The 144179-nt window shown below is 38.9% G+C and overlaps 2 protein-coding genes across 5 annotated transcripts in view; one reads left to right on the plus strand and one right to left on the minus strand.

Annotated features, from left to right (window-relative positions):
- The first annotated feature begins 4272 nt into the window (after window positions 1–4272).
- Window positions 4273–121027, plus strand: ROS1 (ROS proto-oncogene 1, receptor tyrosine kinase). 2 transcript variants are annotated; one of them, XM_068551069.1, is made up of 44 exons: window positions 4273–4395; window positions 13920–13964; window positions 16065–16124; window positions 18194–18220; window positions 22911–22971; window positions 29245–29393; window positions 30069–30207; window positions 32900–33101; window positions 34053–34129; window positions 35565–35687; window positions 35853–36037; window positions 36781–36878; window positions 40007–40503; window positions 41893–42105; window positions 42859–42969; window positions 44105–44283; window positions 46143–46334; window positions 54901–55001; window positions 59723–59940; window positions 60262–60422; window positions 60804–60948; window positions 63485–63747; window positions 65696–65759; window positions 66074–66276; window positions 67828–68033; window positions 68907–69193; window positions 72808–72984; window positions 74371–74573; window positions 76107–76251; window positions 77411–77643; window positions 77731–77907; window positions 81791–81959; window positions 82693–82810; window positions 86078–86268; window positions 89958–90041; window positions 93050–93185; window positions 94420–94582; window positions 95791–95855; window positions 97094–97223; window positions 103271–103368; window positions 103590–103793; window positions 104829–104963; window positions 113136–113299; window positions 120665–121027. In XM_068551069.1, exons 1-44 carry the CDS (start codon window positions 4273–4275, stop codon window positions 120973–120975), a joined length of 7032 nt encoding a protein of 2343 aa, XP_068407170.1. In that variant the 3' UTR covers window positions 120976–121027. The 2 variants fall into 2 exon arrangements, with proteins under 2 accessions (XP_068407170.1, XP_068407171.1); XM_068551070.1 differs by having other exon boundaries at window positions 59726–59940.
- A 16642-nt stretch (window positions 121028–137669) lies between these two features.
- VGLL2 (vestigial like family member 2) overlaps window positions 137670–144179 on the minus strand; it is an 8265-nt gene continuing 1755 nt past the window's right edge. The window contains exons 3-5 of one of the 3 annotated variants that reach the window (XM_068551022.1): window positions 142634–142943; window positions 140038–140559; window positions 137670–138756 (exon numbers count right to left, since the gene is read on the minus strand). In XM_068551022.1, coding sequence (XP_068407123.1) covers window positions 138716–138756; window positions 140038–140559; window positions 142634–142943 — 873 coding nt within the window. In that variant the 3' untranslated portion in view covers window positions 137670–138715. Of the gene's footprint in view, window positions 138757–139583; window positions 140560–142633; window positions 142944–144179 lie in introns of those variants that run through there. The other 2 variants (XM_068551020.1, XM_068551021.1) reach the window with 2 other exon arrangements.

The raw sequence follows: 144179 nt of genomic DNA on the forward strand, positions 1-144179 counted from the left end.
GAAATGCACATGAAGAAACCTCTAAAGACTGTGATGAAAATAATGCACTCTTATTATAATGAATGTCTTGCAGATAAGAAACAGAAAGTTTTCTTCCTCCCTCCCTCCCTCCCTCCCTCTCTCTCTCCCCACCACTCAGAGAAAAATACTTTGGTACATTTGCATCCATTTTCTTTTTTTCGTTTTATTTTACAAAGTTGAGACCAGTCTTGTTGCAGGAAGGTGGACCCCTTCCAGGGCCCGAGAGTGGGCTCTTGTCTAACACTCGGAAATGAATTGTCTGAGGAGACACACATGTTGACAAAGCAAGAGGCTTTATTGGGAAGGGGAGCCCAGGTGGTGATCAGCAGGGTAAGGGAACCCAGGAGAACTGCTCTGCCACGTGGCTCGCAGTCTCGGGGTTTATGGTAATTGGGTTAGTTTCTGGGTTTTCTCTGGCCAATCACTCTGGCTCGGGGTCCTTTCTGGTGGCGTGCACATCGCTCAGCCAAGATGGAATCCAGCGAGGAGGATTCTGGGAGGTTGGTAGGACATATGGACTGGTGTCTCCTCTCTCCTTTTGACCTTTCCTAAATTCTTCCGGTTGATGGTGGCTTGTTAGTTCCACATTCCTTACCAGGACCTCCTATTGTAAGATAATTCATGCAGATGGTTACTATAGGGTCTGGCCAGGCCGGCGGTTTTAGTCAGTGGTTCCCCTGACAACATGGCCCTTCTCAAGCCTAATAGTGTAAAAGGTCCTTCTTTGGGGCTCCTTTTGATGATTGTAAAATTTTATTTCCCTGGAGTTATGTGGTGCTGATAGAGTGCAACTGAGTTTGAGGATATACATTGTATATTTTCAATAAATATAATTTCAAAACTCTGATGTATTTGATCACATCAAATCTATTCTGTTGCTAACCATCTGTATAGCTTATTCTAATGAAGCAGGATTAGAATAAAGGAATGTTTTAACAATTTCTCCTTTCACAGTGCCATCTCACTGATTCAATCTATGAACAAGGCAATTGTTTCAGAATGTGATCTCTTTTTTTTTTTTTTTTAATTTATTTATTATTTATTTTTGGTTGTGTTGGGTCTTCGTTTCTGTACGAGGGCTTTCTCTAGTTGCGGCAAGCGGGTGCCACTCTTCATCGCAATGCGCGGGCCTCTCACTATCGCGGCCTCTCTTGTAGCGGAGCACAGGCTCCAGACGCGCAGGCTCAGTAGTTGTGGTTCACGGGCCTAGTTGCTCCGCGGCATGTGGGATCTTCCCAGACCAGGGCTCGAACCTGTGTCCCCTGCATTGGCAGGCAGATTCTCAACCACTGCGCCACCAGGGAAGCCCAGAATGTGATCTCTTAGTTGCAAATTGATCCCATGGGAAAGTCGATTTATTCTAAGGGATTTTATAGGAGTTTAAGTCTTACTTGTTAGGATAAAATTTTTAATGCATGCACTAAAATTTTGTTCAAAGACATTTGGGGGAACTTGTTTGATGTGAACTCTTGCCATGTATTTAGAGTATCCTATTTTAACTTGAGATGAATTTGGAGGTTGTAAGTCTTACACTTTTAAATTTTCATGCAGGATATTTAAAAAATTATTATTTAAAAATTTATCTTTTGAAACTGTAATATGTACACATGGTACAAAACTCAGACATTACAAATGAATATTAACCCCTTGTCAGATATATGATTTGCAAATATTTTCTCTCATTGTGTAGGTTGCTTTTTCATTTTGTTGATGGGTTCCTTAGCTATGCAGAAACTTTTTAGTTTGACGTAGTTCGCCTTGTTTGTTTTTGCTTCTGTTGCCTTGTTTTTGGTGTCAAATCCTCCATTTACATTTGATTCAAATATCACTTCCAGTTTTATCACTTTTTGTTTCTTTGCTGCATTTTTATCTTTGTTGGCCAATTCCCTTTTTTCAATTATCCATTTTTCTAAACATCATTTTGTAAAATGTCATGTGGATTTACCACTGGAAGACAAGGAGGCAACACAACAACATGTTTTGCTGTCTGTGTAAGAACTGAATAACAGATGTGCAGTGAGTGGCCAATCACTGACAGACATTGAAAGAAGTGACATAATTGGTATCTGATTTTAATGTGCATCTGTTATATGCATCTGATTTGTGGACCGCAGAGATAGCAGAGAAGTTTGTATTTAATGCACAATAGTCACAGTAAACATATTTGAACTGTATTATTATTTAACTAAACTGTGGTAACTTAAAATTTCTGCACTTCAGAACCATCCCAACAATGATTGCCTATATGGTGGCAGATTTTATTTTCCGAAGGTGGTGCAATGAGCTCTTCCTCTTATATGTTCTTCTAGGACTTTGCTATTCTCACATCAAAAGGTAAAGTCTAATTCCCCTCTTCTTGAATCTAGGCAGTTTTGTGCCTCTCTGGTAATTAGTAAAATGGAGCAAAAGTAGCTGCATGATTTCTAAAGCTGAATCATGGAAGTCAATACAGCTTAACACTGGCACACTTTTACCAAAGCTCTAAGCCTCCATGTAAGCCATCCAATTGCCTGGAGACTATTATGTTGTGAAGGAGTCCAAATAAGTCTATTCGGAGAAATCACCTGGAGAAGATGTGTGAATTGGTTGATCCAGTATTATACTATTGAACTTTTAGGTTGTTTCAAGTCTTTTGCTAATATAATTAATTCTACAACAAATATCTTTGGACATACTCCATTTTTCACAAGTGCAAATCTATGTACCGGTTAGAGTCCCCAAACCAGAATAAGCACAAGTCTTGCTATTGTAAGGATACTTCTTTTTCACATCCCACCAAAGAGTTAGATCAAATGAGAGTAAAGAATGTATTTAGGTTTTCAAGGAAGTACTTAGTGGTCCACTTTGTTAGTGAAGTAAAAGTTACAAATATTATTTGTGCTAATCAGACAAAGGCACTGGTGGCACAGTGAAGAAGATAAATTTTGTTGGGGTGAGAAAATCCCTTAGGCAAGGCAGTTTATCCTCTGATTTAAAAATGCTTTTGTAGAAAGATGGCCATATCCTTTGACCAAGAAGTTGGATAGTTGCATATTCTTTAATCTACTTTCTTTAAAATGCAGAAAATGAACAAAGAGCAGGCAGGCAGTGGGGAATTTTTTCAAGAGAACAGGTTTTAGGGGTCAGTTCTGGAGTCAGTACCGTTCTTCTTTATGTTGTTCACCGATTTGGTTAGCATTTACTAAAAGATGTTCAGCTCAAAACAAACCCTCATGCGGGTGTTGCTCACAATGAGAACTTCATGACATTAAGAAAAGCTTAAGTTACATTAGTATAATTTATTTAAGAAGACAAGGAAGTTGATTTGGTACTTCAGATTGTCATAAGAAAGAACACCAACACGAAAATATCTAGCCTTAAAGAGTTAACCCTCAGCAATCTAAAAAGTAGCTATCCAGAATGACTCACTTCTGCACATCGCAAATTTCAAATTCTTTGTTTCAGGCTTAAACTTTATCTTGATGCTGGGTTCATTGAGATTTGTACAATATTTCCTTTTCAGGACAGCTACACTGGGACATATCTTAGGTTTCTGTGGTGGCTGGTTTCAGTTCTGTCTCAATAGACCTGATAAGGCTGTGTTTTAGTTAATATGTAGTGAAGTTCTGAAAGCGCTCTAACAAACTTCCTTGTCTTTAGCTAACCCTCAGAGTATTTGTCTATTAATTGCAGCTTTGTTTGCTTTTTCATTTTGAAATATGTATTTGGTTTCGAAGGGTTCTGTTTTCTCTCTCTGCTGCATCATTTGATTTGGGCGCTTCGGTTTTTTTTGATAATTCATTATTAGAATAGTATTACTGCTTGCTAAAGCATAGATGGTCAAAACCCAATTTCCTGCGTAGCTGAACAAACCTCAAAGAAGTGAAGTGGTGGAGGATCCACCGAGTCTGATCCCGTCTCAGACTGCACGTGTCACATGCTTGCTGAAATGCAATTTGCGTTCTCTACTTTGTTTACTTTCCATGTGAAGCGCTCTCCTAAGACCTAACCTTTACGCAGTGGGTGACTTTCTTTATGGGAGTAAAAGGAAGCTATGTTATGAAATAGCTGTTATGGGAACGATACAAGCTATCTAGGATTCAAAGGTCTAAACACTATTTTAAAAGGCAAAGATATTCCAACACATCAAAACAAACCCAAAAAATCCACCAGCCACTCTTTCAACTGAAGTGATGAAACCCAAAGAATTCAGATAGCTAAATGGAGAAAATGAGAAGAAAGTTCGTCTAAGAATCCGCCATTGGTGAAGTGATGAAGAACATTTACTGGCTTGTTCTGAAACTTGTCAATTTTGTGACTCTTGGCTGCATATGGATTTCTGTGGTACAGTGTACAATTTTAAACAGCTGCCTAAAGTCATGTGTAACTAACCTGGTAAGTTTTCCTGGTCTAATATTTGTCTTTGTAGAAATTAGAACATGTAGAATTCAGCTTGTTACAAATGCTTGAATTATTTTATCTTTATGAGAAGTTTTCTCATGAGAAGTTGGTAGCAAGGCAAGAAAGATTCTTTTTCCAAAATAAGTTAGGAACATTAGTCATTACAGAAGGTAGGGTAGAGCTACTTTATTTCTTTAAGTTATCTGTTCATAGATCTTTTTTTTTTTTGCGGGGGGGGGCATGGGTTTCGGGTAAAGGAGGCTTAAATAAAATCAATTTTGCACACCTTAAAAAATATCAGTTAAACTCATTTATTACAAAGTTATTTATATTTGTCTTGAAGCATGAAATAGGTTCGGCCACAGGGCAATGCCTTCTAATTGCAGACAGCAGTACTATTTATATTGTGGATGGATGATTGTATTGGGAGGTGGATGATGAGGGAAGCAGATGTAGGTGCCATAGAGAATATTTAATCTTACTATTAGTTATTATATATGTATATATTCTTTTATGTATTATATATTTATATATAACAAGTATTATTATTAAAAGACAGAATTGTTTGTAAATTCCTTTCTATCTGTGCATTTGTAATTCTTTTGGTGAGTTTTGCTGGACATTTATGATTTCCTTCTCATTTCTGGGTGTCATTCCTCCTATATATAGTGTTTCATATCTTTTCAGTTATTTTGACTTAGTTGTGCTTAAAACAGTCACTGAATCAACTTTAAAAACCAAATACATTCTAGCCAGGGAAAGATGCACTCTTCTTATCTAAAGACAAAGGAAATAGCGTGATAGCTTACATGTGACAATACTTATAGTCATACTTTTAAAACTAATAAAAGTACTAAATACAATATTCACTATTATGCTAAGGTATTGGAGATAGAGGTCTGTGGTAGAATAAAAAAGAAACATATTTGTGTTACACTCTTGGTTTAATTTAAACTATAGTTTAAAACACTACTTAGGCTTACTATGGTTAGTAGCACTTTTTAAAAAAAGTTTGGTATTTTATATAAATCTTTGCTGAAGACTTCACTGCTACGAATGTAGAATTGTGTGCTTTAGGTTTTTACAGTTGTAATCTAAATTTAAACATGGAAAAATGGGACTATTAAATGTTTTCTTTATTAAAAAATTAAAATTTTTTTCTCTGATTATAACAGTACATATTCATTGTAAAATATTTATAAGATAGAGAAGAGCTAGAGAAGAATAAAAGAAAAAATCCTATAATTCCACCACTATTAACCTATGATTGTATTTTCTTTCAGTGTTTTTCCTCAAATATGTATATAATTTTTCACACAGTTGTGTACCCAGCTTTTTCACTGAGCATTACATGGTGGGTTTTCCCCTATACCCTAAAGTTTTTATGGAAACAGGATCCTTAATATATTTAGAATATTCCATCATATGAATGTACCACTATAATTTGTTTATTAATTTCCCTACTATCAAAACTGATGTTGGTTGCTTCTATTATACTATTTATTTTATTTTTCAGCTAAGTTTAGTTTTGTCTTATTTTTGTGTGTGGGCTCCTTGATTTAAGGGTTTGGCAGGAGGAGTAGACAGTCTGTCCTTTGTCGAGTTACCTTCCGCTCACCACCTACAGAGAAAGGCACAGCTGATGCGGCAGTGGCAGAAGACCCAGTCTGCCAATCTGACAGTAATCATGTCCCCCATCTGGGCCTCCCACAAGGGGCTGGGGGGACAAAAGCTCGGTGCAAGAACAGTGAATGGAGCCATGGGTCAGACGAAAGATATGAAAAGTGCTCGAGTTTATTTCACTGTTTGAATTTTTTTCTGTGCTATCCTTTTTAGCCTGGATTTTTGCTATGAAGGTCATCTTTGATTTCACTGGGTGGTCCTTTTTTTTCTTTTTTTCTTTTAAATTAAATTTTTTTTTGCTTTATCATGCTGGGTATACAACATACTTCCTATAACTGCTAATTCATGTATTTCAACATTTCTAGAAAATTATTAGTCATCATTTCTCAAAAGGTTGTCTCTACTATATCCTTTTCTTGCCTTCTGAGACTCTAATTGGATGTATATTATATTATTCTCACTGGGTGGTTCTTGATATTGAGGCATCTTTGTCTTTTAAAAAGAAACAAAAGAGTCTTGTACAAAGGAATGTTAGAATTGCTGTCCCAAAATGCACAAATCAGGGTTCTATGCTTGAGCATGGGTTTTACATTAATGGAGGAATCTGTGTGTATTAGTTGAGTGTATTAACTGACCTAATATTTTAAAATTACATATGCCATGTGCTGCAGAGAACAAAAAATAATGTTCTTCAGAACACCAGTATTGTGAGATTCTTTATGAAAAAGAAACAAAAGAGATTCATGGTCAAATAATTTATGGAAATGCTTTTTGCCATACCCTCTTTTTGTAGATCCACAGGACACAACCGCATATTAATGGCTTTGTTTAATCACAATTTTCTGATCTTCTTTGGCAACAAAACTCTTTTTTTGAGTAGCAAATCCCAACAGCTGAGGAACTAGTGTTCAGAAGTGCTCTTTTACAAGTATCAACTCAATTCAAAAAAAGACTATTAGAAACTATAGGATTCAGAAGGTTGTCCTGTTTAAAAAAATGTACTAACATCAATACCTTTCTTGTATATCAATATATAACTGTATAACAAGATAATGGAACAAAACCATAATCCAAAAATTCCATAAAATATCCAGAAATTAGTACAATTTGTACTGGTACAGGAATAGACAAGCCAGTAAAACAGAATACACTCCAGAAACAATACCATGTACATAAGGGAGTGGGGAATATGATAAAGATGATACTTCAGACCAAAGTGGGGCCATCCATTTAGAATGAAAAATAACCCCTTCCTTCAGCAGGTGAAAGAATAAGTAAACTGCGGCAATCCAGGAAATGGAATATTATTCAAAGCTAAAAAGAAACGAGCTATCAAGCCATGAAAGACATGGAGGAGCCTTAAATGCGTATTACTAAGTGAAAGAAGCCAATCTGAAAAGGCTGCATACTGTATGATTCCAACTGTATGACATTCTGGAAAAGGCAAAACTATGGAGATACTGGAAAGATCAGGGGTTGAGAGGGATGGTGTTGGGCTAGGGGGAGATGAACAGGTAGAACACAGAGGATTGTTAGAGCAGTGAAAATACTCTGTATGGTTTTGATATCATAATGATGGATATATCTCATTATACTTTTGTCCAAACACCAAGAGTGAAGGTAAGGTAAAATGTGGACTTCGGGTGATTATGATTATGCAAACGTAGGTTCGTCCTTACTAAAAAATGTACTCTTCTGGTGAGTGGTGTTGATAATGGGGGAAGCTATGCATGTGTGGGGAAAAGGAGTTTATGGGAAATCTCTGTACCTTAATAATCTCAATTCTGCTGTAAACCTAAAGCTGCTTTAAAAAAATAAAGTAAAAAGTACAGTACTTCTTTCTTTAAAAGAAATTATTAATAAATTCAACTGCTTAGAAACTAACTATATGACAATAAACGGAAGACAATAAAAACAAAGCCAAAGAATGGAAAAAAGCTTTACATATGATAAACACAATTTTACCAACTCATATATATATATATATATATATATATATATATATATATATATATATATATGTATATATATATGTATATATATATGAGTATTTAAATTAAGTTTAGAACATGAAGACTTACTTTAAAAAAAGAAGAACTATGAATGGTTAAAAAACATGTGAAAAATGTTCAATCTCACAGCAACCATAGAGTTGCACAGAAAAAATGAATTATCAATTTTCTTCTATCAGATTGGCAGAGATAAAAAATTTTACAGTTGGCCAAGTTTGGATAAGCTGGGACTTTCATGTGCTGTTGGTTAGGATGTAAGTTGATAAATTTCCAGAAAACAGTGGGTTAATAAATGTCAAAATTAAAAGAGAAAATATACTTTTAACACTGAACATCAAGAAATTTATCTGAAGAGATTATTGCATAACTAACGATATGTCTGCAAAAGGCTGTTTATAGCAAATTTGCACATAATATTAGATTTCTAAGTGCCTGGCACTTATACTGTAGTATAATAATGAATATGTGATTTAATTGAATCTTCACAGAACTTTATTAATATTATCCTACTTATGTTTCAGATGAGAATACTAAGTTTAAACAGCATAGGTAACTTTCAAAAGATCCCATCAGGAGCAAATATCATATGTGGGATTAAAATACAGATCATTCTGCTCTGTTTCATTATTAGGGTAGGAAGTAAAGAATGAAATTAGTTCCGGCTGAGGCGGGCAAGATAGAAAAGCTTGTGCCAAGAAGTAGGTGTTGGGTTGAATTTTTAAGATCCGGGACTGGGATTGTGTCTTTCAAGCAGGTAATTGGAGCAGGTGGAACTAAGTTACACGACGAGGATCCTAACTCCAACGTGAGGAATTTGGTGCAGATTACAGGCGGCATCCATGCTTTGGTTAAGAGCACAGGCTCTGGAGGCAACTAGTGCTCTATTCAAATCCTAACTCTTGGACAATTTACAAAACTTCCCTGGGTCTCAGCTGCACAATGGAATTAACAATAGTACCTGTTGAATAGGGTTGTTGGGACGTTCAATAAGACAGTGTAAAACACCAAGAAGAGTGGCTGGAACGTGGGAATCACTCACTAATGTTAGCTGTGATAATGAGGAGGAAGGGGATGGAGAGGGAGTGGAGATCAGGAAAGGCTGTTGACAAATCTGCTTCATCAGAACCCCCTAGACCCAACTCAGGAAGCTACCTTGCCCAAGACCATTTATGGGCACGCCATTCAGCCTGTTAAATTTAATTTTGAGAGCTGCAGACAGAAGGACTTAATACTGTTACAATGTGACTTTATGGTCATCAAGAAACATCTGTTGTTTTATTGTTTAAAAACTACCCAGCATCCACCCTTTTGCTTTTATGAGCTAACCCTGATTTTTTTGAAGGGGTAGGAAAAAATTCAATTGCCAATTCACCATCTTACACTTGTCTGTGTATGGTTGTGTTTCAGTCGCACAAAGGGGAATCAAAGGCTTCATTTTGAACAAAATTATGAGAACAAAGAACTGTGAAGCATGTGGTTGCACAATTAACCTAAAAGATACAGTTCTTACTCTCTATGTACTTATTATCTAAAAACAAAAAAATATTAAGCCTTCTTCTCCTTTCCCTACAAATACAAGTGGTTAGGGAATGGAGATTAGAGGAATCTTTATTTACACATCAAATGAGAGGAAAAAAGTTAACATTTGTCCTTTGGTTCCTGTGTCTGATTACTTCTCAAGTAAACCCCCATGATGCTAGGTCACCGGATGATGTTTCCAAGAGACATGACTTCTGGACCATTCCTGAGTAGTAGGCCATGTTGAATTCATGGATTTATTCCTTCAGCTTATAGTTATTGAACACTCATTATCCCTCTGGCACCGTTCTAGATGCTGGAGAGAGTGGAGAGCAAAATGGATGGTGCTTACGTGGAAGGGAGAGAGAGGGCTCCACGAACTCAGTAATGGCCGCCTTTTCTCTTCCCTTTGAAAAGCACAGTCTATTTGGAAGGCCACAACAGACGTTTAAGCCACCTCCCAAGCCCCTTTAGATTTTCGATTGTCTCTTGGAACGTATCTTGCTGGTAGTGCTGGGTCAGCCCAGGACAGATGGCAGGCTCCTTGCTGAATTAATCACCTCTCCAATTCAATGGTTCAAATTCAGCAACTTCTAAGGGGAGGTTCTGGTCAGTACCAATTAGAGTTACTAAAAATATTCACTTACTTTTCCTCTGCCTATAATTCTAAGTCAATGAGTGAGGCAGGTTGACAATTAGATCATATCCATGTAAGGCTATTCAGGTGCATATCTGATTATCAGAGACTCAGCATTGCCATCCTTTGTAAGTCCTTCTGTTCATGAAGGACTCCACTCAAAAATGACCAGGGAGAGGATGGACAATTTATGGACTTTTCCCACCTTAGTTTCCATTTCTTTTATTTTCCTCCAGAGCAAAAAAGTTCTTAAAATTTGTGAAAATGTGAGAAATAAACAGAGTAATCTGTTGTTTTACTATATGCAAAATTCTGAATTTGTATTTTTCCTCTGTTCTTAATAAGACTGCTTTTAAAAAAGAAAAATGCCATGTGCCATCAGGCAGGGCTAGAAGGACTGATCCCCATTTTGACACATGGCAGCTGCTGCACTTGCTTGCACACATGTGTACATACACACTGCCTCTGTGTAAAGCCTAGAATGTGTCTGCAAATTGGGCTTTTAAAAATTAACATCAATCTCGTATCTATCTATGAGAGAAATGAGACTTTAGTTTTGGTTTATTTTAAGAAAAAAAAAACCACCCTGACTTCAATGAACTATTGGCAAAAAAAGATGATGCCATGACTGTGTGAATGAAGAGAGGATGGTCTTCAACTGAAATGCTGTTAAACTTGCACCACGCTTGACCTATTGGGCATTTGTGAACAATCTAGAAATTTCTGGGTTGTGACTGTACATTTAACTTGGTGATTCATGAGAAAGCCAGAGGGGAATCTAGTAACTCTTGATGACAATGGGTGGTTTTCTGTTTCATTTTACAGTAGCAGGCTCTAGTAGTCACCTACAGGTCGTTTCATTTGTGAGATCCAAGAGTAGAGCAGGAAGATTGATACGGATACTCAAAAGCTTAATACCAAACAATACTTATGGTCCTTATGTTTATGGGAAGCTCAAAAGGATGGAAAGAAAATCTTTAAAATTTTTTGAGAAGATTAGCATCCAGGTTATAGGGGTATGAGTAGAGAAGTCTTTTAAAGAGCAGCTCAGGGCTTCCCTGGTGGCTCAGCAGTTGAGAGTCTGCCTGCCAATGCAGGGGACACGGGTTCGAGCCCTGGTCTGGGAAGATCCCACATGCCGCGGAGCAATTAAGCCCGTGAGCCACAATTGCTGAGCCTGCGCGTCTGGAGCCTGTGCTCCGCAACAAGAGAGGCCGCGATAGTGCGAGGCCCGCGCACCGCGATGAAGAGTGGCCCCCGCTCGCCGCAACTAGAGAAAGCCCTCACACAGAAACGAAGACCCAACACAGCCATAAATAAATAAATAAATTAAATTAAAAAAAAAAAAAAAAGAGCAGCTCAGTTTTAGGCTCTGTGCTTTAAGTTTTCATGGCAGACTGATTGAAAATGTAGCACTGCTCTTTATTTAACTATGGATATTTGGCATTTTAAAGGACCTGGTGACAGAAGATTATTTTTTTTGTAAATATTGCCGCATTATATGTGAACACTTTGCTAAGTGGCTTATCATGAAATTTGCTGAATCTCTGAAAAAGCAACAGTTCAAAATGAGGTTTCGAGAATAATTCTGACCAGGATGTCTTTTGTTGGTGTGGCTGCTTTGATTAAAACCTTCTGTGAGGCAATGGTCCTTGCGTGATAGGCCCAGATGCAAATTAAGGTGACGACTGTATGTTGACCTACTAAACAAAAAGCACAACAGCTCTGTAACCATGAACTGATGTGGTTACATCCCTGCTTAGTGAAAATTGCACACCCAACCCCCTAATGCCCCGCCCCCGCCCCAAAGGGAAAAAAAAAACCTGTTTCAGCAGTGGCTTCTTTTAGGCATATGTAAATCCCTTCATGGAAAGTTACGAAACCCCGTTAATCCCACCTGTGAATGATTGTAGTATTTAACCCAGAGGTTAGTTCCTATAATGCTTATTTCACGAAAAGCCCCCCACCCCCATTTTTAGTGGTTAGTTTGTATAAAGCAAGCTCCAGACTGTAAGCCTGAAAAACCACAGTTTTCCCAAACAGGCAGGATTTCCAGCGAAATAGTGTGAAGGCGACAGGGTTAACAGTCTTAAAGTCATTATTCAGACAAACTGAAAGTCTCTAAGTATGATGGTATAGGCCACCATAACCTTGGAGTCCTTTGAATGAGTTTTTGCACATGACACATATAATTGTATACGTGATTAGCATGGTCATCAATCTGTTTCGGGTATGCATATCCTATATTTATGTTTTAAAGCCCCCAGTACCACCTTTGTCTCTGCATGAGACAATTTAAGTGAGTTGCTGGTAATCAGGACACTGTGGCATTCTCCGGGTCATGTGGTTGGCAATTTACTCAAGAAAATTTGAACACAATGTTTTTTTCATTACCCTTATTCTTTTTGAAACCGTAGTTTTATACAAAACTATTTCATCTGTCTTCTGGTGGTACAGTATTTACAACAGAATGGTTATATGTTAAATGGTTGACTTTTCAACCAACTCAAACACCTGGTTAGCATAAATCTTTTAATAGTAATGCCATTCCATTAACTCCTTCGTTACCAGAACTTCTGAAAATCCCTTTGCTAAAGAGTTGGAGCGTGACTGGCTATATAAACCCCAAATACTGCATAGCCATGAGAATTAAGACATACTGTTCATATTAGTACATGAGACTTTATAAGGAACAAAATCAAGTTGTTTCTTGGCTTTAGGTTATTAATCTCATGATCAAATAGTCTGTTTAGCTTATGACTTCATTTTCCCATTTCTGAATTTCATATCCAAGCTCACTAGTGATTTCTATATTGGAAGCAATTTCTTGGATGGAGGAAAATAGTTTTTCCCATTATCAAAAAAGAAAAGTCCAAAATAATAAATACAGAAACACAAGGAAGAGATACACCTTGAAAAATCTTGCCTAGGGAAATACCTACATTTTTACCTGTGTGTAATGAATGCAAATGTATACAGAGTTAGGTTGGAATATGAATGTATTTTTTGTATAGTCTGTTATATAATGTTAATTAAACGCAGTCAATGGTTGTTTCAGTCTCTTAAAAAAATAAGAAAGAAAAATGCAAACATAATTCATCTCTAATCCAGCAGTCCTTGATTAATTGACTAATTCACAGGCTTATTTAATACTATGTAGAACCTCTCCATTGTTCTTAACTACTCCTTTTGGCTACACCCCGACTCCCACCTTTATCACTTTTGCAGAGTCCTTAAGCATTACATCTTAGACAGGCATACTTCGTTTTACTGCACTCTGCATATATTGCAGTTTTTTGCAAATTGAAGATGTGTGGCAACCTTGTGTTGTCTGATGATGGTTAGCATTTTTTAGGAATAAAGTATTTTAAATTAAGGTATGCACATTATTTTTTTTAAACATAGCGCTATTGCACGTTTAATAGACTACTGTAGTGCAAACATAACTTTTATATGCACTGGGAAACCAAAAAATTTGTGTGATTCCATTTGTTTCGGTGGTCTGGAACTGAACTTGCGATATCTCCAAGGTATGCCTGTTAATTTGCACTGACAATTTGTCTAGTTTCATGACTGATTTAACAACTTTAAAACAGTTGGCTCCTTACTTTACAGTTAGAAAACACTGAGGAGGCAACACTACTCCAGGAAGCTTTAAAAAAAAGGTGTGGTAGTTATACTGAACACAAGATTGATAGGGGTGTTCACTCCTTCCTTCTTCATTTCAGGGTAGACAGCTTGATGTGAGCACACCATACAATCTGAGTGAACCGGTGAGTAATCGCTTCCACCGCCTGGGACTTTATAGTGTTTGCATTGATAAAAAAGGGACAATGGTCAGGTTTGATTACCATAGACTAATTCCTAAGTAAAAGCTCATTTATTTGTGCCTGATGGAGGAAGCTGGATGGAAAACAGCGAGAAGTCTGAATCACAGAGTATTCAAACATGAGTTCAGGAACAGTGTGTTGAAGTGGAAAGAGCACAGGACTAAGCCATGACCATGATTTTGATTCTACATTGCTGTGTGGCTTTGGGCAAATTCCTTAAAATTTCTGAGATGTAGTTAAAACTACTAAAGTATGTGTATTCTGAGAGGGTTGGATTAGATAGCCTCCGCTGGTGCTCCTAATAATTACATTTATGGTTTTATTACTATTCTGCACCTGTATCCATTTACTCAACAAGTGTTTAGGGGCTCCAAGTGTAAGTCTAAACCAGACATAGTGCTGGGTAGTAGAGACTTAAGAATGAGTAAAATAGGGTCTCTGTTTTAAAGGACTCTCAACCTTGTAGGAGAGACAGACACATGCATAAAACCACGGCCAGACAGCAATGCGAGAGTCAGATCAGCAGTGTGTGGGAGGAGCAAAGAGAATACACAAGAGGAAAAGCACTTGCTTGCCTGCATGGCCTGCATGGCTAAAACTAGAAAGATGGACTAGAGGGGAAAGGTACACCGGTCAGAGGGAGCCCTTTGTGCCAAGACACAGAGGTTTCAGAGAGCTTGACTGGTGCAGAAGAGGAGGATTTCAGCTTGCTTGGAGGACAGGGCGTGTGTGCAGAGATGGCAGGTAGAAGAGGTTGGCAAGCTAGGCAGGCCCACGTGGTGGAGAGCTGTGAGTACCATGTTGGTAATTTGGTTTCAGTGACACACAAAGTTTTAGGTAAGAGAAGGGTACGATTAGGTTTTGTTTTAAAAAGATCACTCCAAGTGTGGAAACAAGAGAGGTTCCTCATGAGGCTGTTGGCAAGCGGTGGCAGGCACAGAAAAGCAAGGGCAGTGAGTGAGCGAGGAACCCAGATAGAGTTCAGGTGACAAAGGAGTGAGTCAATAGGACTTGATTATGGATTGTCCATGGGGCAAGGGGATGGCAGAAAGAGAAGCCACCCTGGTTCCTGGCTCGGGCAGCTCAGAAGATTGAAGCATATTAATGGGAAACACAGGAGAGAGAGCAAATTAGAGGGTAGAAAGTGAGGAATCTGATGTTTCATTTGCTGAATTTGAGGTACTTGTAGGGACTTAAATGGAGATATCTAATGAGCAATTGGAAATCTGTGTCTGGAGCTCCGGAAGGAGTCTCAGCTGAGGTTCACATTTGGGGGTTATTGACACCTCGGAAGGTTGAAGCTGAGGTGGGGGATGAGTTCACTTGGAGAACTTGAAGAGTGAGAAGAGAAAAAGTTGAGGATAGGACACAAACACAGAAGGAGTAAGGAGAGGAAAAAAGAGATGGCAAAGCAGAAGGAACTGAGAAAAAGGTGGGCTCTAGGTGTCATCATGGCCTGTGGACGGAAAGGTCAACACAATCACAGGCACAGACAAACCAGGTAAGGGAAGGAGGAGCTGGCTGAATCTGTTCAGTAGGAGGCCAAGGCAGCTCTGCAAGCAGGTTTTCAGCGCAGCTAAGGGGTGAAAGCCAGCTAGTGGGCAGGTGACTTCCCAAACTGTCCACCTACTTAGGTTTTGATGGGCTGCCTTCCGTTTCAGTCCCCAGCTTTGCTTTTTGCTTGTTGTGTGAGGACACCCCATTGACCTATATAACATGCTTGATGCCATGCTGTCCTGGACTTAACCTGCTGCCAAGCACCCAATGGACAGTGCGTTCCCTGAAGGTCAGGTGCTCTCTGGGATCTAGGCCTGCCCACCCCAGGCTGGACTACACTCAGCAACCCTGAGCCACACCAAGCCCTGCCTGCCTGTAAATATGACAGCTCTGCTTAGAATTCCAAAGGTCCTGATCCTTGTGAGGCCACAGATTCCTTGGTAGATTTCTATTTCAGAAAAACTTCATGTCACTATTTGCACTTTCGGGTGACAAGAAAAAAATCATCCTTCTTCAATCATCATTGTCTCTTATTGTCTTTTGTAGTGCATCCAAGGATGTCATTTTTGGAACTCTGCAGATCAGGAAAACTGTACTTTAAAGTGTGTAAGTATTAATTATGTTTCTGTTTTGATACTAATGTTTCCCTTAAGAGAAACGTTCTCCAAGAGGATTCCCATTTCAGCTTCCATTGGCTTTCGATTAGTTTGTTTGACTCTAAAGCAAAAGTATGAGTAATACATAGTAATAGAAAAAATGAGATCAACATTATTAATGCAACTGGAGATGGAGGGAAGTTAATGCAAACCATGGAACCCAGAGATGACCAGTTGCTCCAAATTATAAAGGCCTTTTAGTAGAATGTTAGGTATTTGTTAAATTTCCTAGCCCTGTACTTCTCAAATTTTAATATGCAAATATCAGGGATCTTGCTAAAATGCAGATTCTGATTCAGTAGGTTTTGGGCAAGACCTGAAATTTTGCACTTGTAACAAGCTTCCAGGTGATGCAATGCTTGTTGTTTCCAGACCACACTTTGGATAACAGGGTCCTAGGTCATGTTCAGTTTCTCTTCAGGGAACATGGTAGCAATCTAATCCAGAGGGCACAAACACCTGGGTTTACTCCACTTTGTATAGGAAATACATCCCCAATACTTTATTTTTCATTTATCCTGGCTTTGCCAATTAGTGTGTGACTTTGTTAAGGTACTTCACCCTTGGTACTTTGCTTTCCTTATCGTTAAATGAGGATAATAATCGAATCTCCCTGCTAGGGATAGTGCCTGTTACACTATAATTACTCCAATCTCATGGCTAAGAATTTTGTAATTTAAAAATGGGTCGCGGACTTCCCTGGTGGCGCAAGTGATTAAGAATCCGCCTGCCAATGCAGGGGACACGGGTTCGAGCCCTGGTCCGGGAAGATTCCACGTGCCGCGAAGCAACTAAGCCCGTGTGCCAAAACTACCGAGTCTGCGCTCTAGAGCCCGCAAGCCACAACTACTGAGCCCACGCGCCACAACTACTGAAGCCTGTGTGCCTAGAGCCTGTGCTGTGCAAGAATAGAAGCCACTGCAATGAGAAGCCCGCGCACCACAACAAAGAGCAGCCCTCGCTCGCTCGCCGCAACTAGAGAAAGCCGGCGCGCAGCAACGAAGACCCAATGCAGCCAAAAATAAATAAATAAATTTATTTAAAAAAAAGAAAAAACGGGTCGCTTTATTCAGGTTGTTCAAGTCAGAGATTAAATCAGTTAGGATCATGATAACTTTAGGTAATATCATTTTCTATTAATGACTCAAATTATAGCATTGAGATTTAAATCCGTCATTAACATCTCCTTATGTACAGTCCTCATAGCTTTTCTTATATAGTGTGTCTTCACAGATCTCCGCTATGGGAGTCACTTAACGCCCACTCTCATGCTTGTGACTGTGTGCTTCATAGAATGGAATTTACCAAAAGATGGAGCAGGTGCTGTCTGCACTTGGGAATTATTACACACTCTAAAAACACTTTTCCTTCTCCTTGGTAGCACTCTGTCCAAATGTCAATTTAAATCATTATTTGTCTAGTTACGTGTTTAGTATCTTTTGCCGACATGTAAGACCATCAAGGCAGGATCCTCTCTGTCTTGTTCACACTGTGTCTCTTGCACTGAACACAGCGAGGGCTTGTAGCAGGTGCTCAGATCGCACTTGCTGAGTGAGTGAATGGGAAGTACCATTTGTTGCCAGTAACAGTCCAGGAAGCAGAGTGGACGCTGGAGTGGCCAGTCTGGGCAGAGGAACCCGCCGGCCTTTCCTAGCCAGAGCTGTTGGTGGTTTTCATTTCAGGTTCTGTCTCCCCGGGCACCTGCCAACACCCCTTCATTCTCTAACCTGGTCCGTGACAGATTACCTCTTAACTGACTGGGATTTTTTAGTAGACATCATGCATCCCTGTTTCTCCAATGATGCAAACAGCATTATTTTTATAGCTGTTTGTACAGCAGCCTTCCTGGATGGAAGGCCCATCTATGGGCTCCCTTGCTTCTGATATTTTTTTATTGATTATTTTGTCAGTGGTGGAGCAAGAAATTAATTTGGAAGAAATGCCTAGCTAAGTGTCATTAAAATTATTTACAACTTTAGAGATTTTCAATAATTTTACTTTCCTTTTCTTTCTATGCAGAATGATACCTATGCTGCTGTTTGTGAGGTGAGTGTCAGTCACTTACAAAAAACATGTCATTAAACCCCATGTCCTTCTCTCTTGTCCTTAAAAAGCTGTTAAAATAAGAATGAAGAAAACTGAGTCCTTCTTAATGCACAGAAATGTTCTTCCTGGGAGTGCTCTACTCTGGCTATAAAAATGACTGTATAATTCCATTTTGACATAAGTATTTGCTGTGCTTTATATATCTATGTGCATACATAAAATGCATAGATGTGTGTATGCACACACACACATTCATATATATACATGTATATTACTCTAATCTGGTTTGAAAGTTTCTGATTCCTGAAGCCTGGGTGGGAGAGGGTGGCAGGAAGAGGGGAAAAGGCACATGGAGGACTACCCTCATCTCTGCTGATTTCATTTCTTCCCCATAAAGCCTATGCGCTATCATTAATACAATGCATTAGAAGAGATCCCTTTACACAGGGAGGTCAGCTCCGTGCTTTGTGACAACCTAGAGGGCTGGGATAGGGAGGGTGGGAGGGAGACGCAAGAGGGAGGCGATATGGGGATATATGTATATGTATAGCTGATTCACTTTGTTATAAAGCAGAAACTAACACACCATTGTAAAGCAATTATACTCCAATAAAGATGTTAAAAAAAAAAAAAGAAGAGATCCCTTTAGTTACAATTTTCTTCCTTATTCAGCGAACTCTTTCAACAACAATTTGAAACACAGCTTTTTAAAATTTTAATTTTAATTAATTTACTTCCTGCTATGACAATAAGGGACCTTGTGCAGACTCTGGTGCCCAGGTCTCTTCTTATCAACGCCTCCCCGCCATCCCTGCCCCCAGTCTCCCTCCCCAAAGGAGCTCCCTCTCCTGTGCTTGACTTTCTTCTTCCTTCAGAAAGACCTTGGGATTTTGATCTTTTCCTACTCAATCTTCTTCAACTAAACTTCCCTGTCCTGGATTCCATACCCTTCAGAATTCATTTTAGTTTATTTGACAATAAGTATTTATGATGAAACTGCATTATTTCTCACTTTAACATCTATGCTGTATTCTATTTAAAATATCCTTGAAACCAGAGAACAGAACTATCCTATCTTGCCTGAGGACGAAACAGAGATTGTCATTCATTAGTAAAAGAGAAAAATTTCCTTTGAGTGGAAAATAAAGTAAAAACAAAAAAATAAATTGGAATATTTTCTCAATAGTCTGTGGCAACCCTGTACCTGAGTGATTTTTCCTTGGGAGTGGATGGTGATTGAGTTGGCTAAGAAGAGATAAAACAGAGAAGAAAATTTGCCCCGTATGTAAATAGATAAAGTTCTTTCCTGATTGAGATTTAAAAAAAAAAAAAAAAAGAAGACTGCCTGAGAACTCTCTTATGTGACCAAAATAAAAGCAGCCAAAAAAACAGTCCCTGGAGGATTGTGTTTAGAAGCCAGAGAGAGTTAAAGTGTCTCAAGCGTTGAAGCAGCCCAGGACTGGGTTTCTAATGTGGTAGTTCCCTGTTCATCAGTATGCTGCCCAGTTGTCTGTGCTTATGTAATGTACATCTTTTCTTTCTATTGTAACATATAATTATTCTATTCTTTTCTATTATATTTTGCTATTTTATACGTTAAATAATGTAGAACTGAACAGTAATACATGCTCAATAGAGGTGGAGGTAGAGATAATTAATTAATTAATTAATTTGGTTGCATCGGGTCTTAGTTGCAACATGTGGGATCTAGTTCCTTTGACTAGGGATCGAACGCGGTCCCCCTGCAATGGGAGCACATAGTCTTAGACACTGGACCACCAGGGAATCCCGAGAGAGATATTTTAAACTCAGCTGCTCACACTTTTGGGAAATCAAACTCCTCAACCATCAGTGTTTCAACCTAGGAAGCTTGGAATCTGCCCACATGTTCCTTGGAGGGAATAGTTTTACAAGTGGTAGCTTAGCAAAATATAACTTGGAAAATGATGTTAGCAAGTAAGGTGGCTTATCCCTGAAGAACACAAATTAGATTATCCTAATCTAAAAGGTTCTAAAAACCTTTTTATGGCTTCTCATTGCCATTTGAGAAAAAATACAGACTGCCAGTGTTTGCTGGCGCCCCTGCCTCATCTTGCCCCCTCTTCCTTGTTCTCTGTACTGGCCACACTGGCCTTTCCCTCTTCTCTGAGTATATGTGGCACATTCCTGCCTCAAGGTGTTTGCCCTTGCCCAGATTTTTGCAAGGCCAGCTCCTAATCACTCAGGTCTTGCCTTGAGGGCCACCTCTGCACGGTTCTTCCTGACTGCCCTCACTAAAGTTAGTCCCCTTCCTGTCTGGTCATGCCGTTTGCCTTTGACTTGTTTTATTTTCCTCATAGCGCTTTTCATATCTGAGCATATTTTATTTTTTAAGTTTGTTACTCCATTATTGTCTCTTCCCTTCTAAGAGAATGTGAATTCCATGAAGTCAGGGAACTTGCCTGTCTTATTCATTGCCATATCCTTAAAACCTAAAACAGTGTTTGGCATATAAAAGGTATCAATAAATATATTTTGATGAGTGAATGAATGATTTTTTAGGAGATGAAGCCACAATTGGTGTGGAGACCCTGCAGTAGAGGCATCCCAGGAGGATGGTGGGGCATGTCCTCCTTGCGCTACAGGAATAAGGAAAGGCACCGACAGCAGGTGTGCCAGTCTGGGAAACACAAGCATGGAGCCAGAGGGATGATGATTAAAATGGTCTTACTGCTATGAGAACAGAGACAGCAAACTGGTGCAGCCCCTGGGAAGTATGAACTTGGCTTCTGCAGTGGGAATGGCAGCTCAGTAGCCTGGAATATGCTGTATAAATGCCCCATCCAGGGGCTGTGAGCTCAGATTCTGTGAATTTCTTAAATCCGAATTCCTTTAGATTCTCTCCAGGCAACTTGAGCTTGAGAAACAGTGGATAATTTCATTTGAAGTCTAATGTTAGATTAGAGAGAGAGAGAGGAAAGCACAGAGAGAGAGAGAGAGAGAGAGAGAGAGAGAGAGAAGGAAATCCTAATCAATAGCTTTGCCTCCACTTGAGAAAACATTTAAACTCCTTGGAGTACAAACTTCTAGTTATAAGATTAACAGGTTCTGGGGATCTAATGTACAGCATGGTGATTACAGCTAATAACACTGTATTATGTACTTGAATGCTGCTAAAGAGCTGATCTTAAATGTTCTCATCACAAAAAAGAAATGGTAATTATATGATGGGTTGAAGGTGTTAGCTAATGCTTTGGTGGTAATCATTTATCTCAATAAAGCTGGAAAAAAATACAAGCTTCACCAAAGTAAACAAAATGAAACATTTAAACTCTTAGATAGGTCAGGACTAGCTACATTTCCAAATAAACATTATTCCATCTCCTTTCTTCTTCCTCAGTTTTCTTTCTTGAAAAGAAAATCCTATGTTAATGATAATTTTGCTCCCACTTGGTATATTTATTCTCTGCAGTTAATGAATGTGTTGAATGTATTTTACTGAAACCTGCAAAGAAGATGTGAAAAGTATACTAAACCCTTAAGTTAAATAATCCTGAGCCCAAACTGAAGTATTTAAATTAATCCTTAACTAAGCAAACCTAGGCTTATCAGGCTCCACTTCCTTTGAGTGCACAGATCAAACATGGGACAGCTAAGTATTTGCAAATTACAGCCCTTCTCTACCTGGATGTTCAGAGTAAATGCATTGTGTCATGGTTTCCACTATTATCATGAGAAACAATAGCATGTTGTCCTAGGTATTGTAGACTGAATGAGAGCAGGAAGATTGATCATGATTGTGTTGTAGTTTTATGATGTGTGCCTTTTCTCCAAGTTTCCCTCCCCATTAACTATTGTTAATGCACCTGTTAAAAGTTGCAGGAAATTTATCTCTCAGTCTTCAAAATGTTTTCTATGTTTTCTGTTAATGAGATAAACATGTTAATCATCATTAGGTTTTTGTAGACCTTAAAATTTAACGTTGGCATTAAGACAACCATTGAAATGTTCAGTTACTATAAAGTTTGTAGTCCATTTTTAATTTTTCAAGGAAGACATGGATATACAAAATAAATAGGCATAATTTTAGGCTAGAGCTTTAGGTTATTAACTCACTAAAGCTTTGACTAAGATGGCAAACATATAATTGCATTGTTGAGCTCAGTATTTTGTCACATTGTGGGGTGTCACCCATTAGAGGGTCATGAAATCAATTTACTGAATAAAGAGTCACAATAAAATGACATAGAATAGAACATATAAGATTGCATCACAGGTCAGTATTCCTTTTTGGGATGAAAATATTCTAAAATTAGATTGTAATGATGATTGTACAACTCTTTGAATATACTAAAAACCACTGAACTATGTGCTTTAAATGGGCAAATTTTATGGTTATGTAAAATATATTTCAATAAAACTATTAAAACGGGGAAAAAAATACCATTTCAAGAATCTTTTTTTCCCAACATGTATGTGTGTACTAAGTTGTTTTGTTAAATGTATTTTGGAATGTGGGACATGGTCAAAAAAGATCGAGAAGTGTTGTTCTAATCCCACTAGCAAATGGGAACTTAAGTATTACAGCTGAAATACTTGATATACAGGTATGCTTATATATCAGGCATTAATATTTCAAAATTTACTTGAAGCTTAGCAGCAAAAGCAGTACAAAGGCTGTTCTGACTGGCATGCTACCTGTCTTCCATAGCGAGAATCCTGTGAGGTCGGCTGCAGCAGCGGGGAAGGTGCATACGAAGAGGAAGTGCTAGGTAAGCAGATGCAACCAACTGTTATTGAAAGTAATTTACACTACTCCAGGGACCTGTGCTAATGTAGGGGTAATGAGCCACCTCTTAAAATATCTAGACTTCTATGTCTCAGTATGATCAATATATATATATATTATTGAATATATATATTTTTCGATAACTTCAAATGTGGAAGCCATTTTGACAAAGACTCAGCAAAACTCGTCTTTCAGAGCAAAATAGAGGAAACAGCACATGACATGTTTAGAACTTGAGATTTTTGCCCTCAGTTCAGTGGATGCAATTACTTCTGTCTTAACGAGAGAGACCAATGTGAATCCTGAGCAACTTGATGTCAGGAAATGCCACTGTTTTAATGAACTGAAAGTGTAGAAGTATTTTATTTAATGCACATTTCATTACTCAGCTAACAGTTATTCAGTTGAGTACCTACTATAGTTATGACTCCCTACAAGACATTGGGAAATTTGCACAATGTATAAAAGTTATGCTTCTAAGTGTTAAATTTTGAGTAAGTAGGGAACTTGGGTTTCCAGCTCCCTCTGACTTATTTCAGAGCAGGTTGGGTGTCTCTAAGTGACTTTGCCCAAGTGTGTTAATTCTCTAGTGGTTTCTGAAGGACCAATGCTTTGATAAATTATAGCCTATATGTTAGCAGCTAACTTTTCCAGAATTCCCCAGTGTTTCCTCCCACTAGGAGATAGACAGTTCCTTCCAGAACAAGAGATGATTGGTTCTTCCATAAGTTGTAGTCCTTGTTTCAGTGGCTTGCTCCTTGCTCTCAGTGGCTGATGGAAATTGGAAGGTGGATCTTGCCTTCCTATCCTGATTTGCTTCTGCCCTTTAATGTCCCACAAAAGACCCTCCCTGACATTTCTGTGGAGGGGTAGTGGTATTACATTTTTTACCTTCTGTGTAGTGGGAGTTAGTTGTGGATAAAATTTGTATTCTGTGGTTTCCAAACTGTGCACTGAGGTTCCCCAGGGCATCACATCTACCTCACAGGGAGGTGTGGGGCATTTTAAATATTGAGGGAAACACAAGGGTAGTCGATGTCTGTTGGACATCACAGGAACTACTAGCCAGAGGTAATTGATGGTATAAACAATGGATTGCACTACATTCCTTTCTATGCTATCATATCTTTACAATCCTGCTTTTTTGGTGGATAAAAAGCAAATACCATGAGGAATACAACGTGGAACAGGAAATAAGGATGGAGGTGTCCAGTCTGATTAGAATATTTGAGAAGTTGTGCAGTGCCCAACAGGCACACAGATCCGAGTAGTATGCAATTATTTTTATTTAGGGATGAAATAAATATATTATTTTGTCTTTCAATTTATGTGTTTTTTCCCCAAACATCTACTAAGTTGATAGGACACGCATACTCAAGTTATAATACTTAATAAATGGAACTGTTTAGGTGATTCTTTTGTTCTAGTGGGTCAGGAAAAAATTACTAAGATATTAAAGATGCCAGAACTGAGAGAGTTTGGGAAACTTTGATTTACATCCTTTTCTTATATTCTAAAATTATACTACCAACTTAATTATACAATTCTGTTAGCGTACAAGTGTAATCAGTGCTTTATTTTATATTTTTCATTTGCTTATCAATGTCTATGTACCACTAACTGAGATGTACTGAGTTTACATATATGGCATTTGTGCTTACAGACCTTATCTTTAGTTTGTTCTGATGAATCTTTTCACCCATGTACTTAAGACCCTGTTTGTCTTTAACACATCTGGTACTGGTCCATTTATCTGCGGATCTGCTACATTATTCTATTTTAGATACCCTCCATCCTCCCCTTTTCCACATGGTGGGGATGATAATAGCTAATAATATATTGAAATAAAAATAGCTATTATTTATTAGGCATTTATGAGTCAGGCACAGTTCTAAGTAATTTATAGGTTTTAGCTCTTTTTGTCCTCAGAGGTATAAACACTATTATCTTCCTCATTTTACAGATGAGAAAAATAAGGCACGAGTGTAAATACTTACTTGGGGCTGCATAGCCAGAGAGGGATGTAACTTGAATTTTAACCCAGTTATCTCGTTCCAGAGCCTATTCTTAGACACTCTGCTATATATTGAAAGTAGTATATAGCTCAGTTTAGCTTCTCTTTCTTTTTTATAATTTTATTTTTATAAATTTGTTCATTTATTTATCTATTTTTGGCTGCATTGGGTGTTTGTTGCTGCGCGTGGGCTTTCTTTAGTTGCGGCAAGCAGGGGCTACTCTTCCTTGCGGTGCGCATGTTTCTCATTGTGGTCGCTTCTCTTGTTGCAGAGTACGGACTCCAGGTGCACAGGCTTCAGCAGTTGTGGCACGCAGGCTCAGTAGTTGTGGCTCGCGGGCTCTAGAGCACAGGCTCAGTAGTTGTGGCGCAAGGGCTTAGTTGCTCCACAGCATGTGGGATCTTCCCGGACCAGGGCTTGAACCTGTGTCCCCTGAATTGGCAGGTGGATTCTTAACCACTGCGCCACCAGGGAAGTCCCTAGCTTCCTCTTTCTCATTTGGTTCACTCTTGTCTTGATATTTTAGAATAAACCTACCTCATCTCTGTTTTTCATATGCATCACCATGGCTTTGAAACATATGTCTGTATTTAGCTATGAAATTTACATTTACTTGTACTTATATAACTCTGGCCCCTTCTGCCCAGTTCTTAACTTACATCTTTTCTGATGTCTCCTGGTTCTTCTTCCTTGCTCTGCTGACCACTCCATCAGTGGACTCCTCTTCAAGGTATCCCACACCTATTCCAATCCCTGCTGTTAAGCATCTCACACTATAAAAAGGGAAAAATGGAACTGTGTTTTGCCTGTATAGTTATAGTATCCAAAAATGAACCCTAAATGGAATAAGCAGAGAAGGGTTGTGTTAAGCCACTCTGTAGGCTAAACTTTCAGATGACAGTGGCTTTATTTTTTCTGGGTCACAGAGTACTTTTGTAGTATGGACTTTAATTAGTTCAGATTCAGTATCTATAGTGATTGGAATTGTGTCAACTTTTCTCTTAACTGGAAAGAGGTCATGGGAGTTTGTATTTAATCATTTTAAGCTCCTTAAAAAATTTACCATCTTTTCTGAACCAGAGTAGTGATTCTTTTTCTATAAAAGAAAACTTATCCTCTAAGTTCAGGCAAAGATGCCTGCTTTTGCCACTTCTATATAGTACTGGATATCCTAGCCAGAGCAATCAGGCAAGAAAAAGGCATCCAAATTTGATGGATACAATAAAAGCCATCCAAATTTGAAAGGAGGAAGTAAAAATTCTCTTTGTTTGCAGATATTGTGATCTTATACGCAGAAAACCCTAAAGATACCACAAAATACCATGTTAGAACTAATAAACAAATTTGGCAAAATAGTAGGATACAAAATTAGCACTTGAAAATCAATTGCATTTCTATACACTAATAATGAACCACCTGAAAAGGAAATTAAGAAAACAATTTCATTTACAATAGCATCAAAAAGAATAAAAACACTTAGAAATTAACTTAACCAAGGGGTGAATGACTTGTAAAGTGAAAACTACAAAACATTTCTGAAACAAAGACAAATAAATGGAAAGTCATCCTTATTCATTGGTTGAAAGACTTGGTATATTGTCAAGATGTCAATATTACCAAAACAATCTACAGATTTAATGCAATCCATATCAAAATTCCAAAGATGTTTTTGCAGATCTTTTGCATGAGATGGAAAGACCCATCCTACAATTTATATGGAATCTCAAAGCACCCCAAATCCTGAAAAGAAGAACAAAGCTGGAGGATTCATACTTCCTGATTTCAAACTTACTACAAACCTACAGTAATCAAAATACTGTGGTACGGCATAAAGACAGACATATAGATCAGTGGACTAGAATAGAGAGTTCAGAAATAAATCCTTATATATATGGTCAAATGATTTTTGACAAGGGTGCCAAGACCATTCAATGGGGGAAAAGACAGTCTTTTCAGAAAATAGTCCTGAGAAAACTGAATATCAACATACAAAATAATTAAGTTGGATCCTTATAAAACATCATACACAAAAATTAACTCAAAGTGGGGACTTCCCTGGTGGCGCTGTGGTTAAGAATCTGCCTGCCGATGCAGGGGACACGGGTTCAAGCCCTGGTCCAGGAAGATCCCACATGCTGCGGAGCAACCAAGCCCATGCGCCACAACTACTGAGCCTGTGCTCTAGAACCCACGAGCCACAACTACTGAGCCTGCATGCCACAACTACTGAAGCCCCCGCGCCTAGAGCCTGTGCTCCACAACAAGAGAAGCCACCGCAGTGAGAAGCCCACGCACCACAACGAAGAGTAGCCCCCGCTCGCTGCAACTAAAGAAAGCCTGCGTGCAGCAACAAAGACCCAATGCAGCCCCCCCAAAAAATAAATAAATAACTCAAAATGGATCCATGATCTAAATGTAAGACCTGAAACTGTAAAAATCCTAGAAGAAAACATAGGGCAAAAGCTTCACAACATTGGATTTGGCAATGATTATTTGGATATGACACGAAAGGCATAGGTAACAAAAGAAAAAATAAACAAATTGAACTTCATGAAAATTTAAAAAATTTAAGCACACTGTCAACAGAGTAAAAAAGCAACCAATAGAATAGGAGAAAATATTTGCAAATCACATATCTGATAAGGGATTAATATCAAGAATATATAGAAAACTCCTAAAACTCAACAACAAAACCCCCAAACAATCCAATTAAAAAATGGGCAAAGGACTTAGACATTTCTACAGAGAAGATATACAAATGGCCAAAGAGCACATGAAAAGATGCTCAACATTACTAATCATTAGAGAAATGCAAATCAAACCTACAATGAAATACCGCTTCTAGGAAAAAAAAAAAAAAAAAGCATAAAGTCCCAGAAAAGTAAAAGTGTTGACGAGGATGTGGAGAAATTGGAATGCTGTGCACTGTTGATGGGGATGTAAAATGGTACAACTCCTGTGGAAAAAACCAAAATATTAAAGACAGAATTACTGCATGATCTAGCAATTCCACTTTGGGGTATATACTTGAAAGAATTGAAAGCAGGGTCTCAAAGAGATATTTATACACCCCTATTATACTCAAATATTGAATTCACAATAGCTAAAACATGGAAGCAGCCCAAATGTCCACTGACAGATGAATGGATAAGCAAAATGCAATGTACACATACAATGGGATATTATTCAGACTTAAAAAGGAAGGAAATTCTGACATATGCCACAGCATGAATAAATTTTGAGGACATTATGCTAAGTGAAATAAGCCAGTCACAAAAAGACAAATACTGTTTGATTCCACTTATATGAGGTATTTAGAGTACTTAAAATTATAGAGACAGAAAGTAGAATGGTGGTTGCCTAGGGAAGGGGGAGAGAGAGGGGGGAATGGGGAGTTATTATTTAATGGTTAGTTTCAGTTTTGCAAGGTGAAAAGAGTTCTAGAGATGGACGGTCGTGATGGTTGCACGAGAATATAAGTGTACTTAATACCACGGAACTGTACACTTAAAAATGGTTAAGATAGTAAATTTTATGCCATGTGTATTTTACCACAATAAAAAATTCTGACGAAAAAGCAAGCTAATGCATTAAATTAGTCACGATTTTGGAAAATAGAGAAAGTAAAGTAAAATAATTTCATCCCAGTGGTACATACCATTCAGAATTCTAACCCCTCACACAGTGCCTGGGAAGTAGCACCAATAACTGTGTGTACCAATTGTAATGTTGCTACTGTTTAAAAGTCATGAAATATTTCACAATAAAAAACAGCAGAATATACGATCCTTTGGAGTACAGACCACTACTTGCACGTATAAAAATAATGTGTTGACAAAATGGGCAACAACTGTAGACATATAGTGTAAAATTAAAATATATCTTGAGATACATGTCCTGGGGTAGTGGATGGTTCTGTTGCCCCAGACACACCCTTGGCACCCACCCTTCTAGCCTATGTAGAAGTGGTATCACAAGAGAAAACTGGACAGTCTCAGAACACTCCATGTTGCTTGCTTGTAAAAAAACTATCGTCAAAGATAAGTGCGTTCTATGGGGAAAAAAGCTGCCAGACCGACTGGCTGATTTAAAAAAATAAATCACTTGAATATGTGCATCAGTTATTGTTCAGGTGAATAACTGTGGCAAGAGGGTGCTGAGGGCACTAGATGAAGCAGGGACACTCTCTCCTGCTTTGACAGACAGGGGACATGGTGAATGAAACCTTGTTTTCTCCCCAGAAAATACAGACCTCCCCACTGCACCATTTGCTTCTTCCATTGGAAGCCACAGTGTGACATTACGATGGAAATCGGCCAACATCTCTGGAGTAAAATACATCATTCAGTGGAAATATGCACAACTGCCTGGAAGCTGGACTTACACTGAGGTATGAACTGCTGCCCATGTGCCTAAACAGAGACTTTTTCTTCAAATTATTAAAAGTGCCAAATTACTACATATAATTATAGGTGTAAAGACATTCTAGAGAAGATTCAAACGTAAAATGAGTGGTTGGATTAGATGAACTTTAATCTCTGCTACTCTTTATGCTAAACCTTTTATTTTTAAGGAAAATATATTATTGGACGTATATATTATTCCTTCAGCACAGCATCACATAACCAACTACTTATATCATTGGTCATTATCTGCCCATCCCATTGAAAATGATTCCAACTAGGGTGGAGGGCAGGGAGGTCATCCAGGACGGTCTCTTTTAGGAAATCAAAAGCATGTTCAGAGAAAAATAGTCCCAAGACACCAAGTATATTAACATGGAAAAGTAAAGTAAAGCCTTGAGGTAAATGCCATATAATTGAATCCATAATTTTGCAGTTTTGAAGAAGGAAAGAATTTTGGTGTGAATTATGCTGACTGACGTCGGGATAAGCTCTGCTTCTCAGCTCTGAGCTCCAGGCCTCCATTTCAACTGGTCTGGCAGGCCTTGGGTCACTCCATATCCAGAAGGCCATCCATCATCTACAAACGAATCTGTGCTCTTGAGTTACAATATACGGTGGCTGTTCCATAAATGCTGATTTTTGATCTCTTGTTGATTTAGGCCATGTCCAATCTCTCCTATGTGGTAGAGCCCTTGCATCCCTTCACTGAATATATTTTTCGAGTGGTTTGGATCTTCACAGCCCAGCTGCAACTGTATTCCCCTCCAAGTCCCAGTTATAGGACTCATCCTTATGGAGGTATGGCACGCACACGTTGCTTAAGAAATCAGGGATTATTCCAAAGCTTTGGTTAGTTCATTTTATTTTAAACAATGAAATAAATTTATTCCTTCATTAATAGACCCATCCAACAATGGAGTACCTAGCTAGGTGCCAAATAGTGTTCTAGGTGCTCACCATACTTCTGTGATCAAAACAAAAATACCCATTCTGGTGGAGAAGAAATACTCTAAGCAGTAAACCTAATAAATAAGGAAAGTATATTGTAAGTAGGAAGATACGGGATGCTATGGTAAGAGGAATATTTTGAGCAGGGTCTGTCCTTTAGAAATGGGGAGTGTATTAAAGAAGGTGGTCAGAATAAGTCTCATTAAGCAGTCAGGAATTATGGAAGGTTTTAAAGAAGAGGAGTAGTTGCTTGGAGTACTCCTTAAAAAGATAATTTTGGCCACTACACATGGAATGGATTGAAGGAATGAGAGAGACTGGAAAGTACAGAGGTAGTGAGACCAGCTGGGAGGTTATTATAATACTTTAACATTTGATTAGAGACGATTTTAAAAAACAGTACATATATTGGGGCATTTTCTGATTTCTTCTTTCAAAGATGTGACTTCCATACCAGGAAAAGGATTCAAGCCTAGAGCCTTTTAGGGAGGTGAATGCCTGGGGCAGACACTCAGGGAGAGTTGCCTGGTGCTCTCACCCTCAGAGTTAGCTGAGGGGACTTGGGAGGACTTATTCCAAGCCAGATGTTAGATGTCCCTACCCTTCGTTCTGGAGATTCAGCTGTGTGCAGAGACCCTCACTGTGAACTGGGCCTTGGACAGAAGCATAGCTAGACAGCTGATGAAGCTGGTTGGGGCATTTTCCCTCTTCCCTGATTAGTGCTCTCTTCTTGCTTATCAGATTTTAGGGTATGTGTGGCACCTCTGCTGATTATTCCCTTACCATCCTTAGGACCTCAGGTCAGACACTGGCCTAGGGTCATATTCGAAATGTTCCAGGTCCGAGTAGAATACGTGGATCCTTCTTCATTCAAAGCAATGCCTCATGTACTCCAATAGTGTTGGAACATTTTCCAGTGCTGGAGACATACCGTGGTCCAGGGCCCAAGTCTAGTCAAATCAAAATAATGAAGAAGGCAAATTTTGCTTTCCATTTCTGGGCCTTTCTCTGGATATGCAAGCCCACATACCCTCCAGGTGTTCCAGTCCTTGTACTGGGTGTCTTTCCTATGGATAGCATCTCATGCCTCAATTCTATCTCACTTTTTTTAGCCACATCAAAACTTACAGAGTTATCTGTTTCATGTTCCATCTCTTCATGATTCTTTTCTTTTTTAGCTATGGGAAATATATGATTTTTAGATCGTATGACTGCCTTTTAATTGGGGCCCTTATGAAGATAATTTCTTAATCAGGTGGAATGGTTACCTTGCCTAACCTGACCAGCCTTCTCAGGGACGATTTTTGTGGGGGAGATTTGGACAATAATCACAGTTCACCATGTGACATCTACGTGCTTGAAGTGGAGCAGATCATGTCTGTCTGGGCATTGACCCTAAAGAGTTAGTTTTTCTGACATTCTGATTCTGATTCACTGGGAGATGATTCCTACCTCGCTGTTCACCAGGGTGACTGAGTGCATGGAGCAGAGGAGTGACGTGATGGTATTTGTGTTTGCTAAAGCTCAGTCTGAGAGTTGGGGAGGAACTGTATCAGAGAAAGGCTGAGAGATCAATTAAAAAGCCTTTTTAAAACGCAGCCAACGTGAGGGCTGAACTGTCTCTTTTCTCCCCACTCTAAAGGGTCAGGGGTGACGCAGAGCACCTGCCAAAATTGTTCCAAGGCAGAGAGACTACTGAAGAGCAAAGTGGCATCGGTCTGTCTTTCTAGGGAAAGAGGAAATAAAAGGGTGTGGTTTCAGGGCGTGGGGGGTATGGAAAGCAGGTGGAGACATGGATGGAAGATAGGCTGTTAGATCTTTTGTTTTCCTTTCTGTTCTTTGTCACTTGGGTAGCTCCTAAAGTCTGTGGGTGAGTGCTTAATTAGCGAATGCATGCTCCTTTCATCCTTTGCAAGGGAAGGGATGTTGCTAAGGCACAGAAGGCCTGGATTCCAGGGGACCTTGGGAGCTGGGGGAGGAAAGTCCAGTCTGGGTCAGCAGAGCTGATGCCAGCAAAAGTGAAGCAGACTGTTCTAATTCAGGCTTATCTAAATCCCTATCTTTAGCTGGAACTAGTCCGGCCACAGCACTCTAGGGAGGGAATAGGCCCCAGGACTTACTTCTTTTAACTTGTGTTAATCATTGACTCCAGTTTATTACAGATTCTCTTCTCCTTCCTAACCTGGTTCCATCCCACGTCCCAACTTATTTAGGTCTCTGGAGATTTTTGACCACTTTTTTTCTAGAACATTATCCTATTTGCATACTTCCACATTTAATTTTATTGCATAAATTAGAAGTGAGGACAATAACATTTGAAAGAGTCCCTTAGGAAAGTAGCTAACTGGTATCATTTAGGGATCAAGAATTGCAGCTCATAGATATATTACTATCTTCTCTCTATCACTTCTTGTGAATATTAACAAAAATACTTCATTTATGCTGTTTTCAAAAGAACAACACTTTTTTTCCTATCCTATTTACATTTTTACATTTTTCACTGTATATTTTCTGCTCACGATGTCACCATTATCTCTTCCAGTTCCTGAAACTGCTCCTCTCATTAGAAATATTGAAAGCTCCAGTCCCGACACAGTGGAAATCAGCTGGGTTCCACCTCAATTCCCAGGTGGACCTATTTTGGGTTATAACTTAAGGCTGATTAGTAAAAATCAAAAGTTAGATTCAGGGACACAGAGAACCAGTTTCCAGTTTTACTCCACTCTACCAAATACCACCTACAGGTAAGAATTAAGTGGTGTAGGAAAAATGTAACCAGCATGCAAAGGGGAAAGGTGGGGGGCGGAGGGATAAATTAGGAATTTGGGATTGACATATTCACACGACTATATGTAAAATAGATAATCAACAAGGATCTACTGTATAGCACAGGGAACTCTACTCGATACTATGTACTAACCTATATGGGAAAAGAATCTGAAAAAGAATAGATATATGTATATGTATAACTAAGTTGCTTTGCTGTAGACCTGAATCTAACACAATATTATAAATCAACTATACTCCAATATAAAATTAAAAAATAGTAACCAGCATGGGTACAGGCATGATAATTATTTAAGAAATAGGGCTAAAAAATAGTTTAAATGTATTTTGAGAAGTCGCATTGGCTTTGTGCTGTTGGCTTAAGTTACTGTGGTTTTCCTCAAGTTTTTATGCTTATTAGATTACACCATCCTGAGCAAAAACCTTTGTAAGTATTTCTATTATATTCAGAGATAAATATAAATGTGGGCTAATAAATATGGGCTTATAAATATGGGCTAAAAAAGACATTATAAGCACCATAAATATCATTTCTCCATTTAATCCAACATGAAAAAAGGAGGTAAAATTCTGTTAATGGTATTTTTGTATTAACTGTTAAGGGGATTATTTTATTATTGTTAGCTTTTCCAGCATTTACTAAGACCTCTTTAAATTAGGGCATGAATGGGGGTCATGCAGATAGCAGAGTTCAGTTTTTGACCTCTGTGACCCCGAACTATTCTATGGGGAATGCAAACAAGGATGTGATTTATGGTCATTTTAGTGCTAAGCAGTGGCACCAAGTAACTAGATACATGCATTGCCACATCGTCCTTTAAATAGAAATGTTATTGCTCCTTCTATTTTTATCTTACGTTCACACCATGCCATGTAAAATACATCTCTCCAAATTGTTTTTGGAATAGGTTTTCTGTTGCAGCAGTAAATGAAGTTGGTGAGGGGCCAGAAGCAGAATCTAGTATTACCACTTCATCCCCAGCAGGTAGAGACTGGGGATACGCCTCCTGTTACACGGAACTGAGGGGGTGGCAAGGCTGGGTTCAGATCTTAGAGGTCCTGGGTCATCTGGTGCTCCCCAAGACCCTACTGTTCTGCCCAAATGGACACTGTCTTCTGAATACTTGGTAAGTTTTCAATTTTAAATGAGTCCCAGTATTTGACAAATAGGAGTAAGTTGTTTGATCAAAAGTTTCCACGTTGGAATTTAAAAATTTAAAAAAAATTAGGGATTAAAAAAATGGCTTCAAGCAAACCCTTGGTTTCAGTTAAAGTCACTAGTGATTATGACTCTCATTTACACACTTAGGGGATACATATATCGTTTCTGCCCTAACCTCCACCTTATATTATGTATTATCATTTAATACAGATCAGATATCTTTTTCTTCCAGTTTCCTTAAGGTTTTTAAATATATCTAAACTTAATAAGTTACATTTTACCATTCTGAATATTCAGTCTACCAAATTAGCTTCTGTTATTATTTTGCAAGTACCATTTTTTTTTTACTTCGGCAGTTTAACAATTGCCTTGAGAGATTGAATACTTTCTGCATGATGCCCACGTGAGCAAAATAATAAAAGAAAATGCTCTCTAAGAAGCACTGGAAATATTTTGGGGAAGCGAGTTAAAAGACTTTGGAATAACACACAAAGATTCAGAATTCTAGGAGTCTGCTCTCTGTTTTCATGGGAACCCCATTTCCTGACTTGACTGCCCCTTCCTCTAATCTGCACACGCCTATGCCAGTGGGTAGTGAATGTCATCTATCACCAGCCTTTAGTTTATTTTTTGGGGCTGTTACTACACTCTAGGAAAGGAGAGGTATTTTTGTTATGCAAGAAGCATCCAGAGGGCGAGTTAAATACAGAGCAGGCTTAAGGTTGTTGTTACCGTGATTATTGCATAACATTTATTAATTACACTAAAAGTGTTCATCAACGCACACTTCATCAGTCTCTAGTTTCATTACTACGGACCTTTCTCCTGCCTCAAAGGGAGATAATTAAAGACAAAACAGAGACAACCAAAGTTTGTCCATATGTGTGTGTTATGCAACAACCCGCTCCAGCCTGGGCTGGACCACCTCCACCAAGCAGTCAGATTTCTATGGTGGAGGATAATAAGCTGAGCTCCTATTTGGGCAAGCCTGTTGAGAACAGTGGTACCGCATGTGATGTTATTTTGAGGGCATTTAGGGGCACATACCCAGAAATCCTACTTGACTGACACTGTACTTCTCATCCCAATCACAGAATGTGATTTCAACCACAGTTGAAATACCCCAGTGCCTTCAGAGAAAATCTGACCAGCCTCTTTCATGTGCTAGTCCCCTTGTTTTGAAGGGTGGTATTGATCTTTTTTGTGTCAATGTGCATATGATTGGTCTGTCTGTCTAGAAACTATGTTGTTGTTTTAGTTCAAGAAGAGGAACAGTGGCTCTTTTTATCCAGGAAAACTTCTCTACGAAAGAGATCTTTAAAACATTTAGTAGATGAAGCACATTGCCTTCAGTCAGGGGCTACACACCGTAATATTACAGGTCAGTGTAATAGAGAAAAATGTTTCCTTAGTGTGAAAAGAAAGATCCAGGTTGACTTCAGTTTTAATCCCTTTATTAAGGATCAAAGAAATAAATTCTCTTTCATGGAAGTGTTTTGTCTGGTTGTTACCTAATAACACACATGTATTTGCATGGCTCTTCCAGGAATATCAGTTAATGTCCACCAGCAAGTTGTTTATTTCTCTGAAGGAACTCTCATATGGGTGAAGGGAGCTGCCAACATGTCTGATGTGTCTGACCTGAGAATTTTTTACAGTGGTTCAGGATTAATTTCTTCCATCTCCATAGACTGGCTTTATCAGAGAATGTATTTCATCATGGATCAACTGGTTAGTCTGAGAATTTAAAGTAAACAACTTGATATGGATACTCTAATGCATATCTTGGTATATTTACAAGTAAACATAATTCTTTCATTCAATAATTAGTCACTGAGTGTGTAAGTTTTAGACACTGGGTTAGCAACGAACCATAGATCTAGCCTATAGGAGGGTCTAGACTTTACCTAGTACTAGTCCTGACCTACCATTAAATCATCTTTATTGTAAGTTTTCAGAGCTACGAGTTTATACTAATGATAATTCATCTTCCATAAGACAGTGGTGGTACCTGAATTATCACTAGATAAAACTGCCAATCATGAGCAAAATCAGCTGCAAGCATTGTACATTGTATAATAACCATGGATAACTTCAGTAGGTCTCTGAAAATATTGTATTACCAAATCTTTGAGAAGACACAGTTTGCTGTGTTTCAAGTTTCCTTCTTTTAAAGGGACAGGCTGGTCACAATCACTATGGCTGGAAGCCCCTAAACTTGGAAACAGCTTAAATACTACTAAAAATAGTTGAGTGCCTCTGTAAGCCAGGAAAATACATACTTGTATTTCACGGATACCAACAGGATATAAACTCATTAGGATATAGGATATAACACTGTCTTTTAAGGGCTTTTTCATGTTTTCTAAAAGTGCTCTGTGACTAGTGAAATTCTAAACACAGAGCAGTTGCTCAAGAAATACTTGTTGGCCAAATTGAATAGACACTAATTCTACTGATGTACTCTTCTCTAGGTATGTGTCTGTGATTTAGAAAACTGCTCAAACATTGAGGAAGTTACTCCTCCCTCAATTATTGCACCTCAAAAAATTGTGGCTGATTCATACAATGGGTGAGTGTTGGCCTTGTAAATGTGAATTCTCTTCCTTTGGCAAGAATCTTGGGGAAACTTGCTTGCTAATAACATCCTAGTACCAGATGAGCCAATCTATGTATCTGATTTCACATTTAATTAAATCCAGGCAAAGTTTTTTCATTCTTATAGAGCCAAGAGGAGATTTCATTCAAACTTGATCCACAACTTCTCTAGGTAAGTAGTTTTTCCTTTCTCCTTCACAGTAAAACATGGGCTTATGGGAAAGACTTCTTGTCTGGGACTCCGGGGCCTGGGTCCTCGTCTTGGGTATGTCACTATTTTATGCATGACTCAGGGTCTTATTCCCTCTCAATGCTCCCCATGAGAAGCCCTTCCTGCCTCTCTTTCCTCTTTTCATTGCACCGTTTTCTCTTGCTGAGCAATTCAGTACCTGTTCATTTTTCTGGTCTGGTTCTCACATCTATCAGGAGGCTGGTTTAGAAAGAACACTGCTACCATCCACTTTAGGAAACAGAAATTGATAGCTAATAACAAGTTAAAATTTGCCATTACAAATCACTGTTTCCCCCTGCCACAAGTGAAATGGACACATTTTAGCTCAGTTGTGATGCTAAATTGTAGTAGGACTTCAAGAAAGTAACTTCGTGTCTATGACCTTTGCTTTATCCTTCCATACGGGGAAGACAATAATTCTCAGTTGGGGTATTTTGAGGATGAAATGGGGTATTCACTGTGAATGTATTACATGATCTCCACATGCTCAAATGTGAAGGATGAAAACATAGGAAGTTATTTTGGGGTTATTATTTCTTAAATATAATCAGATAATTACAGGTTAGTAACCAATAAGCAAGGCCAATGTTTGTAAGACTAAACATTTTTCTTTCTTGTAGGGATAAAGTTGTTTTCATTTTGAATGAAAAAAATATAGCCCATAACACTTTTTATCTTTCACGAATTGACTTTCTTGCTCATTATTGATTTAAAATCAAGATTGTCTATTCATATTCTTTCATAATTTACCAGATATTTATTTTAATGTTTTAAGCTTGAGTGAATTACTGAATTACAGGATTTTTCCTTTTTTTTTTTTTTTAAACCCTGTGATGTAGGACAAGTCCTTTGGACTCTTTGGATCTTATTTTCCTCATTTGTAAAAGTCTAAGATCTTATGAAATGAACTTTGTTGCTGGCAATTACACGAAATGACTCATTCTGAGGATAATGAACTTCACTCACTAAATCAGTCACTCAAAATACATCTCAAAGAGGTCTTTGGTGGCTCTTTATTCCATTAGGATAAAACTGATTTGTGCTTAGATTTTGAAATATGACTAGAAATTATAATAATAATTATTCAGTAATAGTTATCAGGCACTTAATATGTGCTTCTAAGTGCATTACTTCCAATAATTCATTTAATTCTTGTTCAGCCATATGGGGTAGTACTTTTATTAACCCAATTTTATAGATAGGAAAGCAAAGCACAAGTTGATTTATTTACTGCCCAAGACCATCCGCTGTTTTGCGCTGGAATCAGTATTTGACTTCTTGCTCCAGGGCCTGTCTTCTAATCATCTCCCTATACAGTGACAGAGTTTCTGTAAAAATCAAAACTTTTAGCAACCCTTTGTATGTAGTATTCCTGAAGAATTTCAGATAGATGAAATAGTTTATTCTTCTGATTAAAAAAGGTTACCATTATGCTGTTATCTTGCACCACTGAATTATTCACTCACTGAGTTTGTACTTATTATAAAACTCTTCCCTCTCCCCCATCCCTGCTGCTTCTCTATCTCACCTCCATCTTCCTCCCCCCACACCCAGGTCTCCTCACCTTTCTTCTCTTTTTCTTTCCCTTCCAAAGTGACAATGAGGGTTAAAGACCTGAGCTCTTCCCTGCTTCAGTAAAAGAATTGTAATCTTCTGAAATCCCTTCAAAGTCCCTTAACAATTTGAATTTGGGAAACAAAAGAGGAAGTTAAGAGCCAGGTTATTTCTGCTCTTTGCCTGCCACAATGTTCTCTTAAGAAAAAGAACATAGGTTCATATCTCAACATGAAGTTTACATCTCGGGATGTTATTCGGGCACAGGAGTCTCGAGCATGTTGGTAAAGATTTGGAATAGTCATCAAGGAGAATAAAAGCGGGACTGAACAGGACAAGGAAAATGATTTGACAGTAGTGATGAAAGGTTGGAATCCTGCCAACCCACGGCATGGGCTCTTGATAAGAAAGATTTACTAAGCAAAAATATATGTGTGTTAACGTCTTTCTCCATGATCACAAATTCTAGATTAGCTACATGCGAATTAATAGTTTTATGTTTTAAAACTGTATTTATAAATTTGATTTATCAATGAAATATTTTGGCAGTGTTTTCTCTTTCATTATTAAAAATCAACCTGTATCATTACCATGATATTTGGCTCCAAATTAGGTGTTTTATCAAAATTCTTCCACTGGCTCCTTTCTCCTGATTGTTGGGTGGTCCTTCCCAGCTGTTTTACTCAGTTGTGGGGTATTTCTTCATGATTTTGTAAAATGGTAGCCCTACCGTCTCACTCAATTGTGAATATTAAAAAAAAAAAGCTTAGTCTACTACAAATGCAGAGTAGTACTGCTAGATAACTGTAAAATAATAACCGTCCAGTTTAAAAAAATTGCTTAAATGTTTTTGCTTTCTTCCATTTTGTAATTCACAATGCATGGGAATGTTTATTGACAGAATTAGACTAAGAATTTGTGTATATTGGAGAAAAATGTTTCGTAATAAATAACATGTTCGGTCATGTAATTTTTATATAATATGCTTTCCTTTAAGAGTAGATTTCGTTAGAAAACCTTTAAAGACCCTTGCTGTTCTTAAATTCTGATTCCTTAAAAAGTCACATTTAATAATTAGGAGATTATGCATTATAAGGGAGGCTGACATTTTCCAGTGTTCCAACTTCTAACTTAAATGACTAGAGCATATCTTTAATAAATACCTTTACCAGTTTGCACCTTGGGAAACCCTGTACTTATCCACTCTGGAGATATCTGGTTCTGATTGCCCAACAGGATAAAACAATGGGCTGAGGCATTGTTACTCCTTCACCCTTGCACTGAATCACACCAGGCTTCTTTTGCTCCTGTGTCAGGTATGTCTTTTATCTCCTGAGAGATGGCATTTATAGAGTGGATCTCCCCGTGGCTTCTGGTCGGGACTCGGAAGTTGTGCGTATTGTGCAGAGTGGCACATTAAAGGACTTTGCAATCAAGCCACAGTCCAAGCGAATCATTTACTTCAATGACACCGCCCAAGTCTTCATGTCAACCTTTCTGGATGGCTCCGCGTCCCACCTTGTCCTACCTCATGTCCCCTTTACTGATGTGAAGAGCTTTGCTTGTGAAAACAACGACTTCCTGGTCACAGATGGCAAGGCTGTTTTCCAACAGGATTCTCTGTCTTTTAATGAGTTCATCGTGGGATGTGACCTGAGTCACATAGAAGAATTTGGGTTTGGCAACTTGGTCATCTTTGGCTTGTACACCCAACCACACCCGCTGCCGGGCTGCCCACAGCAGCTCTCAGTGCTGTTCGGCTCACACCAGGCCCTGATTCAATGGAAGCCCCCTGTGCTCGCCATTGGAGCCAGTGAGTGCCCTGTCCCCAGCCTGGAGACTGGCCTTGCCGGAAGGAGAGGAAAGCTTGAATGGCTTGACATGCGACTCAACTTTGAGGGCCCATATGTGATTATTTAGTCATCAACCCAAAGCGCTACTTAGTGCTCTCTCTCTCTCTTTCACACACACACACACACACACACACACACACACACACACACGTGTTTATACATTTGTTCTACATTTATCAGTTTTGCATTAAGAGACTCTCTATATTTCATCATATATGTCCCAACAGAACGGTTGGAGCATTTATTGAGCGTCTCCTTGGAGTCAGGCACTGACATTCTAGTCTGAGGGAATGCATTAGCCAGGGGGATGGAGCACTTGGGTTGAGATTATGTATCCAGGGAGATCTTGCATGAATTTGAGACTAAAACTCTCTGGACTTGAATTTTCATCTCTGGAGAGGCAGCATGTGTGGTGGGTATGCAGGTGGGCTCTGGAGCCAGCCTGCATGGATTCAAAGGCTGGTCTTGCCCTTTTTTAGCAGAATGACCTGGGCAAGTTACTTAACCACTTCATGCATGTTTCCACTACTGGAAATAAAAATATTAATTATATATTTCTATGGGATTGTCATACAGACCAAATTAAGATGCATAGGTAGAACACTTAGAACAGTGTCTAGCACAGCTTTTGGCAAATTTTTTCTATAAAGGAAGGACCAGATAGTAAATATTTTCAGCTTTGTGGGTCATATGGCTTCTGGCATAGCTACTCAACTCTGTCTTTGTGGTGTGTAAACAGCCATAGATAAAATGTAAATATGTAGCTGTGGCTGTGTTCCAGTACAACTTTATTTACAAAAACAGGCAGTGGGCCAGATGTGGCCTGTGGGCTGCCGTTTGCCAACCCCTGGTCCCCTAGAGTATCTAGCAAACATTGGCTATTTTTTACTTTAAGACTAAGTTAATTATGCCTGTTTGCTGTATATGTCAAAGATGGCTGAAAATGAATTAGCAAAAAAAAAATTCTTTTGTATTGTTTGGGCTTCTAGGAGGGAGATGCTCTACCAACACTGGGAATTATATTAGAGATTCATCATTAAGCATTTGTTTATTAGGAGCTTGTATAGAAAACCCCTCCGACAGTGCTATGCAGCCAATCATACAGCACTGACAGGGGAACAGTGGCTTCCGATTTGTTGGGCATGATGTCTCCTTTGATGGGACAAAATGAGTGGGTGGGATGACCACTGTCCTAGTCACGTCACCAAGTTAACCCTGGTGATTATGGGGCAACAGGCCCAATTATCCTTTCACTCAAGGTGAAGCTGTAGATAAATTTACTGACAGTCCTTTGTTTGCCCTTGCTGATGTCATCCTCGTCAGTAATATTGTTTAACTCTTCCAATTAGGCCCTTCCGCCTGGCAGAACTGGACTTACGAGGTGAAAGTATCAACCCAAGACTTTCCTGAAACCACTCACGTGTTCTCTAATATAAGTGGGACCATCCTTAATGTACACGACCTTCAGAGTGCTACGAAATACAAGGTTTTTGTGAGAGCAAGTTCTCCCAAGGGGCCAGGCCCTTGGTCAGAGCCCTCAGTGGGAACTACCCTGGTACCAGGTGAGAAGATATTCTTGATTTAGGGAGTGATTCTGACAAAAAGCCTTTCTCCCTATGTCCTTTAAAATTTCTCCCCTTCGATGTGGTAAAAAAATTAGAATGAGGGTGCGTTGACCCCTTGAGGATGTGTTTATTATCTGAGATTAGGAAAGCAAATGAAGCATTGTGTGATATTTATGTTCCTAACCTGCTATTTTAAACTATCCAAGATATTTTTTAACAAACAATATAATTCTCTTCTTCTTCATGGTTTTCTCCTTTCTCATGGTTTATTAAGCAGTAGCCCTCCTTGAACTCTGAAGGTCTTGGTGAGAGAAGCTGAGGGGCTGTAAATTATGTTGAATTCTATCCTCTTGGTTGAAAAAAAATGGAAAGATAACTGACCCATTTATACTACTGTTGTTATCACAATCGCTTCTGGGTGCTCTGAATAGGACCATGGCCACCAATAGCTAAAGCAAAAAAAAAAAAAAAAAAAAAAAAAATTCTGCCATGACCATGGCATTGCTATAGAGGAAACATCGCTACACATTTCTCTTCACATTCAATTACAACTATTTACACAAAAATCAGAAAGTATGTTTAATATGATAGATAATTCTTTTAAGCAGATACAATTACTCATATTATTCCAGAGTATTTTTCAAAATGCTGATTGACTTTATGAAGGAAATCTAAGGTATAAATGTGTACCTAAAAAAAGTGTGTTTTCTGTGATATTTCTTTCAATTTTTTTTTTAAAAAACCAAACAGCTGCAGAGCCACCATTTATCATGGCTGTGAAAGAAGATGGGCTTTGGAGTAAACCATTAAATAGCTTTGGCCCAGGAGAATTCCTATCCTCTGATATGGGAAATGTATCAGGTAAACACCAAGTCCCCTGTACACTTGGATGGCAGGTTTCTACTTGTAAGACTTCCTGAGATATTCAACCAATCAAAAGGATTGAGTATTTTAGTATTAGGTCAATAATGAAAGGAACAAATATTGACTGAACTATTCTGCCAGTGACACTATTAAGAAAATGTCTGTTCTCAAGGAGGAGGGCCATTTATTACTCCACAAAATGTAGTTATTTAATGACTTATGCCCATTTCAGGAAGGCTTTGATATACTTCTCACGTATTTTAATTTCTCAATGTTGTCTCACAGTAACAGCCTAACTTGTTCCATGAAGACAGCTATAGTTAAGTAATTTATTATGAGTTTGCTATCAGACTGGAGCACAGAACAGCTATGTGAAGTTCTAAATCAAGTATAAGAAAGAATTTCATGACAAAGAAGGTTAAGTGATGGCATCTTACTTTAATGGCATCTTCTATAATTTATTATTATTTATTTATTATTTAATGGCATCGTCTATAATTATCTAATTATTAGATCTCTTTGTTTGGCTATTAAAAGTACCACAGCATTTCTGACCAAAATGAGTTGGACTTAGGAGCCAGTGTGGTACTAATAGAAAGAATGATGCTTTGAAGTTGGCTTGAATCTGGGCTCCTCCTCTTTTCATCTGTGAGACCTCGGGCAGAATAGATAATTTCACGGAGTCTTGGGCTCGCCATGTCAAAAATGGGGATGGGGAGTTCCCTGGTGGCCTAACAGTTAGGGGTCTGGGCTTTCATTGCCATGGCCCAGCTTTAATCCCTGGTTGAGGAACTGAGATCTCGCAAGCCTCGCAGCACAGCCAAAAAAAAAAAAAAAAATCGGGATGATTTCTACTTCATAGCTTTGTTTTAAGAGTTGAGTGAAATAGGTAAAAGTATCCAAGACAATGTTTGGCAAAGAGGAGACACTCAATTACTATTAGTTCCTCTCTCTAGTTCCAAGGGTTAAGATTTTGGGATAATATCCTTGACAGATCCTTGAAGCTCTAGTGAGTATCTATGTTAGTATATGCTTTAATGTTATGTTGAGGTGCATGTATGATGTGTTGACTCGCCATGTTTACACTGGCATGTATGAAAAAATAACTGCTACCAATTCACTTTGTTTTGAGACATGGATTGGTATAACAACAGCCTCTACTACAGCGACATGAAAGGTGATGTCTATGTGTGGCTGCTGAATGGGACGGACATCTCAGAGAATTATCACATACCCAACATTGCAGGAGCAGGGGCTTTAGCTTTTGAGTGGCTGGGTCACTTTCTCTACTGGGCTGGAAAGACATACGTGGTAAGTACAAGCCTGGCATTCTGGATGCTCTCAAACAATGCCCACCCATTTCAGTGATTGGAATGTAATTTTCATGATTTTTTTCATACTTGTGTACCACCTATGCTAATATTTACTTAGTATTTGTCTCTAAGCCTACTCACTTTTTAATTAAAATGTATTTAGGTCTAAAGGAAATTTTATATCACTATGTGGTGTATCAGTCACATGTTTTCAATAATATCTTAAAATAAATATATTAAAATGTTCACCAGTGGGTTAGTGTCCTAGGGAAGATGGCACACTCCAAAGGCATGATTAAAAGAAACTAAGTGAGGGGACTATTTTCAAAGGTATCTACAGGGCTAAGGAAAATGAACAAAGGATGGTGAAGCATGCCCTGGGCTAGCAAGTGTGGGAGGATATTACTGCCACCAGGCATAAAGGGCAAGGGAAAGAATGGTGAGGGCTGTAGCTTTAGGAGAGTTGCTGACATGAAAACCAGCCACTGTCAAAATGTATGGTCTAGCAAGGACTGATACGGGGGTACATATGTACCCCCATCCCTCTTTTCTTCTGGCATCTGATCTTCTGCCAGTGCTTCCATTGGCTGAAACTCTCTGGAAGCCAGAGAACAATGGAGCTAGGTTGATGTAGTCCATTGATATCAGGCTCAGGGGGCACAGAGGAGGGTGGAGAGGGTGGAGAGTGGATTTGGGGGCAAGATGAAGACATCCCGCGCATTGTGCACACTGAAGAAAAGGATGGTTGATGATGAGAACACTGGTCTAACAGATCAAGAAATATGGTATGGAAATCATTTTCTAATCAGGAAGGCATGTGTCCATTCATTTATTTACTCATTATCTGTTACCAATATGTTTAGAGTCTTGAGAATAGGCATAGTAGAGAATATGAAGAAAATAGACGACATGCCTCTGCTCTTTTAAAAAAAAATATCAGCTTTGTTGAGATATAATCCATGTACCAGAAAATTCACCCTTTGATTGTATAAAATGCAGTGATTTTTAGTATGTTCAGTGTTGTGCAACCATCACCTCTTGCCCCTGCTCTTCTCATGACATAAAAATACATTCATGAATTAATAGAAGAAGCGTACAGAGCAATGTATTTAGAAGCAAAGCAATATGGTATAGTCTGAATTCATAAGTGCCAATGACTTGTAGGCAGAATGGAGCTGACTGGGGTTAATCAGAGAATGCTCCCCAAAATGGGTTAGTTTGAAAATAGTTTTGAAGGAGGAAGTGGAAGAGTGGGATAAAAACTGGTTTCAAGTATTTGCTCTGTCTCTTATAAAACTGTTCAACTCCTTGAAAAATTACTTAACTTCTTTGAACCCAGTTTAGTTGTGAAAAAGTAGGAAATAGAAATCCTTTACAGGCTTAATGTGAGGGCTAAAAGAGCTAATATTTTAAAGACTGAAAAAAAGAAGTATAGTGCCTGGCACATAATAGGTACTCAATAATGATAGTAATTAATATTATGGAGATATACTGACAGGAGCAAGGAGAGAGACATCACCATTTATCAGGAGTACTCATCTTCTTTGGGAGCCTAATCAAATACATTTTTATGTGTTGATTGGATGTATGATTAGGAAGAGCAAGTATTTTAACTCAAAATAAATGTATCTCCTTTCTCTTTAGAGGCATGAAAAGGAGTAAACTTCCTTATAAACTCTAACTTTCTTATAACTTCTGTTATGTTTCCAAGGCTAGGCACACTACCCAGCACATAGTGCCAATAAATACTTGTGGTTGTACAAATGAATGTATGAATGCAGTAGTTTACTAACAATTGCAATAAACTATTCATGATGCCATTTGAAAATTACTAACTGACATGATTATGTTTTATAGATACAAAGGCAGTCTCTGTTGACAGGACACACAGACATTGTGACTCACGTGAAGTTGTTGGTGAATGACATGGTGGTGGACTCAGTTGGCGGATATCTCTATTGGACCACACTGTATTCAGTTGAAAGTACCAGGCTAAATGGGAAAAGTTCCCTTATACTACAGGCACAGCCTTGGTTTTCTGGGAAAAAGGTGAAAATTAAAAATAAGATCTGATCATTTAATAGTACTAAATAATGCTGTTTTATAGTTATAATAATACTGTTTCTGCTTATTGTGAGTTGTTCAGGTAGAATCTGAAAAGAAATACTGTTATGGTAAGATCTTGGTATAACCAAACTTTCTCTAAGTCTTATTGATTGTCATAATTGATTAAATAAATTAGAATATAATATGGAGATTTTTATAGTTTGCTTTATCTTGAATGGACTCACACTTTAAGAGCATTTTAATTTCCGTCTGTTTTCATAGTCTTTAGGAATTCTTTGGATATTTTAGAGCTTCTTGTTGGGTGATGATTAGGTGTTTTATTATTTTCAATCAATTTCTGGTACTGACTGCTCCAAAAACTGTGGAACTCCTAGGAAAGTTGACTTCTCTGTGCCTGTTTCATTATCTGAAAAATGGGAATATTAACAATTGTCCTACCTCTTAGGGTTGTTGTGAAGATTAAATGAGATAATTCATGGGAAGTAGTGAGAATAGTTCCAGGCACATGGTAACCACTCAATAGTTAAGCTTGTATTTTTAAACTCAATCTAAAAAATACCCTGATATAGAAATGGTTCTAAAACAAATGTTATTTTTACTTCCTCAACTTCTAGAAGCAATACCTATTTTTCTTGATCCTGTTTAGCTACCCTCTAGCAACCCATCTAAATTTCTGAATTTTGTTTTTTCTGATCATCATGATAATATATGTCTACTGTAGAAAATTTAGAAATTACAGAAAAGCATGAAGAAGAAATATATCATTTATACTATTTCTATCTAGGCTATTTCTTAAAATTTTCTTATTTTTTTAAAGCCTTTTTTGTTGTCAGTAGCGATAATACAGATGTATCAGATCATTTATAAACAAACAAATTGTTGAGTCACTGATCCTCAATTCCATATGATGTATCAGTTATAATTCCTAAGATTGGCACCTACAGATTATAACACAGATATTTAAAAGAAATAGAAATTTACACACCATATCCAGAGATTAATTATTCCTGTCAAATAATGAAAAATCCCTTAATTCTATTTTAGAGCCACTTGAGTCTGAATATAAAGAAAGTATGTTTTTTATGTCTCAATAAAAAATGTTAGGGGAAAAACTTTTTTGTGTAAAAGCATGTTAAAGGTAACAGTATATCAGGAGTAACTTCCTATTCATCCCTGAGACTTTGTCAGTAATCTCCCTGCTGTCCTGATCTTGTCGTTTGAGCTTTTTCTACTCAGGATAGCTCGGGAGTGGCCCTGGGGACTTTTCTGTAAATGAGTGAATCATTAGATTTCTCAGCATGTTTGAGGAAATACACTTTTCTTTAAAATCCACTCCAAATACTCTCACAGGCTGGCTAATGTTGTTGCTACTTGTGCAAATCTGTGTTCTGGTTCTGTGACTTGTTGTCTTATTCATCTGCCTCCATTAATGCTAGTAGGTGTTTTGAAGGTAATATGTTTTGCACTGAGCAAAGCGCTCCATCTCACTGTCATTCCTTTCTGTGTTACTCACAGATTTATCACGGAGTATAAGATACTTTGCAATCAACAGGTGTAATAAAATAGTTAGCCAATCATTTATAGAAAGACTCATTTGTGTGATGAAAAGGGAGAATGAAATGAGATATTCATTTAAAGTGAAAAGATACTTTTTGCCACATCTGATGTGTCAGGCTTATAGTATATAGTACATTTTACCAGGGGATTAAACTTCAAGGTCTTCGTTTAGATCAAAGGGATTATTTCCTAGGTATGGGAGTTACTAGACGTAACAATGGTTACCAAAGATTTATGGAACACCTTCTGACACTGCTTAAATATGGGCCCAAATGGCTGGTGTAAAGGAATGGGGTAATGATCCAACACCTGAATTTCACTTATAGCTTGAAGTTTGTTGTATTCCAGCAAAGGGAGTTGTAGAATCTCTTTTTTAAGAGATAAAGTAGAGTTAATCTGTAATTTAGAAAACTCTAGTGCATCTCATTATAGATAACCAAACAATATTAACCTGGTTTCACTTTAACTGGAAAAATTATCAATAAATCTCTTTTAGCCTGAAGAAAGGACATAATTCAACTCCCGAAAGGCTAGGAATTGCTAGAATAGTTTTCTACCTTTTGGGAAAGGAGTAGGTTGAGTTTTCTTGAAGATTGAAGGCTGTGATTTACATGACTACTGAAGGTTCTTGCAGCCATGGGTCTTGAGATTATTTCTTTGTAGCAAGCCTTGGGTAACCTGCCAGCAAGTATTTTTAGTTGTTGGATACTTTATTGTATTCTTTTTACATTTTTCACTGGTTCATCTATTTGTTTATATGCTGTTGTATCTTGCTAAAGATACAGTCATCAACTTTAATCCTATCTGATACCTCTCAGCCTCTAGGTCTGCCATAGAAAGACTCTGCTATTCTGAGGTCAGACTCCTAGCAATCTCAACTCATTTGAAAAATACCTATAAAGCCAAAGAAAGCAAAAAAGATCCTTTGGATTGTAACTTCTATCTCATGCACCTTATTTCATAGGAGAAACAGTCCTCCCTCAGGCCTCACGTCGTCAACTGGATGTAAAATTAAGACATAGATTGTAAAAAGAAGACAAAGAAACAGTAGTGAGAAGTGGTTGTAAGATGTCAGCTGGAAATAGGACTTTATATATACATGACTCTATCCAATTATATCACATAAAAACCCTGTTTGTGTTATATTTTAGAAAAACGTCAGGATGTTTTTTTTGTTTGTTTGTTTGTTTGTTTGTTTTTTTATACTGCAGGTTCTTATTAGGCATCAATTTTATACACATCGCTGTATACGTCAGTCCCAATCGCCCAATTCAGCACACCACCATCCCCACCTCACCGCAGTTTTCCCCCCTTGGTGTCCATATGTCCATTCTCTACATCTGTGTCTCAACTTCTGCCCTGCAAACTGGCTCATCTGTACCATTTTTCTAGGTTCCACATACGTGCATTAATATACGATATTTGTTTTTCTCTTTCTGACTTACTTCACTCTGTATGACAGTCTCTAGATCCATCCACGTCTCAACAAATGACTCAATTTCGTTCCTTTTTATGGCTGAGTAATATTCCATTGTATATATGTACCACATCTTCTTTATCCATTCGTCTGTTGATGGGCATTTAGGTTGCTTCCATGACCTGGCTATTGTAAATAGTGCTGCAATGAACATTCGGGTGCATGTGTCTTTTTGAATTACGGTTTTCTCTGGGTATATGCCCAGTAGTGGGATTGCTGGGTCATATGGTAAATCTATTTTTAGTTTTTTAAGGAACCTCCATATTGTTCTCCATAGTGGCTGTATCAATTTACATTCCCACCAACAGTGCAAGAGGGTTCCCTTTTCTCCACACCCTCTCCAGCATTTGTTGTTTGTAGGTTTTCTGATGATGCCCATTCTAACAGGAGTGAGGTGATACCTCATTGTAGTTTTGATTTGCATTTCTCTAATAATTAGTGATGTTGAGCATCTTTTCATGTGCTTCGTGGCCGTCTGTATGTCTTCTTTGGAGAAATGTCTATTTAGGTCTTCTGCCCATTTTTGGATTGGGTTGTTTGTTTCTTTGATATTGAGCTGAATGAGCTGTTTATATATTTTGGAGATTAATCCTTTGTCCGTTGATTCATTTGCAAATATTTTCTCCCATTCTGAGGGTTGTCTTTTCGTCTTGTTTATGGTTTCCTTTGCTGTGCAAAAGCTTTTAAGTGTCATTAGGTCCCACTTGTTTATTTTTGTTTTTATTTCCATTACTCTAGGAGGTGGATCAAAAAAGATCTTGCTGTGATTTATGTCAAAGAGTGTTCTTCCTATGTTTTCCTCTAAGAGTTTTATAGTGTCCAGTCTTATATTTAGGTCTCTAACCCATTTTGAGTTTATTTTTGTGTATGGTGTTAGGGAGTATTCTAATTTCATTCTTTTACATGTAGCTGTCCAGTTTTCCCAGCACCACTTATTGAAGAGACTGTCTTTTCTCCATTGTATATCTTTGCCTCCTTTGTCATAGATTAGTTGACCATAGGTGCGTGGGTTAATCTCTGGGCTTTCTATGTTGTTCCATTGATCTATGTTTCTGTTTTTGTGCCAGTACCATATTGTCTTGATTACTGTAGCTTTGTAGTAGAGTCTGAAGTCAGGGAGTCTGATTCCTCCAGCTCCATCTTTTTGCCTCAAGACTGCTTTGGCTATTCGGGGTCTTTTGTGTCTCCATACAAATTTTAAGATGATTTGTTCTAGCTCCGTAAAAAATGCCATTGGTAATTTGATAGGGATTGCATTGAATCTGTAGATTGCTTTGGGTAGTATACTCATTTTCACAATGTTGATTCTTCCAATCCAAGAACATGGTATATATCTCTCCATCTGTTGGTATCATCTTTAATTTCTTTCATCAGTGTCTTATAGTTTTCTGCATACAGGTCTTTTGTCTCCCTAGGTAGGTTTATTCCTAGGTATTTTATTCTTTGTGTTGCAATGGTAAATGGGAGTGTTTCCATAATTTCTCTTTCAGATTTTTCATCATTAGTGTATAGGAATGCAAGAGATTTCTGTGCATTAATTTTGTATCCTGCAACTTTACCATATTCATTAATTAGCTCTAGCAGTTTTCTGGTGGCAGTTTTAGGATTCTCTATGTATAGTATCATGTCATCCGCAAACAGTGACAGTTTTACTTCTTCTTTTCCAATTTGTATTCCTTTTATTTCTTTTTCTTCTCTGATTGCCGTGGCTAGGACTTCCAGAACTATGTTGAATAATAGTGGTGAGAGTGGACATCCTTGTCTCATTCCTGATCTTAGAGGAAATGCTTTCAGTTTTTCACCATTGAGAATGATGTTTGCTGTGGGTTTGTCATATATGGCCTTTATTATGTTGAGGTAGGTTCCCTCTATGCCCACTTTCTGGAGAGTTTTTATCAGAAATGGGTGTTGAATTTTGTCAAAAGCTTTTTCTGCATCTATTGAGATGATCGTATGGTTTTTATTCTTCAATTTGTTAATATGGTGTATCACATTGATTGATTTGCGTATATTGAAGAATCCTTGCATCCCTGGGATAAATCCCACTTGATCGTGGTGTATGATCCTTTTAATGTGTTGTTGGATTCTGTTTGCTAGTATTTTGTTGAGGATTTTTGCATCTATATTCATCAGTGATATTGGTCTGTAATTTTCTTTTTTTGTAGTGTCTTTGTCTGGTTTTGGTATCAGGGTGATGGTGGCCTCATAGAATGAGTTTGGGAGTGTTCCTTCCTCTGCAATTTTTTGGAAGAGTTTGAGAAGGATGGGTGTTAGCTCTTCTCTAAATGTTTGATAGAATTCACCTGTGAAGCCATCTGGTCCTGGACTTTTGTTTGTTGGAAGATTTTTAATCACAGTTTCAATTTCATTACTTGTGATTGGTCTGTTCATATTTTCTGTTTCTTCCTGATTCAGTCTTGGAAGGTTATACCTTTCTAAGAATCTGTCCATTTCTTCCAGGTTGTCCATTTTGTTGGCATAAAGTTGCTTGTAGTAGTCTCTTAGGATGCTTTGTATTTCTGCGGTGTCTGTTGTAACTTCTCCTTTTTCATTTCTGATTTTATTGATTTGAGTCCTCTCCCTCTTTTTCTTGATGAGTCTGGCTAATGGCTTATCAATTTTGTTTATCTTCTCAAAGAACCAACTTTTAGTTTTATTGATCTTTGCTATTGTTTTCTTTGTTTCTATTTCATTTATTTCTGCTCTGATCTTTATGATTTCTTTCCTTCTGCTAACTTTGGGTTTTGTTTGTTCTTCTTTCTCTAGTTTCTTTAGGTGTAAGGTTAGATTGTTTACTTGAGATTTTTCTTGTTTCTTTAGGTAGGCTTGTATAGCTATAAACTTCCCTCTTAGAACAGCTTTTGCTGCATCCCATAGGTTTTGGGTCGTCGTGTTTTCATTGTCATTTGTCTCTAGGTATTTTTTGATTTCCTCTTTGATTTCTTCAGTGATCTCTTGGTTATTTAGTAACGTATTGTTTAGCCTCCATGTGTTTGTCTTTTTTACGTTTTTTTCCCTGTAATTCATTTCCAATCTCATAGCGTTGTGGTCAGAAAAGATGCTTGATATGATTTCAATTTTCTTAAATTTACTGAGGCTTGATTTGTGACCCAAGATGTGATCTATCCTGGAGAATGTTCCGTGCGCACTTGAGAAGAACGTGTAATCTGCTGTTTTTGGATGGAATGTCCTATATATATCAATTAAATCTATCTGGTCTATTGTGTCATTTAAAGCTTCTGTTTCCTTATTTATTTTCATTTTGGATGATCTGTCCATTGGTGTAAGTGAAGTGTTAAAGTCCCCCACTATTATTGTGTTACTGTCGATTTCCTCTTTTATAGCTGTTAGCAGTTGCCTTATGTATTGAGGTGCTCCTATGTTGGGTGCATATATATTTATAATTGTTATATCTTCTTCTTGGATTGATCCCTGGATCATTATGTAGTGTCCTTCCTTGTCTCTTGTAACATTCTTTATTTTAAAGTCTATTTTATCTGATATGAGTATAGCTACTCCAGCTTTCTTTTGATTTCCATTTGCATGGAATATCTTTTTCCATCCCCTCACTTTCAGTCTGTATGTGTCCCTAGGTCTAAAGTGGGTCTCTTGTAGACAGCATATATATGGGTCTTGTTTTTGTATCCATTTAGCCAGTCTATGTCTTTTGGTTGGGGCATTTAATCCATTCACGTTTAAGGTAATTATCGATATGTATGTTCCTATGACCATTTTCTTAATTGTTTTGGGTTTGTTTTTGTATGTCCTTTTCTTCTCTTGTGTTTCCCACTTAGAGAAGTTCCTTTAGCATTTGTTGTAGAGCTGGTTTGGTGGTGCTGAATTCTCGTAGCTTTTGCTTGTCTGTAAAGCTTTTGATTTCTCCATCAAATCTAAATGAGATCCTTGCCGGGTAGAGTAATCTTGGTTGTCGGTTCTTCCCTTTCATCACTTTAAGTATATCATGCCACTCCCTTCTGGCTTGCAGAGTTTCTGCTGAGAAATCAGCTGTTAACCTTATGGGAGTTCCCTTGTATGTTATTTGTCGTTTTTCCCTTGCTGCTTTCAATAATTTTTCTTTGTCTTTAATTTTTGCCACTTTGATTACTATGTGTCTCGGCGTGTTTCTCCTTGGGTTTATTCTGTATGGGACTCTCTGTGCTTCCTGGACTTGGGTGGCTATTTCCTTTCCCATGTTAGGGAAGTTTTCGACTATAATCTCCTCAAATATTTTCTCTGGTCCTTTCTCTCTCTCTTCTCCTTCTGGGACCCCTATAATGCGAATGTTGTTGCGTTTAATGTTGTCCCAGAGGTCTCTTAGGCTGTCTTCATTTCTTTTCATTCTTTTTTCTTTAGTCTGTTCCGCAGCAGTGAATTCCACCATTCTGTCTTCCAGGTCACTTATCCGTTCTTCTGCCTCAGTTATTCTGCTATTGATTCCTTCTAGTGTAGTTTTCATTTCAGTTATTGTATTGGTCATCTCTGTTTGTTTGTTCTTTAATTCTTCTAGGTCTTTGTTAATCATTTCTTGCATCTTCTCAATCTTTGCCTCCATTCTTATTCCGAGGTCCTGGATCATCTTCACTATCATTATTCTGAATTCTTTTTCTGGAAGGTTGCCTATCTCCACTTCATTTAGTTGTTTTTCTGGGGTTTTTTCTTGTTCCTTCATCTGGTACATAGCCCTCTGCCTTTTCATCTTCTCTATCTTTCTGTAACTGTGGTTTTTGGTCCACAGGCTGCAGGGTTGTAGTTTTTCTTGCTTCTGTTGTCTGCCCTCTGGTGGTTGAGGCTATCTAAGAGGCTTGATGGGAGGCTCTGGTGGTGGGTAGAGCTGACTCCAGGATGTTTTTGGTTGTAATTAACAGGAGATATAATTTTAAATGGTTTGAACCACTGGTTCTCAAGCTTGGAGACACATTGGAATTACCTGGGGAATATGAAGACATACTGGAGACTGGGTACCATCTCCAGAGATCAAAATTTAACAGGATGCAGACTGGGAATTGAGAAGTTTAAAGAACTCCACTGGTAATTCTAATGTGCAGCAATTGCGAACAACTGATTTAAACAACGATCAAATTCATTGGCTTATTTGGCTGAAGAGTCCAAAGTTATGGCTAGTTTTAGACAAGGCTTTGCACAGTGGCTCAAAGTCTCTCATTCAGTAGGACCTGGAGTGTGGTTGAAAATTTGTATTTGTAACAAGTTCCCAGGTGATGCTGATGCTGCTGGTCCAAGACTCAAACTTTGAGAACCACTAGAGATAAGTATATAGCAGTGAATAACAGATACTTCTTGCCATTTGGGGATTTTTAGGAAACCAGTGCTTATATAAAAATTACATAGTAATAGACATACTCATATAATATTTATATTCAGTGAAAGGCAAAAATCACCGAGTTTATTATTCCAAAGAGGATGTTAAAGAGAAATCTGTAGCTTAAGTGTGACATAATCACAAAGGTATCCTTAAACATGTATTTGATTTGTTTTCTTTCCATATTTTCTATTTAGGTAATTGCTCTAACTTTAGACCTTAGTGATGGGCTCCTGTATTGGTTGGTTCAAGACAGTCAGTGTATTCACCTGTACACAGCTGTTCTTCGGGGTCAGAGGTAAGTAAGATTGAAGGCAATTGGTTGAGAATAAGAGAACAACTTGCTCCTCAGTTATAAATGATAGTGCATGAGAATTCATTTATTCTTCCAATAAACATTTATTAATTTTCCACTGTGTTGCACGCATTGTGCTTGTAAGGAAAGGTAAGTTTGTAAATAACAAATTACTGTAGGATATGGTGAATACTGTGATAGGGTGTAAAGAGAGTCCAGTAGAGGCACTGAGGAGAATGCCCCTCAAGAGCCCAGGAAATGGGTGGATGGGTTTTTCTGCTTCTTACTATAGTCTCCAACTATGATTACAGATTTGCCTATAACTCTTTAGCTGACGTATCTGCATGCTTTGTATTTAGTATTGTTATCTATATACTTGATTATATTGTATTTCCTTTTATTACTATAAAATATCCTCATTCATCTATGGTAATACTCTTCATCTTATAGACTATTTTGTCTGATAGTATTAGTAAAGTCATAGCAGCTTTCTTATGCTTAGTGTTTGCATGGTACAGCTCTTTATATCTCTTTACTTTCAATTTTCGTCTTTACATTTAAAATGTGTCTTTTGTAAATAGCATATAAGGTTTTGCTTTTTTATGCAGTCTGACAATTTCTGCCTTTTAATTGGGGTGTTTGGTTCATTTACATTTAATATAATTATTGATATGTTGGGATTTAAGTCTACCATCTTGGTGTTTGACTTCCATTTGTCTCATCGGCTGTTCATTCCTCTGTTCTACTTCTCTGCATTTTTGAGGGTAAATAAAATACTTTTTTAGTATTCCATTTCATCTCCTCTCATGACATTTTAATTATATGTATTTATAATTTTGTTTAGGTTGCTTTAGAGAGTAAAATATGCATTTTTAACATTAAATGTCTTCAACTTACCACAGTCATATTCAAAATATTCTTACTTCATAAATGATTTTAAAACTTTATGGTGATATGTTTCCAATTATTACCCTTTCTTGTTGTCATATATTTTACTTTCATCTACACTCTAAAATCCATGTTCATTACTATTTTTAGTTTAAACAGCCAATAGTTTTTAACTTCAAGGAAACGGTTACATATCTCAAATTAAAATACAGGACATAAAATCATGAAAGAAGAGCAGTTAAAGGGAGAATTTAGAGGTCATATTATTACATAGATGAGGAAACTGAAACCACAGATGTGTATAAATTTGCTGATTGTCACATGGTAAATTAGAGAGATAGTCAGGAAAAGGTTAAAGTAAAACAAAAGGTCCTGCTCTAGGGCAGAGATTTCTAATATTGGGTTCTTGGACCCCCTAGGGAGGTCATGGAGGGCTTCAGGTTGTGTGTGAGTGCTTGGAAATTGAGCATCCATTCATTTCATCAAATTTTCAAAAGAATCTAATCTTACAAAGACCAAGAATTCGTGCTCTATGAAGACAATGTCAAAATTACTTTTAGATAAAAAAATACATATTTTTTGGTTTATGGAAAAACTCTTAATCATAGAGACTATGAAAACAGAGTATATGTTTATAAACCTATAATGCATACAAGCATAAACACAGCAAATCTGATTAATCATTTATTTCATATCAGCTATAACATACAGCTCTGGTTTGTTTCCCAACTGTGAACCACAGAAAACTGGTTGTTCCCTTCCCTAGAAATGTAAGGTACTGGCGATCTGATTGTCAAAAGAATCTGTCTGTGAGATATAGACGGTGTTCAAAGTGACAGTGTCCTGAAGGATTACGGCTCACTCTCCCTGTCTGTACATTCCAGAGGACAGGCTAGCTGGCGTTGAGAGCCCAGCTCCTCAAGTGTCCAGAAAAATCAGTATTATTGGATTTACCAGATAGAGGAAGGAAGTTTCTCCTTTAAAAGTGCATTTCCTTATCTCAAGGTTAATAATTTTCCTTGTATGCATGCCCAGTGGAGTGCAGCAGATCTTGACAAGGTTACACAAAGGACAGGCACTTTTGCCCTCCACGTAAGACTTGCCTTTTTATCACACTGGGGGAAAAAAAAGCTGTACATAGAGACAGGGATTCCAGAGCCATGTTACAAGCAGAAATTTTTTCCTATTATATAATCAAGCTTCCTTCTTCTGCATTTTAAGTTCCTCACCTCTAGTCTAGATCAGCACTGCCCAATACAACTAATGCGAGCCACAATATAATTGTAAATTTCCTTGTTGCCTCATTTTAAAAAGTAAAAGCATATAGGTAAATTATTGAGTTATTTGTATTCCTTTTTCATATTAATTCTTGGATAGCTTGGGTGTATTTTACATGTACTGCACATCTCATTTTGCACACTAAGTTTTCATAGGAAATACTTGATCTGCAGTTAGATTTTATAAAATTTACAATTGAAAAAGTTGATTTACGTACCCAGGTTTTTCCAAAATAAAGTTTTAAAAGTTTTCCAGTAAATCATACATATGATTCATAATATATAAATCAAATATTAGCTTAAAATTTTAACCTAAATTAATTAAGATTAAATAACATAAAAATTCAGCTCCTCAACTGTAGTAGCCACATGTCAAGGGCTCAGTAGTCACCTGTGGCCTAGTGGTTACATTACTGGACAGTGTAGTTCTAGCATAGAGTAGAGATGAGATTAGCTGTCTGTTGTCGTTCAGCATATTCTGAACTTGACAACTGTAAGCTGCCTTTCAAACTGCTCTTCCCTTTCCTATGTACAGCCATTACCTTTGGTTTATTAAAGAATGAATCTATTACCAACATATAACATATATATAATCTATAACAACATATCTGTCTTGGATGTTGAAAAGGGTGCATCTGTCATAAAAGTTCAGGCATATTTAGTCATGTCAGGACTGAGTATATTGCTCCAAAGGAGCCTACACCCTGCTGTTCCCTCTGCCTAAAATGGTCCCCAAACCCAGTTCTCTTGGTTACTTTGTGTTCAGATTGCATGGCTCAGCTTAAACATCGTTCTCTAAGAGTGGCTTTCTCTGACCAGACCCCATTAGGTCTCCTTGTTTAGGAGCCCACTCTACCTTTCCTTTTACAGTGCCATTCAATGGTGTAGATATTTGCTCATTACCTGCCTATTCTGCTAGGTTGTATATTTTATGAGGGCAGGGATTGTATTTGTCTTATTTACCACTGTATTCCTAGTGGCCAACACAGAACTAGGCACCCAACATTTGCTGAACGAATGAATAACTGAGTAAGCCCTCAGTAGAGTAACCTCAGCTGCCCTCTATACACAGCTCATGCTTCATGGAAGGGTTTACCCTTTAATGATTTTTTTGTTGTTGAGCTTTCATTTAAATCCAGCTCTACCTGTTGCTGAGGACTGAAGGGTTTGAGGTACTCATCTCCTGTAAGTGAGGAGGTTGTGCTGAAATTGCGATGAACACCAGATGGCAAGAGTTTTCCAATCAGCCCAGGAGATATTTACAGGAGAGGAGTCTTCAGCTGGAAATGAGGGGCAATCCAAGCCAATGACAACTAAGGATCTCCAGTCTCACCCTGCAGGGAAATCTCTGTCCTGGGGACTGTTTTGGGAATGCTGAACAAACGACCTGTGAGCGAGGCTAACCTGAACACATTCACAGATCTAGGCTGCAGCAGCTCTGTGTGTGGTCCAGAAGGGCCAGCCTTCTCAGGCCAAGTGCATCCTGCTTGGTGAGCTTCTTTCCATATGGAATTAGGTTTTACATACCTCACCAAGGTTACTGGAAAGTTCTAATGAGAAGTGGAAACGACAAAGTGTAAAATTAGACAAGTGGGTGAAAGGCCAAAAGGCAAACCAGGTGCTGGCTTCACATCTGAGTAGGTATGAATAAAGACTATTTTATGAGAAAAAGGACTATGGGAATAGTACTAGTGAACGTACTTTTTCTTTATAAGGCTGACACCTCTCAGGTCCTCGGAGGTAGTTTCAGTTTTCTCAAGGAAGTATTATGAAACTCTCAAAACAAAACTTTTATTTATTTTGATTTTAAGTGCCATACTTTTCGAAAGAGGGGAATGTCAACACTTTAAAAAATTTTAGAGAAATCATTAAAAAAAAGTGAAATAACTACTCCAAAAGACTGAGAATCACTGAGATTGTTATTGTGAGAACTAGACAACTGGAGTAATTTTAGAAACAATCAAGCAGATTTTTAAAATAAAAATCATTGTAAAATTCCTTGTCATTGAGAAAAAGACTTTAAAAGCAGTTTAAAACAATAGTCTGTTTCCTTGAATTCCCTGGTCTGAAACAGAGCATTTGGACTAAGCTGTGGAAGTTGATAAGTATCACTGAAGCAACAGACAGTTGTGAATAGCATATAGTGAATGACTAAACAACCTAGAATAAAGAATGGTGAGTAAATAAGATGACTAACCAAGAATAGGAGGAAGGCATGATGCAATGAGGAGAAACAAATCAATGGGTTGTGCCTTTGATGTAGGGTAAAAAATTTTTTTGGTAAAAATCACAAGGATTTATTAAAATCTGTGTAACACTCTTGCTATTGCAATATCACATTCATAAGAAAAACCCTTGAAAATTTGCTTTAGTTATACTTCATAAAAAATGTAAAAATCAACTTAATATGGAATTAAGAATAATGACAATTATTGTTGCAAAGTATTTTCTCTTTGTTTTCAAACACACACACTCACAAACACACATTCTCTCCAGTATTTGAATGTACCAGCCCTTACCCCACTCCAGATAGACGTACTAATTGACGTCCTGTTTCAGGAGTGCTGGGGACACCACCATCACAGAGTTCGCAGCCTGGAGTACTTCTGACATTTCCCAGAACTCACTGATGTACTACAGTGGTCGGCTCTTCTGGATCAATGGCTTTAGGATTATTACAGCTCAGGAAATAGATCAGAGAACTAGCGTCTCTGTTTTGGAACCAGCCAAATTTAATCAGTTCACAATTATTCAGACATCCCTCAAGCCTCTGCCAGGTACGATATTTTATTCCTGCATACCCTCTCTTCTCCATACTTTCTGTTAAATAAATGTTAAGGTTGGGTTTTTTTTTTTAGAATTATGTTTTAAGAGGAAAAAAAGGCTTTAGTAGTTTCTGTTAATTTGCTTGCAGTCATTTCACTCTTAACCCAAATTTACAGCCTGAAACAGAAAAAGATGATTTTCAGGATATATTAAAGGAAAGAAAACTTTTGTTTTGGTTCTAATTATTAGTAATTTCTATTAATCTTCCATGTATCTGTGATAATTGATAATCCTAAATTCTTTCTTTCTCTATTGTTTCTTTCATCCCATAGGGAACTTTTCCTTTACCCCTAAGGTTATCCCAGACGCCATCCCAGAGTCTTCATTTATGATTGAAGGAAATGCTTCGAGTTTTCAAATCCTCTGGAATGCTTCCCCAGCAGTGGATTGGGGTGTAATTTTCTACAGTGTGGAATTTAGTGCTCATTCTAAGGTATGGCATTGGTTCTAGTAACTTCCATTTCTCAAACAGAGTGTAGCATCTGTGTCAGCCCCGCCCACACTGATTTGCCACTTTCTTTACTTAGCCAAGCTCATCTCCCTCACTGTTCCTGTAGCATTTGATTATTAAGATTATTCCTGAGAACTCTTTTTTATAGCCAGTCTCTGATTGCTTTGTGGTTAGTGTTAACCACTGGTGTGTTAGATACACTGGTCCTTGTGGAACAACATGGAATTTACCAACATTAGCGTTTCCAAAATTGCAAGGTTTAACTTTACATGTGAACCAAAGTTTGAAGATTTTAGTTAATTAGGAATAAAAGATGTTATGATTCTCTCCCTAAGAAAATAATGTTTTGTGTTTATATTTTAGTTCCTGGCTAGTGAACAACATTCTTTACCTGTATTTACTGTGGAAGGGCTGGAGCCCTATGCCTTATTTAATCTTTCTGTCACTCCTTATACCTACTGGGGAAAGGGCCCCAAAACATCTCTATCACTCCGAGCACCTGAAACAGGTACAGGGGTTAAAATCTCTTTTAAAAAAAGACAGAATCTCACCTTCCACGATCTAGAATGGATAGTTAATAATTTTTAAAAGTAACTTTCAGTTTTGTAGATGTGTTTAGATTCAATACTCTTTCAATGACTTTTTGGAGATTAGAATAGCACCACTAAAATAAATCTGCATAATTTATTCCAAAGGAATATCTCAAAGATTTCTTAAAGACTGTTTCACTTGACCGTAATGATACACAGTATGTATATAATGCAGAAACATGGTTCAGGTAATTTGTGAGATGCTTCATAAAGACAAAGGGGATTTAAGAACAGTAAAAATTTCCTGGAAGGCAGGTTTACCAGGAGGTGTTCTCACAGATGGTAACTCAGAATCTTCTGTAGGTGAATATCGATGTCTAATTTTTTTAAAAAAATGTATTTAATTAATTTATTTTTGGCTGCGTTAGGTCTTCGTTGCTGCACGCGGGCTTTCTCTAGCTGCTGCGAGCGGGGGCTACTCTTTGTTGGGGTGAGGGGGGCTTCTCACTGCGGTGGCTTCTCTTGTCGCAGAGCACGGGCTCTAGGCACGTGGGCTTCAGTAGTTGTGGCGCACGGGCTTAGTTGCTCCGCGGCATGTGGGATCTTCCCGGACCAGGGCTTGAACCCACGTGCCCTGCATTGGCAGGCGGATTCTTAACCACTGCGCCACCAGGGAAGTCCCTCTAAATTTTTAAAAAATGTTTTTCTTTGGAATATATTTTAAAAAAGGAAATTAGCCACACCTTTACACGTGTATATCACTTTAAAGTGTACAAAGCACATTTATATATATCACTCCTTTATTAAACATTTATTACATCCCTATCATGTGTCAGAAACATCATTGTATAATTTCAGTGACCCTCAACATCATTGTATCATCTCTGTGGTAGGTAGGACAGGTGTTATTATCTTGGTCATGTTAAGAGAAAATGGAAGCCTAGGAGTTGCCCAATGTAAATTAGCTAGTGAGTGGCAGGGCTGGGGCTTAATCTGGACTTTTCACTCTAGTTTCTTCAAATCTCCATTTAGTCATTTTCGCAGACACTGGCGAGTGATCTTATCATGTTGATTTAATTTATATAAACTTCCTAGCACAGGACCTGGCAGGCAGTAAGAGCTCAATAAACAGACATATGTTCACTGTTGCAATTTTTTTTTAAACTGTTAAGATTTTATCAACAATATTTATCCATGAGTCTCATAACAGGAACATAGTGGAGGCTGGGCAGGTTCTGGAGCAGTTAGCATTTGGATCCAGGTATGCTCTCTTTGAGATTGTCTTGGGATGTCAGCTTTGGTTGGCTTCTTCTGTGGAAATGGACTTGACTAACAGGGGATGCACTGGGGGCTAGGGGCCATCAGCACTCTGAAATAAGGAAAAATGATAAGATTTGGCCCTTGCCTTCGGGGAATTTACAATATAGTTGGAAATTATTCAAATTGACAAATATTTATTAAGCACTTACTGTGTGCCAGTCCTTTACTAGATTTGGGGGGATTTAATAAGGAATAAGAAAAGGTGCTTTCTCTCTGACGGAGCTCATAAGACAGTAGAGAGATAAACACAGACGCTGCTAATGATAATAGCAATAAGGCAGTGACAACTGAGTAGCAGTGGCATAGAGTGAATAAACAAGCTATGAAACCTTCACCTCTATCAAGCTGCCTCTCAGCATTCTTATGAGAGGGCCATACACGCAGACTGGTATGGCTGGGGAAGGCCTTTGGGGAGTGGAAACTTTAGCTGGGCTCTAAGGCATGAAGCAAGAAGAGGTTTATCCCATGTAAATACAATGCAAGAAGGTCTGGGGATTGGATAACGATGTGAGTGTTGAACATTAAGGAGCAATGTGATTGGAGCGGCAGAGTGGGAGGGGACCTATGGAGGAATCCTAAGAAAGAAGAGGGATGTCTTGGATGGAATGACTTGGAAATCAGGCAGAGGAATTTCTCTTGATTGACACAGAGAGAGAGAGAGAGAGAGAGAGAGAGAGAAATTAATTAAAGGATTGGGAGAGGCTAAATTGCTTGATGTGGCTCCAGAATAGATGGCAACAACTAAGCCATACTCTCAGAGAGGGTTCACGGTGAGAGGGCCTGGATCCTGGATATGCTGTATTTTACACCCGGAACTGGCTAAAGGCTGGATAGAGATAGTGTCTTCCTTCCTGGTGACTGCCATTTCCACCTCCAGAGTGAGAGTAAATACTGTATTTTATAAGGTGAACTAGCCAGCTTCCATGTATACAGACCACAGATGAGAAAGGTGTGCCTCAGTGGTAGTAAGCAAGATTTGGGTTGGAGAAAAGGAAGATTTGCAGAAATATCAGGATAGGTTCCTGAAGAAATCTATGGAATATTCTCTCTTGAAGATCTTTAAGAAGAAGATAGATATACCTCAACTGTCAGGAATGAGAAATATTTATTACTAAGATGCTCTGCATCCTCATCATGAGTGGTAGAAGTTGACCTTGTATTGTTTTCTGCCCTATCTGTGTCTCTGCTTTTCAGTTCCATCAGCACCAGAGAATCCCAGAATATTTATATTACCAAGTGAAAAATACCACAATAAGAATGAAGTTGTGGTGGAATTTAGGTGGAATAAACCTAAGCACGAAAATGGTGTGTTAACAAGATTCGAAATTTTCTATCAAATATCCCACCAAAGCGACACAAACAAAACATTCAAAGACTGGATTGCTGTCAATGTCACTTCCTCAGTGATGTCTTTTCAACTTGAGGGTATGAGTCTTGGGTACAGTGTTGCCTTCCAGGTATGAGAGTGAAAACAGGGATACAGGGGTCTGAATAGTGTAGACAAAAGGTGGATTAAAGCACCAGGTTAAGAATTCTGCCGCTCTGTCAATAATTTCATGTACGCTGTGATCACAGAGGTCAAGTGGACAGCAAAGGTACAGAAGGGAGAGGGGACAGCTAGGGTAAAGGACATCTTGACAATTTTCTTGCTTCCAGATTCAGAACAAACATTACTTTTTGGCTCCACCACTATAGGCCGTGTACCACACTAGGTGCTTTTATATTCATTATCTCATTTGATCCTCACATTGTGAAGAAAAAGCCATGACCCTGGGTGTATCAGGTACCAAAGCTGCGTGGTTGGGAAGTGGTGTGCTACAGTCTAGCTTCTAGACTCCTTTCCACTATATTACATCAGCTGCTGGGAGTCATCTGGACGCCCCCAATTGCAGCTACTAAAGGAAATAAAAGCTGAGGGTCTGGGTAGTTGACATCTCACATTTGTCATCTGGCTGCGGAGAGAGGAGAAAGTCGGAGAGAGTAGGAGTCAAAAGGAAAAACGACTGCCACCAATTTTGGCATTTTAAATATAATATGACATAGCTTTCCCCTTATGGTAGATAGCCTGATGATTTTCACATCGTCATTATGTACCAGGTTGGTGACAATGTTGTACATATTTAGAGTTATTTTCCATTTCATTTTGGGGAACATAATGTTTTGGGGAGTGTTTTAGAGATTTGTGGTTTCCAGAGGATCTATTTTCTTTTTGTAAAATTCTAATTCAGTAATTATTTTGATAATATATTAGGTCTACATATACTAATCAAAAAAGTTGTACATAAAAGTTAAAGATAACACACATTCCTATTTGTTAAGAATCATATGTGTTCCAGTTAAATAAATAGTCTGGTTAAGTGTATTTGCCTATATGCTTATATTGGTTCAAATCTCAGTCACCACAGAGCTTTGCAAAGTGATCTGCATGTATAGGCATGAGTTTTACTTAACACGGTCCAGTGCAAAAGTGAAGACTGATTGATATATGCACCATGATAAACACACACACATGCATGCACACCATACACAGATAGTAATAAACAGAATATAGTAAAATAGATTTAATACTAGAGGTGTAATAAGAATAATCCAGTGTTTTGTTGATTGAGAGGGCACTTGAGGTTCTATCTTTCAAGGCCATCATTATGGATGGCAATTTTCTTTTAGGCTATAGAACACAGGCAAGTTTTGGAAGTGGAAATAATTATTATATAATAAGAGGTATGTAATAAAAATTGTTTTAAAAAACTTTGCTGTTAGAACACAGCGTGGCACAGTGGGAAGAAAAGCATACAGACCTCAGAAGACTTAGTTTTATGCCAGTTTCTACATGTGTCATTGTGGATAGGTTACCTACCCTAATTATGACCTTTGTCCAGTTTCTACTCTTAGTAGTTGTGAGGATCAAAAGAGATAATATACGTAAAAGTGGTTTGAAACGCACGACTCATTTTCAAATATAAGGGTTAATTACTATTTTCTTTTTATAAATCTTCTTTTAAAAAAGTACAGTAAATTTAGTTATTTGAAGCTTCTTGTTGATTTCATGATAAAGTGGAAGTTTACCATAATCTGTATGGTTTTGTTTCTGTTAAATGTTCCATGTAATTTAATTTTGGAAATAGCTAAAGACCTTTTATAGAAATTCAGATCTTTTGCCAATAGAGGTTTGTGCCATTACTTTGTACTTTTCTGGACAAAAAATCCTACCAAAAATTGTTTGGGACAATATTTTTCCTCTTAGTAATTTTTTGCTATATACTTAGATGTGAATAACTGAACCTATTCATAATATATCTCATAATTGTGAAATGAAACATTCAATAATTTATCAGTCTCAGAACTTAACTGTTGTCACTGAGGACACTTTTGAATGCACATTTTTGTATGCTTTTTTTTCTTTAGGTTCGAGTCTTCACATCCAAAGGACCTGGACCATTTTCTGACATAGTAAAGTCCAAAACATCAGGTATTTATTATCTAAAACCTGTGCGAATAACAACTAGTGATTTAAAAACATTTTTGATCCTTAGTATTCTCAGGGATACCCAAGTGCTATCTCTGAGCTGAAATTAAAGTCAAATAAAATAATCAATTTTCATCATCGCCAAACACGCTTAAATAAACCTAGGCTTAGAGCACCCAGGCAGAATCCATTGAGACGGGTGTAGTAAATGAGCCCAAAGGAGACTCACGGATTTCAAAATGGCTTGATGTTGAATCAAGGGATTTTGCTAAAGTTCTTTTTCTCATACATATTATCTACTTGTTTTTTGTTTTTAGAGATCAATGCATTTCCATACCTCATAACTTTTTTTGATAACAAGATAGTTTTGTTAGATATGGATCGAAATCAAGTTGTATGGACACTTTTGGCAGAAGGCGACGTTGGTGCCATGGGCTACACAGCTGATGACGCAGTGGCGTACTATGCTCAGGGAGACTCACTCTTCCTCCTCAACATGCACAATCAGTCCAGCTCTGAGGTATTTTGCTATGTAATTCTTCTGGAAGGAAGTGGAGTATTTGCATATCACACAACCCTGTGATGAAAATGACGAGCCAGTGGTTGAGCCATTAAGATTAGAATGGTTGAAAAGGACAGATGTTGTGTAATTATTTAGTCACAAATGAATTCAGGTTATGTTTTGTGCAGATGTGATTCAGCCTTAATTTAGCAAACAGTTATTGGGCTTAAGGCACTGTGTTACCTGAGATAGAGGTAAAACAAAATGTCACAGTCCTTGAACAAATCCAGTCTAGTATTAGTCTAACAAGAGTAAGACAGTATGGCATGGTGATTAAGAGGGTGAGCTTTAAAATCTGACAGCCTAGAATTTAATTCTGACTTTACTACATGCTAGAACTGTGACCATCAGCAACTTATTTAACCACTATGGTTGCATAGTCCCTTATCTTAGGGTGAAGATTACTGAGCTAATCCATGTAAGGCATTAGCACAATGCCTGGAATGTGGTAGGTATTCACTGAATGTTAGCTAGTGGAGAAGACAGGCAGAAGACTGTAAGTGCTATGCTGAGGGCAGGATGCAGTGGAATCACAGAGAAAGGAGGCTTCATCCAGCATGGAGTGGTGGTGGTGGTGGTAGAGTGGAAAGACATCTTGGGTACAAATAAGATGAACCAGGTGAATGTGGGGAAAAGCTGAGGGAGCAGCAAAGTCCGGGAAACCAGAGAGCCATAGCCTGTTCGGGCAGCTGTAACTAGAAGGAGCTTGGAATGGAGGTGGGGGTCAGGGCAGAGTAAAAGGCAGGTGGTAAAGCTGAAGAGGTGGGCAAGAGTCTAAATATAAGGGACCTTCTTTACTGTGCCAAGGAGATGAGTGTCAATTTTGAAGCCAACATCAAGCCATTCAAGAAATTTAGTGGGTCATTAACATGATCAAGTAGTGTTTTAGGAAGACCTCTCTGTTAGCAAAGAAGAGAAGGTTAAGTCTGAGGCAATCAGCAACTATCACAGGAATCCAGACAGGAAATGTTAAGCAGGAAGTGAGAGACAGTGAGGTAAGAGAGGAGAGGACAAGCTCAGGAGATATTTAAAATGGGACTAATTCGCTATGGGTAGTAATGGGAGGAAGAAGTCAAGGGTGAACCACAGTTGTTGAGACTGCTTTTCAGGTGAGTGTTGGAAATCCATAAAAATATAAAATGCAGGAGAAAAGGAGGTTTGGGGGGTGGGGTGATGAATTTTGTTTTCTGAGATCATTCATTTGGAGATGTTCAGTAGGCAGTTTGATATTTGAAGCAGTAACTCAATGAGAATCTTGCCTGAAGATGTGAATTTGTAGCTCTGGTCTATGGATTACAGTTGAAGCCACGGCAGTTGAAATTAACCAGGGAAAATATACAATGTGAGAAGAGGACCAGTGTTACAGTGGCACACAGTCCAGAGTCACCGAGATTTTGGATTACAAAAGAGAAGTGCAGTAAATAAGAAATTGAGTGATTACAAAAAAAAGTCCTCAGAGTTGAAGAAAATGAGCATTATCTTCTTGGCTGTTTTCTACCTGTTGTTAAGATTTTCCGAGATGCAGTGGTTTTTGATATCACAATTATTACAATTGACTGGATTTCAAGGCACCTCTACTTTGTGCTGAAAGAATCACAAAACGGAATGCAAATATTTGATGTCGATCTTGAAAACAAGGTGAAATATCCCAGGAAGCTGAAAATTTGCAACAGAAATTCAACAATAATCTCTTTTTCTGTATATCCTTTCTTAAGGTATGTGAAGTGTGAGTGTCTGTTTCTACTGTGATGAAATAGACATAGACATATTTAATGTAATATCTTTGGTTTAATATTAGAGTCAATGATGGGACAATAAGATGCTTAATGTTCTTGATGTTAACTTATACTAATTCTACACATACATGATGAGCCTACAACCACCAATATATAAAATTAATCCATACTGACAATTCCACTAACCTAAAGTTAGGTTAATTACCAGCGAGAAACCAAAGGACATTTTTATACCAGTGAATTTAATAATATCCCCAGTAGGTAAGGACAAGAAGGGGACTGAGACGGCAGCAGGAAATGAGCAGGAGATAGACAGGAAGCATGTTTTCCACAGTAAATGCTATTCTGGGCTCATCCATCTTTAATTAATGTCCTTATGAGATTAATTTTAAGGCCTCCATTCAGCAACTGAATAGCAGTTTCTCTGGCTGAAGAGATATATTTTGTTTGTGCCATAAGCATGGTTATAGTCTATCTTGAAACTAGATTGGTAACTAGTATTAAGAAACAGAAACAAACTTGAGGGGAAGGGAATGGAGATGGTGTTGATGAAAAGTATGCAAATATTTTTCATATTTAGAGCCAGTAATGAGCCATTTAATACAATGCCTAAGGTCATTATAGTCCAAGGCTTTCGTTGCAAACACATTTATTGAGAAATCTTTGGAAAATGCTACAAACTAGACTTCTTGTGATCTCTTCCATCAGAAGGTTATTGAACACTGGGACATGTTCTTTCCAAAGGCGGCATCTGTCCCCACAATCATTAGAAATGATTGATCTTCATTAGAAACTGATATTTGCAATGATATGTTTTACTCAGTAAGTTGGAGCATCTTTTTTTTCCTATAGTCGCCTGTATTGGACAGAAGTTTCTGATTTTGGATCTCAGATGTTCTACTACAGTATTATCAACCAGACCTTGCACCGAATTCTGCAACCACCAGCCATAAACCATCCAAATGGAAGAAGCCAATGTTCTTGCAATGTGACTGAATTCGAGTTAAGTGGAGCAATGACTATTGATACCTCTGACCTAAAGAAACCACGGATATACTTTGTCAAAGGGCAAGAGATCTGGGCAATGGATCTGGAAGGACGTCAGTGTTGGCAAGTTATCATCATGCCTGCTCTGCTTGGTAAGACACTCGTGTGTGTACGTAGATCTTCACTAATAATGGCAGCCCCTCCAGCTCCATTAAAAAGGGGTTACATTCAACCTATACTCAAAGGAATATGTGTGTATATATATATATAGTATTTGCTCCAGACTGTGCCAAATGTTTTTGTAGAATTCAAATTGTTTTCAGGCAAATTGTACATAGGCATTCACATAATTTTCTGGATCTGTGGGGGGCTTTCTTTTGTTGTTATTTTATAATTAACAGTAGAACTACAACTTATTGAGCTCAACTATGTATTCTAAGCAGGCGACTAAATGTATTATCTCATTTGATCTTCAAAACACCTCAGTGAAGTAGATACTAGTATCCACATTTTACAGATGAGGAAACTGAGGCTGAGAAAGGTAATTTGTCCAAAGGGCCATAGTTAATAGAGGAGCTGCTATCTGAAACTGGGCCTAACTACAGCATCCCTGATCTTCCCACCAGTACTCCACCCCCATGCTGATGATCTCATTGCTTCCACGTTCAGCATGACTTGGTCAATACTTGACAGGTCTATCTGTTGAAATTCACAATCTTGTGGAGGAAATATTTGAAAGTCTAAAGTCACTTGGAAGTCTTCTAATTAGGAGTAATTGCAAAAGAAAAAAAACACTTTAAATACCCCCATATATTCTTAAGGGTCTAGTCCTCACTATCCAATCACTAATCACATGTGGTGATTTAAGTTTAAATTAATTAAAATTAAATAAAATTCAAAATTTAATTCCTCAGCCACACTAGTCACATTTTAAATGCTCAAAACCCACAAGTGGCTAATGGTTACTGTATTGGGCAGCACAGATGTAAAATATTTCCATCATCAAAAGTGCTACTGGGGGGCCTTCCCTGGTGGCGCAGTGGTTAAGAATCCACCTACCATTGCAGGGGACATGGGTTCGATCCCTGGTCTGGGAAGATCTCACATGCCATGGAGCAACAAAGCCTGTGTCCCACAACTACTGAGCCCACGTGCCACAACTACTGAAGCCCACGTGCCTAGAGCCTGTGCTCCGCAACAAGAGAAGCCACCGCAGTGAGAAGTCTAAGCACCGCAGCAAGGAGTGGCCCCCCTGCTCACCGCAGCTAGAGAAAGCCCGTGTGCAGCAAGGAAGACCCAACACAGCCAAAAATAAATAAATTTATTAAAAAAAAAAGTGCTATTGGGTATTGCTGGTTTATGTAGTAAAGTTTTGAAATTGCAAATGTGTGTGTGTCTGTGTGTTGTAACTGCATGTATGGTTTTGTTGACATATCAGCCAGAGCCTTTTTTTTAAATTTTATTTAATTAATTAATTTATTTTTGGTTGCGTTGGGTCTTCCTTGCTGTGTGCGGGCTTTCCCTAGTTGAGGTGAGTGGGGGGTCACTCTTCCTTGTGGTGCGCAGTCTTCTCATTGCTGTTCTCTTGTTGCGGAGCACGGGCTCTAGGCGCATGGGCTTCAGTAGTTGTGGCACGTGGGTTCAGTAGTTGTGGCGCACGGGCTTAGTTGCTCCGCGGCATGTGGGATCTTCCTGGACCAGGGCTCGAACCTGTGTCCCCTGCACTGGCAGGCGGATTCTTAACCTCTGAGCCACCGGGGAAGCCCCAGAGCCTTTTAGAAGCAATTCCAATGTACTTTCAATGGGCTTAAGAGTGGAGATAATGTTCTGAACTTCTCTTATTAGGAGAATAACTTGATTCTGTTGAATCTGTGACAAAGACTCTTTCCTTGGTCAAACTTTAATTGCTCTTTTTTTTTTTTTTTTTTTTTTTGGGCCACGCCAAGTAGCTTGCTGGATCCCAGTTCCCCAACCAGGGATTAAATCCATGCCTCCTGCAGTGGAAGCACGGAGTCTAGAGTCCTAACTATTGGACCGCCAGGGAATTCCCTGATCAAACTTTAGTTATGCTCCTGTGAGCCCTTTCCTCAACTAGGCCTCAAACTTGGTCTTCCCTGTCCATCCTTGCTGAGTCCAGTTGTAGCAAGAGTCTTGCCAAATCAGTTTAGAGAGAATCCCTTATCTTGGTATCTGATAAAGTTCTTCGCCCCTTGATGTTCTTGGCCAAAAATCCTATGAGGCCAGTTTAGCAAGAATCCCCCTCCCCTTGATGTCTCCTCTTAGTAATTTTCTTGACTGCTCTCTCCCTCTGCTTGTTGGCTATAACTCCCAGTTGTCTTTGCTGTATTTGGAGTTGTGCACATCTCCCTCCCCTACTGCAATATTGCAACAGCCTTGATTAAAGTCTTCCTTACCATTTAAACAAGTGTCAGAATAATTTTTCTTTAACATCTGATACACAAGAATTATCTAATGGCCATTATTTTATAGCTATAGAACTAGTCAGTCTTTCATGAAGCCACAATTGAAATCCATAATCCAAAAATTAGAAAATTAGAATGACTTTAGAGATCGTTTAGCTGACGTAATATTGGAAGAAATCCCCTCTACCAAAACAGCTTTCTTTGAGCACCTGTTTATAAAACAATTTATTACCTTATAAGGAAGTCTGTTTAATTTTTGCACAGTTCTAAACGCTAGATATTTTTCTTATGTTTAGCCGAAGTTTTCTCCCCATTCCTCTCATTCATTGGCCTGAGTTCTGACTTTCAAATTTACAAAGAATAAATCAATCATTTTCCACATGATAGCGACTCAACTATGTGGAAACAGCTGCCATAGCCCATACTAAGCACTTCCTTTAGAGGAAAAAATTCAAGTGTCTGTAAGTAATCCTTAGGTGGTATGGCTTCTAGATCTTTCTTTGCCCTATCCACTCTCCTGAGGTTTCGCTCTAGCTGCTTAGTTCTCTTAAATGTTGTCCCATAATGACTCACTGTACTTTTCAGTATGTTCTGGTCAGCACAGAGGGCCTCTGACTTCCCAGGTCTTCTTTTACTGCAGCTAAAAGTGACATCAGGTCTTTGGGCTGCCTGCCATTTGAAGAACCCACAGTCTTTTTCATGTTAACTATTATTAAGCCAGAATTTCTTTCATTCCTTATTTACAGATTTAATTTTAACCTTGAATTTAGGATGTTATATTTGTTGCTATGAAATTTCAATCCATTTCACGATTCTGTTGTGATATTTTTGAATAAGTCAAAGACTGAATGTACTAGTGACAGTAAGAATCATGTATTATCTGCAAATTTGATAAATATGTTTATTATGCATTCATTCTAAATCATTGATAAATATACTGAGCAAGGCACTGAGCCCTGCGCCTCAGCTAATACCTTCCTTCAGTTGGTGTTGTTTGGGGTGGAATCACACAGGTAAGTTTTAAATCCTGGCTCTGCCCTTGACTAACTTTGTGGCCTTGAGGGGATTATTTAACCCCTCGAAGCCTCAGTTTCCACTTCTACAAAATGAGGCTAATAATAATAGTATTTGCTTTGTTGGCTTGATACGGAGCTAAAATGAGAAAATATCTGTAAAATCCTTAGGCTAATGACATAAAAGTATTATTTTTTCATATTGAAATAATAGAAAGATTCAAAATTTATCAGTTATGCTATAGAAAAAGAATTTCACATATTGCTTAGAGTAGAAAATGTCAGATATGTATTTTGTTCTTTATGTTCTTTTCTGTTTTTCATCAACAGGAAAAATGCTTGTTAGCTTGACTGTGGATGGACAATTTCTATATTGGATCTCCACAGCAAAGGACAGCACACAAATTTATCAGGCAAAGAAAAGCAATGGGTCCATCCTCTCCCAGGTGGAGGCCCTAAGTAGTAAGCATATCTTGGTTTACAGTTCAGTTCTGCAGCCTTTTCCAGGTAAGAAAGTCACATTCTTAATCAGCTTGTTCTCCCAGTTTAGGGTCAGGAAAATTTCATAATGTTTCCTCCTCCAGGGCTGTCCCTCCAACTCTTTGTTGTGCTCTCAGCATTGCTCCAAATGGTCAGGGTTTGGTGCACATTGTGATTGCTGTTTGCCCTGGGTCACAATTTATCTCTATCTGTATACATGGCTTGGGCTGTGGCAGGCTACTTTAGACACGGGAAACCCTTGCCCTGTCATTCTCTCTGTCTATCCTCTTTGTCTTCTCAGTCCCATAATTTCCCTTCTTTTTGTCTTTTTTCTCCCCTGATGATATTTTAGACCTCCCAGTGGTGTCAAAAAGCTTTGCATAAAATTTCAGGTCTTTTTCAAGGTAAAATGCCTATGTATTATAGGATTAGATATGTCAACCATTTAACATGTGTACATTTGTGCTACCATTTTTATTAAGTTTCTCTCTTGCTTGTTTAATGTGTCACTCATGAAGTTTTTTAGTGTTGTGCCCCTCACTCTATTTTCCCCACACATCTTCTGGATTTTGTATAATGCAATGACTTTTAGGAACGCATGTATCACATTATGGCAGAACTGACTATATATTTTTTGCTGAGAGTCATAATAAAATAAATGTTTGAAATATAAAAACCAACCAACCAAAAACAAAAACAGCACTACATATCCTCATGGGTGACATTCAAACCTAAAGTGGTCTCTGAGTTTTTTCACAAGCTCTCTCTGCCATTAAAGTCACAATGTCATTCTAAATTCAGTATAATTCCCTCTTAGAGAGAGACAGAAATGAGTAAAACAAACTCTCTTTGCTTAAATGTATTCAGTTATAAAATATGTAAGTTATACAATATGAAAACATGGGAGAACTTATAAATAAGCTGAGTGCATATTTTGGTGAAATAATTCATTTAAGAGATTTTAAAAATCCATGCAATATCTGTTTGAGGTTGAACACACACGCATATCCCTAGAAATAAAAGTCCTAAAGATAACATCAGTTTTCATAATCAGAATTCATTGAAAAATATGATTGATATAATGCTCTCATTACTTTCTTCAAAATAAAAAAGGGTCAACGTATTTTGCTATTCACTGTCTAGGTACGCAATTAAGGGTAGTTTAGCTCCATCTGCTGGAAATTGTAAGCAATTACCAGTTATTTTGCACTCTTCCCCAGGCATTTAACATGTTCAAAACGTATGTAAAAAAACGTGTCTTCCTGTCCTGAATAATATTTCCAACACTCCAATACACCATACCTTGTCAGTTAAATAAAAAGAAAATATGATATTATCCTTGATGTTAGATAAATCTGCTGTTTCTCTCGTACGTACGTGTGTATATATTTAATCTTTTTATTATTATTTTAGATAGAGCATTTCTGTCTCTAGCTTCAGATATTGCAGAGCCAACTATACTTAACGCCACTAACACCAGCCTCACAATCAGATTACCACCTGCCCAGACAAACCTCACATGGGATGGCATCACCAGCCCCACTCCCACATACCTGCTTTATTACAAAGAAGTAAATGACAGGAAGAACAGCTCTGAACTGAAAGATAGAATGCTGGTAAGGTTGGAGCCCGTTGTCTTTGTCTTTTCACAAGACGCCTTTTTCTGATATAAAATCCTCAGCCATAGTATTTTCTATATTATGTTCTGAAACACACTGTGATGCAAACTTTTACAGCTGACTCATCAAAACATACTGTGTTCTATCTAGTCTCTTGCCTACGAGTAAGTTAAGCTTCAAGGAAGTATATTAACCCTAATCAGTCGGTAGATTGCCTTATAGTGACTGTTTCCTGAGTGTCCTAAAAGAGCTGGGTTTGTTGCCCTCCCTAATTATCTAATTATCCCCAGAAAGTGATAGAGACTTGTTTTTGTGGCCATTCCAGCAGATTGAGGGGTAAGAAATGAATTGGACAGAAAGAACATTTCTGTATACCTCTCCTCCATAGCATATAGCTAATATAAAAATTGTACATTATATTTTTGTTTATTTTCTATACGTTGTGAAATGTGTTGTTATGCGGGTACTATGTTTTTATTCATCATTGTATTCCTAGCACCTAGCATACTACTTGCCATTGTATAGGCATTACTAGATATTTCTTGAATGAATGAATGGACACAATTCATTCCATCATAGGCATGGGTGTTCCAGTTGTCTTTGTGATGGAATCGTATGTACCCAGTATTTTTCTTTCTGCTTATTTTTTAATCAAGTCAAAGGTGAAATTGACCATCATCTATTGGAGGTTTTAATCAAGTCAAAAGGTGAAATTGACCATCATCTACTTTCTTTCTGATTCTTGTAACTTCTTTTATTTTGTTTATTTTTAAAAAATATATTTATTTTAAAATTTTGTCTATTTTAACCTTTCTTTACACATTTCTAACAGGAGTTGTTTCAGAGACAGATTGGATCATTTGGCTGACCAAGATTGGGTTTCTGGCATTGGACATTTCTCTTATTAGAGCTTATCTCTTATTGTCTTCATAATGATTAATATTGGCCAAAGGCAGTGAGTGGTTCTCAACCTTGACAGCACATTGAAGCTTTTAAAATTTCTGAGCCCATGCTTCACCTCAGACCAATGCAATCAGAATCTTTAGGGGTGGGACCCAGGTATCAGTACTTTCTTAAAACTTCCCAGATGATTCCAAAGTGTAACCAAAGTTGAGAACCATTAGTGTAAGGAAAGCCTTTTTAGTTTCTTCAACTTTATTTCTGAGAATGATTAGATAATGTAGCTTAATCTTTTATTGTATTCACTGATGTGTCACATCCTTACAATACCTTCCTGCTGAATTTCTAATGCAACTCTAATGAGAGTGTGCTCTGGGAATTCAGCTTCCTAAGTGAAATGATTATGTCACAACTGACTGAGGCTGCCAATCATTTGGCATTTATTCTTGGAGACAGACATTAAACAACTCAGGTCTGCGCAGACTAGTATAGTGAAGATTGTCACTCATGATCCAAGATTTAAAGATGAATTAAAATTTTTTGAGTCTTTTAGTTTTTTTCTCTTTGATTAAATAATTTCTCCCCGTTTGTACAAAAAATAAGACACTGATTTTTTAAAATTAATTACAGGAATTTCAGGAGAGTATAGCCCTTATCGAAGGTTTACAACCATTTTCAACATATGTGATACGGATAGCTGTAAAGAATTATTATTCAGATCCTTTGGAACAATTACATCCGGGAAAAGAGATTTTGGGAAAAACTAAAAGTGGAGGTGAGTTATGGGCGTGGTGTGGGATTTTCTAGAGTGGAATTTTGTGATATGTGTGCTTGTGTGTGCCTATATTTGTTTTTTGGATTTTTTAAAAATAAATTTATTTATTTTATTTATTTATTTTTGGCTGCGTTGGGTCTTCATTGCTGGGCACGGGCTTTCTCTAGTTGTGGCGATCAGGGGCTACTCTTCATTGCGGTGCGCAGGCTTCTCATTACGGTGGCTTCTCTTGTGCGGAGCATGCACTCAGGGTGCACGGCCTTCAGGAGTTGTAGCATGCAGTCTCAGTAGTTGTGGCTCACAGGCTTTAGAGCGCAGGCTCAGTAGTTGTGGTGCACGGGCTTAGTTGCTCTGCGGCATGTGGGATCTTCCCGGGCCAGGGCTCGAACCCACGTCCTCTGCATTGGCAGGCGGATTCTTAACCACTGCGCCACCAGGGAAGCCCTGTACTTGGTTTTTATCTGGATGCTAAGTTATCTTTATTATGTGAGGTTTTTTTAAGCTTAATAAGAAAAATGTATTTCTAGGAGAATATTCTGTTGATATGATCCTTACTCTAACACCAGAAGATGATGGATAATATCCCATCAAAATGAAAAGCAACTATATGGCAAAACATCATAATCAATTCTATGTGGCTGGAAACACATTCTTTGGTCTCACCTCACAGTGTCACTCTCTTCCCATGTATTTACAGGTCTCTGTACATGTGGTGAAACCTAGGAAAGCCAAGCCTTTTCTCTATGCGAATTTTACCAAGGCTACTGAGTTGTAAAGTGATATAACATCATTGCCTTAAAGAAAGTGGATTTAGAATCTGAAAAGGTGTTGTAAGAGGTGGCGATTATTATAAGGGGAGGCCATTTCTTTCACACATCTCTGATGCCATTCACAAAACTCACCCGAATTGGATTATTCATCATTGGTCATATCCTTGAGCTGGAGTCAGAGAATGATTTAGTCATTAGGCAAAAATAAGCGAGAGCCTTTCAGGCAGCCTGTTAACTCACCATTATGTAGGAGGCTGGCTTTCCTTCGGAACATCTGTCATTCATTCTGCTCATATGATATGCCTATTCCTCACCCAAGACCCCATTACTTCTTTCCATCTTTCAGTGCTGTTGCAACACGCCTTATTGTGCACTGTTATTTATTTCAGTACCAGAGGCGGTTTGGCTCATTAACACAACTGTGCAGTCAGACACCAGCCTCGTTATATCCTGGAGAGAATCTCACAAGCCAAATGGACCGAAAGAGGCAGTCCGCTATCAGGTGGCAATCTCTCATCTGGCTCCCATTCCTGAGACTCCACTAAGGCAAAGTGAATATCCAAATGGGAGGCTCTCTCTCCTTATTACTAGACTGTCTGGTGGAAAACTCTATGTGTTAAAAGTACGGCGAGTATATTGGGTACTTTTATTGCCATTCTCAAGTGCAAGGTTCTAGAAAAGTTAAGCAATTGTTCTTATCTACAAAAAGGTTCTGGCCTGCCACGCCGAGGAAATGTGGTGCACGGAGAGTCATCCTGTCACTGTGGAAACGTTTGACACGCCAGAGAAACCTCATGCCTTGGTTCCAGAGAACACGAGTTTGCAATTAGATTGGAAGGCTCCATCTAATGTTCACCTTATCAGATTTTGGTTTGAACTCCAAAAGGTACATCTCACTGTACACTTTTTACAAAAATTTTATTTATTTATTTTTTTGGCTGCCTTGGGTCTTCTTTGCTGCGCGTGGGCTTTCTCTAGTTGCGGCGAGTGGGGGCTACTCTTCGTTGCGGTGCGCAGGTTTCTCATTGCGGTGGCTTCTCTAGTTGCGGAGCACGGGCTCTAGGGCACGTGGGCTTCCACAGTTGTGGTGCGAGGGCTCAGTAGTTGTGGCTCACAGGCTCTAGAGCGCAGGCTCAGTAGCTGTGGCGCACGGTCTTAGTTGCTCCGCGGCATGTGGGATCTTCCCAGACCAGGGCTCGAACCCGTGTCCCCTGCATTGGCAGGCAGATTCCTAACCACTGCGCCACCAGGGAAGTCCTCACTGTATACTTTTAACGCAAATCTTTGTTTTATGCTATAGAATAAATCAAAAGGCCTTTTAAAAGATATCTCTAGGGCATCCAGTTGTATAAATGAGCAATATATTTGACAAGATTCATTGATTCAGGTTTGCCAGATAGAAGTGGTAAACTATCTAGACTAATTTCTGATGGAAAAAATTCCCAGTGAGATTAATTTGCTCTTAAAAGGCTTCACATAAAAGGGTATAAATTATGGTTTACTGGTTTCATAATGTTTTACTTACGTTAGATGTTATCAGCATGGCTCTTCAGTTTAAAGTCCATAGCAATTTGCTGTCTTCTATGAAAAAAAATGGAAAGAAATGAACAAACATAAACCTAAAACCTTGTTTAGAAATGTTCTTTCAGCCATTTCAGGGCTGAATAGCAACAGGAGAGAAGTAAAATATAAAACTAGTTTATTCTAAACTAGTTGGATCTTGGCTTGTAAACTAGTTTAAATGGCTCCTCATCCAAAAATCTTCACGCTTTAACCAATGTAAAAATGCCCACTGAATTTAAGCATCAGTTAATCTAATTCATTCACTGCTAGGGAAAGTCTACATTAATTTTTATACTGATATACTTAATAGATGATTAAGTTTTTATAACTGTGATGTTTCATTTTTCATTATTATATATTTGTGTGTCCGCATTTGTAAAGATTGGTTAGGAGTGTTTTGTTTAGTGGGAACTTAAAAACAAATCAGTACAGTCATGACCTCACTTTTCTTTAAAAATGGAGTTGCTCCCCAGAGGTTTAAAATTTTCCTATGTAAAATACTTTTTATAATCTTGTACTTTTAGATAAAAACTATGAAAAATATGAAACAGCAGTGAATATTAAGTTGGTAAGACCAAAGACCATAGTTCAATCAGATCTTTGCCACTGAGCATGTTTATGACGATTTGTTGCCTAATTAAAAAATGGTCATTTCATAAAAATTCAGTTTTAAATTGGAGAAATTGAAGGATCATCTCTTTGGGGACATCTATTTAGGTGAGCTTAATGTGGTTCAGTTTGAGGTCAAGGGGAGGGATGTAAAGTTCATCTCCCAGATCAAAGGCGTGAACTGAGGAAGGACCTTAGAGGTGATGACTCCAGCCTCTCGTTTTACTGATGAGAAGCCAGAGACCCAGTAAGGTGCCCTGATGAGTCAGATATCACAGCCGTGCAGGGGAGGACCCTCAGGGCTGACTCATCCTTACAGAGGTTCTCCTTGGTTCATACACGGAAGGAACGTGAGTCATCGTCACCCACCCAGCTTCTCAAAGTTTGGGAGAGGGGCAGCAGACAGGGGCCACCTGGCTCAGTCCTCATGACTTTCATGTGATGCTTTTTCTTTCAAAACTTCCACTACACTTGCTCAGCACAGGTTCCAGATAGACCGCTTAAGAAATCATGAAGCTGAACATGTAAGATAGTAATTTCTACATGCGTGACCACCTACAAGTACTAACTGATGAGCACAGTAGAAGGCCGTGTTACATCTAGTCAGAAAGTTCTATTTCTTTTGAGCAAGTTGAATCTAACTCATAATGATAGACAGCTAGCAATGGTCCTGTAACTCCACACTGAAACTCTGAGGGGTGAGTGATGAGGGTGAGTAAATATTTTAATGAAATTTTTTTTTTTTTATTTTTTAGAAAGGAAAGGAGAAAAGGATAAACTTCCAGTCTTCATCTTTTCCTTACATGGAAAAATGAGGGAATTAGAGCACAAGGCTAAATTTTTATCTTGGTCTTAAATTTCATAGATTCTTTCTCACAACAATGTATAGCAGAAGAACATATTCAATTTAAGATTGAGGAGAAACAAATAATTTTGCTTTGGTAATTTTTTTTCATGGAAATTCATTACAATTGTCTTTTTCTAAGCTGTCCAGGGGAATCCCTACCAGAACCAAACATTTCTGAAGTTTCAGTCTCTGAAACTGAGACACTGAGTTTGCACCATAGTCTGCACCATTTCCCTCACACCCTTGCCCAGGAATTTGGAAATCCTCTGTGGTAGCCTTCCCCCCCTGCACCTGTTGGCCTCTGATGAATGGAAAATCCCAACTCCCTTGTGATTTACTGGGGTAGCCCGTGGAACCTCTCCAAGCTGATGGTCTGCCCAGAACATTCATTGCTGTGGTGAGGTCAATACTCCACAGTTTTCCGGCAAAGCCCCTGGTCAAACATCTCCCTCACATTCCAAGGAGCTCTGATAATTTCTGGATGGTGTGGAATGTTGGGCCATCTAGACTATTCACTGAAGGCTTCTATGACAGAGCATTAAGGAGGCAGGACCAAAAGGGGCTAAAATTTTTGAGCCAGGGCTCAGCATTTCTCTCGCTCTGTCTCTCTCAGAAAGTTCAGAATAAATATTAAGGACCCAGTGCATCTGTTTCATTAGGCTGTATGTCTCAGTGGGATTGAGACATTTATGAGTTTAACAGGCAATGTCTCTGACATCAGCATTTCTGTTTTTTTTTTTTTTTTCATTCCTTCTGTTCCTCTTTCTTTCTGGAACCAGGTGGTCTACTCCCTGAAGGTGCTACAGAGAATCATTTCTAACTGAACAGAAAACTAATATAAAGTGCCCATCCAATGAAATGGCACGACCTTGTGAGTGCTAAATGAAAAAGGAGATGTAAAGTCAGGTTTATTTATGGAAACTGACCTTCTTAGGAAACTCTACTGAGGAAAATACAAGAAGAACCCTTGACAGAATGCCTCTGTCTTTTCCTATTTGTACATTGAAAAAAATCATCATTTTCAAACAAGATATTAAGGGTCCAAACATACAGATATTTGTAAAGAAATGTTTCAAAGAAAGAAGTTTAAGATAGCTATAATTAGAGACCCAGTGAAATGAAAGTAACATTTCCTATATTTAACTTGTAACCTTGCTACTTAGTGACTGAGTGATGGTGGGCAAAAATGTCCTTCTTTTAGGGAACTAGGCTTCCTATGTATAAATATAAGGAATGTTGGTTAGATGTCTGAAGAGGGTTTAGGGAGGAAAAACTAAATGTTTTAATTTATAAGTCACTGTGGACTTCTTCAAAGAATCAAAATATGTAAAAATATTATTACTTTGAAATTAGCAAATCCGTGGAATTGAAAGTATCACTGTTTTGATCCATCATTTCCCCTCAGGTGTAAATTTGTGTTCTCAGCCATCCTGATTTAATAAAAATGCCTTTGATTAGGGATAACAAGAAGTCAAGCTTTGAATCCTCCCTGATGATATATAGTCAGGGGTGCACTTCCCACCTTGGACTTATCTTAAGGACCACCATTCAAGTCACTTATAGCTTGTCATAAAAAATAAAATTGCTGTAGGTGGTAAGGATAATATTTGGGATCAAACACTCATAAAGGAGCTCTTATTTTTTAATAGAAAGTAAACTTTAAGTTTTAATTGCCACAAGCTTTTGAATTTCTATGTTTAAAACGTTTTTCTTAAAGAAACAAAATGTTAATTGAGACTTCTTTTTCTAGTGGAAGCACAATGAGTTTTACCATGCTAAAGCTTCGTGCAGCCAAGGTCCTGCTTGTGTTTGTAACATCACAGATCTACAGCCTTATACTTCCTATAATGTCCGAGTAGTGGTGGTGTACAGGACAGGAGAAAATAGCACCTCACTTCCAGAAAGCTTTAAGACTAAAGGTGAGTACTAACATATTCCGCACTTAGAAAACTTTAGACGTTTCTCAATTCTTTTCTCATCGTTTACTTCACTAATCCTAGAGGTTGAGATTTTTCTTAAAAGAGTAAATTACTATCCATAGAGTCTGACTGAAGAAATTGAAAAGGGGTAGGAGTCCTTACTGGCAGTAATGAGATAATACTCATCTGGTCTTGCAGGATCCTGAACTGGGCAAAATTATTTCAGTATTCTGATTTCCTGTCTAGCTATGATATTTTGCAGTAAGAACTAAATGAAAACAGTGTCACTGAGTGTTCAAATATTTACTTACTGACTACTATAACAAGATGCCAAAAATAAAAAATATCTAACAAGTATATTAAATTAACTAGTGTTCTAAAAGGTATACCATAACTCCAAGTTGATCCCTATAGGAATCAAGGGAAAGTGCTCCAAAACTTACAATAATTCTTTTTATTTGCATCACTTATTTCGTGTCAGGCTAAGCTCTATTGTTACTCCTATCACTAATCCATCTAATCTGTCACTAATAAAAACCTCAGTTACACATTTAAAAATATGCAATCATATGAGAATTTTTGAATATTTCTTGAATAAAATTTTTGAATAATTTTCTGAATATTTCTTTAATGTATCTGGCTTTCCTCTGAGTAAACATAGTCTATAGAAAGATGTTTTGCAGAATATTTTATACTTCTAACATATAAATCAGATTTTCTTTTGTTTCCAAAGCTGGAGTCCCAAGTAAACCAGGCATTCCGAAATTATTAGAAGGGAGTAAAAATTCAATACAGTGGGAAAAAGCTGATGATAATGGAAGCAGACTTATGTACTATATCCTTGAGATCAGGTATGTCTGTTTGCAAAAGTGCTTTGTAAACTACAAAGACCTAAGCAGTTAATTGTAAGGTATTATTAGATCAAAAGTAACAATATTTATGAATGTGTATTCATAAATAAACACAAAGGATCTTTAGTTTAAGGGCCTTGCATGCATCATTAGGTTCTTTGCACAATTCCTAGTGGTCAGCCTTGGCACTCAATTACAAGGCAGATAGTCATTCTTCTCAGAAATCTGCAACTGCTTGTCAATGGAAACAATTCAATCTTTTGAGCATGTAACTAATATTTACTTAATACCTATTCTGAGCTGATGTTTGATGTTAGATGATGGTATGCATGTAAATTTCTGAGGTTAATTTGTTTTAGGAAGATGAATAAGGTCTAGTGAGAATTGACAATGAGTTAGGTATTTTTCAGAATGTACAATCAGGTCAAGATCTGAAATGGCCTGCAGGGTATAGGCAACCCAGGATTCTCTCTCCATTGTCAAGATTACAGTTTGTAGTGTGTTCCCAGGGACTGAAAATGTGCCTTTGATGAAAACCTGATGAACATATGCAACCTCAGATCTGGCCAGTATGGGGAGCTCTGTGAATCATAACTGGCTCAGATGAGCTGATTTTGTGCCAACTTGAGGGGAGAATTCCAAATTCCACAGACACTCCCCTCACGGGACTCTGAAGCCATCTTTTAAGAAGCTCCAAGGACAAAAGTCACTTCCATAATTATAGTCCTGGCAACTTGAGCTTTAGATCTATTTTTGCTTCATCTTGCTCTGGCATTCCCATAACCTTAAAAAAATTTCCTGCCCATGCTAGAGAATTATGTTGGCCATATTTCTAACTGAAACTTTCTTGAAATTTCTGTCACTTTTTTTTTTCATGAAGAGTGCAATACATTCTGACCTGCAGAACCATCCTGGTGGTCTGTGACTGCAATTATGTTCACCAACCAGGCCACACTATGGTCTTACTAGGACCCCTGTAGTGTATTCCCCTCAGTAACACCTTAGGTGCATAGCTCCATAAGTACTCTGCATTTCCTTGCCCCCAAGTCTCTACTCTCAGGAGAGGGACTATGGTATAATAGAATGTATTATCTGTCTCAGAGTACCTCACAGTGTCTCAGAATATCTTCTTCAGTCAGGATACTCGTGTGTACTTGCTGATGGTGCAGTGGTGGTTGTAGTGCAAGGTGCATGCACTTGGGAGCTGAGACGACTGTATGAGTTTTCCAGGGAAGCTGGAACAAAGTACGACCAACTGGGTGGCTTAAAACAACAGATATTTATTCTCTCCCAGTTCCGGAGACTAGAAGTCTGAAATCAAGGTGCTGGCAGGACTGCGTTCTAGGGAAGCTCCTTCCTTGCCTCTTCTTAGCTTCTGGTGATGACTGGCAATCCTTGGCATTCCTTGGTCTGTAGATGCATCACTCCAGTCTCTGGCTCTGTCATCACATGATGTTCTCCTTGTATGTGTCTGTGTCCAAATTTCTCTTTCTTAAGAGGGCACTGGTCATTGGATTTAGGGCCCACCCTCATCCAGTATGATCTCATCTTGACTTAATTACATCTGAAAAGACCCTATTTCCAAACAAGGTCACATTCACCAGGTCTGGGTGGCATGAATTTTGGGGGGGATTATTCAACCCAGTACACAGACCATGTTTAAATCCTTGCTTTATTGCTTTCTTGAACTTAAGTTTTCTCATCTGTAAAATGGGATGATGATATCTACCTCTTTAGGTTGTTGAGAAGATTCAATGAAATGAAACAACATATGAAAAGCCCCAGTACGGTGTGTTGTAAATAGAAGGTGCTCAACCAAGGAAGCATTCTTCCTTCTCTTCCTCAGTGGCCAATATCTGTGAAGAGGCACTTTATACATTTGTTTTTTTTTTTAAACGAAAAAAAATTTTTTTTTAAAGGAACCATTTTGAGATATGTCAGAGCACACGGTTCTTTTTTTTTTTTTTTTTTAATTTATGGCTGTGTTGGGTCTTCGTTTCTGTGCGATGGCTTTCTCTAGTTGTGGCAAGCAGGGGCCACTCTTCATCGCGGTGCGCAGGCCTCACTATCGCGGCCTCTCTTGTTGCGGAGCACAGGCTCCAGACGCGCAGGCTCAGTAATTGTGGCTCACGGGCCCAGTTGCTCCGCGGCATGTGGGATCTTCCCAGACCAGGGCTCAAACCCGTGTCCCCTGCATTGGCAGGCAGATTCTCAACCACTGCGCCACCAGGGAAGCCCACTTTATACATTTTTAAGGGTCTCTTTCTCTTGGATCAGCGTTGTTTGGGTTGAACAATGAAATTGCCAATGCCCAACATGAGACTTCACACAATGTACAAAAACACTGTGTCCTACAGCTTTACTTAGGATGGTCCTGAGGTCACTTAGCTCCTGGTCACAGTTGTGACCATCCTTGCTGCCCTTGCTCATTCCCTGTCCCTCAGAGGCTCAGCCCTTGCGGTCCTTGGTGCTCTTTCAGGACACCCACTCAGTTAGTGGGAGCAGAACTGGCTTCCATTACTTATCTTCAAGGTTACTGTGGGTTGGTACTAAGTCCTAAAACGGCTGTGGTCTGAAAAGTTTCAGATTTGAAAAGTTCGTTGTCAGAAAAGACATAATTGGAAGGCCTTGAACTTGCCTTCAGTCTATGGTTCTGTTAAAAGTAATTTCAGTTATGTCTTTCGAACCCAGCTCTTGTTCCCTTCCCATGGTTCGTTGTGAAGAATAATGAGGATTGACACTGAGGCAGTGTAGGTCAATATAAATGGAAGCAATGAACCTTGGAGTCTCAGATACAATGATAACTTTGGTAGCTGAACTATTTTATTTTCCTTTTCAATTTTATGTTCTGTATTTTATCCAGATATGGTATCAGTAAATGACAGATAGCATAAGACACCAACAATTACAAAAAATAAAAAATTCCCAGTTAAAAATTATGAAATAATTGTCTTAATTGTTTGGAATTCTGAGGAAAGTTTGCACACCCTAGTAGTAAGAAGAGGCTCTTCAGCTTTCTCTTGGCCATTGATTATTCGTAATTTTCCAGATGGGCTGAGTTGGTTGGCTCCAGGCACTGTTGGGATGACTTTATGACTCTGCTGTGTTCTGTAGCCAAACCATGTGAGAGGAATGAAATCAAGGGCAAAGTGTGCAACAGGAGACGCTTTGGAGCTCTGTCATTAAATGATATATGAGCACCTAGAAATAACACATATATTGTCTTGTATATTTCCTATATTTATAACTTTGCTCTTTCTTTTGCAGTAAGGGCACTTCAAACAATTCACAGAACCAGAATTTAATGTGGAAGATGGCATTTAATGGCTCATGCAGTAGCATTTGCACATGGAAGTCCAAAAACCTGAAAGGAACATTTCAGTTCAGAGTAGTAGCTGTAAATAATCTGGGTTTTGGTGAATATAGTGGAATCAGTGAGGATATTATATTCGTTGGAGGTATGTTATCATGTCTGTCTATATACTAACTTACTACACAAGGGTTCAGAGGTAAAGATAAGTGAATTCTTAGCATTAGCAGTAAATTGGGTGACTGTATAACTTCACCAATCTATCATTGAAACTACTGAACTGTTCATTTCATCTGATGTGATCTTCCTAAAACATCAAAATCGGCACGTCCTTTTTCTCCTCCGTAACAATCAGCTAATCGTTCATGCCCACCACATCAAGTCCATGTTCCTAGATGGATTTCCAGGTTGTCCACAGTCTGGTTTTTATCCAGCCTTATTATTCTGTTCCTGGTACTCTCAGCTGCTACACAACAGGCCTGAAACTCTACTTCCCGATATCTGTATCTTCCACTGGGTAGCCTAGTTTTGTTCATAACACATTACCTTTCTAATCACATAGGCTAGAAATCTCAGTACCATGTAGGATTTTTCCCTCTATTTGGCCACCAAGTTCTGTTGATTTTATTATCTTGATTTCTGTCTAATGAGTTCGCTTCTTCCTATTTCTACTTGGACTTTCCTAATTTAAGCTACCATTTCTAGCCTGTGCTCTTGGCTTAATCCTACTGCTGACAGTTAATCTAGCTGAAGCACAAGCTGGATCACTTCACCACTCTCTGAAATGCTTGAAATGGCTCTCCATTCACTGCCTTCAGAATCAAGTACAAACCTTTCTGTGGCATTTAAGACCTTTTGTGATTTGCCCTCCAATTGTGGTTCATCTTTCCTGATATTTATCCTTATGCTGTAGCCATGTCAGACTGGTAAAAAAACTTTCATGACACTGGGTCCTCAGCCTTTGTTTCCCTCAGCCTACAGTGCAGGCTTGCACCACCTACCACTTGTCCTTAGCTGGGATTTCCTTTCTCTCACTTTCTGTCAACTGAAATTCTTCTCATCCTTCAAGGCCTAACTTTATTTTATTTTATTTTTTTAAATTTTTTTTAAATTAACATCTTTATTGGAGTATAATTGCTTTACAATGGTGTGTTAGTTTCTGCTTTATAACAAAGTGAATCAGTTTTATATATATATATATATATATATATATATATCCCCATATCTCTTCCCTCTTGCATCTCCCTCCTTCTCACCCTCCCTATCCCACCCCTCTAGGTGGTCACAGAGCACCGAGCTGGTCTCCCTGTGCTATGTGGCTGCTTCCCACTAGCTATCTATTTTACGTTTGGTAGTATATATATGTCCATGCCACTGTCTCACTTTGTCACAGCTTACCCTTCCCCCTCCCCGTATCCTCAAGTCCATTCTCTAATAGGTCTGCATCTTTATTCCCATCTTGCCCCTAGGTTCTTCTGATCATTTTTTTTTTCTTTTTTTTTTTTAGATTCCATATATATATATGTTAGCATACGGTATTTGTTTTTCTCTTTCTGACTTACTTCACTCTGTATGACAAACTCTAGGTCCATCCACCTCACTACAAATAACTCAGTTTTGTTCCTTTTTATGGCTGAGTAATATTCCATTGTATATATGTGTCACATCTTCTTTATCCATTCATCTGTTGATGGACACTTAGGTTGCTTCCATGTCCTGGCTATTGGAAATAGAGCTGCAGTGAATATTGTGGTACATGACTCTTTTTGAATTATGGTTTTCTTAGGGTATATGCCCAGTAGTGGGATTGCTGGGTTGTATGGTAGTTCTATTTTTAGTCTTTTAAGGAACCTCCACACTGTTCTCCATAGTGGCTGTATCAATTTACATTCCCACCAATGGTGCAAGAGGGTTCCCTTTTCTCCACACCCTCTCCAGCATTTATTGTTTGTAGATTCTTTGATGATGGCCATTCTGACCGGTGTGAGATGATATCTCATTGTAGTTTTGATTTGCATTTCTCTAATGATTAATGATGTTGAGCGTTCTTTCATGTGTTTGTTGGCAATCTGTATATCTTCTTTGGAGAAATGTCTATTTAGGTCTTCTGCCCATTTTTGGATTGGGTTGTTTGTTTTTTTGATATTGAGTTGCATGAGTTGCTTGTATGTTTTGGAGATTAATCCTTTGTCAGTTGCTTCATTTGCAAATATTTTCTCCCATTCTGAGGGTTGTCTTTTCATCTTGTTTATGGTTTCCTTTGCTGTGCAAAAGCTTTTAAGTTTCATTGGGTCCCATTTGTTTATTTTTGTTTTTATTTCCATTCCTCTAGGACGTGGGTCAAAAAGGATCTTGCTGTGATTTATGTCATAGAGTGTTCTGCCTATGTTTTCCTCTAAGAGTTTGATGGTGTCTGGCCTCACATTTAGGTCTTTAATCCATTTTGAGTTTATTTTTGTGTATGGTGTTAGGGAGTGTTCTAATTTCATTCTTTTACATGTAGCTCTCCACTTTTCCCAGCACCACTTATTGAAGAGGCTGTCTTTCCTCCACTGTATATTCTTGCCTCCTTCATCAAAGATAAGGTGACCATATGTGCGTGGGTTTATCTCTGGGCTTTCTATCCTGTTCCATTGATCTATGTTTCTGTTTTTGTGCCAGTACCATACTATCTTGATTACTGTAGCTTTGTAGTATCGTCTGAAGTCAGGGAGCCTGAAGGCCTAACTTTAAATGAACCCATTGTGATGCTTAACTGCTGGTCCTTAGGCAAAATGAACTATTGCATCTTATACACACACAGGCCATGATTCTATACAAAACTGACATCATTCTTATTTGCATTATAGTTAGTTATCTGGAGAAGAGCTCAGCAAACCTTTTCTGCAAAGAACCAAATAGTAAATATTTTAGGCTTTCCGGGCTACATTCAGTGATCTCTGTAGCATCTTTTTTTTCCAAATAATATATATATATATATATATATATATATATATATATATATATTTTTTTTAAATTAATTAATTTATTTTTGGCTGTGTTGGGTCTTCATTGCTGCACGCAGGCTTTCTCTAGTTGTGGTGAGCGGGGGGCTACTCTTTGTTGCGGAGCACGGGCTCTAGGTGCACGGGATTCAGTAGTTGTGGCTCACGGGCTTAGTGTCTCCGCGGCATGTGGGATCTTCCTGAACCAGGGCTTGAACCCGTGTCCCTTGCATTGGCAGGCGGATTCTTAACCAGTGTGCCACCAGGGAACTCCTTCAAATAATATTTTTAAAATGTAAAAATTATTCTTAGTTCATGAATAGTACAAAATCAGGCTGCTGTGGCCAGACGTGGCCTGCATGCCATAGTTTGCCAGCTCTGGTCCACATGTTTGTCTCCTCTGCTCAATGAAACTATCTAAGAGCAGGTACCATGTTATCATGTTTATATTCCTCAGTTCAGTACTCATGGAATTAAATGTACATGAAGATGTTATAGAAGAAATAATACTCCCAACCATATAGTGCGTGAAGACTGAGACTTCTTTGTCCCAAATTCGCTAAAAAGATTATACATGTTTCCTCAGCCATTTTAAAGTAGAAGACGGGGTGGGTATATCCCAATGATGTATTGGTAAACCAGATCATTGGAAAAGAAAAAGAAAAGAAGAAAACCTTGATTTTGATTTCTCATGGTGTAAATACTCTCACCATGATTGATTTCAAGCTACCGATGGTTTAACAAGTGGCTTGCAAAAATCCAGTAGGAGCTAACTCTGGCATATCTGGCATATCACTGAGACAATCTAGTTTTACTCTTTGAATTAATTTCTTTTTCTCATTTATTTTATTAGATGGTTTTTGGATACCAGAAACAAGCTTTATACTTACTACTATAATTGGAATATTTCTGGTTGTTACAATCCTATTGACCTTTGGTAAGTATAGTAGATTTAAAAATATAGGTAATAAACTGTTTATTTGATCATATTACTTGATTTAATCTCTGAGTTGATATAATTTTCCACATGAAATCAATTTATAAAATTCACAATGTTACCTTTGGCTATACTTCAATAGCCACTAACACCTGTGAATTTTTTTTTCTAATCTGGGGTAACTTTTATGAAAAATAAATCTGTATTTACACTTCACAGTATACTTTAGATAAAACTACTTGCAAAGGCACCAACTGTAGCCTTCTTTAAAACAGTATTACAGATTGGCTATATAACAAGTGTTTTGTGACTTATAGTTTGAAATAAATAAAAGAAAAATGACTCTGGGTATAAAAAAAGTGTTGGATTAAAGGGAAACCAGTGACAATCCTTGGTCGGGATAGTTTAGGTCTCCAGGCAGACAGCCTGGTCTAGAAAGAGCAGGGCCTCTTGCAGAAGATCCATTTCTGCCTTATAGCATTCAATACTCTCTTTCAGATGTCTGGCCTGCTTGTTTCAAATCCCTGTTCATTTGTAAATGACCAGGAAAGCAGAAGAATTAGGTTAGATAGATAGAAAGCTAGTAGCTATTTCCCACCACTCATTTTATACTAATGTATTGGTCTTAAAAGGCTTTTTTTTTTTTTCTTAAGATTTAATGATGAGAAAATACAGTGACAACTCCCAAAAAGATGATTAAATATTGGACCTATGGGGTTACCATAGTGGATCATACATCCTGCTTCATCCTATTGTTTCAGCATAATCATTAATAGTACTTTCTTTCAGTCCCCAAAATGTTCTGGTTCGGATTATAAGATATATGGTCACCCTGTCATTATTAACGTATGAGTCCTTGACATGCTGAAACATTACAAAAAAGACATGATATTTACCAGAGGAGAACACTCAAGCGCATATTCAGGAAACAGTAGCTTCTTTTTTTTTCATAAATAGGGGAAAGTTTAAGGAAAAGTTACAAACATAAAGTTGAACTCTCAGGATAAAGAAAGCCAATATTTTACTAAGTGTTCTAAATCTACATTCTTCCCAAAACTGATTGGAGTCATAAGCTATTAGAGAGCACACTGAAACTTGAATTGAGATTTCTTTTCAAAGATTCCACACCAGATAATATATGGAATTATATTATTTCTTCAGCTAACTTGGAAAGCTAAAAATTTCAGCTGACCCTGCCAGGATTTTAACCTGTGGTTCCAGGGAGTCTAAGTATTGCACAGCTGATGTTTGTGCCACTAAGCCAGCCCCTCCAGAATTATGCATATGACTGCAGTATATTTGGCAGTTGGCATATAGGCTTGGCTGCTTGTCTGCTTTCCTACTGGGAAGGAGTATTACATGAAGAGTCCTTCATCGGACCTTTGCCTGCCTACTTGTACATCACCGTTGTTTAAACCCATAACTCTAGTGGATGAACATGAGATAATTTCAGACAATCTATTGTGTTTTCAAGACATCCTATGGATATCTGACTTTCGCAGGACTTAAAGGTCTTTATTGTACTTGGAACTCACAGATTTTTGAGTATAGCTAAGCTAATTTGGTTCTTTTGCTTTTAGTAGCAGTGCATGTGGTTTTACCAGTAGGATTATGCGAGTGCATGAGAAAAGACTGAGTTATTCAAATAATGAAAACAGCAATTGTTTAAAAATTTGTATTGTGCAGAGGGCTCTCATCAGTCATACTTATAAATACAAAATTGAAGCAAGGGTTTTAAAATAAGCATCGACAGCTTTCACTTTGGTGAGTGGTTATATCTACTGTGCAACATGAGCCTGACACTGGGAGCAAAGGAAAATAAACTGTAAAATACAATTGCTGATCTCAGGAGCTTGCCATTTAATGGGGGAGGTAAGACATACCTGTACGAAAAGATAAGTAGCAGGATATGTGTTAAACAGCAATAAAAGGAAATAGGAAATGTAGAAGACAGTGACATAGCCATGCTGACTGAGAGCCACAGTTGGTCTTAGATGTTCAGAGATGTGAGATCAACAGAGGTGGCAGAGGTCTTGGAAGGCATCCCTGAGGATGTGGGGCCTCATTCTGGGCCTTTAAAAATGAAGAGGGATGGTAAGAGCATTTTAGGTTTGAAGAATTGCATTAGCAAAGGTACTTAAGATCTCTCCCTGTGTGGTCCCTCAGACGGAATTTCACTTGCATAAAACTCTCACCTGTTGGGTACTGAAGCTACTATGGAATAAAGTTCAAATTTTAATCATCATCTCACAAAGCATCCTTGCTGTTTTCAACTTCTGAGCCAATATTCTAGTATTGATGGGTGATCTTAATGATATAATTGTATTTTAATCTTCGAAAAATATTACTTATGTTTCATGATTATAAAAATAATATTTGCCCATTGAAACAGACAATAAGAAGACAATACAAATGAAGAAGACAATACAAATCACCCATGATCCCACAGCTAGGGAGGACCACTGCTAACACTTGGTAGATTTCATTCTAATAATTTTTCTATGTATTTGAGTATGTGTATTATGAAAAACAATGAATATACACTCTTGTACTCTGCATTTTAAAATAAAGCATGCCATTATATTGAAAGCATTCCTCAGGTCTGCTGAGGAGTATAACCTGGACATATCTGGATTCAGAAATGAATTTGTTCACTAATAATTATTATGCAAGTTTGTTTTGGTTTATTTTGATTCTAGTTTATGGGTGATTTTGAGAAATAAGTTCTGATATTAAGTTGCTTCAACTTGTTTATAACAGCAATAAGAAATATATTAAAATTTACTCTGAGAAGTGAGATAAAATGTGATGTGGTATAAGTTATGTGTTTTTATATGGCTTTGTACCTGGATTTAGTTATTCTATTATGGGCATATTTTTTCAATCAAATTCTGTTATTCTATCCATAGTGTTCTTCAGTATAAACTTTAAAAATGTATTGTTAGCATTTCCTAAAGAAAAAGAAAGCAATGTTTTATTTTGTAAATTATGTTCTTTTGTCTTTATAGTCTGGCACAGAAGATTAAAGAATCAAAAAACTTCCAAGGAAGGGCTGATGGGTCTCATAAACGAAGACAAAGAGTTGGCTGACCTTAGAGGTCTGGCCGCTGGAGTAGGACTGGCGAATGCCTGCTATGCGATACAGTATGTAACCTGGGCTGGCATTACAGGGCACCTAGATGAAGAGTGGGCAACTCTAAAGAGAGTGCCCATGCATGCCACGTTACCCAGAACTGTCCTGCTTTATGCCCATATTATTCTGGCATATTCAAAAGTAACACCCCCTTTCACTCTCAAATGTGACCTGGGATGGATGGCAAATTACGTTATCTTATCCTAAGAAAAATAAACAAAAATTAGTTGTTTTCTAGTGTCTTATCACATAGTTTGTAAGTCAATAAAACAAGGAGATAACTACTACGTGGAAGGGAGTAGATGGTAACATGATTGATTCAACTGGAAGAGAAGAATTCCAAGGTCTCTTGTGTGGCTATTAAGTTAATTTTATTCTGTTTTCAGAAATTCTATGGTGATTGCCTACAAAACTTCTTTAAAATAGATGAGGTTTGATCTTCCATTGTCATCATAATTAAAGAAAATATTTAAATGTCTCATTGTACAAGACACTATGTTATGTTCCATGCAAAAAGGATTATATAGCCATCGGCCTTGCTTCTAGAAATTTATTTAAAGACATAAGAACACAGGATTTGAAGTAGACACAGAGGTGACCTAAATCAGCTTTTCAGAGTTGACTTTTCCTGGAGAAAATATGCAGCATATCTGATATTCAAGATTCTCTTTTAAAATCTCAAAGCGTTTTTAATGCAGATGGATTTCCTTACCCTCATGATATCCCAAGTGAGAAGCCTGACTTTCTAAAAGTTAACCTGATGGACATGGCGTAATTTTGCGATCATAGTAAATTTTGTTTTACATGAGAGATCAGGTGTATGAAGTAAAGCAAAAGCTTTCGAGATCATAAGCCCAGCTGTATTTATTACTAATTTGCAATAGCTTTTTACACAAATTGGTGACCTGAAGAAATTGATAACTGATAACTTTAATGAAACAAACTACGGTAAAAAGTCTTGAGGCAGTGCACACACAGGCATGCTATCAAAATGAAGGTGCCTAGAAGTGAAGTAACATGTTCTGTCTGGGTTTTGGAAGAGAGAATGAATATTCTGGATGGTGGAATAGGAAAGGAATAGGAACACAGACACATCACTATGTCACGTTGAATGCACTACAGTGTTGCAAAACCATAAGATTTCTCTTCCTCTTTCTCATACGTTTTCTCTCTCAAACACTAACACCAACACCCACTCGTAAACCATATGCATTTTGGGAGACCAAAAATATCGTTATTTTCCAGTACGCTTCCAACCCAAGAGGAGATTGAAAGTCTTCCTGCCTTCCCTCGGGAAAAACTGACTCTGCGTCTCTTGTTGGGAAGTGGGGCCTTTGGAGAAGTGTATGAAGGGACAGCGGTAGACATCTTAGGAGTTGGAAGTGGAGAAACCAAAGTAGCAGTGAAGGTAATGCTGATCTTTTAACTCCTTGACTTGTTATGTCAGCATATTTACAGGGACTTACTAATTAGCTAAGACCTGGCAGACAGTCTTTCCCTTCAAATATACTATAAGAGAACTGGGGTGCTAGGTGCTAGGGCAGATAGTAAATATTTTAGGCTTGCTGGCTAGACGGTGTCAGTTGCAACTACGCAACTCTGCCATTGCAGTGTGAAATCAGCCACAGTCAATATGTGAATGAATGGGTGTGGTTGTGTTCTAGTAAAACTTTATCTATGAAAACGGAAATTTAAATTTTATATTATTTTCATGTGTTATGAAATACTCTTCTTTTTTATAACTTTTTTCAACCATTTAAAAATGTAACAAGTTAATTATACCTCAATAAAGCTGGAAAAAATAAAATAACAACCAATAAAAATGTAACAACTATTTTCAGATCATAAGCTGTACAAAAATAGGTAACAGGCTGGAGTTGGTCCACAGGCTGTAGTTTGCTGACCCCTGGACTACACAATTATTCATCATGGTGTATTTGATGTAGTTTTAAGGAAGCCCTGGATATACTCTCATATTTTTATAAAACTTTCTTTTAATCAAAGGATGATGAATCTTTTATGTAATTGAGTAATATCCTGATCACTGCTTGTTAGGAATTTATTGCTTTGAGAGTGGGCTATACAACCAGAGAAGCTGGCAAAATTTTCTCCACTTCCAATTGATAGCATTTAACAGTCTTTCACATACTCTAACCTCAACTGGTTTAAACAAGTGTTTCTTTTTCTTACATACAACAAGTTGACTTCTGGCTTTGGTGTAGTACTGTGTCAGGCCAGACCCAGTATATCTGAAATTCTCTCAACTTTGTACATGTATGGTGCCTCATGGTCCCAAGATGTTTGCCAAAGAATCAAGCATCACGTCTTCATTCAGGACATGGAGAGGGGGAAGGATAGTGTTAGATGTATATGTTCAGGAAAGTAAAAGTTCTTCACACGCCTCTCTCCCTCAGCAGTTTCCCCCTTACATCTCTTTGATGAGGACTGAGTCATATGACCACCCCTGTTTGCAAGGGAGGCTGGAGAATTGGAGAACACAATTTTTTATGATAAGGGTGGATATTACAAAACAAAACAAAGATTGTCTCCATTAACCCACTGAGCTCACGGAAATGCCTGCTATACTGATTCCTGGCTTGTTTTTACATTGCACAGACTTTGAAGAAGGGCTCCACAGACCAGGAGAAGATTGAATTCCTGAAGGAGGCACATCTGATGAGGTATCAGGGCAGCTCTAAAATAATTTTCCCTTGGTATGGGTAGAAAGCTCTTACATCTTATTGGTGGATTTTTTTTAAAATTTTTATTTATTTATTTATGGCTGTGTTGGGTCTTTGTTTCTGTGTGAGGGCTTTCTCTAGTTGTGGCAAGCGGGGGCCACTCTTCATCGTGGTGCACGGGCCTCTCACTATCGTGGCCTCTCTTGTTGCGGAGCACAGGCTCCAGACGCGCAGGCTCAGTAATTGTGGCTCACGGGCCTAGTCGCTCCGCAGCATGTGGGATCTTCCCAGACCAGGGCTCGAACCCGTGTCCCCTGCATTGGCAGGCAGATTCTCAACCACTGCGCCACCAGGGAAGCCCCTGATTGGTAGATTTTTAACATTCAAAATGACCTGACATAACAGATCATACCCAAAATAAACATGGCTGAAGTTTAAAAGGAAGTATGTCTGGAGTGACACGTATTCCATAGAACACAGTCTTCTGAGCCTGGGCACAAGCAGTCCTCAGGCAGTCCTTTCTTTTACCTTCAATAAGAAGCATGTTTTGCAAGGGATTTCTGAAGCTGTTCAGCTTTAAATATGCTTATGTTCTTCTAAATGTGTGATAATGGGTCAAGTAGACCAAATAAGGGAGAGTTCTCTTAAGTACAGTGATGTCAGTGAGAATATCCCTGCTCTTGGTAAACTTGTCTTCAAGGTTAGAGTTAGTTGATGGTCATGAAAATTACTCAAATACATCTTAATACACCCTGAGGCAGTGGTTGATCGGGTCCCAAGTTGTGGGTTCTGATTGTTAGATTGGGGCTTACTTGCTTTGACCTCTTGAGAAAATATTTGTAGCCAAACCTGAGTGTCTGAATTGTTTCTCTGAAAGGGAGAGAATATTTCATACTTGTCATGACCAAAAACATAATGTTCTAAAATATTTTTCGAAGAAGGACATTAGTTAGAATTACTTTCTTTTCCAGAACATAAAATGCTTAATATAAATATCACTTTTTCTAAAACTCCCTCTGTTCTATCTACATGCCTTGGCCACTAGGGGTTGCAATATTACTTCTGTAAGGCAGGCATGCAGCTGGGTTCTTGGAAAAGGAGGCTTTCATCTATTAAGAGGAAAAAAAAATCAGGGTTTTGAAGGAAACCAGAAATAAAGAATTGTTCTATTCCATAAGGATCCTCACTAGATTTCTGTCATTGTCATGTTATCCTGCCTGTCTCTTTTCGCCTTTTAGCAAGTTTAATCATCCCAACATTCTGAAGCAGCTTGGAGTTTGTCTGCTGAATGAGCCCCAGTATATCATCCTGGAACTGATGGAAGGAGGAGACCTTCTTACCTATTTGCGTAAAGCCCGGATGACATCGGTAGGAAATGCGGTCCACAGTACTGGTTATGTAATGCAGATGACCTATAAGTTTGTCTTATTTTCCTTTAAATTCAATAGCCTGCAGTTTGGGCTGATGGTAGAAACTTAGAAGACTTCTGTCAAAAAAATTCTTATATTTCCTTCATGTTGGATTAGTCAAACTAGAACCCTGGGCTAATGTCTGGCATTTTCTGGCTATTTGAGCCTGTTCTTAGCATCTAATGGAAAAATAGGTCCCTCCCTGCCAGAATCATGGTTTCTGAAGAACAGAGAATGTGTGGAGTTTCTCTGTACTTAATCTATCTGCCTTCCTGTCCCAAATTGAAATTTCCAGCCCTTAGTCTTACATCTCTCCCAGTTGACTTTTCTGTGTGGATCTTCACAGGCGTCTCAAACTTTGGCCAAAACAGAAGTCTTGATTTCATGCATCCTCCTTCATGCCATCCATCCGGTTCCTTACTTTTCTTTTCCTGCAACCATGCTAATAGGTCCCATCCACTCTAGGGTCCTGCTAACAAAATGCAGCCCCGATCCGTCCTCTCCATGTCCACAGTGCCTAGAGTAGCATCCAGCACAGTGGACAGTGTAAATACTGTGGCACGTGTGGGTAATGAGGGCCGGGGGTCTCAGCACTGGTGGGAACCTGCTTTTAGGTCTCAGGTGAGAAACACCTGAGACAAAACAAGTAACTAAAATTCAAATGTGTAGTTTTAAAAATTACGGTTTTAATTTCTATTGAAGTATACATTATATAGCTAAAACACTGAAATATATGACAAGGTTTATGGTGAAAAACAGGAGTCCTGTGCTCTATCTCACCCCCACATCCCAGGCCTCTGCTCATTCCTTCTGGTGTTTACCTCCACTTCCCTAAACGCTCTGCTTATACTGCTGCACAGTGAGTTTTCAACCTTGGGGGAAATCTATTGACTGCCTCGTGCAAGAGGCAAGGATTTAAGCTCTTAGTCATGTACCAGCCCGACCCCACCAGCTCTACACACAGAAAAACTTTGTTTTCCCCATCCTCTGACAGTTACCCCAATTTGCAGATAAATCAATATTTCAAGTTTATGTTACTATGTCTATTTAATGATTATTTGCTATGTTACTCAAATACTATGATTGTGGTTCTTCTCTTGAGTAGTTTAATAAATGCCTCCCCTCCCTATTTGCTTAGGTTTCTATATTCCTAAACTCTCTGACAGAATTGTAACCCTTCTCACAATATGGGTAAATATATGAGATAATCCAGCTCCTCACCATATTTTTCCTGGACACTTCCCTCCTGGAGTCAATACAGGTGCTTGTCCTCTGGTCTCTACAGAGCTGTTACCCTAGGGGTTTCCTTCACATGTACCTTGGTAATTTCCATGTTGGACCTTTATTTCCTCAATTCCATGGCTTCTTTGTTCTGTTTTAGAAAAGAGAAAGCATGCAAGGCAAAAATCTTTTTTTTTTCATTTTGAGGAACTGTTCTTCCCCCACGCCCCACACTTGATTAATAATTTGGCTGGATTCTAGGTTGAAAATCCCTTTTCCTCAAAAGTAAAACTCCTGCATCTTTGTTTTCTAGCTTCTACAATTGCCTTTAAAATGTTTTATGCCATTCTGATTCCTGGACATATGATCAGTGACTTGCTTTTTGTCCTTCTCTTTGGAAAATTTTAGGAACTTTTTTTTTTCCTTATAAATTTATTTATTTATTTTTAGCTGCGTTGGGTCTTCGTTGCTGCTTGCAGGCTTTCTCTAGTTGCTGCGAGCAGGAGCTACTCTTCGTTGCAGCGTGCAGGCTTCTCATTGCAGTGGCTTCTCTTTGCTGTGGAGCACGGGCTCTAGGCGCGCGGGCTTCAGTAGTTGTGGCATGTGGGCTCAGTAATTGTGGCTCACAGGCTCTAGAGTGCAGGCTCAGTAGTTGTGGCACACAGGCTTAGTTGCTCTGTGGCATGTGGGATCTTCCTGGACCAGGCTTCAAACCCGTGTCCTCTGCATTGGCAGGCAGATTCTTAACCACTGTGCCACCAGGGAAGTCCCAGGAACTTCTTTATCTGTGGTACTTTTTACTCATCTGGACACTCAGCCTGGAAAATCATCCCTTTCAGTTCTGGGATTTTTTATATTATTTCTTTGGTAATAAAGAAAACTCTTTGTTCCCTTTATTTCCTTGTTCTAGAAATCCTAGTAGTTGGATAATGGTCATCTTTGTTTTATCCTTTTCTTTTATTAGCTGTTTTCTCTTACTTTCTAGTCTTTGTATTTTTGCTCTCAATTCTGGTATATTTCCTTAACTTTTTAATAGAATTTAAAAATTTAATTTGCCACAGACTCATTCTTATATTTTGACTGCCTCTTAAAATAGTATTCTGATTTTTCCATACATGCAGAATCTTTTATCTTTCGTAGGATACTAATTATAGTTTTTTAAAAGTGTTAATTTGCTTCCTGCATTGTCTTGACTTCCTTTTTGCCTCATTGTTCTGGGATTTGTTTGTAATATGAGAAGCTTTTCTCAAATGTTTGGTAATTTGTGGCTGGTCTTCATATTTAATAGTGAGACCTAAGAAGCTGATTGGAGCCTATGTCTGTGGCAGCTTTCTTTTGGTTGTCAGGTGGGACCCTGATGTTCCGTTGGGGTCCCCTAATGACAGCATCTGGATGTCTTCCCTGGCATATGCCAGTTTCCCCAGAGAGGAATCTGCTGGTCTCCTGCCTGGGGAATAAATGCCTGAGCCTCAGTTCAGGGAGTCGAGTGGGGGAAGAGGGCTGGAGGTCTCAAGGCTCAGGATGAGGATTCTCATTTAATTCCTTTCTCCATTTTTAGCACAGTGCCTTAGTATGACTGGTATCTTTGAACTTGGAGTTGTTCTGGTTCTGTGTGTGTGTGTGTGTGTATGTGTGTGTGTGTATGTGTGTGTGTGTGTGTATGTGTGTGTGTGTATGTGTGTGTGTATGTGTGTGTGTGTGTGTGTATGTGTGTGTTTAGCAGAAGAAAGCCTCCTGCTGCTGTGGGGTGGGGATCTCGGGTCTAGTTAGCCCTTAAAACAAACTTTTAAATATTCACCTTGCTTTCAGTCCTGCCCCTCAACCCTGCATTCAGAGATACTTGCTACCTCGAATTCCAGAGTGTTTATGGGGTTCTATAGTGAAAAACGTCACTTAATTCTTGTCTTCTCCCTCTGCAGGCAGCCAGCTTTCATCTCTCTTGGCTCTGCTAAATGACCACACCTCCACCTGCTTTCCTTCCTCCAAAATGTTTCCTTGCGCTCTATGTATTCTCCTGATCTGTTTAACCTCTTGAGATCACAACATTTCCTCTATAATGTCATTTTAGTAAGGTTTGGGGAGCGAATGAAACTAAAATGCATAAATTCAATTCCCCATCTTTAACAAGAAAGTGCCTCTGTAGATTTTTTTTTGGTTTTTTGTGGGGGAGAGAAGAGACAATGAAGATGGACTGAAAGAACTCACAGAGCTGCTTTTCTCAAAACACTCTTATTCAGCCAGTGTCCTAGCGGTTCTGACGATTGGTTCTCAAGCGCACTTCAGTTCTTCCGCTGCCTTTCCTGCTGGCTACCAAGGCAGCGTCCATGATTGTCTCCCTCGCCCTGACCTTATAGGACAGGGTGCCCTTAGGTGCTGAGTGCCAGAATCAAGGTGCGGGGTCCACAGCGGAGGGCCACAGGCTCTACGCCCCCGTCAGGCTAAGTTCACGCGGGGCCAGCCGCCTCTCCACAGAGAGTGCTCAGAGGCACCTTTCCAGAATTACCACAAGCACCCTTCTCCCCATCCCCACTCTGAGACTGTTTTGTTGGGTTGAATGCATATGGATTGACTGCAACTGGGTTTATAAACCTTAGTCTGGTCCTTCATTTTTAGGACTCAGTTTCTGCCTTGTAAAATGGAACACTGAATCTAAAACTTTCTTGGCTTCTTTTAGCTTAGATATTCTAAGATTGTAGTAAGATAGAAAAAGTGAACAAAAAACCCTATCTATCAAAATAATACAACTACATAGCCAGATACAATTCAATTCATGAAATTTTTGCTGGGTATTTATTTTACGACAGTGGAGGGTGTGGCTCTTGCTTTCAAGGGCCCTGCCACATGGTAGGGTGGGTAAGTCACATATGAATGACTCATTTAACGTAGAAAGAGGGAAGGCCCATTAGAATGGAGTAGAGAATACACTGCTGAAGCACAGAGGAGAGAGAGATGATTTCCAACTGGGGAGATGTGAGAAGGCTTCACGGAGGAGGTTTTCTGTTTGGGACACAACCAAGGTGCGAGATAGAACAGTTTCTGAAACTACACTCATATGAGTTATAAAAGGCTTTGACTAGGGATGGACAGAGATGGAGGTTCAATATGTCTGGAGGGTTTGGCAAGAGAAGACAGGTGGTAGCCGAGGGCAGCATCTGGGGTTAAGGAGGCCCGACATGGGGTAATGAAATGTTCCAATAGGTTGTCACAGGGACTATTAGGAGCAAGTTATAATTAGAGATTCAAGCAGGCAGGCAGCATTTGAAAATCTGTCAGCAGGGAACAGGGCACTAGCCCCCAGACTGAAGTTCAGGAGTAGGATTCTCTGCGAAGAATGTCTTCAAGAGTAGAGTAGGTTTTGCCAAGGGCAAAGCAGGATTCCATTCACAGAGGAACCACTGAACCAGTCGAGACACAAGGCAGGGACTCAGACACAAGGCTGTGAGGCGTGCGTCTAGTGGACCTGAACAAGGCTGCAAGGGATTGATCCTTGGGAGTAAAATTGAGTTTAGTTTTAAGACATAGGTGTGGTTGAGTGGGACCATGGCAATGTTGAGTCCCAGAATTCAGGATTCTTCTTACTTTTGGGACAAGACATGAGCTTGTCAGGGGAGTCAGAGGGAACAGCATTTAACAGCACCCATCTATGAGGAATCAAGGGATTTCAAGGTTGTGAGTCCTTCGAGATGCTCATTGAAGGATGTGGATGGAAATCAGGAATACGGAGGGCATTCCAGGAATGATAGCAGGAATAATGAAGAGAGGTTGAGAAATGCGGAGCAGGTATAAGGAACTGCAAATGGCCCAGTGTGACCAAAGCACAGACTGTGAGAGGAGAATCTATGGAAAATAAATGGATGTAAAGAGAGGTTGGTGCAGCCCGGGGCTGCCATGGAGGTGGTGCTCAGGGATCTGTAATAGACTCTACAGGCGGTGGGTCACAACAAAGTGAGCTAATTAAAGCACAGGAGGCTGGAGACATGGGAAGTTTGGGAAGCGTCAGATAGGGATGAGAAAGGCTTGAAATAGGGTAATTGCAGGGAAATGGTAAGGGACAGACAGTATATGAATATAGCCTTCAGGAAGGAACTTTGAATTTTTTCCATATGGTACTAATAAAAACTTCAACTGGCTTTGTTCATGTAGAAATCATCGCAGCCAGTACAGGCTCAACTGTATATTTGTGCTGGCTCTCTTAGATAAGAGGAGTAATCTGTGACCTTGAAATAGAGTATTGCTAACAATTTCTATGGGGCTCATATGGAGAACAAGCCCATTGTCATGACTGACATTATAGCATGACATTGGGCCAATAATTAAACTGATTAAACTATCATCATTACTGCTAATGAGAGCAGCTACTGTTTATTAAGTGCTTGTTATGTCCCAGCCAGATTACATATCTTATCTCAAATCTGACACAGTCAGTATTATTGTTCTTATTTTACATATGAGAAAGTTGCTTAGTGAATTAAGCAATGTGAGCAAGTTCACACAGCTTGTAAGTAGCAGAATTAGGTTTTAAACTAGTCTGTTTGACCTAACACCCTGAGATCTTTCCAATAGATTCTATATTGCTTCTGTTTACTAAAGATAGTCTTATTTATGTATATTTTGGTAGAAAGCATATAAATGTAGTTCTTTTCCTCTTTGTTTGAATTCTTTTACCATAACTAAAAATTCCTTTAAAACATCATATATATGAGTGTGTTCATGCATATATATGTGGCCATATATATTTTGTGCAAACTGGAAAAGTACCTGTAATTTTTCTTTTATTTCTTACAGTTTCATGGTCCTTTACTCACCTTGGTTGACCTTGTAGACCTTTGTGTAGATATTTCAAAAGGCTGTGTCTACTTGGAGCAGATGCACTTCATTCACAGGTACAGTGACATTCTGGATAAAGGGTTCTTATGAAGATTGGCACAATAATCACCTGTAGTTTGGGTAGAATATACAAGATAATTAACATTTTCATTCCTTCAAAATAGCAATAGTTTCTGTTAAAATCTCTCTTCTCTAAGACCTCCTAGTGTTACTTGTCTGATCTCTGGAACTTTATTATTATTATTATTATTATTATTAAGTATAGCTTCTGCCATAGGGATCTGGCAGCTCGGAATTGCCTTGTCTCTGTAAAGGACTATACTAGTCCATCACGGATAGTGAAGATTGGGGACTTTGGACTCGCGAGGGACATCTATAAAAATGATTACTATAGAAAGAGAGGAGAAGGCCTGCTCCCTGTTCGGTGGATGGCTCCAGAAAGTTTGATGGATGGAATCTTCACTACTCAGTCTGATGTATGGTGAGCTTAACAGGACACAGAGAAACGTGGGCAGAACCATCCAATGCCAGAGCCAGAAGGGATCTTAAAAGGTCATCTAGTTTGTTTTTTACGTGAGAAAACATAAGACCAGAGAGGTTAAGTGATTTGCCTCAAGCTAAAGTGAAAGCTGGTGGGCAAGGAAGGGCTATTCCTGCGTCTCAACAGTTTATACCTCTCCCTCCAATTAGTTTTGATCCTTTACCTTACTGGTGTATGTGGAATAGGTCCATTTATTTCAGATAGCTTATTACTCTCCAAAAGTGTAGAGGCTATGACTAACAGGAATTGGTGCCTATGAATTAATGTCCAAGTATGTGTCCAAATGCCTACTATTTTGGGATGTTTGGTCATTAATTTATACACAGAATTTAAATCATGGATCTCAAAACGATTAGGACATGAGGGAGGTTTGGACAGCTCTTTATTATTTGAATAGAACCCCTCATTTTTGCTTGTTGACCCCAAACTTTTGATTAGAGCTGCTCAAAATGTAAAGATTCATCCAATAACTTTTAAGCTGGACTGGACCTCTGCAAAACTGGGGATGAAATGAAGTCGGTCTTCAGTGTTGTCAGCTTATATTCATGCCTTCCCTCTCCACATTTACTAGCACTCAAACTCAGGAAGAAAGATGAAATGCTTTCTTGCTCACCCCTAGTGTGTTTGCATAATGAAGCTATGAAAGCCATAGGTAATGGAGGTCCACAGTGCAGATTCAGCCAGGGAAGAAGAACATAGTGTGTGTGTGTGTGTGTGTGTGTGTGTGTGTGTGTGTGTGTGCGCGCCCCCACTAAGCCTTCCTATCACCTTTGAAGTGTTGCTAGTATGCAGTTGCTTGTTCTCTTTTTCTTGAGGCCAACTTGCTTTTAAGTCTCCCATTTGCCTTTTATGGGGCCAATAATGCCAATCACAAAGTAGACTCTGATAGCCCCAGGAATAATTATGTTGGAAAAACTACTGTAAACATGATGTTTCTAATAAGTATAATTAAAGCAAACTCTTTAATATCTTTAGGTCTTTTGGAATTTTGATTTGGGAAATTTTAACTCTTGGTCATCAGCCTTATCCAGCTCATTCTAACCTTGATGTTTTAAACTATGTGCAAACAGGAGGGAGACTGGAGCCACCAAGAAATTGTCCCGATGATCTGTAAGTTAATCATGTTCCATAAGTACCCAAGAACAAAAACACGTGCACATGCAATCATGTGCCTCATTGGTATGGTATTTTTAAATAAAAACTGAATCTATATATTTGTATATCTTACGTAAAATGTAAATTGATTGTGGCACTTAATTTACTAAATACATGATGGTTTCTTTTTATATATATATATACATAATATTTCATTTTGGAAGCAAAATCTAGAACAGCAGAATATGTTTATACTCTAGTTTAAGAGAATTCTAATAAATAAATAAAAGCTCTTTGTGTATATGTGTGCGTGTGTGTATGTGTGTGTGTGTGTGTGTGTATTCACATATATACTCATTTTATTTTGGAAGATCTAATTTGACTAACATCTTAACCTGCATATTAAAAGGTTCTATTAACTAGGAATTTATTGTTTAAAAGTTGGATTGCTTTTGTTGATAAAGCTGATATTGGGATATAGTACTGCTAAAAATTATATAGGTTGTTATCTATTTATGAACTTCACACGAAGTGACTACGTAAGTATTAGTGACTTTATCAAATTGATCCTGGCAACTATAGAATTCTAATAGATTTGTGATCCTTGGAACAGTAGGTGATTTTGATCTAATTATAAAGGAAAAACAAGCCAAGTAATTTTGCTGAGTACTAATCTACCTTCTTGTGAACAACCTTAGCAGAACTATCAAGTCTTGACACTTTTTCTAAGAGGTGTTTTACCCAAGAAATTTCTAAAAGAACATATAATCAACAAGTATAAACTACTCTGTTGTGTGCACTACACCACGCTAAGGACTGTATGGAATACAGAGGTGTTTAAACCGGAGCCATGCTTCTTCAGCATCTCTGAATGTATTTTGAAAGAAAAGACACACACATGGAGCAGTTGGATAACAGGCCAACATGTAATAAAGTGCTAAACTGTGTGGTACAGACAAGTGCAAAAGGAATTAGCAGTATGCGGATACACACCATGGTTGCACTGCCTTGCCTATGCTGTGTTATTTCGAGGATTATTCAGACTAGAGCCAAAGATGATTAAGATCTGGGCACCTTGGCTGGATGTTCTATGGGTGAATGTTTTTGTATTATTTAAATCTTCCAGCTAGAAGAAGATTGGAATCACTGTCTGTTTCTGATTTAGCTCTTATAGCCTCTGGGATATTTACAGAGGGATCAGTTATACACATACCTGAACAAGTTTGGTGGCAGTGTCTAAAAGTATGATTCATGATCCTTTTGGGGCAGATGGAAACACTTCTATAAGTTAGGAGTAAGAAAGTTATACACAATTTGAAAAACTTTAGTCTAGGGCTTGAGGAAAAAACCCCAGCATACCTAAGTATAAAATACATTTTAATTAAATAGTTAGCAAACTAATCACTGTTTTGCATCTCTTACACATCTATTGAACACTCAGAAAATTCCTCCCAAGTTTCAGTTGCACAAAATTTTCCTTGTGCTGTTAGAATTCTATTTGGCATATCTTCTCCTCTAGGGGGTAACGTACCTCATCATAATTAGGCTTTTTTTTTGGATAGGCACTCTAGGAATCAGCCACTGAATTATACGTTTTGACTGATGTGTTCATTTATTTTGTTTGGGGAAGAGGGAGGTAGATAATTAATTGCCCTATTGTGGAGAAGAAAAACGCAGGTATGTTGAACTTCGCTCTATCCAAAAATTCAACTAGAAGGAGGAGAAAGAAGGAGTGCTAGAAAAGTTCTAGAAAAATATTCCTGATTATAAGTGGAAAAAGATAATATTCTATATAATTTTATCTTGAATAATTATTCAGTTGGATACATTATTGCTCTAATTTTATAAAAATATAGTTTCCTTGAAGCTAAAATTTCCATTGCTGATTTTGAAGTTCATTTGAACATCAGTAATTAAAAAGTGAACAATGCTCCAAGCCCTCTAAGGGCTGCATGCTCCAGATCCCTAGGAAGGGTTAACGACCCATGGCCAACCAGGAAGACAAGCTGTGCTAAGGAAATGGAGCTCTCAGCGATGCCATTCAATCTGCCCACGGCCTTAAGTTGTCATGATAAAGATTAACTACTCTCCTTAGAGTACAGAGGGAACTGATTTTTATTTGAAGCAGTTCTCTGAGATCATAGGCCCAGCTTAGAGGGTTGAAAGTCTGTGCTGAGCCAGGCTGCACCTTCTATTCACTGCTTAAATACTCAGCACCTGGATGCACTCTGGGTCAGGTGAGTCCATAGATGGCTACGCTGTGCTTAGCTATTAATGGAATGTGAGAGTTCAGAGCATTCCTGCCCTTCTTTCCATAGCTTGGGATGTACGGTGCAAAGCCCAGCCCTCAGCATTCTCTTCAGCTTTCAGTTTGCACAACAACCATAGCACTCTCAAGAATAAACGGGATCAAAGGGCAATCTACATCAAGTGAGAGCTCTTTCACAGGTATCACAGGGGCAACTGAAATTACTGGAGAGTCTCTCAAATGACGGAGGCGACAATGGGAGAACATGGAGGCTCACCACCTTATTTTTACCCCTTAAGAATATGTACACCTAGACGCTAATTGATGCTAATTGGGTCTTTCCGGGATTGGGTATTTTAAAGTCTGTATTTTATGTGCTTTGCTTAAAGACCTATAGAAACTCATCCCCTTAATACTGAAAGATGCCATGGAGTTTTCAACTGTTGAATTTCAATTGCCTTATGAATCCAAGGATTTTACTCAGAGACTATTAATGAACATGGTTAATGAGATTGTGCTATTGTGGAAAAAACTGAAGCAAAGAGGAGTAAAGGGGTTGGCATAGTGAATGGAAGAATTTGAAGCGGAACACTTAGCTAAATGAGATATTTCAAGTATAATGTGTGAGTATCTGTTTAGAGGTAGAACAACCAGCCCAGGTAAATTTTAATAAAAGTGAAGGAGCTGTCAGTTTATTTAGACTAATATGCTTGAATATTTGTAACTATAACTTGGTACAAGTATTTAATGCATGATACTGAATTGTGGCAAGTATGTATTTGTAAGGAAAGACCCCTATGCCAAAGATATAGTTGTTGTTAATTTACCTGAAAGATGTAAGAAATGCATTTTTTAGGATTGATAACATTTTAAAAGCCTAGTCATTTATTCCATTGTCAGCTTAATGCTGTTTAAGAGCACAAGTTGTACTCTTTACTTTTAAATGATTACTGCTTTATAGAGCTCCTCTTTTCTTAAGCTAGGGCAATCCAGTGCTCACTTGGCCCTGGACAGTGGGAGAGAAAGGTTTTAAGTACCATCAGGTCAATTGTTTTTGTCATCAGAGAGTTAAGAGTAATGATGGACTCAATGTAAATTAAAGCCTCCATAGATGAAAATTAGGAATATCTGATTAAATAACTTGTATAGATTAAACTTTTGGAGGGGAGTGTGAGTGGGTGAAGTACAGAGTGGCAAAGGGGCAACTGTATGGATGGCTTCTCTCCCCTCTCCCTCCGTCCTCCTCTTCCTCCTTCTTCCTTCTCACTAAATCATCTCCATTAAGTGTCTTGAATGCTTTGTAGAATGAGGTGGGATATAAATAAATAAACTAAAAACTTCATAATTGAAATATGACAAGTCTTGAGAGATTCAATGTATCTTTGGCAGTATCTCAGAATCGCAACTTTCTTTTTAGAAGGGATAGGCTCCCTGTGGCAAGTTACACTTCACTTTCTCCTCTCACCTCTTAGGACAGCCCTAAGATTCCCATCAAGATTCTACTTTAACTACTGGTTTAAACTCCATGATCGAATATCAGTTACACGATGTTGTTTCAGAGTCGAATTGTCTTTCATTGAGTTCTCTGTGTCATCCCTGTTTCTAAATGCCACAGATTATAAAGAAATATGTAAAAGATTAGGTTCTTAGCAATGATTCTAATCTTTAAAAAATAAAGCCAAGTTTGGCACTCCATATCCAGAATGCAAATTCCTTGTAATATATATGAAAAGTCATCAGATCAATACTGAAAAACAGACCAATATTAGGTTTCTCCATGATACTCTGATATTGAGTATTAACTCTGACCTGAGGTGCTTGCAAGAATGAAAGAGATGGAAGTGGAGCCTGCATGCCATATACAGATACAGCTATTTTAAATACAATACCTATGATGATTTCTGCATCATTGTCACCTAGCAATTGAATATTTTCTTACTCCAGCTCCACTGCCATTGTCTTAGTCCAACACCATTGTCTCTCACCTAGTCTTCTTCAATAACTTCCTTCGCTTCGTCCCAGCTTACTGGACGTATATTCACTACCAAATGTGAAACAGATAGCTAGTGGGAAGCAGCCACATAGCACAGGGAGATCAGCTCGGTGCTTTGTGACCACCTAGAGGGGTGGGATAGGGAGGGTGGGAGGGAGACGCAAGAGGGAGGAGATGTGGGGATATATGTATATGTATAGCTGATTCACTTTGTTATACAGTAGCAACTAACACCCCTTTGTAAAGCAATTATACCCCAATAAAGATGTTAAAAAAAAAACAACTTCCTTGCTTCCAACTTGGCCCTCTACAATCAATTCTCCACATATATCAACTAGAGTCATCCTTTAAAGATGTAAAGATCATGCCCACTTAAAAACCTTGGACAGCTTCCATTGCAGTGCCATAAAATCCAGCACCTAGCCTGGCCCTTGTTCTGTGTGATCCTCACCTCTCTGACCTCATCTTTTATACTCTCCCCCTCAATGACTGCTCTACAGCCACACTGGCTTTCCTTCCCATTCTAAAATGTGCCAAGCTCTTTCCAAATTTAGGAATTTACACATGCTTTTGCCTCTTCTAGTGTGTTCCCTGACTTCCATCCCCACCCAGTCCCCATGACTAGCATCTTATTTTTCTACAGAGTTCATTGGCTTAAACATCACCTCTGCAGAGGGTCCTTCTATAAGCAATTTGCCAAAAATGTTCCATCTCTAATTAGAGCTCACATTTGTTTTCTTTAGTACTTTTTTTTAAAACTTATAATTTGTAATTGTATATTTATCTGTTGATATGGTAGTACTAATATTTTTAAATACTTCCCAGTTTATGTTTCTTTATCAGTCTTTCTCACTCTGCCCCCAATCTGCCTTCTAGATCCAGAAAGTAAAAAAAGAGAACAGGTACTTGACCTTTTTAGTGAGTCAGTAGACTTAGAAATGAAGCTTGGAGGAGAGAGAGGGTTATCTGTTGGGCTGGCTAAAAAGTGCCTTTGATTTTTAAGTAAAAATAAAAAACACATTTTTCATTTGCACCAAGAACTTTATTGAACAATGTATTCACCCTCTTATTCCACTACCTTCTCCATTTTTCAGGCAACTTAATAATTCCATCTTCCCAAAACTTATCTTTTTGAGCAAAGAACTGTTCCAGGTGCCTTTTACAGTCTTCCAGGGAATTGAAATATTTTCCATTAAGAGAATTTTGTAAAGACCAAAATAAATGGAAATCTGAAGGCACAATGTCTGGTGAATACAGCAGATGAATCAGAACTTCCCAGCCAAGCTGTAACAGTTTTTGCCTGGTCATCAAAGAAACATGCGCTCTTTCGTTAACCTGATGGAAGATTATGCATTTTCTGTTGACTAATTCTGGATGCTTTTCGTCGAGTTCTGCTTTCAGCTGGTCTAATTGGGAGCAGTACTTGTTGGAACTAATCGTTTGGTTTTCCAGAAGGAGCTCTTAATACAGGATTCCCTTCCAATCCCACCATATATACATCACCTTCTTTGAAGACCGGCCTTTGGTGTGGTTGTTGGTGGTTTATTTCGCTTGCTCCACGATCTCTTCCATTCCACGTTATTGTACAGTATCCACTTTTCATCACCCGTCACAATTTGTTTTAAAAACGGAATGTTTTCGTTACGTTTAAGGAGAGAATCGCATGAGGAAGCACAGTCAAGAAGGTTTTTCTCGCTTAACTTATGTGGAACCCAAACATAAAAGCGATTAACATAAGCAAGCTGGTGCAAATGATTTTCAACACTTGATTTGGACATTTTGAGTATGTCAGCTATCTCCCGTGTGGTATAACGTCGACTATTCTCAATTAATGTCTCGATTCGATCACTATCAACTTCAACTGGTCTACCCGACCCTGGAGCATCCTCCAGCGAGAAATCTCCAGCACAAAACTTCACAAACCACTTTTGACACATTCGATCAGTCACAGCACCTTCTTCATACATTGCACAAGTCTTTTTTTGCGTTTCGGTTGCGTTTTTACCTTCCTTGAAATAATAAAGCATAATATGCTGAAAATTTTGCTTTTTTCCCTTCCACCTTCAATATTAAAATGGCTACACCAATTTTGATAAGTTTTTTTATAATGCTCGCTGATGTGACAGCTGTCACATACAATCTAACAAAATTGTTTTGAATGAAGTTAAAGACAACTAAGTGCTACTAGAGCCACCTTAAGGAAAAAAACGAACGAAACTTTTAGCCCACCCAACAGACTCCTTTAGCTCCTTGTTAGCTTGCTAAATGCCAGGTGTGAGCAACTAAACCTATAATTCTATATAAGGATAGTCTAATAAAAAAAGAGGAATTGAAGAGAAACTCAACTCCTAAGCCCCGGGCAAGTGTAGGAAGAAGAGACCTTAACAGTAGGAGGATGAAGATGTTGGATATTTAGGTCTTGAAACCTCTGTAGGCCTCAGTTAGGTTAGGTCCGGGTGACACCAAGCACAGGGAGCAACTGCCCACTCCTCCCAATTTGGTGGGATGGCAAGGAGACCACTGAGCTGGGGATCCCCCACATTGACATGGACACCCAGCATCATGAACAGGGTAGGATGGCATGTCCAGACAGAGAACATGTAGCTTGCACTTCTAAGCCTCCTTTGTTTCCTGTGTAGAGTGAACATTTTGTTGAAAGCTGGAGATTCAGCCGAGGAGCATCCTGTGGGCAAGCAACAGAAACAGGAAGGGATTTCCTGGGCCTTGTCAGCAGATATGGGACATGATGCCGTCTCAGAGGCCTGCAGCTAGAGAGAGAAAAGGGGGGACCAGTTCAGGGAGAAGGGCCAAAAGAACAGGTTAAAGGGATCATAGACTGCAGAGAGCAGCCGATGCCTGCAGGATGGACCAGATCAGTCACTCCTTATGGAATTCCTCATCATTCCATTCTGAGACTAGAGAAGGAGGGCACAGTGGGGTCCAAAGGATCCTTCACTGTGCCAGTGCAACTCACAAAAGACTTTCACCCAACATAAATCCTGATACCACCTTGGAGAGGAAGACAGAGGGAGTAGGAATAGCCTAAAGATAAGAGAGACTGAGTTATTATCCATAAAAGACTGAGAATTACCTAAAAAGGGTGGTTTAAAATATTGGAATGGGCTAGGTTATAAATGGCATTGTACTAATTTTCTTCTACTAGGTGGGGCTTTGAAAATTAGTTACAGAACTATAAAAGAGCTACAATTTCCCCCTGCTCCTATGAGTTGTAGTGGATAAATTTTGTCTCCCTCTTACGTTTGCTATATATATCGTATGAGGACAGGAGTCACACTGCCACATCTCTTGCTCTTGATATACTGCTCATATATAGTAAGTGTCCAACAAATCTTTGCTGAGTGAATGAATGAACATTAGTCAAGAGTTCTGCACAGACATTTCTTAGACAACCATTAAGGAAAAGAGAATGTTCAACCAGCTATTTATGTCTAGGAGAACTGAGTTTCTTAATTAACCTGGCAGTGTAATGAAGAGTAAAAGCATTAGAATTGGATCTGATTTCTACCTCTGGTCTGCCACTAAATATCTGCGTGGCTTGGAGTAAATCTTAGATTTTGTTTCAGATATCAGTGTATGAATGTAAAATTTAATCTCAGCTTCTTCAGTAATTTTTATAGCTGTTAGTTTCCTAATGGGTTCAGTAAACATTTTCCAACCATCTATTTACTATCTATTTATTTAGATTAATAACTGTTGAATGTCAGCTTTTCAGAAGGAAGATGTTTTCTAATAAACGTAGTTATATTGCCAGCCACTATTATATAAGAAACAAAAGCTTTTGTTCTGGTTCAGCTATATTAATTATGGAAAACTGGCAATAACTCAAATTCTTTTCCTTCTGAAATGACCTTACCTGGGTTATCAGTAATGGCTACCTAGTGATATCCAATCACTATTTACTTCATGTCCTTACCCACATATCCAGGTGGAATTTAATGACCCAGTGCTGGGCTCAAGAACCTGACCAAAGACCTACTTTCCATAAAATTCAAGAACAGCTTCAGTTATTCAGAAATTTTTCCTTAAATAGTATTTCTCAATGCAGAGGAAAAACAAACCCCAGTGGAGTCATAAATGAAGCCTTTGAAGGTAAGTTTGATTCTTCTTCAGAATTTTTGGGTTTTCTCTACAGCGTGAACTGAATAAGGTTAAAATGGGATGTACGTGGAAGACACCTTACAGTGTGTAAGGCGAATAATATACTGGCACCATCCTCATAATCAAGTATTTATTGTACTCCTCTTTGAAAATAATTTTGATTTGTTCATTAAATTAAAAAAAAAAGAATAATGGTATGGCCCCTGGATTTATAATTTAAGATAGTAAGGATGAGAATTAACACGTTAGACTATATTTTCATGAGGCCTGTTCCCTCCGCCCTCCACCCCTCATGCCAGTTTGTACCTCAGTGGCAGAGTTGAGTTAATTATAGTTGATGGTACATTATCGTCATTGGTCTATGCAAGACTTCTCTTTCATTTGTTTGTTTAGTCCCTTTATCTCCATATTCCTCTCCTGTTCTATTTCCTCCCTTCACCTGCCAGGCAGCCATACTAATGTCTTTAATGTGTATCTTTTAATTTGTTGTATATTGTATGCATGGATACTATCGTGTTATGTAATGCTTCTTTTCTTTCTTTTTCATTAAGTACTGTGTTTTTAAGAGTCATCCATGTTGCTATGTATATATCTAATCTGGTGCTTTTAACTGCTATTTAGTTTTCTATGATTATTGTAGTGGGTCACACCTTGCTAAGGTCTACTGTGATTCCACTTCAGTATTTTGATATTAAAACACAGTAGTCACTTAATTCACTTCCAAAATCAGATTTACAATACATTTGCCTAATTGGCTGCAGAAAAATAAATTTTAAAATGATCCTTTCCAGCTGCTCTTAAACTTCATCCCATTATTAAAAGTTCATAGGACCCTTTGTTTTTTCTCAAATGCAAACATTCTTGCTTAGAAATAAACCTGGCAAGATGGACCATGACTCAGAATCCCTCAGAAATTAAGACTCTCCGTCTCTGCACTGATTGATTACACAGTGGCTGATGGTTGCCCTGGAGTCATCTCTCTACAGTGAGACCTTCACCTTGAGTGGTGCACTTGACTAATAATAGCAGGGAAAAATACGAAGCCCAAGGACGAATATCTGCTTGTCTTGTTTGCTGTGCTTCTGACTATACATTTTGAGTAACTTCGGATCCATGACATGAATGGAGATAAGACTCTGATAATGAGACTTCTTTAACACAAACAGCTAAGTGACAGATTGGAAAGGGCTGTGCTTGCTTTGAGCATGCATCTTGATCCTCATCAGAATAAGCCTTGTTAATAATCTCACATTGGCTCCACCTGCCTTCTCATCATGGAACCGAGCTGATTCTAGGAGTGCCAATGGTTGAGCCCTTAGGAGTTATAACTGCAAGGCAACCCCATTTTTCTGGAGGGTTCTATACGTATACTTGACTGTGTGAAGGTTAAGAAAAAACATACCTATAAGCCATTCTACATACAATAAAATCCTTCTCATTTTCTAAACATTTGCTTAATGTATTCCTTTGAATGAATTTTTGAGAAAATTTAAAAAATTATTTCAACAGATACCTGTTGACTTTTGGGCAAGGCTTAGTATAGTGGTAGGCACCTGAATTTAATGTGTACCACTGGGATGCTTTAAAGAAAAAGAAGAGGCAAGAATATTTCTTTCCCTTGAGAAACTAGAGTCAGTTTCTTTAATCTTGTATGTAATGTTTAGTAGTGAGCTGTTCTTCTACTGGTGTGTTTGAAAGTTGTCCTTGTCATAGGACTGTGTCTCTATCCACAGGAAAGGTGAGTGTCACCAGTCCACTACTGAATAATACTGTTTTGCCCAAGCCATTTGAATCTGCCCCTGCTTGGCCTGGTTCTTATTGGTTGTAACTTCACATATGGAAACTTCAGAGAAACAACAATCTGGGGTGGTTTGCTAATATGTAAAATGAAATCTTTTGTTCCTGAGGTAGATGAATGGCAGTAAGTGGGTTGAGTTGATTGCATAGATGTCTGAAAGGCAAGCAGAACATGGTTTTGCTTACTGGGCACTGAAAGCATGATTTCCTTACTAAATCAATGCTCTGATCTCTAGAAGGCAAAGGTTAACTACTAAGCCTCTGATTCAGATTTTCTTGTGAATATCATTTTTGTGGCCTTTATAAAATGAAACACAATCATCTTTTTAAAGGTTTAAAAAAGAATTTTTATGTTATTTTACAATCAATCAAAAAAGTGACTCCTGATCCTTTCCGATTTTTCTAACTTTCCTCGTAATTAATCTCTGTAATAGTTCTTGCTATATTATTTTTATAACTGTATTTAAAGATCTTTATTAGAAAAGTAATTTATGTTTATTGTTTAAAAAACATATAAAAGTATCTAAGCAGCATAAAAAGTTAGTCTCTCACTCCTTCCCTGTCCTTACTCCCCATGCTAGCCATTGTTCGTGATTTGATAATATACTTCCAGATATTTTATATGCATATACAACTATTTACAGATATGTTCATTTGTGTATGTTTGTATACATACACACTGGCTGGTAGTCTAGAGGAATGAGTGAGATGTAGATTCTCTGGTCAGTTCTCCACCATTTTTCTTTTTTTTAACAAATGAGCTTATTTTTGAAGATTTGGTGAGCAGATGATTTTAAACTACATCTTCTGCCAGAAGCCAGGAGGCATTCTATGTTGCCAATGAGAGGGAATTCATGTTCTGTGGGAGTCCTGCGGCAGCATGCCAAACCTACACTGTTTGGCAGACGGAGAGTCAATAAAAGCCACTGAGAGGTTAATCCTAAACTGAGTCCTGCAGAGGGGTGAGAAGAAGGTATCTCAGGGTAGAAGGAGCAGTATGTAGAAAGTCAGGGAATAACAGAGAATGGGGGTTCACAGAACTGCAGGTAGCTTATCACACTTGACGGTGGGAAATGGCAAGTGATGAAACTGGAGGAACAGTGGTCACACTAATCACATAAGAAATGAAAATTAATGAAAGCTGAAATAATGAATGGTGACAGGTATAGAAAGAAGGGTATGGAAACCAGACTTACCACAGGGGTAGATGCTAGAGGATTTGTCATCTAATTGGGTGAAGAAGAGAGAGGAGACGATGGTGAATCCCAGTGATTTGAGAAACTAGGTGCAAAGTCGTGCTCTTCCCAAAGGCGGGGGCACAGGAGGAGGAACAGCTTTACGCATGTTTGGTTTGAGCTGAATGTGGGAGAAATGAAGAAGCCCAGTATTCAGTTGGAAATACAGGTAGTTGAAGTCAAGGGTGTAATTGAGGTTATTCAATTAAAGTGTATAGAATTAGAAGAGAAGTAAACAGTGGATGGGACCCAGAAAACAGCCTATATATGAGGGACTGACAAAGAAAGATGGTGGGCACTGAGAGGAGAAGTCAGAAAGGGAAGAGGAAGGCTGTCATGGAAATCCAAAGGAGAGAGGCTCACAGACTTGAGAGTGGTCAAATGCTGCAGAGATAAAGAGTTCCATAGGGTTGCGAGGAATTTACAGTTGACTTGTGTTATATTTTAAAATTCAACTCCTCGCTCACGGAAGCCTTTCCTTCTAATGTGTACAGACATTTTATATAAAAATTACGGAGGCTGTCATAATGGGTGTTAGAGGGCCTGAGAGCTTAGTTTTACCTTAGGGTCTACCAGAAGTCTCCATGAACCCTTAAGAAAATCTTTTCACCATGTAGCATTACCTAGTTCATCTATGAGACCGAGGTAACAGTACATATAGAGAACAAAACTCTTTTTGTGAATGGCTTTTAATTGCAGTATTAGTTAACTTTATTTTAGCACTTTTTTATATATCACTTGTGCTATGTGGGTTAACTCATTAAATCCTCACAATAGCCCTATGAAGTGGGCATTATAATATTACCATTTTACAGCTGAAAAGATTGAGGTTAGTAACTTGCCCATGGTCATCCTGCTGAATGGGGCTGGAGTAGGACTCTATTCTAGAGCCTTTGCCCTCATCCTTCACAGAGACGTGGCTATGGTTAGAAAACTGCTCCCACACTCTCCCCACTTTGTTTTCTTTGGTATGCTGATTTATTTAGGTGCAAGTTGTTGAAAGACTGAATTAAAATTCTAAATAATATTTAAAAAAATAGAGAAGCAGACATAATGAGGCAGAATAAGGATGCAGGAAGAGGTTAACAGGGAATATAATCAAACTCTGATAATTTAGATAGAAACAAGTAATTCTGTGCCATGACAGATATATAATTTTGGTACAAGAGAAATTCACATTCTGAGATTTACAATGAATGTAAATCCTGATGATAAGGAATGGAAAGAGATATGGGGATCACCAAAAATTTTGATAATTCGATGTGACTGAACAAAAGTGGCAGAGAAGAGAGAATAAATACAATGAAAAGCAGAGTTTGCATATTTGCAAAGGATAGAAATCATGGAACAGTCTCTTCAAGGCAAGCCTAAACTTAATTACCTTTTAAGTAAAAGAGAATGTATTTAATAATAGTTTGCTGCTTTGCAGACTGCTGGGCATATTTAACAAAACTGTAAGAAGTCTTCATTGCTATTGTCGGAGATACGTAAGAAGAGAGGAAAGCCACTGGGAGGACTTCTTTGAAAAAAAAAAAGGCATTAGGATTTCAGGGAGCAATAATACCATGCCTATGCTATGGTCCTACTGACCTAATGGGGTGGAGAGGGGATAGAGAGAGAAGATTAGTAACATATCTGGGGATCTAGTAAAAATATCCCAGTGACTTCATCCAAACATTTGTGTAAACATCACCTCATCAGTCCCAGAGAGTTCTACAGGAAACAAATCTAAATGCTCTTCTGCTGTTCTAAACATAGCCAGTCAGCCAGCATATGTCTTGTCTGTAAATATCCTGTCTTACTTGGAAGTCTTTATTTTAATATTTCCCTCTTAAACCAAGGGTTGCCAAGTGCATGCCATCTTTGCTCAGGATCTCTCTCTGCTTTAAGGACCTGCAGGTTTTCTATACAGTAGTTTTTAAACCAAAATAAACAACCCGCCCCATCTCTCATAATTATGAAGTAAGAAAATGTACTAATTGCTGAAAGCTTGCCAGGGTCAAGTTACTAAATATTGCCCTAAGTACTATGAACCAATGAAATAGCTAATGATTTCTCTTTGACATATTGCACCAGAATTTGTAAAAAGAATTTATTTGCCTTATGTAAAAGACTTTTTTGCAAATAACTTGATATAGGCAAAAAATTAAATCATGTTTCAGTAGAAAGTTTCCCAATATGCTATTTAATGGACTAAATGTATGAGTGTGAAGCAGCTGATAACATGAGTAGCTAGACCTATATTGTAGGTGTACATTTTTGCTGAAATTCTAAACTCCTTTAGCCTAATTTCTTTAAGCCCTTCAGGAATATCATCCTAATTTCCTCAGTAATCTGGGCTGCCGGGCAATTTAAAGTTAAATATCCTATTTCTTGCTATCATTTTTTGATATTTTCTATTGCTATTATCATGCATAGCAAGTTATTTTTATGAGTTTCTCAATGGCTATAAGTACATATTGACAATAATCATAACAGTTGGATCCTTCCATAGATATTCAGCACTTAGGCACTAACCAAACCTGACACCTGATAAACTTATTTCTGTGGGAGATATTTCACAACACTGACTATTTGTGTGGTTTGAAATATACTAGAATGATGTTTGAACAATGAAGAGGAACGTGGGGTGATGCCCAAGAAACTGTGAGCCTGTAGCTCAGCCTTCTTGTTCTTCAGCAGTGGGGGAGGGTCTGAAAATGAAATAAACACCTAATAAGACAGAGCAAGGACAATGATTCACATGCTTCTTTAATAAAATAAGCTTTGTAGTTCAGGTTTGGAACTTGGTAATAGGTAGATCCATTAAATTCCATCAGGGAATAATAGATGCAATGGTGCTTCCCTTAGTCCTTTGAAATTATTTAAATTTTCCCCATATTTCAATTTAAATAAATCCAGCCTGGGTGTAGGTCAGGGCTAAGCACAGAAGCTTGGCAGCCCGGCAGGCCTCACCCACACATTTGGATGCACTTGTGCTGGAAGTAGGATGAGGAGAAAGGGAAGGACCTGCGTCTGCTGACTGGAATGTTTCTGATTTGTAAAACGTGATGCTGTATGAAAGGACAGTAATATTTCTGACTGTAAATTTTTCATCCAGGTAGTAACACCCAGAGATTGGAAAGCATTGATAAAAAGCAAATAATTCCCACAATATACATTTGCATATTTATCTTGTTGATTCCCTAGAATTTTGCGGAATGTTTCAGAAACCCTGCAATTAGGTTTCAACAAGAATTCTTATACTTTTCTAAGTAAGAAGGTCAGCCTCTAAGTAGAGAAAGGCAAAATAATATGAGCACAGTTGTGAAGAAGGTCAAACTACCCTCTGGCTGCCCATCTTTCTATTGCCACGCCCACCTCACACACATGTGTGTCTGGAGTCAGTGCCTCTCAAGGACTCCTGCAGGGCACACTGCCCACCACCTCCTTGTCACACAGCACGGCAGCTCCACTCTCCCCTCAGGGAGGTCAACATGAGGACACAGACTAGAGCCAGACAGTTTAGGTTCAAATTCTAGTTGTGTGACCTTGGGAAAATTGTTAAACTCCTCTGTCCTCAATTTCCTCATCTGTTAAATGGAGATAGTGCCAGTACTGACTTAATAGGAGAAGAATGAGTTAATATATGCATATTGCTTAGAACAGTGCCTGGTATGTAGTAAGTACTCTGTAAGTATTAATAACAACAATTATTGTTATTATATTTCATATCAGTGCTTACCACCACCTGACATAAATTTAGTTTTATACTAGTTTATTGTCTGTCTCTCCTCATTAGAATGTAAACCCCAAAGAGCAATAAATGTGTTTTGTTCACTGCTGTATCATCAATACCTAGGACACAGCCTGGTGTGCAGTAGGCATGCAATAAATATTAGCTTAATGAATGATTAAATTACTTTATCTAAAGAAATACATTCTTAAAGGTAGGTATTTTAGCTGATGTGGCAAGATGAAAGGGCAAGCACTTCACACAAAAAGGGCCGCCCTAGGGCCACTTAATTCCTGTCACAAAGACCATGACCTGTTTCACCTGTTATGGCAGAGTTAATCACCTCTGTGCTCTCATCACTTTATGTATTCCTTTCTTATATATGCACACATGACCTTCCATGGTACTATTTCTGCTTTCCTACTAGACTGCAGTAGCGTCAAGGACAGGGAACATGTCTTGGACTTTTGTGTTCCCTTAGTGGTCATCATAAATATTTGCTGAACCAATGGGTAAGGCTGGTGTTGTTCTAATTCTCATACAGCCTGGATATTACAGATAAAGGAAACCAAACAGATGCTAGAATAACTTTTGTATTTTTTTTCACAGATGAAGATGGTCATATGATTTGTTCGAATTCAGATGACGTTATGTCAACTGCTTTACTGGAAACCAAGAACCAAGAAGGGTTAAACTATATGGTACTTGCTACAGAATGCAGACAAGGTGAAGCAAATTCTGAGGGTCCTCTAAGCTCCAAGGCATCTGAATCTTGTGGTCTGAGGAAAGAAGAGAAGGAACCACATGCAGACAAAGACATCTGCCAAGAAAAACAAGTGGCTTACTGCCCTCCTGGCAAGCCTGAAGGCCTGAACTATGCCTGTCTCACTCACAGTGGATATGGAGATGGGTCTGATTAATAGCTCTGTTTGGGAAATGCAGAGTTGAGAGAAACACTCCTCCCATTAAGTAGTCGCTGAAAGAAAACCTAGTAGAATGATAGATGTTGTGGGTGGTGGTCTATGACTCTGAATTAACACAGAGAAGTTCCTGAGTTCTCATCTTGGCCCCAAGAGCCATGTGGTTTTAGTTGTGACAATCCCCATACCAACTGTCTAACCTTCAGCAGAATTCTGAGGTGAACTTTGGAGCATTTGGGAAAGCTTAGAAAGACTCATGAGTCTGGAAATGAAACTGTGATTCCTCACCCCAAGGTCCCTTAGGCCACTGCCCACCCTTCAGTCTGGGCTGTAAGAGAAACATCTTAGTTAGATGGTTAAAGACTAAACACTTATGTTTAGAGACCTGAAGGAGGAGGATGAGAAGTGTGCTCAAGGGGCCAAATGAACTACAGATTATCCCAAAAGGGACAAAGGAAGTGACTAAATAACTCTACACATACAGAAGGAACTAGCACCTATGACACGAGAAGTCATTTTGAAAGCTATTACTACAATAAAATATTGTCCTAATTACTACTCTAAAATACTTTGTATTTTGGAGACTTGGAACAGCAGCTTCAGTCATGTTGACAACAGGACCATGAAGGTGTCTACGTCCTAAAGCTTAGCATTCCACGATCTTTGGGTCATATAAAAATCACTCTGTGACTTGTGTGCTATTACAGAAATTAGCTAATATAAAGATGGTTTTTGTTTGCCATATCTCTTTCATACATAACATACTTAGGATTACATTTACTATCCAAGTGTCCTTAAAATTAAACATAAATGATTATATAATGTTAATTCAAGCTGTGTGATTTTTTTTTTTTTTAAATGGGAATTACTTATTTATTTATTTATGGCTGTGTTGGGTTTTCGTTTACTGTGTGAGGGCTTTCTCTAGTTGTGGCAAGTGGGGTCCACTCTTCATCGCAGTGCGCGGGCCTCTCACTATCGCGGCCTCTCCCGTTGCGGAGCACAGGCTCCAGACGCGCAGGCTCAGCAATTGTGGCTCACGGGCCTAGTCGCTCCGCGGCATGTGGGATCTTCCCAGACCAGGGCTCGAACCCGTGTCCCCTGCATTGGCAGGCAGATTCTCAACCACTGCGCCACCAGGGAAGCCCCAAGCTGTGTGATTTTTAGCAACCATACAAAATAATAAATATCTAAATGAGAACTATTAAAAATTAAATGAGAGCACCTAAATGAGAGCAATTAAAAAATTGCTGCAGAGAAACACTCTGATTTAAAGCCAGTCGTTATTTTGCAGTTACCCATTTAAATCTGAAAGCCTCAAATGCTCTAATAGCAACACCAATGAAAGTATTCTGTGTTACTTAGTTGCAGTATACAGGATGTTCACGAGCTATAAAGAACACTTTGATCATAACATTTGCTAAAAACTACTGTGGAAGAGGAACACATGTTTTCACCTTGGATCATTTAGCTCATTTTTAAATTTGCCTACTGCCTGAGAACATGCACAGATGATAGGCTGTATGATGAGGAACACAGGGAGGTCAATGTGTCAATTCTGTGGTGAACAGCCCCCAAGTAAAGGTCCAGGATTTATGGCCACTCTGCCACATCTGTCATCTCACTGAACAAGGCAGAATATTTTCCCTCTGATCTTTTGACTTTCTAATGGGCACTGATCATTCTTTTTGTTAGCCCAGCATATGATGCCCCTTCTTGTGTTGGAGAATTCCTCTACCATTATATTCCGAGTGGGAGCTAGGCTCCATTTGCTTCCCCAAGATCTCTCGCAGTGAGAAGGCAGGCAAGTGACCCTAGCCCCTACCACTCAGACACAGCCACCACAGGCTTCTAATTGAGAGTGAAGGAAGCAAAGAAATAGGAACCACAGTGAGTCGTCCCTGGTGACGGTGGCAATTGCAGCTGGTCTGGCTCCCAGCATGCAGTGTCCAGGGCCAGGACAGTCGGCAGAGCAAGTCTGGAGCCTGGTGCCTCTGGCAGCTGGGGAGGCCAGACTGGCCTGGTTCTGCTGTCTGCTTCTGGCCGGGCTCCCTGTTCCATAGCTTCTGAGTTGGGTTCTCAAGCCCTCCCAGGGATTCTGTGACTTATCTCCATAGCCTTTTTTCCCCCCTGTATTTACATTTATTGATTCAATCCTTTAATAGTTTATTCAACACATAGTTACTACATGCCACGTTCTGTTCCAAGCACTAGAAATTCAGCAACGAACAAAACAAAATCCCTGCCTATATGGAGTGTAGTTCACCTACTGTAACTACTAGCGTAGTTCACAGTACTAAGCATTTGGCCAGGTAGCAGTTTCAAAAATAAAGAAAATGGGTAACATGGAGTGTGGTCATCTACAGACACTGGCATTAACAGTTCATGCTGTCCTGGGAGAAGCAAAAGAAATGAGACATACGGACGGGTAGACAGTGGAGAGTCTTTTAGTGCTAAACCACAGAGTTTGAATTTCATTCTGTAGTAGATGAGTCATCAAAGCTTTTTTAAAATTATCTTCATAGCCTGTAAATAAATGTTTTTCTTTTAAATCAGCCAGAGTCAGTTTCTGTTTCTTGCAACCATGACTTTTGCTCTGCCAGTGCCACAGACCTTTATTTTGGAATACACAAAGGGATTAGAAGCATATAGAAGAATTTGATTTTCAGTACAATACATTTGCATTACAAACTGGACAATAGAGAAATTTATAGAATAGCTAAGGGGAGGGGAACAGCCCGTAAAATATCATGTTTCAGCTAGGATATAAGTGCAAATTAGTAGTCTTTTTCTATAATTCATAATGAATAATATTGGTAGAAATATTTAATGCAACATAAAATAGACAGTGGCTGAAATCTCATAGGTAAATTTATTATAGATGAAAGTAATTGATAAAAAATACAAATGGCTGGTAATACTGAAAACTATGTAAGTTAATTCTGGAAAAATTACATTTTGTAATCAAGAGGGAAAAAATTGGCAATGGCTAAAATTGGCACTTGTTAAAATATGTCCTTCACTAAAAATTAACAGAAGAATAAAACCTATTGATAAATTTTTTATCTGCAAAATACGACCTGGGAATGTTAGACTTGAGAGAAATAATGGCTCCCAAAGGCAGAAGTTATAATTGGTATGAACGAAACAAAACAATACAAAAGCCGATCAATAAATCTAACCTTCATTTTAAATTGTTCAAGGAAAAGAAATAATCCATAAGATTATTATGGTTTAACATTGCCAGTTGAACAAAAATTTACCTGGATAAAATTAATGTGTTGCTATAATTCTGTTGAAAATGCTTTATTCAAAATGTCCTGGAGAAAAGAGCCTGTCCCTGGTCTCAGATACCCTCTGTGTTGCTTACCCATCCTGCTTTTCCCTGGCCTATTGGAATGTTCTCACCTATTCTTCTCTGCTTATCTAAATTCCAGTCTTCCTTTAGGATCAGCTCATATTGCAACTTTTTGGAAAGGCTTGTCCCTAACTCCCTCCCCTCTCACTTCTCAGAATAACTGTTACCCTTCTTGTCTTTATATCTCATTTGCTGGCAACCACATGTATTTCCCTTCTATTTCTATGTATTTTATCTACTCGAATAAATTGCAAGCTTTCCGAAGACAGGGTGATGTCTTTTAACACTTTATACCTTTAATCTAAAGTAAGTATTCATATTTAATGGATGAATTGGCTTTCTCATCATCCTTTTCCGACACACTTCACAAGTCTTCACTTTTAGCTCATGGAAGGGATGCCAGAAGATTGGTCTACTGTCAAGAGGGGCTCAAGAGGATTCTTTAGATCCTGAGTTATCTCTTGAGACCTAAACATATTACAGAAGTTGGTGGACTGCTTTGAGGTTCAGATCAAACCTAGGTGAGGCCTGAAATTCTGAAAGCCCTTGAAATGATGGTAAAGGATGTTAAAGGAGGCAAAAAATTATTTTATCATTATCATTTCTCCCATCTGAAACCCAACTTTTATCCTCAGAATAGACTTATGGATGTGGAATAAATGTCATAAATTTTAAGTTGTCCTTGACTTCTCTTTGACCTTCTCTCTTTGGTAAAGAGGAGCCCATCCAATTTTGCTTTTTGCATTGGTCAAGGCTATGGGGTGCCCAAACCAGAAGACCTATCCCAATCCTTCTAGGCTCTTCACAACTAGAAGAATCAAGGGGACAAAATATACAACCCAAACTCCATTGTATATATTTTAGAATATTTCCTTCCAGGTTTTTTCCCATGTAGATTCATTCACTCATTCATAAATATTTATTGAATGCTTACTACACAGGAAGCATTGTTATAGGTGCTAGGAATAGAGCAATAAACAAAGCTAAGTCTTTGCCTTGATGGAGGCCACATTCTAACATTCTATCAATAGAAGGGGGAGAAGACATAGTAAATAAAAAACAAAAATATATATGACAATACATTAAAAGAATCATACACCATGATCAAGTGGGATTTATTCCAGGTTGCAAAGATGGTTCAAACATCCACAAATGAGTCAGTGTGATACACTGCATTAACAAAATGAAGGATAAACATCATATGATCATCTCAGTAGATGCAGAAAAAGCATTTGACAAAATTCAGCATCCATTTATGATAATAACTCTCAACAAAGTGGGTACAGAGGGAAGGTATCTCAATATAATAGACTGTACATGAGAAGCTCACAGCTAACATCATACTCAACAGTGAAAAGCTAAAAGCTTTTCCTCTAAGATCAGGAACAAGACAAGGATGTCCACTCTCACAACTTTTATTCAATATACTATTTGAAGTCCTAGCCAGAGTAATTAGGCAAGAAAAAAAAATAAAAAGCATCCAAATTGAGAAAGAAGAAGTAAAACTGTCACTATTTGCAAATAATATGACATTATATACAGAAAACTCTAAAGACTCCATCAAAAAACTATTAGAACTAATAAACAAATTCAGTAAAGTTGCAGGATACAAAATCAATACACAAAAGTCTGTTGCCTTACTTTACATTAATAATGAACTATCAGAAAGAGAAATTAAGAAAACAACCCCATTTACAATTGCAACAAAAAGAATAAAATACCTCAGAATAAATCTAACCGAGGAGGTGAAAGAACTATATTTTGAAAACGATAAGACAGTAATGAAAAAAACTGAAGAAGACACAAAGACCCTGAATAGCCAAAGCAATCTTGAGAAAGGAGAATGAAGCTGGAGACATCATGCTTCCTGATTTCAAACTATATTACAAAGCTATAGAATTAAAACAGTAGTAGTATTGATATAAAACAGACACATAGATTAATGGAAGGGAATAGAGAACCCAGGAATAAACCCATGCATGTATCATCAATTAACTCATGACAAAATATGGAGGGAAGAATGCACAATGGGGAAAGGACAGTCCCTTCAATAAATGGCATTGGGAAAATTGGACAGCCACATACAAAAGAATGAAACTGGATTGCTATCTTATACATAACTCCCTTTAGTTAACAAAAGTTAACTTAAAATGGATTAAAGGCTTGAATATAAGACCTGAAACCTTAAAACTTCTAGAAGAAAACACAGGTGGTAAGCTCCCTGACATATGTCTTGGCAATGATGTTTTGAATCTGACACCAAAAACAAAAGCAACAAAAGCAAAAATAAACAAGTGGAACTGCATGAAACTAAAAAGCTTTTGCATAGCAAAAACAAAACAAAATCGACAAAATTAAAAGGCAGTCTACTGGATGTGAGGAAATAATTGCAAATCATAAATCTGATAAGGGGCTAGTAGCCCAAATATACAAAGAATTCATATAACTCAATAGCAATAAAAAAAAAGGGAGGGAAGGAGGGGAGAGTGGTAGTGGGGGTTAGATCATACAGGCCATGGTAGGGACTTTTTCCCTGATAGGAAGACACTAGGGAATTTTGAACATATGAGAGACATGATTTGACTTTGGTTTTAAAAGGATCATTCCAGAGCCCATGTGAACAAGGGACTGAGAGTAGGGTGGGACAGAAAGGTAGAAACAGGAAAATCAATTAGAAAGTTATGATAATTAACCACGAGATGATGACGGCTTGGCAGGGAAGGTATGAAACAGCAGTGAAAGTGATGAAAGTGGTTGATTCTGTGTTTCTTTTGAAGATTTTGCTGATGGATTACATATGGAGTACAAGGGAAGAAAAGATTAAGATTTTTAATCTGAGCAGTGGGAAGAATGGAAGTTACCATTTATCAGATGGGAAAAACTGAAGGAGAAATGATTCATTTTGAGAGGCAAGATGGCAATTAGAGGTTCGATTTAGGATATGTTAGTTTTGAGATGATTTTTAGAGATCTAAGGGAGAGGCTGACTATGCAGTGGGAGAGGGGATTAAGGAAAGGGTTCAGGCTGGAGAGTTGTCAGTATATAGGTAAGGCTGAGACTAGCCATGAGACTGGTCCAGCTCAACCAGGGGTGTGTATAAGAAAGAAGGTCCAAGGACTGAGGCCAAAATCATTCCATGTTTAGACATTAGGGAGCTGAGGAGAGACTACCAAAGAAGACTGAGAAGGAAGGGTCAGAAAAGTAGCATGAAAATCAAGAGTGCATGGAATCCTGGAAGTCAAGTGAACAAAGCGATTGAAGAAGGATGGAATTATGAACTGTGTCAAATATTATTGACAGGTAAGGTAACCATATGTCTTAATTTGCCTGGGATAGTCGCAGTTTATGCCTTTGTCCTGGATTATTACCAGTGTCCCTTTCACACTTATAAGTGATCTTGTTCAGACCATAAATTATATGGTCCCCTGCGTGGACACGGAGGTGTGCTATTTAGATCATCTTTCAAGAGAACCTGCTTTGGGGAGCATGGCTAATTGACACCTCCAGCTTCTGTACCTTCAGATCTACTGTGACATTCATGCCAGGTCATGCTTCCCTTGGGCCATTTCCAGCCACTGACTAAACACAGAGGAGTACCAGGAATGGGCCATTCCTGCCTGATCTGGACTTTATTTGGCCACCAACAGGCCATTTTGACTTGGGGACTGACTATCAGTCTGGCTGAGACTTTCCCAGAACTGCACTGTAATCTCAGGCTTTCCCTATCCAATCCTTCCTTCTCTCTCTTCTTAACAGGTGTCAGGCCTGCATTGCAATCTGAAGGCTTTTTTCACCTACCCTTTCTCTCTCCCCCTTTATCCTTCCACTGCCTTTCTCCCAACAAATCATTTGCACATCTATTCCTCTTGGCATCTGTTTCTTTGAGGCCCTTAACTAATACAGATAGTACCAGGAATAGCCCAAGAAAACAGGTAGCGAGATGGGATCTGGGGTCTGGCTCACTCATCATCCAAGTGGCTAAGAGGACCGCATCATGAGTGATAGATATGTGGGGCACAGACAGTCCTGGGCACAATGTGGCAGCCCAAATGCTATGGATTTCACCAGTGGTGAACAAGAAAAATATCCCACGGAGGGGAACACCTTTGCCAATGTGATGATTCAGGCCTTTGAAAGATATACAGGCGATGATGCCTATAAGAACAGTGGAACTCGCTGGCTGTTTCCCTGCAGAACAGTTGTACTGATTCCCTGCAGAAGGATCATGAGAAATTAAGGGTATGTAGCAAATAAAGGCTAATTGTGAGAGCTAGAAGGTGTCTCTGATAGGTTAAAAAGAGGCGCTTATAAACTGTAGAGTAAGAGTAGACACAACTGAGGGGCAAGCCCCGCATGTGATAGCCAAGGTAGGTCTGTTGAGAAAACCTGTGACCCTGAAACCCTGGATGGGGGCAACTGGATGGATGCCCCCAAGGAATTTGGCTCAGCTGACCCCTCTCATCCCTCACTGCTTGTTGAGATGGCTCATACCTCTAACGTAAGAGCTAGCACTTTCTCTGTACAGGGAGATACTCCTGTGGCCTCTCCCCAGCAAGGCAACAGGTGCCCCCTTGGGAGCTGCACCTACCTCTGCTGGGGACTGCCAGGTTGACAACCAGGGTTAAATCCCAGCCTAACCTGACTTGGGATATGCTGGGTCTGATAAAGAAGGAAAGAGATTACATCTCAAAGGAGCTCTAAGAATTAGCTAACATCTAATGGTGGGAGCCAGGGGAGTAATGTTGGGATTACATTCGGAGGGTACGTGAGTAAGGGGGTGGGAAGGTAAGACTGGATAAGCAGGAGTTCATTCACTCAGTGGGATTTCCTGGAACATGAAATTTTAACATCTTGGAAAAGACCCAAGGCAAACTTTCAGCTAGGGTAGCCTTGGAAGCCTGGAGAAAACAAAGGCCCATGCTGAGATGCCCTGTCAGATGGGAGAGGAAAGAATAAAAAGACTGAGGGAAGTGGGAATGCTGGCATGGACATATTGTGTGAGGCCAGAAGACCCATCAAAGGACATACTAAGGTCATTAGGAACAGGCTGATGAGAGGGGTGCCTCACTGAGTATCACTAAGCAGCTCAGTAATGGCTTCCTCTGCAGACCATCCACATCTGGGCTGGTTAAGATCTATGGACATGACACAGCCCTGAAATAATAGATACCAGATGGCTGCACTTGACTACTAGAAGCCAGGGGACCCCCATCACCACGATGATGGAGAGGCACCCAAAGAAACTTGAGCATAGGGAGTTGTGGAGATGGTTAATAAAGTATGTTGTCCCCAGGACAAAACAGAAGGGCAGCAGTGCTTACCATTTACAATCAGAGAAAGGCAAAAATGGAGGAGTTAGGAGGCTGATGTGGTCACTTGAATAAAAATCACCATTGTAAAGATCTGTAACCCATTGACTGAAGAAGTGGACAGGTCCTAGGACAGAACCTGTAACACTATCACGGTATATACTATGATGATTCCACCACAGAGCACTGTGGCCATTTATTCCAGTACTGTGCACTGGGAATCCCCAGCCATTTCAGACTATTAGACATAGGATCTGAGTTGACATTGGTATCTAGAGACCTGAAGCATCATCACAGCCCCTTTGTTAGGGTGGGGTTTCTGGAGCCAGGTATTAAATTGAGTCCTGGCTAAAGGCCAACCTACAGTGTGTCCACCGGGCCCATGACCCCACTGGTGATGATTTCTCCACTCTATAAATGTGTAATAGGGGTTGACATACTTGGTGGTTGAATCACTGGATCCTTGGTCTGTGGGGTAAAATATATCATGGTGTGGAAGGCCAAGAGGAAACCTCTGGAACTGCTGCCCTCCTCTCTTCCCTCCCCTAGCCAAGATAGTAAGTCAAAAATCAAATAGGATCCTGGGGAATTACAATGATTAGTGCCAGCATTTATGTTCGAAAGGTCACAGGGTTCATGGTTTCTGTCACACCTCCTTTTAATTCACCAGAGCTTCTGCAGAAACCACATGGATCCTGGAGAATGGCTGTAGTGTAGCATGAGTTAAATCAAATAGTAGCCCAATTGCAGCTGCTATGCCAGGTGTAGTATCTTTGCTAGAACATATTAATAAGGCCTCAAGTGCATGGTATATGTCTTGACCTCTGCTTATTGGAGGATCTTCACTGATGTATTCACCCTATCGATGAGACAAGTAAAAGGTTACTGAGAGCTGATCTTCAGGTTTATTCAGAGCTAACTGATGACCTTGGCAAGTGTGTGTGTAGCGGAAGCTAAGCTAGAGTGGGTACAAGAGAAAATGGAAAAGTAAGTGGAGAGAGCAAGAGGATGACTCATTTAAGGCTTGTTGCCATTTAAAGGGAGCAGAGAAATGAGTTAGTAACTAAAAGGAGACAGGGTCAAAGAAAGTTGCTTTTTTTTTTTTTTTTTAAGGCAGGAAATATTGCAGCCTGTTTTATATTAATGGGAATGATCCAGTAGAGCGGGAGAAATGATGATGCAGGAAAAGAGAGGACAATTGTTGAAGGGATGTCCTTGAGCAGAAGACAGAGATTGAGGATCAGGATACAAGCGCAGAAAAAGGATATTTGACACTGCCTCCTAAAAGTGAAGAAACTCTCCCCACTCCTTTTAATAAGAGGATTTTCTTTACTGAAGCAGCTTCCAGACTATTTTTATTTTCTTTTTTTTAACTTGTACATTAAACCTCAGATGAACCTGTATTTTAAAATTGGTTTGCACATAATAAAATAAAAAGTTTAATGCAATAATTTGTGTATTTTTTTCACAAATAGTTGGTAGTACCTGCTCAATGTACTTAATATCCAGCTGAGGGGGTAAAGAATAAGTCAAGAGAGAACGAGATAATCTTTAGGGTTACTGCAACCTTTTAAATTCTGAACTTGTGTCCCAAGATGTTAAATAATAAATGGCAAAAAAATGGCATAGACATTAGTTGGTAAGAGTTCCGATATGGGTGAGACCACTTACTGTGTCTGGTGTGGAGATAAGGCTTCCAGGAAGAGGCAGAATTTACGTGAGACGCTGAAGAACAGATAGCATTTGGATGAGAAGGTAGTTAGGGTGAAGGTTTTCTAACAGAATGGGAGGAAGGAATTTACCAGGAACCTTCTGTGGAATATGAGAAAAACACTGCCGAGTACACTAACCCAGAGGAACAGTCAACTAGAATTGTGATAAGTACTCTGGTCACTTCTAGATGATGTACCCTTGAGCTGAAATAGTCTCGTAGTGAGCTTGATGTCCTCCTGAGAACTGTGACAAGATAGCTCTAACTTCATTCTGAGCATCCATATGGACATATAGGACAAGCACAAGAACTAGATCAGGAAACGAGCAGACAACATGCAAAGCATTTTCTATAATATCACTTTTAGAACTTTTCTGTTTATAGTAAGTAAGGAGAAGGAGAATAAAGCATGGGTAATTTGAGTTCAAATTAGAAGTTCCTCTAATAAAGGAAGTGACAAGAATTAAATTTGCACCCTAAAATAGCAGTAAAAATGTAGTCAGAAGCTTTTATGATGTGAAAGAATATACATTACTAAGTGGTATAATTTTGTCTTGTTTTAACTTAATGCCTTGCCCTTGCTCTGTGACACAGGGAGATTCAGTGGTACCTATACTTTCTACCTCAGTCTCCTAAGACCCAAAGCCTATATTAACCTGCAGCCTGGTACATTTTATGGCAGTGAAGCATTGTTTTTCTTTTTTAGTTTCAATACATTTTATTTAAAAATTTTTAAAACCTTTTTAATTTTTATTGGAGTATAGTTGATTGAAAATAGTTTCAATACATTTTATATCGCAAACAAAAAAGGGAGATGGCAGTATCTCACTGGCAGATTTAAAAATTTTTCAGTCCTTAAATATCAAATAACCAGGTGTCCCAAACTTCAATGCAAGATGGTGGTGCCTGTATTATCATTTTTAAAATTTACTAGCTAGTTTGAAACAGTTAAGTATAAAATTGTGAATAAAACTTCCCTTCTTACCAATCCCAAATGAATACAACTTCATCATGGTTTTCCCTCGGGATACAAGTCTGACACGTCCCTAGGCTCTTATCTTACTCCTTTCAAAAAGTACAAGCGAAGAATGTGTTTTTAGAAGAAGCCTTTGAACAAGGAAGAACAAATATCATAAGCTCTGTTCTTTGTGTTTCTTACCAAATCTGTCTGTCAATGCCCTCTGTCAGTTTCTGAGTGTGGAGGAGAAATTGCCCGAGGTAAAAACAGGATTTCACACTCCACAAAGCAAGATGGAAGAATACTAATAATACAGAACCTTTGGATATATTGAGATAACCTCCCAGATATGTCAAGAAATTCCATTAAAAAGCAGGTACAATGAAAAAAATGTAATATGATACTAGAGGAAAAAGCATTCCATTGTTTTCTGAGATGGATTACACATTGGGTAAAATGCACTAGAAGAAGAAAAAAGAAAAAGGATTGTACCTAGTAAAAATAAATAGCAATAACAAAAAGTTTTGTTTTAATTTTTGTTTGTTTTCCATCCCATTTCTTGATAATACCATTACTGGCACAGGGCTGATAACGTAGTTGCCAAAAATAAGGGCAAAGCTGTAGTAATGAGAATTAGCAGGAAACAAAATAAGCTCTGACATTCCCATCAATTATAATCCATGTTTTAAGCAATTGTGTGTTTAGAATTTTAAGATACTTGATTTGCTCTTCCTGAGCGAAAACTATTTTTACCTGAGGTATTCTAAAGAAACTTCCAAATTATGAGGTAAACAGAGTATTTTACCAGTTGTAAATACATATATAGACTAAAGTATATACTCCTTAAATAAATGTTGGTAAAAATCTCTAAGTGGTAGCTAGATCGTTAGAGTCATGCAAATATTGATTAGGAATCAAAAAATTTTAATTCTTTAGTTTTGTTTTCCAAATTTTAGTCTACCTTTAAACTAAATTTCTTATATGTAATGAAAATTGTATATTTATTAATTTATGCAGTTTTGATAGGAAATGGAAATAATAGTGACAGAGGAGGATAGTTTGAGCAAAATCACTTTAGTGACTTTGAAATTTTGGGAGATAAGTAGAACTAGAGCTTACTAGGAGATTCTAAGAACAAAACAAAGGAACAGAAAATATGCTGCTGTTGCTTTTCTAGATGAAAGAAATGAATTCCGTAAGACAAAGGAAATTTGGACTCCTTATTTCTATTTTAGAGGTGCTTCGTTTCATAAGAGTACACTGGTAAACCCATGAAAACACTGTAAGTTGAGGTAGACATGACCCTGTGTTGTGGAGAACTTTAGATTTTTCTCTTATTGAGTTAAACTTGTGTTTTAAAGTGGAAAAATTCCAAATAAAGGGTAACATTTTACCAAAGTATTAATTATTCCAGTAAATTCACTATATATTTCTCTAAACAATATGTGTTTCTCTAAACATTAATTTTTCAGTCAAATATTTTACTCTTTTCCCCCAAAGACAATTTGTCTATTTTCTTGAAGTGAGCTTGGATTAGCAGAATCACCTCTGCCGACTCTGCCAGTGGCCACTCTGCCTGGACGCAGTGTTTCCGCTGGGGTGGAGGTCAAGGCTGGAGACAACTGGGCGCTCCTCCTGAAGGCTGCCTTGCCTTTTTAGGTTATGAGGGTCTCTCTGTGTTTAGGATAACATGATTGACAGCTCTGCTCCAGCTCCAATTAGCACCCTATAATTTATTAGCTTCTGCTTTCAGATTGTGCGTTAACTTCACAAATATTTCAACCACGGAAACAGCAGCTATCAAGTGTCTCTTTCCTGATCCAGCCCTCTGTGGCTGGAATGAAATACAAGGAAAGAGCGGTACACTTGGTCTGTCAAGTGAGAATAATCATTTGTGTCTGTGCCTGGCTGAGGGCATGGGGTCTCTGATTTCTCTTTAGGCATGCATTAGTGGTGTGTATGTGTGTCTGTGTGGTATTTGTAGATAAACAGATTCTATTGTATGGATCCTGTATTTGTATTGTGAGTTTCATTTATTCATGGGAGATGAGGGAGAGCTGGTATTGAGGAAATATGAAATTTACATTTGCTTAATCCTGTTGTTTGTGTAAATGTCAGAACTTCAGTTATGTGCAAACAGCAACTATAACAATGATATTGCCTTTAGGACATTTTTTCCTTTACTCCAGAATTTAGAAATATGCAACAAATAATGAAGAACAACAAATCTTAAAAATCTTGCAAGGAAGAAGGGACCATAGAGAGCAAAGACCTTCACAAGTACAATCAAAATGTGAATTATTTGCATGCAAATTATCCATAGACTGTTAAAGCAATTTTATAAAGGAATCTTATGTTTTATGGTTTCGTTTATTTTTAAAGTCTTTTCAAATATCTTTCAACTTTTCTTCCATGCTTTGACTCCTAGTGAATTATGTTTAAAAATGCAATTTATGGAAATGGCATTTATATGGAAAGCAGTTTAAGTTTTATTTTTAAAAATCCCCAACTCTGAAGTAACCGATCACTAAGTGTTTAAGGTTTCTTGTTTATTTTGATAGAAGGTGTATATGTGCCTGCACATAAACACAGGATTTACAATTCTAAGCAAATGGGAGGTTAAAATTACAAGTTGTTTCCCCCTATTCGAAAGGGCACAGAAAATGCAGTACTTACCCAGAAAGAGCGGCAAGAGAAGCTTCCAGTCAGGGAGTCTACGTCCCAACACTCACCACCTCTGCCCTCCCTCCCATCCAGGCCTGAATCAATCTTAAGTCATTGCCAGAATTTGCCACGCATCGAAACAGAACTTCAAAGGGGAAATGAGACAGGATGGCAACTCTTATTAAGCTAAGGGAGTAGAATAGATAGAGTTCCCTGCAGTTGGGTGACTGAGTTCTCAGCCAGAGGGCAATCGGCAACAGGATTATTTGGTGGCGGAGAGCTGTCTCTCCCCTTTTCGTCACCTCTCCCTCAGTAGAGGCCAAGTGCAAAGGGAAAACTGTGGGTTAGGAGGACACCAGTGCCAACCGGGATGATTAGAGGAGAATCTAATCTTTCTCTCAGACCCCCAACCAGGTATAATATATGCAAAAACATCATGTTTACCTTTTCTCATGTCATCCCTGCTTTCCTTGAATGTCCTTTTTTCAACTACTAGGGCCTTCTCTAATCTGCATGGTTTCACGAATATTAGCAAGACAAGCATGAGAATTCATCCTTTACATGACTTGGTGGGCCTAAAAGAATGTCAAAAAAATGTCAGTTAGAGCTATGAGTTCACCGAAGTTCCCTTTGAAAGTCTTATTACACAGAACCGAATGATGATAGTTCCAGGGCCTCTTGCATTTCTACTTTGGGAATGTATAACATGGAGGGAAATGCTCTGCTCCTCTGCTCCGTGTGTCCTATGTGCTAGGTCACTGGAGCTCTGTTCGGCAGTCTGGACGGTCTGTTCAGGACTGCCCCAAAGGCCAGTTCCAGTGATTGAGTCTCCTCACCAGCAACCTGATATTCAGGTCGGATGCAGCTCAGGAGAGAGGCTTCAGTAATCAGAACCTCAGGGCTGGGAAAAGGCCCCCTGTGGGTTCTGATCAGAGATCTTGTGAGTGCTAACGCAGGTTGAGCACAGGGAAAGCTTCTTGGGGAGGAGGACTACTTGGAAAAGATGTCCAGCAGAAAATGCACTTGCTGTGCTTTCTTCTTCATCTGTACACTGAGTGGCAAAATTTTAAAAGTGCGCTGGAACTAAATGCGTTTTATTTATGCTTGTATACACCAGCGATCCATGCCAATGGAACATGGATTTAAAAAAATCACAGAGAAGTCCAAAGTTAATTTTAGTTATTGCTTCAATGTCCAAACCTCAGACTAACACGCTTAACACGACTTGGTTAGGTTGGGTGTGAAGAGCTTCAGAGCAGAGAAGGCTATAAATACTGAAATGAATTAATAAGAAAAGCAATAATAATTCCTTCCTAGAGATGAATGGAAAAATGCATCTGGCTGAATGGTCTACAGGTAGTGCCATTTGACGAAGGAGTCTGGACAACGTCCTATGATACTTCCTTTGAGACCTGGGATTCTATAAGTTCTACAGCATGTCAGTCTTTGCTGGCCTGTCTCTTTTCCCTTCTTTATTCATCTATTGTGGAGGAGAAAGTAAGCCCAAAGTTGAGCATTTCAAGACAGATCAGAAGAGGACCAGTAGTTACTGCAGTGGATAACAGTGCAGTCTCTGCCCTGGGCTGCCTGGGTTGGCATCCTGGCTCTGCCCAGTTATGTGACTGGGCAGATTACTTCTCCTCTGTGAGCCTCTGTGGTAATAAGTACCACACAGAATTGTTGTGAGGTTTAAATGAGTTAACCTATATATAAAGCCCTCAGACCAGTGCCTGGGGCATGATAATTAACATTAGTTATTGCTATATGCAATGCAATTAGTTATTACTAATTACTATCACATCTGGGACAATATAATCATATAGTACCTTCCATCTGAGCAAAAACAGTAATAGGTTCTTGTAATGATCATAGTCTACTTAACAGGTACCAAAATGATAGAAAGAGAGGATGGGTAACTCTGCTAAGCCATGTTCTGAGTAAGGTCCCTTAACTGCACCCAACTCTTGAGACAGTTACCCAAGATACACTGTATTTGCCTCTTGTGTTATAATGAAGATCAAGATTTGAATTAATATTTTATGCTTTAACAACTTTCAAGGGCAGTTTGGGCATAACACTAAATCTCTCTCTTTAAAGAACACTAAATCTCTCTCTTTAGAGAAAGAACACGAATAACTTTGGCGTCAAGGGAAAATAAAACCGTTAATTCAAAAATTTCTTTTTTTTGGCCTAGCTGTAGGTTTGGTTTCCTAGCCTAGCTGATTAAAATATAAAATAACCAGTATTTCCAAAACATTTTTAAATTGAGGACTCTACTATCTGAAGAGTCTAGAATTTAAGAAGTAACAATAATCCTCTTTTGGAGAAAAATGTGTGTATCTGACTGAATGGTATACAAGTAGTGTTTTCTATATATCTCTGCTTTTACTTGATGAAGGCCATCAGGTAATCTGGGCTTCCATGGGTTACCATTTTCTCATCTGTAAAACAGAGTGGGGATACCCAACTTCTCATCTCTAGGGTTGACATGAGGTGGAAAGGGGTTCACAGGTTTCACAGCATGACAATCACTTTGGAAAACCAAAAATATATATACGAAGTAATTTTACTTCCTGACATCAGATCATACTACTATAAATTATTTTATGCTATTAGAGAAAAACTAAGGTATTTGTTTTCCTTTTAAGAAATAACACAGCGACCTAGTGGTAAACAAACATCTTTAATGTCTGTTTCTTCTTCCTCATCCCCTTCAGTTTTGCCCACATGTGTACCCCTTCCCCGTCCCAACACTAAAGTTACCAAATCATGACCACAGAGACTGAGAAAAATATTCGAGGTACCAGAGACTCCATGGGCATCTCTTCCCCTTGTGGTGACTCCTAGTTCTTCTTCTTGGAGACAACTGGGGCCTCTTGATGCTTACTTTTTTTCACCCAAAGAAGGATAGAGGGAGGGACAGAATTCGTGGGAGAGAAGGCAGAGAGAGCTTCTTCTTTCATCATAAAATGTTCTTTGTAAAAAATATGATATATACACACACACACACGTATAAAACATATCCAGTGCAACTGCAATTGCTGTGCCAAACACTGGGAAGTGCCCCCTTTGGTCGATGTATTTCTGGAGTTTTAAACAGTTGTCCTACAACAGCTGCATTTCAGTAAGACTCGGGCAGGTGGCTCCAGATTCGCCACTTGCCGCTCACATTCAGGCTGAGGCTTCCACGTTCACAGTCCGAAGAAGAGTGTCTTTGTGTCTGGAGTGGGTGTTGTAGGGAGGGAGTGGGCAGGAAAGGAGCTGGAGGCTACAGGTGAGGAAGAAGGAATTGGCTTCTTTTGACTTCTCTACCACAGTCTTTGATGCAAATACAAATACATTTCAGTCTGAGGCTATTGACATTGCAGTGCTATGATCACACTACTTAATGAAATAATTCACATCAGCATAAAAAATATTCACACCAAAACATCTCTTTTTCTTTCCCTCTTTCCGAGAAAACTATGAATCATGTCACCTAAGTGATCACCATGGATATTTCCAGTGATTTGCCCAAAAGTCATTAAGCATCATTCAGAGTCTTTGGATTTCCTCTTTTGGCAGAAGGAATTATTTTTAGATGAAAATTCTGTCGATGTGTGTTCTGGTTTTCCCAATACACGGAGAAGTTTGAAGTCTCTGCATTCCCCCATGTCCTCATCCATGAAGTGAGAGGCACAGATGCCAGCCTCCATGGCTGGTCAGAAGGGAAAGGGAAGGGGAAACCCTGGGTCAGCAGATCAGCTCAGGAGGGATGCACCACAGAGGGAATAACGACGAGCTGCAAACCAAGATCAGAAGCTGTTACAAACCCACTTGATTTCAGCTCTGAGTGTCACCAATTGCGCTATGCAGAGACCTACAGGGAAGAAGGTGGGTTGTCTAAAACCAGTACAGATCCTTGCTTTTGTCCTGAGGCTGCAAACCTGAAAACAGAGAGAAAATAAAAGGGAGAGAGAGAGGGAGAAGAGAGAGAGAGAGGGAGAGAGAAGGGGGTGGGGGAGGGAAGGCACAAGATATTTAAAGAAAGAGAAAGACAAACACCACTGTTTCATTGTGAAAGTCACAGAATTCATCTAAAGGGCATGAATGAAAGTAAGAGCAAAGCAAACAAGTGTCAAATTTGCACCTGAGGGAAGGGAGAGCGGGCAAGACTATGAGCCAATGATTGCATTTATTATACAACTATTTTTTTCATTTGCCCTAAAAATAAAGCAAACAAAAAAGTAAACCCTTATTTGACTGTACCTTTCAAATTCAACTCTTCAAGCTAGGGACTTAATATTATCACTAAAATCGTGTTCTTGTTAAGTTTTATGTTTTCCAGAGACCTATTTAATTTGACAATTAAGTTGGTATCAGAGTCATGAGTCATATTTGTATGACTTGTAACTACCACTAGAGGTGACAAGACTCCCTCCCCAACCCCAAGTTGTGGAGGATTTTAAACTACGCTCTTAGCAGGCACTCTAGATCAGCGCTGTCCAACAGAAACACAATGGGAGCCATGGGCATAATTCTAAATTTTCCGGCAGCCACATTGAAAAAAAAGTAAAAAACAAACAGGTGAGACTTAATCTTAGTAATATATTTTATTTAACCCAATATAGTCAGTATGCAATGTGTTGAAAATATTTCAACATGTAATCAATGTAAAACATCAGTGAGATGAATTTTACATTCTTTTTGGGACAAAATCCTGAAATCCAGTGTATATTATACACTTACAGCACATCCCAATTCGGCCTGGCCACGTTCCACGTGCTCAACCGACACATGTGGCCGGTGGCTACAGTACTGAACAGCACAGAGCTAGAACCTTTCCAACAAATTTTATTTTTAAAAAATCCTCTGTAATATTAGCCAGCTACTTTCTCATTCTGCCCACACCGATGACACAGGGTCATCTGTCTGCTGAAACACAACCCCGCCATGCAGACCTTCGGGCCTCAGGGTCACTGGGGTCTCCAAGGAGAACTAAGTAGGGTCCCGGCCTCAGCCCAGGTTTGGGCACAGGGCAGGAGGGGGGGCCCGGGGATGCCACGTTCCCTCTCCCGCTTACCTGAGTCCATGCTGAGGCCCAGACCCCCGGCCACGTCCCCCGTGGGGCTCGCGAAAGGTCCCCCGGGCGCGGCCCACGTGGCGCCGGCCGGCTCGCCCTTGGCCGAGAGCTCACAGGGCGGGCTGCCTGGCGCGGGGGCCGACGCGGGAGCGAGGCGGGCCGGGCGCCCCGAGGCGGCGGGCATCAGCAGCGGCCCGTAGCGCGGGTCGAAGTGCGGCGCGTAGACCTCGTGCACGGCGGCGGGCCGCGGGTAGGCGGCGGCCTGGGCGCCGAGGGCGCCGCCCAGCGCGTAGGGGTGGTGCGGATGCGCGTGGTGGGGATGCGCGTGGTGCCAGGGCTCTGCCGCGCCCTGGTGCAGGTGGCCGTGCAGCGCGGCCGGCGAGTAGGGGTCGGCAGCGGCGAAGGGCAGCTCCGAGTGAGCGGCGGCCAGAGGGCTGCCCAGCGGCGCGGGCACCGGCGTCTGGTAAGCGCTGTTCCAGAAGGAGGCGGGGAAGCTGCGCTGGCTCATCGGGAAGGAGCCGTCTTTGGGTCGGCGAGGCGGAGGGGAGGAGACGGAGAAGGAACGCATCACCGCCAGAAGCACGGTTGCCGATGCCGCTCCGCCGCCGCAGAACTGAACGGCCGGGGCGGGCAAAGGGCGGGAAAGGCGCCGTGCGGGGCGCACGCGCGGCGCCTCTCTCGCGGGGCTGCGGCCCGGGAACGCGAGGTCCGGGTGCCGCACGGGGGAACCCCTTGGGGAGGAGCGCCGCTTCCTCGGATTTTGCAGGCGCGTCCCAGGCTGCGGGAACCCGGAGACTGGCGGGGAGAGGAAGAGCGGGGAGACTTCCTTCCCCAGCCCCAGTTTCAGGGCGCAGGAGCTTCCCTCGGACTCCGGGCTGGACGGCCTCGGACCAGAAGCGGCCTCGCCTTCCCGGCCCGCAGCCTCTCCTCAAGCTAAAGGTACCTCTTCCCGCTCTTGGTCGGCCGCCTAGCGATCTCACTACCCGCTCTCGCGTTTCAGCCTCCCTTGCTCCAGAAAATGTGCCCCTCCAAGGCCTCTGATAGACTGGAAGTCCATCGACATATTTCAGAGTCTTGCTATCATTAGCCTCCTTTCTAGAAACTTTATTTCAAAAATTTTTTTTTGCAAAGAGTAAACTTGACCTATTAAAAGGGCAGCTGTATTATTTGCAGAGGGGGACACGAAGGGACAGGTCTTTTCAGTTTTAATTAACAAATTCTTCGCATCAAAATGTGGATGCCAGGAATAATAATAATAACAACAATAATAATTATTATTGTCTGTATCATTGTTGACCCCTAGTGTCTGGAAGCATTTTAAGAGAACAGCATTTAGATCAAATTTGTTGCCTTTAGTTGGGAGGAAAGGAAAGAAAGACATTTAATTAAAAGAACCCTGGAGAAGGCATCTGCATTTCATAATAGATAATTTAAAATGCTTTGAAAATGCATTCTAAGTAGTGAACAGTCTTCCTGTTAAAAGTATTTAGGCAACTGGAGAATAAAAAGAATGTTTTGTATTTAAAACTAACGTTTTTGGATCTTGTGTAGGCAAGGCTTGTACAAACTGTCACACTCTTAAGAAAAAAAAGGAAGGGCGACAGTTGTCATTTCCCCCAAAATGAAATATTTGTTTTCCTTTGTTACAACAAAGTCCTCATTTCTCAGCTTGGTACACATCAAAAGCTAAGGTTAGTGAGAAAGTTACCAAAGTTACCAAATAGTTACTTCCACCCTTGTTTTGGTAATAAGGGGAGGTCAAGATTTCAGAATAGAAGGGAGAGTTCGTTGACTCATCCAAGAAATCACTGTCCCAGGCTAGGTAAAGCAGTGTTTGGTGAGAAGGGTAAATAAATAAAGAAGGGATGTGTTTGGGAAAATTCCTTAGAGATGTTTTGGCTACCCTTAAATTCTTATTTCTTTATTATTTTACTCGCTTATTGAAAGACATTCTCTGCTTCAAGATTTCCCAAGTAATCAAAATCTGGCAAAAGGCATAAGTAGGTTTTAGGAGACATTCTTCAGCAGGTTTTGCTTGCATTGCATTCTAGGACTTTTTTCTCTGGAAAGATTTTTCAGAAATGGGGTAAGGGCCCTGTAAGCTGTTGTTCGTGAAGATCCCCCTCCCCCCTTCCCCCCCCCCCCACCTGCCTCGGGAGGCTGTTGGAAACCTCACATTTCCACAGCACATTTACATACATTTTCTGTTTGCCTTACAGCCACCTCCAGGGATAGTTAAGTGGGCAAGTATTATTCTAATTTTAGAGACCAGTAAATAGAGTGACCTCCAAGAGGTTAAGAGACTTGCCCAAGGTCATATTGCTAGGAAGTGGTGGAGCCAACACTCAAACGTAGGCCTCCCAATTCCAAGGCTATTGTTTTTTTCTAGGTCACTGCTCTGCTCTGCCTCTTCAAGGAGAGATCTTAGGCCTGTGCCTACTCCTCCTTCGATTTCCTTATCCTCCCCCAATGGCCCTCCTCACCTCTTCTCTAACACCTAGCATTCTTTCAGCTGCATCTCTTTGAACCCCTGTAGGTGGACCCCAGGCTGTGAGGGCTCTCTATCCTCCCTTGCCAGTTGGGGCCCTATACTTACCCCGCCAGGGCCCAGAGCTCCGCGGGGCTTTGCTGCTTGTACAGCTTGGGGAATAGCTGCTAGGCTGGCTCAGGGCCCGGCTGAAGTGCTCGTCCACCACAGAGCTGATGTCTCCCTGGAAATAGGTGAAAAGGACGCAGCGGGAGTTGATGTACTCCGCCTCTGGTGGGCGCTCTTTCTCCGGGCTGCCTTCTTCTTCTTTTATACTAGCCGGAGTTTGGCTGGAGAAGGAGCTGCCACTGCCGCTGCTGTTGCTGGGGCTGGCGTTGCACTCCTGGGCTTCCTGCATTTTGGAGTAATAGGCTAGTTTCTGCTCAAAGGAGAAAGAATAGAGAAGTCAATTTCAAAAGAGCGAGCAAATTGTGTTCAGACTGCACTCCCTCATCCGGATCCCGAAGGTATCCAGGAGCAACTGACATCGGTGCCTATGCCAGGTGCTCAGTAACGTGGGCTGCAGTCAACAGGCCTCCCAACCTGCAGCTCAACAAAGGTGGCGTTCCTGAGAGGCCGACTGCCCTTCTTGGAGCCTCTGTCTCCCTGGAACTGCTGCCAGGCCACAGGGAGAACTCTCTGAAGGCGTCAGGGTGAAGGTCCTGGAAGACACCTAAGCAGTTTGACCGCAGAGCCCGGCTCAAGGCAGATACAGTTTTAAAATCAGGCTTCAAGGGTAAAGGGCACCCAAGTCCAGTTAGGGCCTGACTGCTCCCTGCCTGAGAATTCAGGGCAGACGTACAAGATGCAGGATTAAGCATCCTCATGATAGAACATGAAAATAACAAAATCCACTCCACACAAGTATGTAAAGGAAGAACTGCTGCAGGATAAAAACATGGAATAACATCGTGACATGGATCATTTTAATAAATGCAAGTTGATATTTGGTCATTCATAAACTGGCCATTAGAAAGTCTCAGCTTTTAAAGAGATCTTCTTTTGAGTAAGGAAAAACCAATGGGCTATGAGAATTTCTACCCTCACCATCTGTGTATATTGAGGAAAAAAGTAATAAAAAGGAGCAGAGGATGATCTTGGCTGTAAGGTTGGGTAAATCATGACTGTCTGATAGTGATTTACAAAACCAAGTGTGGCCGCTGAAAACATTTTCTTAGAAACGAGCAATGGACTGAATACAGTGTTAAAGCAGTATGCAGGCAGGGATGCCCTTCAAGGGAGACCCTGATTATACAAAAATAAACAGAGATCTTGGTGCAATAGATTGGTCCAGGGTCAGGGTGGAGAAAGGACCAAACAGACAGAAAACCAACCCTCCTTTCCTCTTTGTAATACTCCCAGCCTGGGAAGGAGCTCATCTTAGACACCGAAGCCAGAAGACTGGAGTTGTTTAGAAATATCACCATTTCTACCACATTCCCACTTGGCTTACAATGAGAGACTCTGGTGATTCCTAAAATTAACATTGAGACTAAACAAACTTCTGGTTGGGAAGTTTTAAAAAGGAGAGGAGGAGGGAGAAAAGCAAAAACAAAAGGCAAAATCTACCCATTCCATCATTAATTCATCCGGAAATTATCAAATAGATATTCTG

Source organism: Eschrichtius robustus, chromosome 9, assembly GCF_028021215.1.
Source record: "Eschrichtius robustus isolate mEscRob2 chromosome 9, mEscRob2.pri, whole genome shotgun sequence".
NCBI classification, from domain to species: domain Eukaryota; kingdom Metazoa; phylum Chordata; class Mammalia; order Artiodactyla; family Eschrichtiidae; genus Eschrichtius; species Eschrichtius robustus.

Excerpts from the sequence above, each read along its gene's own strand:
- ROS1 (XM_068551069.1), top strand. The coding sequence starts at position 4,273 with ATGAAGAACATTTACTGGCTTGTTCTGAAACTTGTCAATTTTGTGACT. Across the intron at positions 66,277-67,827 it reads ACAATCAGTCCAGCTCTGAG|ATTTTCCGAGATGCAGTGGT; the intron begins GTATTTTGCTAT and ends CCTGTTGTTAAG. Across the intron at positions 104,964-113,135 it reads AGAAATTGTCCCGATGATCT|GTGGAATTTAATGACCCAGT; the intron begins GTAAGTTAATCA and ends CCACATATCCAG.